This window comes from Glandiceps talaboti, chromosome 1 (assembly GCF_964340395.1).
Source record: "Glandiceps talaboti chromosome 1, keGlaTala1.1, whole genome shotgun sequence".
Classification (NCBI taxonomy): Eukaryota; Metazoa; Hemichordata; class Enteropneusta; family Spengelidae; genus Glandiceps; species Glandiceps talaboti.
In genome coordinates, this window is record NC_135549.1 from 33,709,832 (window position 1) to 33,823,216 (window position 113,385).

The 113,385-nt window shown below is 35.4% G+C and overlaps 3 protein-coding genes across 3 annotated transcripts in view; 1 reads left to right on the forward strand and 2 right to left on the reverse strand.

Annotated features, from left to right (window-relative positions):
• The window catches only part of LOC144440784 (transmembrane protein 43-like), a 55,127-nt gene extending 21,839 nt beyond the window's left edge, over nt 1-33,288 (reverse strand). The window contains exons 1-5 of the mRNA XM_078130173.1: nt 33,033-33,288; nt 16,907-17,098; nt 14,545-14,679; nt 5,503-5,647; nt 2,462-2,531 (exon numbers count right to left, since the gene is read on the reverse strand). Coding sequence (XP_077986299.1) covers nt 2,462-2,531; nt 5,503-5,647; nt 14,545-14,679; nt 16,907-17,098; nt 33,033-33,047 — 557 coding nt within the window. The 5' untranslated portion in view covers nt 33,048-33,288. The remainder of the gene's footprint in view (nt 1-2,461; nt 2,532-5,502; nt 5,648-14,544; nt 14,680-16,906; nt 17,099-33,032) is intronic.
• Nucleotides 33,289-52,181: 18,893 nt separating this feature from the next.
• On the reverse strand, nt 52,182-55,951 carry LOC144435988 (uncharacterized). Its single transcript, XM_078124649.1, has 2 exons — nt 54,521-55,951; nt 52,182-54,032 (listed from the first exon to the last, which is right to left on the reverse strand). The coding sequence occupies exons 1-2, from the start codon at nt 55,949-55,951 to the stop codon at nt 52,182-52,184; spliced, it is 3,282 nt and encodes a 1,093-aa protein (XP_077980775.1).
• A 104-nt stretch (nt 55,952-56,055) lies between these two features.
• On the forward strand, nt 56,056-112,988 carry LOC144435996 (chloride channel protein 2-like). The gene is made up of 20 exons (XM_078124663.1): nt 56,056-56,098; nt 58,114-58,245; nt 61,822-61,950; nt 66,462-66,595; nt 67,091-67,174; nt 69,367-69,571; nt 70,808-70,892; nt 73,030-73,131; nt 73,413-73,497; nt 77,140-77,292; nt 78,167-78,347; nt 79,080-79,177; nt 79,628-79,743; nt 87,871-88,004; nt 94,817-95,028; nt 95,714-95,749; nt 105,065-105,091; nt 106,943-107,047; nt 107,354-107,440; nt 112,806-112,988. The coding sequence occupies exons 1-20, from the start codon at nt 56,056-56,058 to the stop codon at nt 112,986-112,988; spliced, it is 2,331 nt and encodes a 776-aa protein (XP_077980789.1).
• The last annotated feature ends 397 nt before the right edge of the window (nt 112,989-113,385 follow it).

A 113,385-nucleotide genomic window follows, 5' to 3' on the forward strand; every position in this document is an offset into this window, starting at 1 on the left:
CATTTGTAATAAACTAACAACATTTGTAATAAACTAACGACATCTGTAATAAAATTGTCCACATTTGTAATAAACTAAATAATGACATTTGAAATAAACTAACCGCATTTGTAATAAAATTGCCGACATTTGTAATAAACTAACGACATCTGTAATAAAATTGCTGACATTTGTAACAAACTATTTTAATAAAATTGCCGACATTGTAATAAACTGACGACATTTGTAATAAAATTGCCGACATTTGTAATACAATTGCCGACATTTGTAAAAAACAAACGACATTTGTAATAACATTGCTGACATCTGTAATAGACTAATGGCATTTGTAATAAAATTGCCGACATTTGTAATAAACTAACAACATTTGTAATAAAATTGGCGACATTTGTAATATTAATAAACTAACCAAATTTGTAATAAAATTGACATTTGTAATAAAATTGACGACATTGTAATAAACTAATGACATTTGTAATAAAATTGACGACATTTGTAATAACATTGCCGACATTTGTAATACAATTGCCGACATCTGTAACGACATTTGAAGTAAAACTGACAATAAAATTTACAATCAATGCCTCATCTTCACCAATCCTAGATTTCAACAAATTAAACACCTGAATCTAAGAAACTTTATTAAAATTCCCTGTGTAATGGGTTTTAAGGAACTGGCAGTTTATGTTGTCATTTTCAAACCTGGTTAATGTTGTTTGGCCTCACATGGTTGTTTTTGATATCACTACTCTGTTCAAGCATGTCTGAGTTATGGCTTTGGACATGAAAACCGCACCAACAAAATGGCTGCCAGGCCACCATATCGGATTGTATCAAGACGAAAATGAATATGCACATGTATGTCTTAGAACACTGTCCTAATACCAACTTTGAACAAGATCTGTTCAAGCATGTCTGAGTTATGGCTTTGGACATGGAAAATTCGCAAACAAAATGGCTGCCAGGCAGCCATATTGGATTGTATCACGACAACAATGTATATGCACATGTATGTTATAGAACACTGTCCTAATACCAACTTTGAATGAGATCTGTTCAAGCATGTCTGAGTTATGGCTTTGGACATGGAAAATTCGCAAACAAAATGGCTGCCAGGCAGCCATATTGGATCGTATCACGACAACAATGAATATGCACATGTATGTCATTTAACACTGTGCTAATACCAACTTTGAATGAGATCTGTTCAAGCATGTCTGAGTTATGGCTTTGGACAGGGAAAATTCGCAACAAAATGGCTGCTAGGCGGCCATATTGGATCATATCATAAAACAAATTGACGTGTATATGTATGCCATAGTATGTTGCCCCTGTACCAAGTTTGAAAAAAATCGGTCCAGGCATCTCCAAGAAACAGCTGCAGACGGACGGATGCATGGACGGACGGACGGACGGACGCACGGACAGACGGAACCCAATCCATAAGACTAACAACCAGTTATCTTTCGACAAAGTCAATTTAACAACACGTCCGCCAATGATCAAAATTTACATTCGTTCAATAAAGCATGACGTGTTGATCAAGTGATGGAATTATGATTTGAACTGATGGGTTCGGTTGGTACATGAGTACTGCTGGGTATATAATGTAGGTACTGGTAGGTATATAAGTAAGTAGATAGGTAGATAAGTAGACTTATTAATGACTGATTGATTGATTGATTGATTGATTGATTGACAAAGACTCAATGGGCCAAGTGGCTTACATAATTGTTGTAAATTTATTCTAGGAAAAATTTTTAGAATGAGTAACTCCATTTTTTTGAAAATCAGAGAGGAACCCCCTTAACTTTTTTTTTATTATAAATTTCGGCAGGTTTATTACACATTTTTTTCTGACATTTATTACAAATATCGGTTATTTTTATTACAATTGTCGTTCACAGAATTTATTACAAATGTCGTCAGTTTATTACAAATATCGGCAATTTCTTACAAATGTCAGCAATTTTATTACAAATTTCGGCAATTATTACAAATGTCGGCAATTATTACAAATGTCGGTTATACATTGCTTAGGCATTTAAAAAAAAATTGTGGTTCTGATTACATTCAATTTTAAAATAGGTGGCGGTAGGTAGATTTTTTATTTTATTTTATTATATATTTTTTTTCATGTGTGTCTAGTTCAGGTTTTCCACTGTTTTCCAAATGGTCTCTGTGTTGTTTATTTCTTCCTATCAGATGTACAGCCATTACAGTACAGATTGGAAGAATAGTTTTATATTGTCTTTTTAAGTTGATGTCAGTTTCCACATCCACTATTTCTTGCGAGACTTCATGATTTTCGCGATTTTATTATTATTTTTCTCGAATACGTTTAAAAAAATGTTCAGGGTCGGCATGAAAAACTAGGTGGGGTCGGGTGACCGGAAGCAAAAAACTTTTTTTATTTGGCCTTATCATGAAAATAATGATTAATTTTAGTGACTTTACTTACATTGGATTCCTATGAAGTTCATTCTCTTCAAAGTCTTCACTCTCAATAAGTTCGGGTTGCCATCGCTTGTCTGTAATACAATATGTAAAGGTTATACTTGTCTATCACAACCACGACAATCACATAGTTCAATCACTCCTATATTCTATACTTGTCTATCACAACCATGACAATCACATAGTTCAATCACTCCTATATTCTATACTTGTCTATCACAACCATGACAATCACATAGTTCAATCACCCCTATATTTTATACTTGTCTATCACAACCATGACAATCACATAGTTCAATCACCTCTATATTCTATACTTGTCTATCACAACCATGACAATCACATAGTTCAATCACCCTATATTTTATACTTGTCTATCACAACCATGACAATCACATAGTTCAATCACCCCTATATTCTATACTTGTCTATCACAACCATGACAATCACTTAGTTCAATCACCCCTATATTTTATACTTGTCTATCACAACCATGACAATCACATAGTTCAATCACCCCTATATTTTATACTTGTCTATCACAACCATGACAATCACATAGTTCAATCACCCCTATATTTTATACTTGTCTATCACAACCATGACAATCACATAGTTCAATCACCCCTATATTTTATACTTGTCTATCACAACCATGACAATCACATAGTTCAATCACCCCTATATTCTATACTTGTCTATCACAACCATGACAATCACATAGTTCAATCACCTCTATATTTTATACTTGTCTATCACAACCATGACAATCACATAGTTCAATCACCCCTATATTCTATACTTGTCTATCACAACCATGACAATCACATAGTTCAATCACCTCTATATTCTATACTTGTCTATCACAACCATGACAATCACATAGTTCAATCACCTCTATATTCTATACTTGTCTATCACAACCATGACAATCACATAGTTCAATCACCTCTATATTCTATACTTGTCTATCACAACCATGACAATCACATAGTTCAATCACCCCTATATTTTATACTTGTCTATCACAACCATAACAATCACATAGTTCAATCACCCCTATATTTTATACTTGTCTATCACAACCATGACAATCACATAGTTCAATCACCCTATTTTCTATACTTGTCTATCACAACCATGACAATCACATAGTTCAATCACCCCTATATTTTATACTTGTCTATCACAACCATGACAATCACATAGTTCAATCACCTCTATATTTTATACTTGTCTATCACAACCACGACAATCACATAGTTCAATCACCCCTATATTTTATACTTGTCTATCACAACCACGACAATCACATAGTTCAATCACCCCTATATTTTATACTTGTCTATCACAATCATGACAATCACATAGTTCAATCACCCCTATATTCTATACTTGTCTATCACAACCATGACAATCACATAGTTCAATCACCCCTATATTTTATACTTGTCTATCACAACCATGACAATCACATAGTTCAATCACCACTATATTCTATACTTGTCTATCACAACCATGACAATCACATAGTTCAATCACTCTATTTTCTATACTTGTCTATCACAACCATGACAATCACATAGTTCAATCACCCCTATATTTTATACTTGTCTATCACAACCATGACAATCACATAGTTCAATCACCCCTATATTCTATACTTGTCTATCACAACCATGACAATCACATAGTTCAATCACCCCTATATTTTATACTTGTCTATCACAACCATGACAATCACATAGTTCAATCACCCCTATATTCTATACTTGTCTATCACAACCATAACAATCACATAGTTCAATCACCCCTATATTTTATACTTGTCTATCACAACCATGACAATCATATAGTTCAATCACCCCTATATTCTATACTTGTCTATCACAACCATAACAATCACATAGTTCAATCACCCCTATATTTTATACTTGTCTATCACAACCATGACAATCACATAGTTCAATCACCTCTATATTCTATACTTGTCTATCACAACCATGACAATCACTTAGTTCAATCACCCCTATATTTTATACTTGTCTATCACAACCATGACAATCACATAGTTCAATCACCTCTATATTCTATACTTGTCTATCACAACCATGACAATCACCTAGTTCAATCACTCTATTTTCTATACTTGTCTATCACAACCATGACAATCACATAGTTCAATCACCCCTATATTTTATACTTGTCTATCACAACCATGACAATCACATAGTTCAATCACCCCTATATTCTATACTTGTCAATCACAACCATGACAATCACATAGTTCAATCACCCTATATTCTATACTTGTCTATCACAACTGTGACCATCATATAGTTCAATCACCCCTATATTTTATTCTGCGGGTTATATATATATATATATATATATATATATATATATATATATATATATATATATATATATATATATATATATATATATATATATATATATATATATATATATATATAATATATATATATATATATATATATACATATATATATATATATATATATATATATATATATATATATATATATATATATATATATATATATATATATATATATATATATATATATATATATATATATATATATATATATATATATATATATATATATATATATATATACATCAACATCTCCTGACGAGTGATTTACTCACGAAACAGGCTTGTAGAGACAAAAAACCCGACTTGATTTTCTTCTACCCTCAACATATACTCCGCTCTGCGTGCAGACGTATCGAGCACTGTACTACGGATAAATCTTACACACACACACACACACACACACACACACACACACACACACACACACACACACACACACACACACACACACACACACACATATATACACAGAGTTGACGAAAATGAAAATTAGCCTAAGGAATCCTTTTCATTCGATCAGAAACTGTCTGAATCCAGTGTCAGTCACAATCCTATGTTACTATCAGTTATTCTACATTCCCCAGACTTTCTGGTGGTGGTAGAAGTCAAAGAAGTCCCAGTAACAGACACTCATTTCTTACTATATGAATAAACCGTTTGGGTTCTTGCTTCACCAGCGTCATATATTTGTTTGGTTCTTCTTATCTCTTCCCATTGATACATTTCTACTTCTCTACGTAATTTGACAGCTTCCACTTGAACATCATAGTCTAGGTCTTCTAGAAGCTGTTGGGATTAAATGACATCACACTCATGAACAGTTCCCAATTGAATATATAGATCACAGCATCTAAACTATAGAGCTAACATGATATAGATCACAGCATCTAAACTATACAGCTAACATGATATAGATCACAGCATCTAAACTATACAGCTAACATGATATAGATCACAGCATCTAAACTATAATACAGCTAACATGATATAGATCACAACATCTAAACTATACAACTAACATAATATAGATCACAGCATCTAAACTATACAGCTAACATGGTATAGATCACAGCATCTAAACTATAATACAGCTAACATGATATAGATCACAACATCTAAACTATACAGCTAACATGATATAGATCACAGCATCTAAACTATACAGCTAACATGATATAGATCACAGCTTCTAAACTATACAGCTAACATGATATAGATCACAGCATCTAAACTATACAGCTAACATGGTATAGATCACAGCATCTAAACTATACAGCTAACATGGTATAGATCACAGCATCTAAACTATACAGCTAGCATGACATAGATCACAGCATCTAATCTATACAGCTAACATGATATTTATCACAGCATCTAAACTATAATACAGCTAACATGATATTGATCACAACATCTAAACTATACAGCTAGCATGATATAGATCACAACATCTAAACTATACAGCTAGCATGACAAAGATCACAGCATCTAAACTATACAGCTAACATGGTATAGATCACAGCATCTAAACTATACAGCTAGCATGACATAGATCACAGCATCTAAACTATACAGCTATTATGATATTGATCACAGCATCTAAACTATACAGCTAATATGGTATAGATCACAGCATCTAAACTATACAGCTAGCATGATATTGATCACAGCATCTAAACTATAATACAGCTAACATGATATAGATCACAACATCTAAACTATACAGCTAACATGGTATAGATCACAGCATCTAAACTATACAGCTAGCATGACATAGATCACAGCATCTAAACTATACAGCTAACATGATATTGATCACAGCATCTAAACTATAATACAGCTAACATGACATTGACCACAGCATCTAAACTATACAGCTAACATGATATAGATCACAGCATCTAAACTATACAGCTAGCATGATATAGATCACAGCATCTAAACTATACAGCTAGCATGACATAGAAAACAGCATCTAAACTATACAGCTAACATGACATTGACCACAGCATCTAAACTATACAGCTAATATGGTATAGATCACAGCATCTAAACTATACAGCTAGCATGATGTTGACCACAGCATCTAAACTATAATACAGCTAACTAACACCTTGGTTTTAGTATGGTGGCCTATCCTATAGGTGACACAGGAACAATAAATTTGGGGACTAAATAAAAGGTTTTTGAGAGCAAAATATTTAATACAAGAATAAAACTTTTATTTCATAGGACAAGACATTATTTTTTGGCCCAAAATAGCAACACGAAAGCAAATAGTTAAAATATCTATGACAAAACTTTCTTTTTGCTGAACAGAATTTGCAAAACTGTTGGGTTGTTGGGATTACTCATGATGGAGGAGATATTAATGGATGAATAAAAATGAACACACCACTGTATGCTTGTACAACACTACTGGAGAAGACAATACATCCAGGTGTACTTTATTTCAAAGTGATCCCCTGAGGGCACTATAACAGTATATTTGCATATTAGGTATAATGAATAATTCACAACTATGTAAATGAGGTCAGTCACAGTGAATGTATATTCTAACACCCCCTCTTGATCTCATTTTCCTGTATCTTATGCATTTGTCATTACAAAACTTAAATACAAGATATATGCATCAAATCATAATTACATTGTTTCCATCTCGAAAAATCTCTTATTTTCTTGTGATGTTAAATATACAAGATGTCAATTATCCAAAAATATAATCTTTAAACTTGTCTAGCTTAAACTTAGTTGCTGGCTTAGTTAGTATATCAGCCACCATGTTATCTGTGGCACAATATCTCAAGACTACTTTACCACTGTTTAATTCATGACGAATAAAATGGTACCGTATATCAATATGTTTCGATCTTTTGTGGTTGACAGGGTTTTTAGCTAATGCAATTGTGCCCTGGTTGTCCTCCAAAATTAAAGCAGGCTCTTGGTTATCACTAATACTAATATCATTCAATAATTGAGTTATGTATATAGTTTCTTGAATAGTTGCTGCAAGTGCCATATATTCTGCTTCACAGGATGATAGGGCAACCGTTTGTTGTTTCTTGGATTTCCAAGATATTAGAGGACCTGTTTTAGTTAAACTAAAACAGTATCCACTGACACTACGTCGATCATCTACACATGATGCCCAGTCCGCATCACTATAACTGGTTAAAGCAAGATTATCATCACATTTCTTGAAACACAACTGGTAATCAAGAGTACCCTTTAAATATCTCAGTACATGTTTTGCTGCCACCCAGTGGGCCTTGAGTGGTTTTGACAGATATTGTGACAACTTAGTTACAATCCAACATATGTCTGGTCTAGTACATGTCATTGCATATATCAAACTACCCACAACTTCACGATATATTCTAGGATCAGCTGGTTCTTCATTATTACACTCAAGTTTTTGTTCTGATGGCGTAGACCTTGGTTTACACTCGGACATTTCAAATCTTTCGAGCATTTTACACAAGTACTTCTTCTGATTCATTTTGACAATACCATCGTCTTGTTCAAAATTTATCCCCAAGAAGTATGAAAGTTTACCAAGATCTTTCATTCTAAATTTAGCATTTAGCATTTGTTTGACATTACGTAATAAGTTGTCACTACTTGCTCCAAGGATAAGGTCATCAACCCAGATAAGTATTACAATTATCCCGTTGTCAACCTGTTTTGTGTACAAACATGGGTCAACAGAACTTTGTATGAAGTCATTTTCAGACAAGTAACTGTGTAAGAGACTATTCCAATTTCTTCCTGACTGTTTCAAACCGTACAGAGATTTGTTCAATTTGCACACTAATTTATTTTTACCATCATTTGGAACTTCAAAACCTTCAGGTTGATCCATGTATATTTCACAATCTATTGGAGCATTGAGATATGCTGTTTTAACATCCATTTGATGTAAAATCAAATCATGTTGTGCAGCTATCTGCATGAGAATACGGACCGAAGTCATTCTTGCAGTTGGCGCGAACGTTTCATTATAATCTATACCTTTCATCTGACTATATCCCTTTGCTACATACCTAGCTTTATAAGTTTGGGAACTATCAGCACTTTCTTTAATAGTATATACCCAACGACCTCCCACGGTCTTTTTACCCTCTGGTAATGTAGTTAAGATGAATGTATCATTCTCTTTCAGAGAATTCATTTCATCTTGCATAGCAATCTTCCAATTTTCAGAGTCTGGTGCTTTGATTGCTTCCTCATAAGTCTGAGGAAAAGCAGAAACTCTGTAACAATAATCAATACTGGACATTGCTTGGTCACCTTCAAAGTCAGTGACATAGTCACTGAGGTATGCAGGTGGTTTTCTTACCCTGTTTGGATATCTTCTGTCGGAAGATTCTGAATCTAAAATTGCTTCACCATCAATTTCAGATCCTACAGGTGGTTTATTAGAATTATTTTCTGGTCTAGCCTCATTAGGTTCTATCTGTAATCCAACTTCATTACTATCTCGTTTCAATACGAAACCATCATCATCACTATTCAATATCTTAGTTTCAATTTTATCATCTGATGTACTCATCATAGTGGCACCTTTCATAGTGAATTTAACTACCCTATGTCTCATAACCTTGTCAGTTTCAGGATGATATACTAAATATGAAGGACTACCTTTATCATATCCTACAAATATACCTTTATTACATCTTGGATCTAATTTCCCTTTCGTATATACGTATGTATAGCACTCTGATCCAAATACTCTCATGTTGCCTAAATTTGGCTTACGCCCAGTAAAAGCGAAATATGGCGTCTGATTTGTACGTTTATTATAGCATCTATTTCGTATGTAGGCTGCCGCCATTACTGCATACGGCCACATATCTTTATCCAGGTTAGCCTGAATAAGTAGACATCTCCCCATTTCGAATAACGTTCTCCAATGCCGCTCAGCGGTCCCATTCTGATGAGGGGAATAGGGGGCAGAGGTTTCATGTCTTATTTTGTTCCTTCTCAGAAGCGACTTAAATGCCCTTGAAGTGAATTCGGAACCATTATCTGACCTTAGGGTCTTTACGTTTCCCCACGGGGAGGAATCTGCTAGGAATTGTTCCGTTGCAGCTAATGTGTCACTTTTACTTTTCAGGAAATAAACAAACATTAATCCTGAATAGTCATCTGTGAAAATCGCCGCATATTTGAAATTTCCCTTAGAAATTGGGTCGATGGGCCCGGCCAGATCTGTATGAACCAACTCTAATGGGACAGTTGAGCGAGCACGGGGTCCTCTATTCCGACCTTTTGTCATTTTCCCCAGTATGCAAATATTACAATCATCAGGTTTAGAAATATTACCAATCACTTTCATACCATCAACAAGTTTTTCAACTTTTACAATATCATCATGGTTACAATGACCTAGTATTTCATGCCAACCCTGCAAGTCACTAGTATAGTTAACATTATCAGATCTAGAAGTAACAGTATCACAATGTGTTGGCAGATAATACAATCTACCACGTTTCTCAATGTTAAACTTTGTACCGTCCTTGTGTCTTAGTTCCGCTGAATCAGGCTGAAATGTCACGCTTGCACCCCGTTCAGTTGCTGCCTGTACCGAAAATATGTCTTGGGGGTATGATGGAATGTATAAGGCATCTTTCAGTAATGCAAAGCTGTTTTTGCCGTTAACATCCAATAATGGAACTTTCACATCACCTTGCCTGAGGGCAACATTATTAGACTTCGTTCCATTTGCCAGTTCGATAAAGTGTTTATCTGGTCTAAATGATGCGTCATAATTGATAAATTTCGATTCATCAGTAATTATATGTGCAGTAGCACCACAATCTACCAACAGTTTATCATTCATCACGCTATTCACACCTCCAGTAAACACATTTGCATGGAATGCAAAAGTATGTTCATCATTTGATTCTGTGACTTGGTTAACTTTGTCTTTACCATACATTTCTTTCCCCTTTCTGCGACATGTTCTGTTCGTGTGTGAGGAGTTTCGACAGACACTACACCATCTACTTGGCTTTTTCTCGCACTTCCGAGCTATATGGCCTTGCTGACCGCACCTATAACATATAATATTACTTGTGGCCTTGGTCGTTGCGAATGAACTTTGATTTACAGGATTGTTACTGTTCACAGTCTTCATGATCGAGTCATCAAATGAAGCAGAAGATCTAGTACGTTCAGTGTCTTCAAAACTTCGTAAAGCAACTTTGAATTCACTAAATGTCTGCTTCTTCTCACTTTGGGTAATAACTACAACAAATGGCCTATAGTTATCTGGCAAGCCTTTTAATACCATAGCAATTAATAGACTATCGGTAACATTTTCACCTGCATCTTTGAGTGCTGCCGCTGTGGTCTCAGCTCGAATAATATAACTAGTTGGTGTTTCATGAGGTTGCATAACCAATGACGTGAGTTCAGTGTACAGTGTTATAATTCTAGGTGTGGTTGACCCAGCATAATGTTCTTTCAAAATCTTAAATGCTTTACGACCGTCATTCTCCGCATCTCTCATAACTAAAGACAGACTTTTATCATCCAAGAACTGAATTAACTCTGCATAGACTTCTTCATTTTTGTCTGCATCAACAGCCGTTCCTTCTGGCGTTAAGATAATATCCTTGAGTTTTTGTAACTTCAAATAGCCAAGAAACTTTACCTTCCACTGTTCAAATTTTCGCTCATCTCCATCGAAAATCAATCTCCCATAACGTCCGTGGACACTTGCACTGGGCCCATAACCTGTTGGGTTGTTGGGATTACTCATGATGGAGGAGATATTAATGGATGAATAAAAATGAACACACCACTGTATGCTTGTACAACACTACTGGAGAAGACAATACATCCAGGTGTACTTTATTTCAAAGTGATCCCCTGAGGGCACTATAACAGTATATTTGCATATTAGGTATAATGAATAATTCACAACTATGTAAATGAGGTCAGTCACAGTGAATGTATATTCTAATCACAGCATCTAAACTATAATACAGCTAACATGATATAGATCACAACATCTAAACTATACAGCTAACATGGTATAGATCACAGCATCTAAACTATACAGCTAGCATGACATAGATCACAGCATCTAAACTATACAGCTAACATGATATTGATCGCAGCATCTAAACTATAATACAGCTAACATGACATTGACCACAGCATCTAAACTATACAGCTAGCATGATATAGATCACAGCATCTAAACTATACAGCTAGCATGATATAGATCACAGCATCTAAACTATACAGCTAGCATGACATAGAAAACAGCATCTAAACTATACAGCTAACATGACATTGACCACAGCATCTAAACTATACAGCTAATATGGTATAGATCACAGCATCTAAACTATACAGCTAGCATGATGTTGATCACAGCATCTAAACTATAATACAGCTAACTAACACCTTGGTTTTAGTATGGTGGCCTATCCTATAGGTGACACAGGAACAATAAATTTGGGGACTAAATAAAAGGTTTTTGAGAGCAAAATATTTAATACAAGAATAAAACTTTTATTTCATAGGACAAAACATTATTTTTTGGCCCAAAATAGCAACACGAAAGCAAATAGTTAAAATATCTATGACAAAACTTTCTTTTTGCTGAACAGAATTTGCAAAACAAGATTTTTGCCCAAAATTTATTTGCAAGTGATAACATTTAAGTTTTAAGATAAAATGTTTAATTGTTGGTGCAACATTTAAAATATTAGAAATATTATATTTTATAAGTGAGAAAAAAGAGTTAAAATTGGTGATCAGCGGCGACCCGAGCAGCCATGAACTTGAAGTTACACTGCCTATAGATCTCCCTTTTGGGGATAATGACACCACAGAGGGTTCCAGTTCATGCCAGTTAGTATAGCAAGCAATGGCAGATAGTAGTAATACTGACTTTTATACTCGTCAGAATTAATCTCACAGTGATGAATCTTCTTTCATTGTTTCAATGACAATTTTACCATGTTGGATAGATTAATTTCACTTTTTATGTACATGTATTGTAGGTGTCATATCCTACAATAAATGTATACTAAGCAACAACAGTGAAAATACTATTGACCTTCAGTCTGCTAACTAGAGACTGAAATCATCATCCTTACAGAAAATGTAAATATTCTTCCCAGTGGTTTTTGACTTTTCAGTTTCTTTAAGTTTAAGTCAATCACAGATAGACAGATAATATCAATGAACAAGACTCTTTATCGTCTCTGTAACATGAATGAATCTGTTTTAATCATAGACACTGTCTATGATTTCATTCAGCTGTGCTAAAAACAGTGTTTCCAAGCAACCTCAAACAGATGGTTATCTTGATGCCATTGACATTGAGACATGAAGTAGCCCATAAAGATTTAATGATTTCATGACATCAATAAAAGAATAACCTTTCATTTCTAGGCTGAGTCAAAGCATTTTCTCACACCACGAATCATGTTTTTTTTACCCAAAACACGTACCTGTGATGCGATCATTTTGCTTTGAACAATCTCCAAACTAGATACCAAAAGTAATGTCCCCATCAAATACCAAGGCAATCTGTTGGTTTTTGAGTTTAAGTTGTTACACACACACACACACACACACACACACACACACACACACACACACACACAGACAGACAGACACCTTGCCATGCCTGTAGCACTACTAAACCTTATCAGTTCAGTTATGCTAAAAATCTTGTTTTGCAAATTAATTTTCTCCTCTGTAAAAAGAAAGTTTGTTATAGAAATTTTAACTTTCATGTTTCTATTTTGGACCAAAAAGATTAATGTCTATGTGATTGTAAATTTCAATAAATTGTATCATATCGCTAATTCACCCAAGTACAAATGTTGTAAATTTCAATAAATTGTATCATATCGCTAATTCACCCAAGTACAAATGTTGTAAATTTCAATAAATTGTATCATATCGCTAATTCACCCAAGTACAAATGTTGTAAATTTCAATAAATTGTATCATATCGCTAATTCACCCAAGTACAAATGTTGTAAATTTCAATAAATTGTATCATATCGTTAATTCACCCAAGTACAAATGTTGTAAATTTCAATAAATTGTATCATATCATTAATTCACCCAAGTACAAATGTTGTAAATTTCAATAAATTGTATCATATCGTTAATTCACCCAAGTACAAATGTTGTAAATTTCAATAAATTGTATCATATCGTTAATTCACCCAAGTACAAATGTAGTAAGATTTTTGACATCATATGATCTGATCTATTTCACCTTGGCCTTCAGTTGCTAAGGTCATGTGTGCATTGTGTAGGAATTAGTTGAAAGATAAGTTTCTTATAAATGAGCAGTGTAATGTCATTTGAAACTTATGATTCAGTTGATATGCTAAAAAGACGCACATAATTTTCAAAATGAAAGGATAATAATCATCTTACATGTATCTTATCCAAGAATTAGAAATTTAAAGTGTATGTAAACAGGTTTCCAAAGTTTCTGACTCTTTGCCTGCAAATAACGTAGTTTTCATAGGTGATTAAAGATTTGTATGACATTTTTGACAAAAATATGATATTAATTACGAAAACTTGATTTTTTTAAAAATCAGCGATGAGTATTTTGCTTCTTTGCTGAAACCTATTTACATACATTTTAATGAATACACAAATCAAAATTTGACGAGCTGAGAGCTCATACATACCTTATTTGTTGTAAGTGTTCCCATTACATGCACCAACTTGTTATTGTGTTCATCAAATGCAACCTGAGATGTTGATAATGGCACTACTAACCCAAGTCCTTCTTCCACTGCACTAGAAAGTGTGACAACTCTTCTCTGTGGTGAGAAAAAAGTCAAAATAACGATTCAAACACTGATCATTCATCAAATGTAGTCTTGACAAAATATGATTACTGCAGGTTGATGTGGCCTCTTGAAACTGACAGGCACAAAGTAAACAGAGACTGGAGACATAGAGACAGATGATTTGCTGTGCCTACAGCTGGCACTACTGGCCCTGTCTGTGTGTTATATGAACAATACTACATAAATAGTAGAATTAGTTGTTGAACACTAGGCTTGTCGGAAGTAATATCTCATTCTCTACATAATATTGGTTCTATAGGTGACAATGATCAATGCATCTCATATGATCCCCTAAGAACAGTTGCCTTGTATATGTAGGGTACAAGTATGTCTTTATTGTCAATTCAAGCTATCGGTTTTATTAGTGAATGTGAAAGTCAACGTGTTTAAGACAGTAAGAATTATTCCAATTATTCTAATTTGTCTACATTGTTGAACCATATCAGAATAACACATCCACAAACAACCCACCAAATTTCAACTCCATTCATCATTCTACTTTTTGAAATACAATTTTTAAAAAAAGAAGAAGAGATTTTTAGACCTCATTTCACTGATGGGATCATCATGTCATGAATAACACTTCATCTACACATCCAAAAGACATTGCCTATCAAATTTCAAGCCAATCTGCCCAGTAGTTTTGGAGGTTAAGTTTGTTTACCAAAAATCACAGTTTTAACCTAAAACGCACATCACTGATGTGATCATACTCAATTGAACAATTTTCACTCTACAAACAAAATATAATGTTAATTTTCCCACCAAATATCAGTCAGTTTTTGAATTCAAGGTGTTTTCGCACACACACACACACACACACACACACACACACACACACACACACACACACCAACACTCACACACCAACACCTACACACACAAACATCACATTACTTGTACATTACATTGTAATTATAAGATACATATTTTTACATACATACATGTACAATGTACATGTCCATACAAGTACAATTATTACATACATACATACATACATACATACATACATACATACATACATACATACATGTACATACATACACACACATACATACATACATACATACATACATACATACATACATACATGTACATACATACACACATACATACATACATACATACATACATACATACATACATACATACATACATACATACATAATGTCCCTTATCACCTCAGTCAGCATAGTGTTATAATGTCCCTTATCACCTCACAGTCAGTATAGTTTTATAATGTCCCTTATCACCTCAGTCAGTATAGTGTTATAATGCCCCTTATCACCTCACAGTCAGTATAGTGTTATAATGTCCCTTATCACCTCAGTCAGTATAGTTTTATAATGTCCCTTATCACCTCACAGTCAGCAGTTTTATAATGTCCCTTATCCCCTCACAGTCAGCATAGTGTTATAATGCCCCTTATCACCTCACAGTCAGTATAGTTTTATAATGTCTCTTATCACCTCAGTCAGCATAGTGTTATAATGTCCCTTATCACCTCACAGTCAGTATAGTGTTATAATGTCCCTCATCACCTCACAGTCAGCATAGTGTTATAATGCCCCTTATCACCTCACAGTCAGTATAGTGTTATAATGTCCCTTATCACCTCATTCAGTATAGTTTTATAATGTCCCTTATCACCTCACAGTCAGCATAGTGTTATAATGCCCCTTATCACCTCACAGTCAGTATAGTGTTATAATGTCCCTTATCACCTCAGTCAGTATAGTTTTATAATGTCCCTTATCACCTCACAGTCAGCATAGTGTTGTAATGCCCCTATCACCTCACAGTCAGTATAGTGTTATAATGTCCCTTATCACCTCAGTCAGTATAGTTTGATAATGTCCCTTATCACCTCACAGTCAGTATAGTTTTATAATGCCCCTATCACCTCACAGTCAGTATAGTTTTATAATGTCCCTTATCACCTCACAGCATAGTGTTATAATGCCCCTATCACCTCACAGTCAGTATAGTTTTATAATGTCCCTTATCACCTCACAGTCAGCATAGTGTTATAATGCACCTTATCACCTCACAGTCAATATAGTACTACATTATACATTCGGGTTGTGTCCCTACACATGAAATTTCACTCAGTGTTATTTCAAAACAAATGGCAAAATTTGAAACTAAATAGTAACAAAAAGGAATTTGGAATGTTAATTCAAAATGTTTAGCATACCTCATTCCAAGATAAAAGGGTGATTGCAGCAACAAACAGGATAAATCCAAAACATGTACTTGTAAAATTTAATCCCAGTCTTTCTGCAAAGGTTGTAAACTTCAGATGTCTATCAGTGTGTTTTCTTGCATTGCTATTTGTATTTTTGCAATGATGAAGTAGTGGCTTGTGCATGCCAGGTGCTTCTGGAAACTAGAACAATAAAGATTTGATTAAACTTAAAGCAAGTGTTGATGGATGATTTGGAAAAACTTGGCTACACGCAGATTGCTCAAAGCATAAGGGTTAAAACAGATGCAATAAAAAACAAATTTTTAAGAGTTAAATGTGTGCATTAGCACCTACGTTGTAATATGTGTGTGTATGTGTACAATTATATATTACATTTGTATATGTACAGGCAAACAGATCAAGGCCTTACATTCCATATATCTTCGATTGGACATATAAGGGTTGAAAGTTAGTCTTACACTTGCTGTGACAAGACAACTTTTTAAAGCTGTTTTGTTGGATATAATGACTTACTCTCAATATTGTACACCATCAGATGTACATGTACATGTAAGAATCATACAGGTAACCTTGTGTGTTCTAGCTGCATCATTTGGAAGAAAACATAATAAATTTTGTATTTTATGGTATAGACTTTATATTCAGAGTGGCCATCGACAAGAACACATTGAATTTGCATGTAAGACATAATCATTCACCAAAAATGTCGTTAAAATAATACATGCCAATTTTCATATCTATGCACAATGTCCATGATGGGCTGTACTATCAAAACACTTGGATGGTAAATGTCCATGATGGGCTGTACTAATGAAACACTTGGATGGTAAATGTCCATGATGGGCTGTACTAATGAAACACTTGGATGGTAAATGTCCATGATGGGCTGTACTAATGAAACACTTGGATGGTAAATGTCCATGATGGGCTGTACTAATGAAACACTTGGATGGTAAATGTCCATGATGTGCTGTACTAATGAAACACTTGGATGGTAAATGTCCATGATGGGCTGTACTAATGAAACACTTGGATGGTAAATGTCCACGATGGGCTGTACTAATGAAACACTTGGATGGTAAATGTCCATGATGGGCTGTACTAATGGAACACTTGGATGGTAAATGTCCACGATGGGCTGTACTAATGGAACACTTGGATGGTAAATGTCCACGATGGGCTGTACTAATGGAACACTTGGATGGTAAATGTCCATGATGTGCTGTACTAATGAAACACTTGGATGGTAAATGTCCACGATGGGCTGTACTAATGAAACACCTGGATGGTAAATGTCCACGATGGGCTGTACTAATGAAACACTTGGATGGTAAATGTCCACGATGGGCTGTACTAATGGAACACTTGGATGGTAAATGTCCACGATGGGCTGTACTAATGAAACACTTGGATGGTAAATGTCCACGATGGGCTGTACTAATGGAACACTTGGATGGTAAATGTCCACGATGGGTTGTACTAACGAAACACTTGGATGGTAAATGTCCATGATGTGCTGTACTATCGCAACACTTGGATGGTAAATGTCCACGATGTGCTGTACTAACGAAACACTTGGATGGTAAATGTCCACGATGGGCTGTACTAATGAAACACTTGGATGGTAAATGTCCATGATGGGCTGTACTAATGAAACACTTGGATGGTAAATGTCCATGATGTGCTGTACTAATGAAACACTTGGATGGTAAATGTCCATGATGGACTGTACTAATGAAACACTTGGATGGTAAATGTCCATGATGTGCTGTACTAATGAAACACTTGGATTGTAAATGTCCATGATGTGCTGTACTAATGGAACACTTGGATGGTAAATGTCCATGATGGGCTGTACTAACGAAACACTTGGATGGTATATGTCCATGATGTGCTGTACTAATGAAACACTTGGATGGTAAATGTCCATGATGGGCTGTACTAATGAAACACTTGGATGGTAAATGTCCACGATGTGCTGTACTAATGAAACACTTGGATTGTAAATGTCCATGATGTGCTGTACTAATGAAACACTTGGATTGTAAATGTCCATGATGTGCTGTACTAATGGAACACTTGGATGGTAAATGTCCATGATGGGCTGTACTAACGAAACACTTGGATGGTATATGTCCATGATGTGCTGTACTAATGAAACACTTGGATGGTAAATGTCCATGATGGGCTGTACTAATGAAACACTTGGATGGTAAATGTCCACGATGTGCTGTACTAATGAAACACTTGGATGGTAAATGTCCATGATGGGCTGTACTAAGGAAACACTTGGATGGTAAATGTCCACGATGTGCTGTACTAATGAAACACTTGGATTGTAAATGTCCATGATGTGCTGTACTAATGGAACACTTGGATGGTAAATGTCCATGATGGGCTGTACTAACGAAACACTTGGATGGTATATGTCCATGATGTGCTGTACTAATGAAACACTTGGATGGTAAATGTCCATGATGGGCTGTACTAATGAAACACTTGGATGGTAAATGTCCACGATGTGCTGTACTAATGAAACACTTGGATGGTAAATGTCCATGATGGGCTGTACTAAGGAAACACTTGGATGGTAAATGTCCATGATGGGCTGTACTAATGAAACACTTGGATGGTAAATGTCCACGATGTGCTGTACTAATGAAACACTTGGATGGTAAATGTCCATGATGTGCTGTACTAATGAAACACTTGGATGGTAAATGTCCATGATGTGCTGTACTAATGAAACACTTGGATGGTAAATGTCCATGATGTGCTGTACTAATGAAACACTTGGATGGTAAATGTCCATGATGTGCTGTACTAATGAAACACTTGGATGGTAAATGTCCATGATGTGCTGTACTAATGGAACACTTGGATGGTAAATGTCCATGATGTGCTGTACTAATGAAAGACTTGGATGGTAAATGTCCATGATGGGCTGTACTAACGAAACATTTGGGTGGTAAATGTCCATGATGTGCTGTACTAATGAAACACTTGGATGGTAAATGTCCATGATGGGCTGTACTAACGAAACACTTGGATGGTAAATGTCCATGATGTGCTGTACTAATGAAACACTTGGATTGTAAATGTCCATGATGTGCTGTACTAATGAAACACTTGGATTGTAAATGTCCATGATGTGCTGTACTAATGGAACACTTGGATGGTAAATGTCCATGATGGGCTGTACTAACGAAACACTTGGATGGTAAATGTCCATGGTGTGCTGTGCTGTACTAATGAAACACTTGGATGGTAAATGTCCATGATGTGCTGTACTAATGAAACACTTGGATGGTAAATGTCCATGATGTGCTGTACTAATGAAACACTTGGATGGTAAATGTCCATGATGTGCTGTACTAATGAAACACTTGGATGGTAAATGTTCATGATGGGCTGTACTAATGAAACACTTGGATGGTAAATGTCCATGATGTGCTGTACTAATGAAACACTTGGATGGTAAATGTCCATGATGTGCTGTACTAATGAAACACTTGGATGGTAAATGTCCATGATGTGCTGTACTAACGAAACACTTGGATGGTAAATGTGCATGATGGGCTGTACTAATGAAACACTTGGATGGTAAATGTCCACGATGGGCTGTACTAATGAAACACTTGTATGGTAAATGTCCACGATGGGCTGTACTAATGAAACACTTGGATGGTAAATGTCCACGATGGGCTGTACTAATGAAACACTTGGATGGTAAATGTCCATGCTGGGGAGGTATGTACATGTATGAGTACTGCTAAAGATATTATGCGACCCAAAGTGTTACTGGTAGTTTATAGTAGTACTTGCTCAGTGTTTTATTTAAGGGCGGTAAGTAGGTAAAATCTACCGGGGTTCCCACATCATTTTACCGGGGTTCCCCACCTAATCTATGATACATTGCATGGGAAGCACTACCAGTTTTACCTCTTTCCCCCTTTCTGTTACCGGGGTTCCCAAACCTTAGCAAAAACACAGATTGCTGTGTGCGATCCTTAGTGCTACTAGCCGAAGCTATCTTTGACAAGAGTGTGACTATATAGCACTTACCATCTGCAACAAAAGAGATAGTCGCACTCTTTGTAGCAAAAGCATTCTGCGACTAGAAATGAAAATGGAGGTACACCGGAGTGGTTAATGTTTATTGGGTGTCACATTATTGCTTTTCAGAGAATGCTTTGCAAAATCGAACATCAATTTTCATTACCCCAGCAAACACCGAAGAAGATACAAACACACTTTCACCACAAGTTAAACACATACACTCGAGCTTTCAATCATGTTGTTGCAATTCTGTATCAGCAATTCGAAGTGTCTTACAGGGCAAGAAACGTGGCGATAAATCATTAGACAACCCAAAGGTAATACATGAATATTTATACCCTCAAACTTTCTGTAAAAAGCTTACAAAATGTACACATGGTGTACATGTAGTGTAGTCTAGTTCCTAATGGACCCTATTCCATACTACATTATCTTCATACTACCGGGTATACTGTCTAGTCAATCTCATTACTCTTGCACAGAATTCTGTGCTCCTCCTACAGTGTTCATATAAAGATGATGATGACGTCGCATCCCCACGTGATTTTGGTTTAAACAGACTGGAGGTGGAGTCCTGGTTGGACATTTGCATATCATATCAGTCCTAGAAACATGAGAACAATGACGACAGCCTGTCAATTTGTGATGGATTACTACTCACATGCGTCGTTCGCCCTTCGCCCACAATGGGGTTGAACCAAAATCAACGCCTAGAGTAACAGGATTGACTTGGCACAGCAGTATAGTATGAAGATAACGTAGTATGGAAAACGGTCAATCAGGAACTAGACTAGGTGTGGTGTGACTTGTAAATATACATTTGTAGTTGAACTTCTAGTACATGTACGTATGACCGATCGACGTGGTACTTTCGTAATTGCAAGTATTTTTGCACAGAATGGGATATACATACCCCAAAACATAAAGCTTGTTGAAAAATTTGAAAGTTCTGAAAATACACATTGACTAATTACCGACACATTGAGTGAAACATTATCGGGAACATATCGAGAGACCGCCAATTTGTTTTCGAAATTGTACAATTTGCATGCATGGCATCCCATTGTAAAAGACTAGCTTCTAAGTCATGTAACACGCATAAAGTATACCATGTGTATAATAGTAAATTGAAATATTCTTTACCAATTTTTAATAACGACAAATCTCTAATCTCTACATTTGTACTTCATGTATGTTGAAGTGTACGTGATATGGATGGTGACAATGGACATACGCACGATACTGTTTACAATGGCGCTGTTGAGATACACATCATGGGCGTTGTCGAGATACATCGTTCATGTTGTTAGCCCGTTATCAAAGATATTAGATTTAACTCTCATAAGTTCACCAAATGACAAAACTGAACATAATGCAAATTTTGAACTAATTTTTTCTTCTTCTAAAATATGATATCATGTTCTTTAAACTCATTAAGTGCTTGGTTTAAATTGATATAAAAAGAATCTCTAACACCACTAAGTGATCTACCAATACAACTAAAAGAATACCGCCAATAGCGTTGTAGCACAACTGTACAGTTTTTAAAAATGTTTCTCCACATGCTAGTCCATGCTAACCATAGGTGTTCATTTGCTGAATGACTATCCAGTTGCCTATCCAACCATGTTGCTATCTTTGCGATATAAGTGATCATTTGGCTGTTGCTATGGGCGTGGTCATGTTGTTAGATATATTTGCATACATTTTTGAATGTTTTTGTTCACTTGTGTATGAATTCCTGATATTATCTTTGCAATATATGTGATCATTTGGCTGTTGCTATGGGCGTGGTCTTGTTGCTAGGCAAATTTACATGCATTTTTTGAGCGTTTATTCAATTGTCTATTAATCCCTGTTATCTTTGTGAAATATACGACCGTTTCGCTGTTGCTATGGGCATGGTCATGGTTGCTAGAGATATTTGCACACATTTTTAAAATGTTTACTCACTTGCCTACCAGATGATTTTGTTATTTGACCAAAATATACTGCCACTTGGTTGTTGCTAAGGGTGTGGTCATGGTTGCTAGGGCCAATTGTGTCAAAATATTTTGAAGAAAATCTGCAGAATAAGACTTCTGGAAACATTTCACCAAGTTTCAGTCTCATTGACCAAGTACTTTTTGAGATAAATTTTTGACCAAAATTCACATTTTTACACCTAATTTGCATATTACTGATGAGATCATTATATGCTTGATATTTCTTCAGCTATACACCCACAGGTGCATCCCTTTTAAATTTCAGCCCAATCTGCTGAGTAGTTTTGGAATTATAGGTTTTTGACCAAAAAGACATTTTTTACCCTAATTTGCATTATTATTAAGGGAATTTACTCACCCCTAAGAATGTTCCCACCAAATTTCATGCCAATCTGCCCAGTACTTTTGGAATTTTTTTTACCAAAAATCACATTTTTGACCCAAAACCCACATCTCTGATGCAATCATTTTCATTTGAACAATTTCTCAACTAGTAACATGACCACTGAATATCAAAGCAATCGGTCCAGCAGTTTTTGACTTTAAGTCGTTTACACACACACACACACACACAGACAGACACACAGACAGACAGACAGACAGACAGACAGACAGACAGACAGACACTGGGCGATCCCTATAGCACTACTGAAGCTCAGTTCAGTTGTGCTAAAAATGGTATAGATCTTCATTCCCCCACTACAGGTCTGTGTAATTTGACCATTTGAGGTAATTAAATTAGTAGCCATATGGATTAGGATTGGATATTTATTTTTTATTTTTCATTTATAAACAATTTCATCACAACTTCCTGCTTGAAAAATCAACGTGAAACAACATATGCCAAGTCCTTGTTTGTAACTTGTCCCTAAGAAGAATAATGACATCCCTTGGGAAGTTTATGGGGAAAATAACAGCATAATAAGTGATGTTAATCTTGTATTACACAAATGGAAATCTGACTTTGAGGAGCTCTATAATCATGCTACAGTTGAGATAGGAGTTGACTTTGATGATGAGTTTTATTATCATGTTTTAGAAGTTTAAGCACAACTTGAGACACAGTTGACAGAGGAAAATAATAATGTTCCCTTGAATCTTGAGATTTCAACTGAGGAAATAACTAAAGTTGTAAATTATTCAAGAAATCAGTAGGTCTTGATAAACTACCATATGAGGTCTTCAAGATTACAAATGCAATCAATCTTCTTCATAAACTCTTTCAATTATACTTTACTTTTGGGAAAGTACCAACGGTGTGGGGAAAAGCCAGAATAAAACCACTACCTAAAAGTAGTGCACTTAATTATCCTCGGCTACTTCTAAATTACAGGATATTAGACTTCTCTCAACTGTTAGTAAACTGTACTCTGGAATTTTGAATAATAGACTGGTTCAATTGCAGCATTTGTGGACATGAAAAAAGCTTTTGATTGGGTGAATCGAGATATGCTTTTCTTTAAACTACTTCAAAGTGGTATCAATGGGAAATTTTACAATGCTGTCAAGAGTTTGTATGAAAATCCAATCTCATGTGTAAATATTAATGGTTCATTCTCACCATGGTTTTCTACTAGTTCTGGTGTTAGACAAGGAGATGTTCTGATCCCTACTCGTTTTGTTCTGTATTTGAATGATCTTGCCATAGAAATTAAGAATCTTCATTTGGGTATCCCAGCAGGTGACCAAAAAGTTAGTATTCTGTTATACGCTTGATGGTTCAAAGAAACTAACAATAACATTGCAGCACGTTTTTCATCAACACTTAGTGGTTATATGATCTATCAGGTGCCACGTTCAAAACAGAAAGGTGGAGGTACAGCTGTTATTACTAATCCAACTTGAAGTTCACCCCAAACAAGACTATGATCTTTAAGTCTTTCGAGGTCATTGGCGGTAACCTGAACACTTCGTCATCTATGATTCAACTTATAGTTGTTTATCAGCCGCCAAAGGGGTATATTAAATGACTTTCTTGATGAATTTGTCACCCTGTTGGAGAATGTGATTTACTCACAAGGGAGGTTGATTGTTGTTGGCGATTTTAATATTCATGTCGACAATCCTTCTAACACTGATACTGAAAAGTTCATTGATCTACTCGATTCTGTGGGGCTGACTCAACATGTGATTGGTCCAACACATACTAAGGGCCACACACTGGATCTGATCATCACTAGGTCAGCTGACCCGTTTGTTATCAATATCGAATCTGACCATGCTGCTCTTCATTTCTCAACTGCATTTACATGACCACGCCCACTGAAATTCACTCGGTCTTCTAGAAAACTTGCAAATATCAACATGAGTGACCTTCAACAGAAAATTATGTCATCGCTACAACCAGTAGTTTCTGAGACTGGCTGCTGCCTGACTGACCTTGTGAATACTTACAATAGTGCTTTAACTTCAGTTATTGTCAATAGAGAGTTCTTGGATAAAGTTCGTGCTCCATGGTTCACGGAAGGATTGATTGAGGCACATCAAATCTTCACCAATTGGAGAGGCAATGGAGAAAATCGGGTCTTGTTATTCATAAAGAAATCTTTAAATCGGCACAAAGTGTGTATACAACCAAACTGTGTGATGCCCATGCAACTTACCACCGTGATCGCATTGTCGGAGCTGATACCAAAAGCCTTTTTCGCATCATTGATAATATTACAGGTACAAAGGGTGCACTTGCTACAATTACACCCGACTTAGATCCAGCTACTTTACCGGACATCTTTGCAAAGTTCTTTCGTACCAAGATTGTAAAGAACTTGTCATTTATCCAAACGTCAGACCCTGTCTTAGATTCAAGCTTCAATCTGAGCTTCTTTGACTCTCTGTCTATTGAACTTGTTGAAAAACTTATCAGTAATTTACACACAAAATCCTCAAAGCAGGATCTCATACATTGTACCTACTGTATTGATAAAACAATGTTTGCACCAAGTTGCTCCCACTATTACATGCATAATTAACTCTTCATTTGCGAAAGGTGAATTTCCCCAGTCATGTAAATCAGCAATTGTACAACGATTGCTAAAGAAGCCAGGTCTTGATAAGAATGACTTGAAAAATTATAGACCAGTTTCTAATTTAACATATATTTCCAAGTTGATCGAAAAAGCTGCATTACTTCAAATTAATTCATATTTATGTAATAACAATCTGTATGCCCGTAGTTCAGCACTGTAGTGTTCATACTGGCCTCTCTTTCTCTTCAAACCACTTGACTTAACTTCAGTGAGCACTTGTGAAACTTCTTCATTAGCTTTTGCAATCTCAGCAGGGTTTGACGTTCTCTTAGGATCAGGGAGACCAGGTATTACAGCAGTCTTAGTAGGATTTCGGATAACGTAGCACCACATGTCGATACTTTATAGTTGTGATCAATAATCAAACAACTACGTATAATAATCTCATCGCAAGTGAACTTTAAGACAAAACAAATGGTTTATATGCAATATTTACATTTGATAGACTGAAAACAACTTTGATAATGTATATTTAACTGCAAAAATGAAACGAAAACGTTCACACTTTCAGTATGTGCACTGTTTTACATTCAAACTAAACCTTTAAACAACCACAAGGCATGAACAAGGCAGAACTAAGGTGTATCAAAACAATACGTGTGAATTTAACAGTGTTTTATTTAAGGGCGGTAAGTAGGTAAAATCTACCGGGGTTCCCACATCATTTTACCGGGGTTCCCCACCTAAACTATGATACATTGCATGGGAAGCACTACCAGTTTTACATCTTCCCCCTTTCTGTTACCGGGGTTCCCAAACCTTAGCAAAGACACTGATTTAAGGTAAACAACCCATTTACAACAAAGCCACACAAAGGAATGTGACGAAACACTTCGTTTATTTAACGTTTTTAATAAGGCATTCGTATTATGCAAGCTAATTGGGTATCGTTTAGCAGTTTATAATCAAGTCGATGGTTAATCACATATTATCAGCAGGGAATGAAGCTTGGTTGTCATGATGATACAATACACTCCTGCTACAAACGTGCGTGACCACAATACATGAATAATAATCGTGAAATTGACATGATTTACCAAATCGGAAAAAAATACATACGCGAAAATATAGCACTTTACAGTAACATGTATAGTAATAGTTGTTAGAATTTGACAGTTGAAACATCGTAAGAATATTTCTGTGGATGACTCACAATAGAAAAGGGGTTCGGAAAACAGCAGCAATAGAAATGACAATACAAGCAAGTAGTAGTATACACTGGGAACTCTGTTCTTTATATGCACGCACACTCCAACTTGTAACTGAAACTTACATCACACAAGAATGCACGCACACTCCAACTTGTAACTGAAACTTACATTACACAAGAAATTTTGATTTGATCGTCTGCCTTATTGGCAGGCTGCGTGCTGATTCTTTGATTATGTATGACGTATGACTATATAATGAGTTCATCAGAAACGGCAACAATGTTAACAACAACAACAACGTATAACACAAAATATGAATCAATAAATGTAATTCACGACAATTTTAAAGTTAGCTAATATATTCAATGTTTTATATGAATATTCAAAATTACACTATGATATATAATGACTCATAAATTATGCATGTACATAGTTTCGGTTACCTAGACTAGACTCTTGCCATTGAGGGTTTCCCTCCCCCCCCCAGCTGTTATGTGGGGGTGAAGCCCTCAATGGCAAGAGTCTGGGTAACTGAGGCATATAACATATACAAATGTACATCCTATATCTGCTTTGTAATTGTGGATTCCCATCATTGGGCACACATCTACTGGGTCATTTACATGTATACTCAATTCTTTTGTATGCAATGTAACAAATAACAAATAGGCTTTGATTTCTACTTGCCTACTACAAACTCTACGACACATCTAAATGCACATCAGTGTTCACGATGACACAAAATCATGCATATTATACGCAATGGAAATTAATTTTACGCATATTTGATCGAACGATTCGTATCCTGTAGGCAACCTATTTTGTTACATTTGCCATGCCCCCTCGACTGACGATACGGCATCGTACTGAGTGAGAGTTGATTGTTTTTATTTTAATACATAATAACATGTACCCTAACCCTGTCACAATCAATGTAAAAAAGACGCAACACTAATGTTGCAATTTTTGTTGCCATTGTTGTGTCTACCTGGAAAATTACATGCCAAACACAGCTGTACAGGGTCAAATGGACACTCAACACGTCACGCTCCCACGTCAAAAACCTCACACTGAAGACATGTGCCATAGTTCTCTTCAGCATGTTCTGATTTTATTAACAAAAACAAAAATAGTCGGAGACAATACGGCATGGTACCTGGGTTGGCCTTCAGTTAACACAGGTCTTTTTTGAAAGAAGATGAAATCCGTTTTATGTCACTGTACTGGTGGTAATGAACTCAATCAAAAGAAAATGAAATAAAATGAATCAGAATACATAGTTTTCAAGAGGTACAGTTAGCCAACAGAACTTCCTGCTACAATGACTCGCTAAGATTTTGAAAGGTCAAATTAATTGTACTGTGACATGCAATGTCTGAACTAAAGGGAAGGGATAGAGGGGAAAGCATTCAACTTCAATACTGACGTAGCCATGGAAAATCTTACTTTCATGCTTTTTATTAAAAGAAGCAAATCATAGACACAGTAACTTTGAAAACCATATATTTTGGAGTACATTTAGTGTAACGTAAAAACAGGCCGTTCCGAGACTTTGTCACGGCCCACCTATCCATGAATAGTGGACTTGCCCACATTGACACCACATGTTTACATTGCATCATGTGTTGTCTTCAAGTGAAGCCTTTTCACTCGATCTCTGTTAGTTTGATGGGTACGAATGAATGACAAGTTTGAAAAAATGAACGTGATTTGCACAGGAAAGAACGTCTTTGTGTTTCATGAATTTTTTTTGCATAACGGATAAATATCTGAAGACTACCTAAATGATCGTAGTTTAGGTTCATGAATAACAGACAATGGGTATTTAATTTTTATTGTCTACAACCTAAAGGTTCATGAATATGTGTCAAGACTATATGAATATTCACTGTAGTACATAGTAAATATTACTCTTTACTCGTTAGGGCTTGTAATAATTACAATGTTTTTGATTTTGATTTCACCCCTAAAATACATTGATTTAAGATATGACCAAACTAAATTTCCACAACTGCCATGTCAATTAACACTACCTCCATTTTTCAGGGTATGTTCTATAGGTACCATAAACCCGGAAGTAAATTGGTGACACATCTAAATAAGGTCAATACGCAAATTTCAATGGCCTCTGCGTACAACATACGCAATGAAAAAAAATCACCACGAACACTAGCACATGCTCTGTGTGAGCGGTAATTTCAATTTAAAGTTGGTAATTAATGGCTGTCAAGAGAGATATCGTTTGAGCGGTTCGGTGTATTTATAGACATTTTCAACAGAATGCGAACATATTCGAGTACCTATATTGTTGAATCAGCATTTATAAAAGAGAAGGTGAAATTTGCCATGAAAACCAATAGTAACATATTGCAAATAAAAACAGTTGACGGATCTTTGGATCAGAATGTGAATTTTGAATATGAATATGAATATGAATCAAATACCTGACCTGGCTTGTACCTGCGTTTTGTACTACAGTCTGGACATTCGTCTGCGCAGCCTGTCTGTGCATATTTATCATGCATTAACGTTGAAATCATACGTCGGTCTAAATATTCATAGAATTTGATGCTTTTATAGAGTTTGAATCTTTAAATACAACATAACAAACATTATTATGAGTAAGGCTCTCTGAGAAGTGGAAATTCCAGCAAATGTTCGGAAAGAATTACAACATTTTTATCGATTGATCACAGAATGCATCGTGACTTATCCAAGTGACATATTTTCGACACAAAAAAATATACGTAAAGTGAAATGTTCTTTGATGAAAAACATGTTTACACATAAATTGTGGATGACTCACAATAGGAAAGGGGGTTCGGAAAACAGCAGTAATACTAATAGAAATGACAATACAAGCAAGTAGTAGAATGGATTTAGAAAAGCAAGAGCATGCATTGATCATATCTATGCACTTACATCTATAATTAGAAATAGAAAAGCACAAGGTCTGCCCACTTTTTCTGCTTTTATTGATATGAAAAAAGCATTTGACTGGGTTGACAGAGATCTATTGTTTTTCAAATTACTAAATAATGGTATAAATGGGCCTTTATACGAATCTATCAAAAGTATGTATAGTAAACCACTTTCTTGTATTAATTTGAATGGTAATTTGACACCTTGGTTTTCAACATCTCATGGTGTTAGACAAGGTGATGTGTTGTCTCCTACACTTTTTTCAATCTTTGTAAATGATTTGGCGACTGAGATAAATGATTTAGGTCTGGGTATCCCGGTAGGGGAGTCTCTGGTCAACATTTTGTTATATGCCGATGACATTGTTGTTTTAGCTGAAAATGAGGCAAACCTTCAAAATGTCCTTGATCATTTGCAAAATTGGTGTAGGAGATGGCGAATGATGGTAAATAAATCAAAAACGCAAATTGTTCATTTTAGAATCAAAGGGAGAACTTTAACTAATGTTTCTTTTCATTTTGGTAATGCAGACTTGGATGTTGTATCGAAGTATAAGTACTTAGGTGTAGTACTGGATGAATTTTTAGACGATGATGTAACTGCTGAAACTCTCTCAAATGGTGCTGGGAGAGCTCTTGGTGCCGTAATTTCAAAAATTCATAGGTTTAAAGATTTCAGGTATAATACTTTTACAACTCTTTTTCATTCATGTGTTGCCCCAATATTGGATTATTGTTCTGGCATTTGGGGCTTTAAATCCAAGTCGAAATGTAACGCCATTCAAAATCGGGCTATGAGATATTTTCTCGGTGTCCATAAATTCGCTCCGATACTTGCTGTTAATGGAGATATGGGCTGGGACAGTTGTCTGATAAGGCACCAGCTTAATATGGCCAGATTATGGAATCGTTTATTATCTATGCCAGATAACAGGATAACCAAACAAGTGTTTTTATGGGACTACGAGTTAAATTCAAAAAATTGGGCCCAGGATATGTTGAAATTATTTACAGAAATTGGTTTACAAGGAATTTTTCATAATATGGAGACATGTACTATTTCGTTTGTGAAAGAAAAACTGAGAACCTTTCATGGTAATAATTGGGAAATTAATGTGAAAGAAAAGCCTAAGTTAAAAACATATGTTACTTTCAAAAAACATTATGGTCTGGAAAATTATTTAACGTATAATTTGTCACGTGGTAAGCGATCACTTTTAGCTCAGCTCAGACTAGGTATTCTTCCTTTAAAAATTGAAACTGGTAGATTTTCTAATTTAGACAGGGAGGAAAGACTTTGTGATTTCTGCAAAGACGCAGTTGAAGATGAGATACATTTCCTTTTTCACTGTGGACTTTATCATGAATTTCGAGAGTTTCTGTTTTCAAAAGCTAGGGAAATATCTCCTCACTTTGACACAAGAGACGTTGTCGAAAACCTAGAATTTTTAATGACAAACTTGCCATTTGACCTAGCAAATTTTGTTAGCGATGCTTTTTGTAAGAGAAAGGAATTTATGTACAATGTTTAAATATGTACGCTTACTTATTCATAAGTTAAAGATTTGTATTACTTTAGTGTCTTGTAAGCCCTAGGGGCTGGGTGTGGCTATGGGTAAGTCCACACATGACACTTAAATAAATAAACATAACATAACATAACATAACAGTAGGATACACTGGGAACTCTGTGAACTCTGTTCTTTATATAAGCATTTGCGTTCCAACTTGTAACTGAAACTTACATCACATAAGAATGCACGTGAATTCCAACTTGTAACTGAAAATTACATCACACGAGAAACTTTGATTTGATTGTCTGTCTTATCGTCGGGCTGCGTGCTGATTGGTTGACAATGTATGACGTATAACACTATAATGAGTTCATCAGAAACGGCAACAATATTAACAATAACAACGTATAACACAAAATATGAATCAATAAATGTAATTCACGACATACTCCGGGCCGCGAGAAGAACTCCATCAAAATTATTGATTCTATATTTTTTGACGGCTAAGGTAATATATAACACTGTAATGTTATTAACACGAACACAATAATACTGTCAAAGGGTTCAAATTCACAAATAAAGTTAAAGTTCTATATTACGAGTTCGTTTACTTCCAAGAGTTTATTTAGTATTAATAGTAAGTAACTACTTTATCGATTGATAAAGTCAACAAGTCCAATGTTTGATCTTTTGTTTGGCGACTTCAGCAGCCTTGCGAGTAGGGCATGATGCATTTTGATCACATTTTACTTGCATATGGACGGAAAACGAGCCAGTAAAACCTACAGTAGTCGAGAGTACGTTGCACTAAATTTCTAAAAACAAACAAGGTTACATGTTCAGAGATATAGTTGAATATCATTGCGTGGACAGATTTTACGTTGTAGGGCTTCATCTGTGTAGAATTTAATAACAAATCGAATGATGTATGTGACATGCTATATGCTCATACCGTGCGTCTTTCTCTTAGCCCAGGCCGTTTTACGACGGGTATATGTTTTCTTCACGGAAGTGAAACTGAGAAATCTGAAAACGAACATCGACCAAACAAAACGGTATAATCGTATTATGAAAAATCTCACATGAAACTATGTTTTTTGAAGGTACAAAACATGCGAGTAGGTAACTTGTAGATTGTACTGTGACTTTGGAACATTGTACATGTAGCATTCTAAAAATATCACTGTATTGTTATGTAGATAGCATCTCGAAGGAACACATGAAATAGCGGCGCCATTTGACGTGATTCAACTCTGACCGTATGCAAATCAGATCGAATGTCCAGACTGTATTTTGTACCGATATGTACAGACCGTTATCGATATCAAACCAGTCAGTCACCTCTTTGTAATCTTCATTTGCAACATCTCTCCTCATATCATTCATTGTCCAGCCCTGTAACAAATCTAATGTATCACAGTGCCTATTTGAAGTAAACATATATGTAACATTACTCACATGTGCGCGATACATCTCTTGATCGAACAGACGTGGGTTAGATTTTTCTGCCACGATAACACAGGTCACATCTGCATGATGGATTGCCTGGATGAGTTCAGGTTAAAAACTGTTTGCCTGTCTGCAGCGGTGATCTGTCGTCTACGCTAACTCACTTAGTATATGTGGCCATGGGTGTATTACTAGGGAGATGAGAAGTAGTGTAAGTTCGATCAAGCGCCGTGAACACAGTAGATAAAAGCTCGCAAACGGATTATTAGTATGTTCTGAACGCTAAATGGATTAGAGACACTTGCGCCCTCTACGACTCAGTGTCAACCTCACTCGTTTTTACCTTCCAACGTTGTCATCATCCTTTGGTCGAATTGCAGATGCAAATGATTTTTCCATCGGGCCGACGAAAGTCACTGAAACTCTCTCCCCCCCCCCCCCCGTGTAAAACCAAAAACAGGCACCCCCCCCCCATATATCATATTTACACGACAGGTATTTGATCGTGACACAGAGTGGACTGCGTATTTTAAATGATGGCATCAATCATACTATTACTAAATCATACTAAATCATACTAAATTAGCGACTACACGGTAAATATATTCAAAAAGAAGTTTAGTATCTTGACAGTAAAAGTTGGGGGAAGCCTTGTATTGGGAATTCATACACCTCTCATAGGGGTTCGAGAAAATCTGGAGGTTTATTGACACTTAAAAAGCCAATTTTTAGGCTATTCAGACCGTTTTGGGCAACAATTTCCAAGATTGAGAAGATATCACCGACATTTAATTATAGCAAGTACACAGGGTTGATATTTTGTTTTTAAAGTTTAATAGCATCTTGACAGTAAAAAGCTTAAGGTAGGTTGAGATGGGGGATATGTCAACTTTTAATGGGGTCCTAGGGGTCTCACCCTAGAAGATCTGGAGGTTTTTTACTCTTAAAGCCAATTTTTAGGCTATCAGACCCTTTCAGACAATATTTTTAAGGTTTACGAGACAGCATCAACATGTAAAAAGCCAATACATAGTGCAAAAAAAGTTTAATAGCATCTTGATAGTGAGAGGTAGGGAGAAGAATTTTAGACTGGGATATGTCCACCTCGTGTGTGTGTGTGTGGGGGGGGGGTCCTAGGGGTTCTATAAGCTCTGGAAATTTTGTTATTCTTACACTGAGACATTTGTTAAGCCAATATTAAGCTATTCAGAGCCCTTCAGACAATAACTTTCAAGCTTTACAAGACACCACAATCAAGTATATGATATTAAACTCTCTTTTTTTTACACATAGGGTCGAAATATGTTCTTTAAAAAGTTATCGTCATCATTATATTAAAGGTATTAAAGCACACCAGATGGTTGTATCATTAACAGGGGCAGAGTTGGCATTACTGTTGCAGATATAGATATAAGTCAGTGGTATGTTAGAGAACTAACTACTTTGTATAATAGAAACTGGAATCTGATGAGATATGTCAGTGATTTGTAGTGTCGATAACATGTAGTGACCGAAATAGCAAGTATGCAATGTGTATTAATATTTTCATACTGAAAAGTAGAAAAAATAAATCTATTTAGATTAACTTCTTTTATAAACTATCTAGGAAGATTACCATTGTGGAACTTTCAACTTTTGCCCCAAAGTGCAATATATGTAAAACATATAGGCCATTGATTGTGAAATACCTGAGTATTTATATGACACTAATGTGGTAGGTAATACATGTATATGTATAAAGTTATGTTTAAATGTCATTCCAGGAATTTCCAGGTGAAGTTATATTAAAGAATGTAGGTTACAAAGGAAACAGGATCTAGGAACAAGAACAAATTCCACAGATCAGACAAGGTCATGCCACTCAGACAAGGTCATGCCACTCAGACAAGGTCATGCCACTGTAGATTCATGGATTTTTTCTTAAATCCAAATCCAAAGCGCAAAGACCCCACATCAGATTCCAATCAAACGATGGCCATGTTTATAGTTATTCATCATAATAGTTTCAGGTTATCAGATTCCAATCAAACGATGGCCATGTTTATAGTTATTCATCATAATAGTTTCAGGTTATCAGATTCCAATCAAACGATGGCCATGTTTATAGTTATTCATCATAATAGTTTCAGGTTATCAGATTCCAATCAAACGATGGCCATGTTTATAGTTATTCATCATAATAGTTTCAGGTTATCAGATTCCAATCAAACTATGGCCATGTTTATAGTTATTCATCATAATAGTTTCAGGTTATCAGATTCCAATCAAACGATGGCCATGTTTATAGTTATTCATCATAATAGTTTCAGGTTATCAGATTCCAATCAAACGATGGCCATGTTTATAGTTATTCATCATAATTGTTTCCACAGCTCAAAAAATAGAATTCAGGAGACTCCATTTAAGATGTCTACCCCATACAACCAGGTACAAGCTTTCTTTTGTGACCTCGACAAGTAAATGATCAAAATCAAGCTATTTCTTGCATATTGTAGGCACACACATGCGTCACTTTTTATACTCATACATGGACATGTATATCACTTTATTGAATGTGACGTCATATTGAAGTGTAAGTTCAGCTAGTGTTAGTGTAGTCATATTTATTTATAAAGGTAGTATCTGAAGAACAAGTCTATCTGCCCTTCTTTTATCAATCTTCGATTGACATTTTTGTTAGTGTCTCTCTATTTGTCATGAACATTATCTTCCAAAAGGGAAAGAAAGTTAGGGAGTGTGGCTTGTTTATTGTACAAATGGTTGATCTCTAAATGATCATACAATCTAAATCTAAGTAAATGTAGGATGCTATAATATTTGCATTGATGCATATACCTAAAACTCTATGTATATTTCTGACATGTACAGAGTAACTGGTGAATTGGAAATGTTCCAGAACCTCATACTTAAATATGCTAGCAAACGATTTACTTACACACCATCAATGTGTAGGGTTAGAAATCGTCTTGCTGCACTCGACTATAACATCCACAACAACAGACCAATGAGGAGAAAAAAGAATGGAGAGACCATGTGAGTCAAAAAATAGCAAAGTTCATTCTCTTAGCTTTATTTATCTACTACTTCAAAATGTGCATAGTGCCAGTGCCAGTGCCTGGTATAGTGCCAGTCCAAAGAAAAAAGACTGTCAAGGTTATGAATGATCTCCGCCCAGTAGCATTAACATCAGCTCTAATGAAATTATTTGAAAGAGTTCTACTCCCACACCTCCAGGTTCTAGTATCTGAGTTCATGGACCCTTTATAGTTTGCATACAGAAGTAAACGTAGTGTTGAAGACGCTGTTATATTCGTCTTATAAACAAAAGTTATTCACATTTAGACAATCCAGGAACCTTTGTACGCCTCATGTTTACGACATTTATGAGCAGAACAACTTTTGAATATAAATCTCAATATTCCAACCGTTCTATGGACATTGGATTATCTCACAAATCGACCGCAGAACGTGAAAGTTTATAAAGATGTGCTCTCCAACACTCTATACACAAATACCGGGGCACCACAGGGGTGGACAGTACTGTCTCCCTTTCTATTTTCCTTATATACAGCCGATTGTAGAAATTCGCACCAGTCGTGCCCTATTGTTAAGTTTGCCGACGACACTGGACGTCGACTGACTGGACTGATAACAGATGCAGAGGTCGCGTTAACGCGTTATTTGTGCGTATTTGACGCACTATTTGACACTTGGGACGCCTTTTTTTGGATGTATGCGTCACTGGGGACGCGTCATAAACAGGGGACAAATGGGGCTTACTGTTGGCAAACGTACGGTTATCATCTTTGCTTCGAAGTTGTGGAACAGACATCGTAGTCAGTTCTGATTGTAACTATTTATATGTGCAGTGTGACCTGTGAAATTTGAATATGACCCATCGTATATAAAACGTTCCAACAGTTTCATGTGCCCCATGACCATTTCCTGACGTGCCGAGCACGTCTTGGGTAGTTTAGAAACTACGTGATATTATAATTACTTATCCACGTGATTAGTTACTTATTAACAGACATGGTTTGGCAGAGTTTCCATCGATAGCACGGCCTTACGCTGCGGTGAAGCATCTTCCCTCACGGGCGAACCGATGATTAAATAGACCACATCGGTGGACAGTAATCTATGCTGAAGCCTTCACGTTGATAAATTCATACTGCCAAGTCGCCATTTCATTCTCACTAAAACTGAAACTTATTTTGAGCTTCGTTACGGGATCGAACGCATTACGTGAAGTTACAGTGAACATGGCACACGTAAGGCGTCGTTCAAGAATAAACGATTGCAACGTAGCGACACAAAATTTGTATCGAACTTTTACAACTGTGTTTCTGTCAAATTGAAGTTCACGCTGTCGTTCATACTTCATCATTCATGTCATGGAACTTAGTTTATTCATTGCGGTTTTGTATCATGGGGTAGTTTTATGTACTCCGTACTCCAAGAACCGCCCTAACATTAGCTCTGGATTTATACGCTATGGGGTTTCGACACATCTTCTCCCACTCGCTGTATATTCATCCGGAGTTCTTTCTCGGAGCACATATTTATAGAGAGTGATTACCATAGAAAATCGAAAGTCGAGAAAGATGAAGTTAAACCTCTGTATAGCGTATTCTTGCATATAAATGTTTTCTTTTTGGAAGTACAAACTATGTACTTGTATACGGTGTGCGGTAGAATGACACTGATGTGTTCATGTACATGTATTTACATTTGTAACGTATTTAGTGTACATCTGAAAGACATGTAGTGACTGTGTGCATGCAAATTTGGAAAAGACGCACCGTAATAGGATTTTGACGCTAATTTTGGCAGGAACGCGTCCCAGGGGACGCATCAGAAAAAAAGCTACCGCGACCTCTGAGATGACTACATAGCGTATAGACAAGAAATAAGTACATTTGTAAACTGGTGGAACTATCTAGAATTTAATGTAGGTAATACCAAGGAAATGGTTATCGATTTTAGAAGAAAGTCGTCCGTGTACGAAGATATTTTGAATGCGTGACGTGAAGTGGTTAAGTTATTTTCTAGTATAAACTTCAATCAAGGAATCAGAAATAAGGTAATTTCCAAATTTGATTTCCATCCTGCAATTAATAATCTATGTTTTTGTGTTATTTCTCTGTTCTAATTGTCCACTGTCACTACAAATCAGTCAACTAATTCTTTCTGGCCAAATTGAATTAAGCCTCCAATGTTAATGTGAAATTCTGGACAGGGTAATGCTGAAGACATTCTATTGGAATGTAATACAAAATAGAAATAAGCACCAAATTCCTAATTCCTATTTGAATTTGGGCGTGGCCTAAGTTTGATTAATAATGTACACAAAAAAATCAGTGAAAGATGTGTGGATTTCTACCCAGATCTAAGGAAAAATTAATCCACAGTCTGAAGAACTAACGTAATAACCAACAACTAACCAATGCACAGAAAGTTAGAATCTATATAAAAAAAAGTAAAGCTAGTTAAACATCTGAAAGTGACCAGTTTCACAACAAAAAGTTCATCTCCCTAAAGCTGTGTTACTACCTCACCACATATCATGGATACACACTACACCTCACCAGACTCATGGTTAGTCTAACCATAGACCCTATGGTCTAACTTGCACAGCAATCAAAATACGAGGAGGCCGCGACCCCCTCAAACGATGTCAGAACAACCACGAGCGCGATTTTTACTTCTTACAGGAAACTCCCACGATACCTGTTGATGAACCTTTTGGCATATTGTCTGGGGAGGAGAATTTGTTTTTCTCGCGAAAATATTAACACTGCTGGAATTGCAATTCTTTTCTCTCCAAAATGAAATATATATATTCAGCAGAAAGTGTTATTAATGGAAGACTTCTACATGCTCATGTCAAAATCGATGCTAATGTTTCACATTATTAACATATTTGCACCAAACAATGGAAATGAAAGGCTATATACCCTTCAAAAATTAAAACAACTTTTAAGCGAGTGAAATAACGACACCCGTCATCCTTGGAGGTGACTTTAAGTGCACCGTAAACCCTGAAATAGACCGCTCGAGTAAGAAAGGGCCGGATACACGAACTTCTCTTAGCCTCGATAAAATAATACACAGATTTGCATTAGTGGATGCATGGCGATATCACTATGGCAACACAAGATAGTACACGTAGCATAAAGACAATAACACAACAGCTGCAAGAATAGATATCATTTACATATCAAAATATAGGTCCACCCGCATGCACACTGCCGACAGTCTCACTGGAGCACAAGCTTTCTCAGACTACTCCATTGTAAAAATCGAAATCTCTCTCACAAAAGTTAAAACCAATTCTTCCGTCTGGTACATGAATATCGGCATACTTGACAATGCTTACTAATGCGACAGCATCCGTAATTTTTTGTAAATGCCAGAACGAAAAAAAAAGAATGTACGAAAATACAACACTGGTGGGATATTTGCAAAAATAAAAAATAAATTGCTGACAGCTATACGCAACACACAAACGGCAACTCTTTAAAGATTCAAAAAATAAATAAACTTGAACATAAACTAAAAGTAATGGAACACAATATGGATACAAACCCTGAACTGGCCAATGCATACAATGACAAAAAGAACTTTTGAAAGCCTACATCCAATCTGAAAGTAAAGGCGCAGCCGTGCGAAGTCGTCAACAACTTTTGCATGAAAATATGTCTGGTGATTTTTTTCTCGAGTCTCGAAAAACGTAAAAACAGTCGTAAAAGCATAAACCAGCTCTGCAGAAGTGACAAAACGATTACTAATTAACAAAAAGAAATGTGCAAAATAACACATTCCTTTTATCAAGAACTTTTTCTACCTGATGCTACCTCCAGTACGGACCAAGAACAACTCCTGGTCCATTATACGTCCTCACATTAGAACCATTTTTTGCCAAAAAAATACACACAAAAGTGAAAAGAAATGAAAGGTCTGAGTCTACCTCACACACAAAGTAAAGTTCAGCTATTGGCTTATGACGTTGATTTTCTTGGTAACACAAGAGCATGACTTTACAAAACTCAACAAATGGATTGATATCTACGAAACAGCCACGAATGCTAAAGTAAATGTTGGTAAAGGACTGTGGTAAGCATCTCTTCCTCCTCCTCCTCCTCCTCCTTCTCCTTCTTCTTTTTCTTCTTCTTCTTCTTCTTCTTCTTCGTCTAGTTACCAAATTGCCTCAGTCAAATATTTTTTCTAAAATCGCCCTGTGCTAGCTTGCCAAGTTTTATCCTTTCATTTATCTTTTAATGTAATCGAAACCTTTGAAATGTTCACTGTACAGTTGACCTTTTTTTGGATGAGCTGACGCCCACATTATAACCTTTGTTATCTTTCTATTAATGATCAAATATCGTAGCGTAGGCCTTCAGATTAATGAGTGTGGACCTTGTGCATGGTATACATACACATCACTACTGTAACCAACATGTCGATCAAGAAATTTTCAGAATCTCCAAGTCAGCTTGGCTACCAGCCTACTCTGGTGAGTACTTTATTCGGTGAACACTTTCTTATTGTCATGACAGCTCAGTAAAGTACAAATCATAGACAACATATGTTTAATTATCGGTATAATAGCACATTCATAACTTCATATTTGACAACAGAGCACTCCAGTGACATTTTAGTTGCATTTTGCAAAGTCTCTTTACAAAATAATCCAGTCTTTTCTACACTCTTGTCTTAAAATGTGTTTTCGTCCTAATCGAACATCTAGACGAAAGAACAAAGGAGTAGATCTATCGGGAAAGAAGTGGGATAGTGTGGGAACACCTTTGGAATATTGTCATGGAACGGCAAGCGGTCGGGGATATTAACCTTGGGAAACAAACCAGTGCCATTAAAATTACGATGCATCGGCAGTAATTGGATAGAATCATTACCAGTGGTCATTTTTCATTCCTGACAGCATTTTCACCCATGCATTGAAATATACATTGAATTCGAAATCATAAAAGTCGCATATCAAGGCTGAGATATAGGTTTCACCGTGACAACGGGTTTTTTTTTCATCAAATAATATCGTTTCACCATTGTTTATGCGATGCTGAGAGTTAATATTGCCAACTACATACAACACTATACAGTATTTTATATAATTTAAAATCAGGTCGTAAAATATCTCTAGATTACATCACTGCCGAGTTACAACTATTTTCCAGAAACGTTATTATTATTAATAATTGTCATGCAAACTAACCCCGAATCTGTAAACAGAAGAATAAAACACAAGGGTCGTTGATGGTATGACAAACACTAATAGGATAGTTTGACGTCACAGTTTCTTTAACTTGTAGCTGATGTTGTTAATTTCTCAGCAAAACGTATACTCTTCTATTAATAATAAAGGAGTGTCACATCTCTTGGACCTAGGCTACTAGTTGAGTCTTTGCAAACAATATTATTTTATATTTGGCTACTAGCACAGACAAGTACTTATCTCTTTTGAAAGAATAGTGCAGATCAGTGTCCGTACCATGACCGGTTAATTTCAGTCGCTATCATTGTTGATATCGCTTACAACCTTTGACCACGTGTTGTTGTGTTGCTAGACATGTCTGGTATGTGTTTGAATCCCTTTGTGATTAATCTCTAATGTAACATTTTACAACATGTATGACTTAACAATAGAGATATGTTCTCAACTATATCGCATTTTTTGCGGGTGCCTTGTGATACTATTTTATGGCGACTGATATTTCCAGAGATCGTCCACTAAATATCATATACAGCCAAATGGTTGCTATTTTTAGCTACTTAATTAAGCTTGAAATACCTATTTATGCTGGGTATCCACGTATATTGCGATTGTTATACATACATATGTACGTGCTTAAGTACGTACAATATATATATATATATATATATATATATATATATATATATATATATATATATATATATATATATATATATATATATATATATATATATATATATATATATATATATATATATATATATATATATATATATATATATATATATATGTAACCAATTTCTCGTCCAATCTCAACAAACACGAGTACTTGAATTGCATAAAGTAATTTCTCCGGGCCTGAGGTACTATTGTTGGTGTCACTTTGGATACAAGTTCTCTGTCTGGGGAATACAGTAAGAATGAAACACTCGCCACACAAATATTTTGGAGTTTCCACACTTGTATATAATATTATTACAATCAAAATAAATATACTTATATACATCAATATCGACAGTGAATATATTACAAGTGGGATAATTAATAATGAAATAAATTAACTATCCAATATACAATCTATGCAATATAATCTTACAGGTTGAATAAATTAATTGCAATAGTACAATAAATAAATTAATTGTTGAATGAATTAACTGCAATGTGGCGACAATATTACAATGAATTAATACTTAAACAATGTAATCTCTATATATCTTAAACTTAATTAACAATAGAGTTGATCAGTATCAAACACACAGTATTGCAATTCAATCAATCAATGATCTGTAATATACAAGTAGACTGGAATAAATTAATTACAATATGGCAGTAATATTATAATGAACTGTTACTTGAATAAATTAATCACGATGTGTTGTAAACTTAATTAACAATAGAGTTGATCAGTATCAAACACACAGTATTGCAATTCAATCAATCAATGATCTGCAATTAATATACCAGTAGACAATTGATTTCCCAAGATTAAATAGATGAGATACTATACAATGAATTCAGAGTTTAGTTCATCAATATTCCATTATGAAGTTTGCCAATCAATTCAATTAGTCTGAAGTGATTGATTCGTCAATTAATTTCACAATGTACACACTAGGATTTAAATATTAGAAAAACTAAATAAGCACTCAATAATAAGAAGTTAACTCGCTTAGAAAATTACCTTAATTAATTGAGAATCAAGTTAACTACATGTAAACTTATTCAATAATCTCTTAAATAATTTAGGAACAAAATATACTCTTAATTACTATAGCTCAAATCAGAATCAGCTGTTCCCCAAATAAATCAAAATACAAGCTACTAATTAAATAAACTCTTAATAATTACGTACTAATAATTCATTGAATACTTTAGAAAGAATAGTACATCAACTACTTATATACATCCGGAATAACGGAAACACAATACAAGTATGTAAACATGAAACAACATGGTTCTAACAAAATACCCTAATACAACAAGGATACCAGTTTCATGGTGGCTTCATTCATACCATTTCACGTCACTTGTACTGCACAATTGCTAGTCCGTTACTGCCGCTAAATGTCCGGAAGTTGTCAGGTTCAACGGTTAGACAATAGTTCCGACATTCACACTCTGGCCTTTAATATGACTTGCACTCGCACGCGTAACAGTTGAGCTGTACTGGGCTGAACTTCCTATAATACTGCATACACAGCTATTCAACTCCAACAATAGTGACTGGTAAGTTCACGACATGGACACCAATAACAATGACTTCACCAAAACAGTATACCTCCGGATGTTGTCAGGTTCAATAATAATGACTTCACCAAAACAGTATACCTCCAGACGTTGTCAGGTTCAATAATAATGACTTCACCAAAACAGTATACCTCCGGACGTTGTCAGGTTCAACATTTAGACAAGTTCCGCCCACTTTCTGGCCTCCAACACAAATAACACACAACAGTTGAGCGAGACTGAATTCCTCTAATAGTAATGGATACACAGCAACACAATATTCTCAGTCACGGGACAGTGGACAGTTCATGATACAGACACCACTAATGACTTCACCAATATAGACATACCTCCACCATAGCATAGTATGCCACGTTGGCAGCCATCTTGAACTCTCGACGTCCATGTGAGACACTTTGCCAAGTTACAGTAGAAACTCCAACAGCAACACCACTAGACCGTAGACGACTGTTTGGCTATCCATGTATCAATGAGCCATTACCAAAATCACTCTGGAAAGTTGTACCTCACTAGACAACTCATTGGCAATAAAGTCAGTCTTCTATTTGTATCTAGTTCATCACTTTCGAACGTACCGCCATGGTCGGAGGTTGTCCGCTGTCTGCCACTCACTACCCGCTACACTTTACGTACATGTACACGCCCAGTTCAGAGTTGAGCCTCGAATCCAAGTTCAACAGCGCCACCAGTGGCCAAAATGACAGTATTATTGCATCTAATTTGCATCTCGTTACATATATATATATATATATATATATATATATATATATATATATATATATATATATATATATATATATATATATATATATATATATATATATATATATATATATATATATATATATATATATATAACTCGGTGAGTATCAATCTGCTAAGCCAGTGCTCTATACCGCAGTGGCAGAGCGTAATAGTTTTGGTAGTACTGGAACTCTTTCTTGGGTGTAACTCGGAGTTTCACGCATATTGCGATCATCAGACACTCGTGTCTGATGATCGCAATATGCGTGAAACTCCGAGTTACACCCAAGAAAGAGTTCCAGTACTACCAAAACTATATATATATATATATATATATATATATATATATATATATATATATATATATATATATATATATATATATATATATATATATATATATATATATATATATAGGAAGTCAGTGGTAAGATTTGTCCGTAGTACAGTGCTCGATACGTCTGCACGCAGAGCGGAGTATTTGTTGAGGGTAGAAGAAAATCAAGTCGGGTTTTTCGTCTCTACAAGCCTGTTTCGTGAGTAAATCTCTCGTCAGGAGATGTTGATGTACTGAATATACCTCGTATAAATCGTGTGGTGTAAGGCGGGTTTTTACCTAGGGTGTTGAGTGGTGCTTTTGTTTGTACAAAAGGTGTCAATTATGTGTGCGATGGATCAGGTGTTACGCAACAATGTTTTATTTCGATGGCGACAAGAGGATACAAGTTCATTTCGTTTATTTAATGTGGATAGTTCGGGTCGCAGATAATAAAGAACTTTTCTTTGAGGCATAAATTGCACTTTTTGCTTGCGCTAATGTAGGTTGGGTGGGATGAAAGTGGTCGCCAGGAAATGGAGTGGTCGATGTTTTTATCCTTGAGGGTCCAGATATGTTTGCTGAGTTCCGTAGAGTTCCTATGTTTAGTGTGTCGGAATGATGCTGTGTGGTTTCTGTACCTTGTCTTAAACTCGTTTTCTGTGAGCCCGATGTATGTTTCTGTAATGTCGTTGTCCTTGCGTGTGACGGCTGCTTGGTAGATTACGGATTGCTGTAGGCAGTTTTCGTTGAGCGGGCATGTTTTCTTTTGCCGACAGTTTCATGTTTTACTGGCATTGGTGCTGTTTACGGTGGTGTTGGTGCGTTCGTGTGAAATAAGGATGCGTTTGTTGTGGTTGTTGATGACATGCTTGATGTTATTCATGCAGCTGTAACTGATTTTAACAGTGTTGCGGTTGAAGATTTTTCTGAGTTTATGATCTTTGTGGAAGTGTTTGTCTACAAGGCTGAGGAATCTGTGTCCGATGTTGGTGCTAACATTTTTGCTGAATGGGGGGTTGTACCATAATATGTCTTTCCGTTGTGTTTCTTCGTCTGGAGGTCGTGGTCGGCTCGTAGTGTAGTGTGTATTTGTATCCGCTCTCGTTGAGTGCTTTTTGGTATGGAGGTGCGGCTTGGTCGAAAGATGCTTTGCTCGAAGAGCGTAATGATAGGCGTTTGTTAATACCAGTGGGTATGCTCTTAGTCGTGGTTTGTGGGTGGTTGCTATCTCGGTGTACATATTGCAGGATGGTGTCGGGCTTTGTGTAGGGCCGGTACGTATCGTTGCTCAAGTTGAGGGTGACATCTAAAAAGTTGATTATCTGTTTGTTGGCTTCTATTGTTATGCGTAGTCCGTTGAGGTGGAAAATGTGGCATATGTTTTTCTTGATGTTTTCTGTGTCTCTTGGTGATGTGTTCGAAACGGCTAATCCGTCATCTCTGTATAGCCCTATGTTGATATCAGGGCCTTGTAGTTGGGAGAGGAGGAAGCTTCCTACCAGCTCGCATGTTTCGGCACCATCATAACTGCCCATTGTAACGTCGAATGTTGTGTTGCCTTTCTTTTCCCAGGGTTGTTGTTTATGTATAAGGACAGAGTTATTGGCATGGAGGATGATGTTACGTTCGTCGGCTGTGATGTTGTCGTAGTCTGAGGCAAATGTCAGTGCTCTGTTGAGGAGGTCTTGGCTGATTGATGGGTAGAATTCTACAACATCGAAGCTGATGAAGTTGTGGGCTTGTTTGTTTTCGATGGCTTTGAACCATTCGATTACTGATGCTGTATTCTTCCATTGGTTGAACTTTGTCGAATTTAGAATTTTGGTGTTGATTCGGTCGAGTATTTGCTTACTGATTTTGCCTATCTCGGATTTTGTGGGGTTGATAAGCCGGCAGGTAGGTTTTTTGCTGAAATTCGGTTTGTGGTCTTTGAGTGTGATGAATGCTTCTTTGTATGCTGTAGTATCTACTCTGTCATCGTTGTGTAGTTTCGTTGCGATCTTTTTGTTTTCTGTATGGATTGCTTGTGTGGTGTTGGGTTGTGCGTGTTTGTAGGATTTTGTGACGTTTTGTTTTAGGAGGTCGTTGTATGTTTTAGGTTTAAGTTTGTAGTAGTTTGTCGTCTTGTCGGCGGTGATTATAAGGCTGGTTTCGTCTTTGATGCGTTTGGTGTCGTCTGCAAGCTTTTTCAGGAGTGGGTTGTTTAGTTGCTTGAACTTTGTTGATTGGATCATCCTTAGTATGTCGTCTTCAAATTCCTTGAGCTCGTCGATTGGAGGGGGGTTCTTTGTAGACTTGAAGCCGTATGTATTTGTGGTTGAAGAGGTTGCGCTGGGGTTGAGGAAGAAGAAAGCTTTCCAACGCATTCTTCGTAGGAACTGTTCGGTCTTTTCGATGAGGCGAAGTAGGTAATCGTTGTGTGAAGGAAGAGGTATATTCTTTGGTGAGTAGTCGATGTTGAATTTCTCCATTGCGGGTAATCGAAGAGTGCTCTACAAGTGTGAGCTTGGAGCAGGTTAGGAAGTCAGTGGTAAGATTTGTCCGTAGTACAGTGCTCGATACGTCTGCACGCAGAGCGGAGTATATGTTGAGGGTAGAAGAAAATCAAGTATATATATATATATATATATATATATATATATATATATATATATATATATATATATATATATATATATATATATATATATATATATAACTCGGTGAGTATCAATCAGCTAAGACAGTGCTCTATACCGTAGTGGCAGAGCGCAATGGTTTTGATAGTTCGGGAACTCTTTCTTGGTTGTAACTCGGAGTTTCACGCATTGTGCGACCATCAGACAACTCTGAAATACACACTTTGTAATAAACGCAATACGGTTTCCGTAAGCACGCGATACTACATATACATGCACTATTATATATATATATATATATATATATATATATATATATATATATATATATATATATATATATATATATATATATATATAATTGCATGTAGAGTTTCATAAAATGATTGTTTTGTTGTTAATATTACTTAATTGAAGATGCATGGACAATATCGTAAAGTCCTAGCCAAATTCGCCAAGGAAGAAGCTGTCAGACTGCGACTTGAACAACAAAAACTTCGAAGGTGGGAGGAGAAACATTTGAAAGAACAGCAGGTCATCACGCGTACGTTGTCTGATGATCGCACTATGCGTGAAAGAGTTTCAGAACTATCAAAACTATAAATATATATATATATATATATAATACCGCAGTGGCAGAGCGTAATAGTTTATACACTGTGTATAAACTATTAAACCAAAAAAAAAAAATTATATATATATATATATATATATATATATATATATATATATATATATATATATATATATATATATATATATAATTGCATGTATATGTAGTATTGCGTGCTTACGGAAACCGTATTGTGTTTATTACAAAGTGTGTATTACAATGAGCCATATATACTGACCGTAATACATTTGAGTATACACAACACTTTACTCTGTCAGTCTGATTTAAATCGACTTGTTTGTTTGATTAGCTGCATAACAAGAGCTCCCTTGCTATATGTTTATACACTGCTATGTGTGGTATAAGATGGATATACAACAGAGCTGTTGTCTCTCGAGAGTCGCACGCATGTGTGCACCATCAAAGCCAAACAACACACAACGTATACACAGTGTATACACCATCAAAGACACGCAACACACAATGTATACAATGTGTATACACCATCAGAGCCAAGCAACACACAATGTATTTACAGTATACAGTGTATACACCATCAGAGCCAAGTAACACAGAACGTATTTACAGTACAATGACATATAAAATGTTTGACATGTTTCTCACTTTGAGCCGGCTTTTTAAAGAAGTTTGAATTTAAATTAAATGGAACCGTAAATATTTAATGTAAATTACAAGCAGAACATCGTCAAAAATAGAATATATAGGTCCTAGATTGAATTACGAATACAAGGGGAAAATAAATGAACTATTATAGCTAACTAGTGGAAAATTGAATCTACTACTACTAAAAAAGATAGTAATAAAGGCATTATAAGACAAGTTCATCTCTTCGGTTCAAACCATGGGATGGTTAATAGTTGAACAATTCTATAGCGTTGTTTCCTCTTTCGTTCTTGATCTATCGCCCTATTTTTATAAAAACTGCAAAGAGAAAGCTTTATTTTCACCGTCGCATATAATTCTTGATAAAAAAAAATTAAGGGCGCGTTTGACAATTTACAATGATGCAAAAAAGCAGGGATGTATCATGAACATCGGAGTCGCAAGTTGCGACTCGAAGAACACACACGTAACAACAACAACAACAACAACAACAACAACAATAACAATAACATTAAATGACATCAACAACAACATTTGCCCACAACAAATACGAGGTAATAAATTTCATAAAATGATTGTTTTGTTGTTAATATTACTTAATTGAAGATGCATGGACAATATCGTAAAGACCTAGCCAAATTCGCCAAGGAAGAAGCTGTCAGACTGCGACTTGAACAACAAAAACTTCGAAGGTGGGAGGAGAAACATTTGAAAGAACAGCAGGTCATCAGGTTACACGAAGGTTCAGAATCTCTTCTTGATAAACTGAAAGGTACGTTGAATTATGTGAACAAATAATTTATTTACATGTTATTGACCAGTATTTGTTTTGAACTTCCGAATATACGGAATGCTACGAAAGGCGATACGGCTCACATTTTCCATTGCGTTTTGTTTTTTTGGCATTCCATTTTTTTATTTTTTCCATTGCGTTTTTTTTTACATACATACATACATACACACACACACACACACACATACATACATACATACATACATATATACATACATACATACATACATACATACATACAAGGGTTACATTGACTATAGATTCATTAATTGATCATATATATATTTGTGTCTCATCCTGAAAATATCACTCAAAGTTTTGTTGCAAACTTTTCGATTAGTGATCATGATCCTATGTGTCACGAGAAAACTTGCAACGACCAATAAGAATGCAGACACTATTAAATACAGGTGCCTAAAGAATTTTTCCGAATTAAAGTTTCGTGCTGAGTTGCAAGCCCAGCCATGGTCTGTAATAGAAACATTCGACGATCCCAAGGAGTGTCTTGCTACGTGGATGCAGTTATCTAGCAGTGTCCTGGATTCGCATGCTCCAATTGGGGAAAAAAGGGTCAAATACAAACGGCCACCTGACTGGTGGACTGACGAGATATCCCAGGCAAGGTCAAATCGTGATAAAGCAAATAGAAAAACGGACTCCGAAGTCTATAAATATTGGAGAAATAAAGTAAAATCTCTCATTTACCAGGCGAAATCCTCATACTATCAGTCAGATTTGAAAAAAGGAACCTGTACCATCAAAGAATTGTGGAACCATCTTGGAGATCTAGTTCCTGGCAAGACATCTCAACTATTTTCAAATATTAACATTGACGGGGACATTTTAACTGATCCAAAATCAGTTGCAGATGGTTTAAATCTCTGGTTCACATCTGTTGTTGAAAAATATATGACCAAATTCAATCAAAGGTCAAATGAATCCGTGAATAAGCTTAGGGGCTTTGTGTCTGAAAAACAATCCCACTTATGTTTTGACATCCCTGAAGTGACAGTTGATTTTATAGAAAAGCAACTAAGATCGTTAGATCCAAGAAAAACTTGGGGTTCATTCTAAATTTCTCGTGATATCGGCTGACATTATTGCTCCATCTTTGACTGCAATTTTCAATAGGTTCATTCGCTCGAGTAGTTTTCCCAGTATGTGGAAAGAAGCCAAAGTGACACCCCTGTATAAGGGCGGTATTAGTGAAGTGACCCTAGTAATTACCGTCCAGTATGTGTTCTTCCAATACTGTCAAAACTGTTTGAGCGACATATACATCAACACCTTATCACTTTTTTGGACCACAATGAACTGCTTCATGATATTAACAGTCTGGGTTTCGTACTTTTCATTCTTGCCAAACGGCATTAACTGCATTATTAGACTCTTGATGTAATCACATTGACAACAAAGATCTGGTTGGTGTAGTCTTCCTTGATTTGAGGAAGGCGTTTGACCTTGTGAATCATGAAATATTATTTGATAAATTGCATATTTATGGCGTTAATAATACATACTTGAATTTATACAGATCCTATCTTGCGAATAGGTAGCATAGGGTTTCTATAAATGGTTGTATTTCTGATAGTGTTCCCCTAGAGGTTGGGTTACCCCAAGGATCGATATTAGGACCGCTTCTGTTTATCTTGTATATCAACGATTTGCCACTTTGTACTTCGGATTGTGAAATCGATATCTTCGCTGACGATTCTATGATTCATACGTCGGCACAGTCAGTGACAGATCTTGAGTTCAAGTTAAACGGTGCTCTTGGTAGTATTAGTGATTGGTGTACTGAAAACAAAATGTACCCTAACATTGACAAGACAAAATGTATGCTAATTACAACTAGACAGAAATGAACATACTTGTCACGTAGTGACTTGAATGTGAAACTGGATGATTATGATATTGAAAATGTTCAAAGTGAAAAGTTGTTGGGAATAGTCATAAGCTTAAACAATGATTTGTCGTGGTCTTCACATGTAGACAATATTGTGAAGAAAGTTAAATCTAAGTTATATCTCTTGGCGTGAATAAAGTGTTTTCTTCCAGAATCGGATATGGGGATGCTGCAGCAAGATCGACAACACCCGATTAAATAGTTTACTGAAACGTTCCATGAGGCTTATTTTAAATTGCGACGCCGGCATATCTCCCACCGAGATGCTAATCAGGCTAAACTGGTATCCACTCTCCTATCGTTACAAATTTAATAACGTTGTTTCAGTTTATAAAGCATTACATGGCCAATATCCCACTTATATCAGTCGATTACTTTCACCATATAGACCTAGTCGGTCTTTGCGCTCAGTTACAAATCACTCGTTACTAGTCCCATTTGCCAGAACAAATGTTTTTAAGGAATCATTTCGAGTAGCAGCGCCTACACTTTACAATGAACTACCGGCTGCAATATGATCTATTACTAATTGTGGCTAGGCACATTAGAAGGGCAGGTTGTTGTGAGGCAGAGTGTGGGGAACGATGAACAGAGAGAGAGGAGTCACTCCAGTTGTGGCTAAAATCAGAATACTTTATTACACAGGATAAGTAATGTTAAAAGCTTAGTGTATAGGAAGTGGGTGGTAACTAATATTGGTATAACGGGTGTATGATCGTGTTGATAGATATATACAACAACTGTTTATGTAAGCGATGATATTACTGACAGTGATGAGATTTACGAGAGTATTCTTGAGCTTGAATGACCTCTGATGTCTCCGACATTGCTCCGGGGGGGGGGGGGGGCACAGAAAATAAACTTGATATCAAATAACAAGTATTAGAATTCTAAAACGCTAAAGTCTTGCATTCATAGTGTATTGAGGTATGTAATCAAATCAGTAATATGTACAAATAATCAATATAATAATAGTTCAACTCGAATATATATTGGAAAGGTTTCAATAAATGGTCAGACTTATGACCCTAAACTAATATGAGTTCAACTTTCATCGTCTGTCAATTTTGTAATTGACGAGTCCAGTTCTTTATTTTATTTTTCGCAGAAATAGCGGCTTGTCTGATAGGACGTGTTTCTTTTTGTACAATCTGATTGTTGTTGTTTGCAGTATCCTTGGGTATGTGTACATTTCCTGTAGAGTTCCTTGGGTCGTCACAAGTTAGTTCCAACGGATACAATTTATTAATGGGGCGATTTGTTTGTCCACCCTTTGTTTTAATTTTGGCAGATCGTACGAGTCCGTCATTGCCGTATCGCAGCTCTAGAACTAATGCTAGATTCCAATTAACGCGCCGTTTGTCGTCGCTTTGTATTAGTACTACGTCACCAACCTGTATGGTGTTGTTCGTTTTACCGTTCGGGTTATGACGTTCGTGGAGTGCAGGTAAGTATTCTGAGGACCATCTATGCCAAAAATGTTCGTGTAAATTAGCGAGATGTTGCTTACGTTTGACCAGGGTAGTCTGATCACGAACGGTGAATGTGGGGTCCGTTAGCGTATCGTCGTCAATTAGTTCGTACGGTAGAGTATTCATGAGACGTCCATGTAGTAGTAGTGATGGCGTTAATGGTTCGTAGTCATCCGGGCAGTCACTGGCGTAAGTGATTGGGCGATCGTTGAGTATTGTTTCTACTTCTGTAACCAGAGTAGTGAGTTCATCTAAGGTGATGTGAGCGCGACCTAACACCTTTTTGAGTGTGGTTTTAGTCAGTCCGATTAATCTTTCCCAAAATCCGCCAAACCATGGGGCTCGTTTGGGGATGAACATCCATTCTACACGATGATTATTCATGTAATCTTTGATTTCGCGGGAATTCAACAAATTTGTAATTTCTTCCGCAGCGTTGACGTATGTCATCGCGTTATCTGATATCACCTTAGTGGGTAGCGATCTTCTTGCAGCAAATCTGCGGAATGCGTTGAGGAAGGAAACTGTTGATAAATTTGTCACAACTTCGAGATGGATGGCACGAGTGACAGCGCATGTGAATAAACAGGTGTATGCTTTACCTTCGTTGGCATGGCTACCGTTAGTAACGTAGAGAGTTCCGGTGAAGTCAACTCCAGTCACTGTGAAGGGTGGGGCTTTGTTGACGCGGCATGACTGTAATGGTGGAGATACCGGCATGTCGTATGATTTGCCATTAACCTTCTTACATGTCACACATTTTCGAAGCGCCGCCTTGACAGCTTCGCGTATACTTGGTATCCAATAGCGTTGTCGAATGTGTGTCACTGTAGACTGTATTCCGGCGTGTCTAATCAGTAGATGAGTAAACTCGTGATTTCGTGGCAGAAGAGCGGGAAATTTCGTAGAGTAGTCGATTGGGGCATTGTGTAATCTCCCGCCTAAACGAAGTATTCCTTTTCCGTCTAGAAATAAACGAAGTTGTGTCACGAGCGGTTCTTTCACTGTAGATTTTTTAGACAAGGCAGCAATTTCTTTGTCGAAAGTTTCAGCTTGTATTGTTTTGATCCATACATTTTCAGCTTCTTTTATTTCTTTTGGCGAGGGTGAACCTGTAGCGCAATTTTCGTCTTTTCCTTTAGTAGCAGTCACGAATCTCAATACCAGCGCAGTAACTCTTAGTAGTTTGTCTAACGAGCTGTATCGATTTATGTCTATGAGTTCTCTGATGCTGTGAATAGCAGGTTTCTCGTCCTTGTCAACTTGTGTAGCATCTTGTGATTCTGAGTGAATTTCATGTTGTAGTAAGACTGTGCTGTCGAATAATTCACATATCGGCCAGTCACCTTGGCTTAACCAAGTCGGTCCATCCCACCATAACTTTGATTGTTTGAGTTCTGTTGTAGTAATTCCCCTTGTAAGTAAATCCGCGGGATTGTCCTTAGATGGACAATATTTCGCGTGGTAGGAAGATTTGTTTATTTCCTTGACTCTAAATTTGTACAAACACTGGCAACTTTTTCTGTCCCGTAATCCAGTGAATTACTATTTGGCTGTCAATCCAAAGTACTTGTTTTGTGAACGAAAGTAGACCCTGTAGTGCGCCGATTACGTGGTTTGCTAGTCTCGTAGCGATTACGGCTCCCATTAACTCCATTCGCGGAAGAGATATTTCTTTCAATGGCTTCACACGCGTCTTTGCCATCACGAGCGACGTTTTGTTTCCACATCTTAAGTAAACTGCTGCCCCATAAGCTTGAGGACTCGCGTCAGAGAACACGTGTAGTTCGCAGTCGTTGGGTTGATGTCCGACATATATTGGCGCCGAAATGTCACGTTTTGGACTTCATTCAAATCAATGATAATTTCAGATCACGAGTAATAAATGAACGTGTAGCACCTTCATCGAATAATATTGTAGCGTTTACCGTATCCGAGTCCGTAGATACTGGAGCGACAGCTGTTTTCAGTAAAACAGGTCCATTTTGTGAGTTTTCAGTAGTTTTCGTTCTAGCGAAGTTGACGTGCGTTTGACTAGTGGTCTGAGAAGGGGTCGAAGTAGGTTCGGTGTTTTCCTCAGATTTCTTTGGCGCGGTTACCGGTTTAGTCTCCGAACTAGAACACAGCGACGTGTGGTGTTTCCGTCCACAATTAAGACATTTGCCTTTCGACTTACATTCTGAAGCTCTGTGTCTTCCCAGGCAGTTGAAGCACAGTCCGTCTCGTTTTGCGATATCGTGACGTTTCTTGCGATCGATGACTATGACACAGTCGTTGTGGTAGTGCGGTCCCTTGCAGTAGGCGCAAGTTCTAGGTTTTCTTGGGTGCGTCGTTCCTTGCGGGGGTGAAGTCCTCCTAGTGTTTGTGTAAAAAGCGGCGGTGCATGGCGTTTCCGTGAAAGTGTTTCGTTCTTGTTCATCGTTAGAACCAGCTTGAAGTGCTTCTATCTCTTTCAGTAGTGCTTGTCGTAATTCGGCGAGCTTCCAGTCTTTATCACCGTGTTCGCGCGCGATTTGTTGACGAACATTCCCGGGTAATTTCTCCAATATGAGCGGTACCAGGAAGTCACCGTACGACGTCTCCGTTTTCCCTAGAGCTTCTAGTCCACGAATACTGCTTTCTAATGCGTCGTAAAAGTTCCTTAGACTGTCTTGTTCGTTAGTGGGTTTTGATAAATCCCACAAGGATTTCATGTGAGCATGGATAATCTTATGGGTTTGTCCGTATCGTTTTCTAAGGAGTTCGAGAGCGTGTTTGTAGTTCGCGTCGGTGAGAGGCAAACCATCAATCGTGCGAGCGGCTTCACCCGACAGTTGGGTTCGTAAATACTGATATTTTTGAATGTCTCCGAGGTTAGGATCTTTATCAACAGCCGAATTAAAGGCGTCGGAAAAACTCACCCATTTGAGGACATCCCCGTTGAACATAGGTAACTGCAGTTTGGGTAAACTCACAGACTTGTAGGTGGGTGCAGGAGCTCGGGATGTAGTCGCGTTGAAATTCGAGTTAGCGGTTGCGTGAGTCGTCGATCTTTCCGTAGATTTAGTCTCGATAAATCGTTGGATCTTAGCTTTCTTCGCGTATGTTTCGTCGAGGTAATCGTCACCTTCCATTAATGTAGTTTCAAGTTCCGTGGCGTCTTCGATAGTACTGACTATCTGGTAGTCCAATTGTTTGATTATTTCAAATTTTTCGTTAATTAGTTCTAGTACAACGTTCAGATCCAGGAGTTTTTCGGGGTCTTCAGGGGTGTATGAGTCCATCAGTCCATTTGCTTTTCCTAGTAAAGAAGTTATCTTTCCTCGAAAAGCAGCGCGGGTTCCCTTTGGGTTTTGGATTTTCTGTAGTCCCTCAGCCATTATTGTTTGATTCTGATAGTTGGAGTGGTCGAGTGTTGTACTGTATTTTTTCACCGTTTGCGAAGTAGTTAAACTGTCTCACGAATCCTGGTCTCGGCACCAAAATGTGGCTAGGCACATTAGAAGGGCAGGTTGTTGTGAGGCAGAGTGTGGGGAACGATGAACAGAGAGAGAGGAGTCACTCAAGTTGTGGCTAAAATCAGAATACTTTATTACACAGGATAAGTAATGTTAAAAGCTTAGTGTATAGGAAGTGGGTGGTAACTAATATTGGTATAACGGGTGTATGATCGTGTTGATAGATATATACAACAACTGTTTATGTAAGCGATGATATTACTGACAGTGATGAGATTTACGAGAGTATTCTTGAGCTTGAATGACCTCTGATGTCTCCGACACTAATATCATGAATATTAGAAGTTTCAAAATTGCGTGTCATAAACATTACTTTCAGGGATTCATAGATGACAATCTAAATTTTTAGTGTGGTCTTATTTTTTTTGTCTCTTGCTGTTTGTATTTCGTCTGTTGGACTTTTTGTGTTATTGCATTTTTTTACAATTTGTATGTAGTCTCTTTTTCTGTCATTGTATTTTTAGTGTTCTTTTTGTCCTCGACCCATTATTATTATTATTATCATTATTATTACAAGTGAAGGGGTTTAAATATTATATAATAATAAAGCATTATGTGACAGACAATTTAGAGGAATGGTGCCTTTTGGTCCTATTGTCAATAAAATGTATCCGTTTGAGCATATTTTCTATGCTGATTACAGTGTTATAGCGAAGTGGCTAGCTAGCCTCACAAATAGCAAAGTCGTTGGAAAATGTTGTCGGATTACTATCTCTGTTGAAAACTATGTACTCACGTTTTTTTGATTATTTTATTTTCTATTGATTGGGTTCATTACCATCCACGCAACAGCAGTTTTGTCGTCTTTCATTTATTTATGTTTTATTTATTTATTTTGTTTTGATTTTTGACTTGGGAGCGTGACGTATTCACTCTACTGTGCTATGTCCATATGAACGTGTTTTCGCCGCGATGCATGTAATTTTCCAGGTAGACACAACAATGGCAACATCATTGTTGCGTCTTTTTACATTGATCGTGTCAGTGGTACATGTTATTATATCAAAATAAAAGCAATCAACTCTCGGTAGTCTGCTTGAAAGCAAGACAAACAATCCGGACTACACATGCATTACAAAATATTTGCAATGCCCCTTTCTGTTTTTAAGTCAACTTCATGTAAATTTTAGCAACTTCCTGTAAATTAATGATTATTCCTAGTCTAGTAGTCGTTTGGCAAAGTCATGTAAACAATAGGCTAGTGAGTTGGTTGTTTTCATTGTCTATCTCGCTTGTGTATATGATGTGTGTACCGCACACCGCGTACCACTGCACTGCATACACACATAAATGCAGTGCACGTGACATGCGTGATTCGTGTGATAGCTATATATTGCTGCATTGTATTACATTCTAGTGACGTCAGTCGACTTGCACTCGCACAGTATAACAGTCGCCATCTTTATAACACTGCACTGGTCAGCAAGCCTCACGCCTTCACAACTGACAAATTCTGGATAATAATATCGATATTCCTGTAACAATCGATGATACTGTGACCCCCAACTATATTCAGTGTCCTTATCGTTTGAATTTGGCACGTGTCACTGGGACCTAGAAATACACATATACGCATTGATTTGTTTTATATCTTTGTGACGACTATTTTGTGTGGCGATTTTTTGTGTGATTTAAAATGGTCGTAGAGGGCGTAGTTGTCATCCTGTCGACTTACTGGATCACCTAACATACATTTGGTGCACAACAACCCAGATGTAAAAAGGTGTATCAACCTGACAACCACACATTTTATTATATTACTAAATTTCCTATGTGTTAAATTTCTGATGGCCTCATGGAAAAAAGTCATAAGGTAAAGAAAAAAAGTCGAAACTGTGTCAGTCCGCCTATACTACTAACATCTCATATCAGAAGTAATATTGCACATTAAACGTCGTCAAGAATGATTGATCTGGGCATAGGGATATGATAAACATGACCATTACTTCTGAATTTATGTGTACATTTTTCGTTCATACATGATTTTTTTTTTACTGTTTTTTACAAATGTTTTGTTTTTGTAGATGGAATCAATTGGTGTCGAAGTCTTGCTCACAGTAGTGTCGGTGATGATTGGTTATTTTTAGCTCTCCTGGGAATCATAATGGCTTTATTGTCCTTTGGTATTGATTACTGTATCGCCTTTTTCCAGAGCGGTAAGGGAGAAATGCTTAAATTACAAGGATGGGGATACAGCCTGTAACACACAGAGGCATAGTGACATAGACAGATAGACAGACAGACAGACAGACAGACAAAAAGGACAGCGAATTAGAATTTCCATTTTTTTCCAAATTAAATGCATGTGTATTAAAGTGTGTGTGTGTGTGTGGGGGGGGGGGGTAATATTTACAGCTGAATAGATTTTGGTAGAAATCCATACATGGCTATGAGACTGATTTTAATACTGAAAAAATATAGTAATTAATATAAGAAATATATGCTTATTTGACTAATTAAATGTATGTATTCTTCAGACCAACAACTAGAGCTAATTGTTTTTATGCATGACCCATGCATGACGATAAGACTAATCTGTAAATCAAGGAAATATAGTTATTATGCATTTCTCAGTGATTTATTTGATTTGAATGCAGAGTATTTTACATGTCATGTTGATAACATTTGGCAGAGTCTGGATTACCAAATGCCATGGTACCATTGTATCGAATCAATAGTTTAATGTTATCCAACGGTTTTTAGCACAACTGAACTTGTTCAGTAGTGCTATAGGGATCGCCCGGCGTCTGTCTGTCTGTGTGTGTGTGTGTGTGTGTGTGTGTGTGTGTGTGTGTGTGTGTGTGTGTGTGTGTGTAAACAACTTAAAGTCAAAAACTGCTGAACCGATTGCCATGATATTTGATGGGTCCATTACCTTGGGTGTCTAGTTGGGAAATTGTTCAAATCAAAGTGATCGCATCACAGGTGTGGGATTTGGGTCAAAAAATGTGATTTTTGGTCAAAAAACTTAAACTCAGAAGCTACTGGGCAGATTGGTGCGAAATGTGGTGGGAACATTCTTAAGGGGGTGTAAAGTAAGATTTGTTCATGACATGATGATTCCATCACTGATATGCAAATTAGGGCTAAAATGTGTCTTTTTGGTTAAAAATCTATTATTCCAAAACTACTGAGCAAATTGGGCTGAAATTTAATGGGAATGTATCTAGGGATGTATGGACAAAGAAATATTAAAGCATACCATGATTCCATGACTGATATGCAAATTAGATGTAAAAAAGTTCAGTTTTGGTCAAAAACTTGTGTCTCAAAAAGTACTTGGTCACCGAGTCTGAAACTGGGTGAGATGTTTCTGAAAGTGTTATTCTGCACATATTGACAAAATTGGCCCTAGCAACCATGACCACGCCCTTAGCAACAACCAAATGGCAGTATATTTTGGTAAAATAACAACATCATCTGGTAGGCAATTGAGTAAACATTCAAAAAAAATGTATGCAAATACCCTAGAAACCATGACCATGCCCATAGCAACAGCCAAACGGTCATGTATTTCACAAAGATAACAACAGGGATTAATAGACAATTGAATAAACATTTTAAAAAATGTATGCAAATTTGCCTGGCAACAAGGCCACGCCCATAGCAACAACCCAATAATCAGATGTATTGCAAAGATAACAACAGGAATAGAAAGGCAAATGAATGAACATTCAAAAATTGTATGCAAATGTGCCTAGCAACAAGACCACGCCCATAGCAACAGCCAAATGATAATGTATATTGCAAAGATAACGGGATTAATAGACAATTGAATAAACATTCAAAAAATGTTTGTAAATATGCCTAGCAACAAGACCACGCCCATAGCAACAGCCAAATGATCATGTGTATTGCAAAGATAATATCAGGAATCCATACACAAGTGAACTATAAAACATACAAAAATGTATGCAAATATATCTAACAACATGACCACGCCCATAGCAACAGCCAAATGATAGCATATAAAGATAGCAACATGGTTGGATAGGCAACTGGATAGTCATTCAGCATTCACTTATTCTTAGCATGGACTACCATTTGGATAAACATTTTTAAACACTGTACAGTTGTGCTACAACACCATTGGTGGTATTTTTAAATTATGGGATACATACAATTTATAATAATTAAATAATTAATCAAATAGTTAAATAATATTATATAGTAATACTAATTTTAATAATAATCAAGTTTATTTGAATATCAACCATCCTAAGTAGGGTAGTTTGTTATGCTAAAAAGGAGGTCATTTTATGAACATCCGTTGCCATGGTAACCAAAATCACCATAATTTGTGCATCATTTTTCCAAACTTTAACTTAAAACAAAGAAAAAAATTAAAAATTAGTAAAAAAAATTCCTTGTTTGGCATGTATGAGTTGGTGCTAACTCTTGTAGCACAAATTATCTACAGAAGGATAACTGTTTCCATGGAAATGTACAGTTGGCTTGAAATAATGTTATAAATTTAACATATCTAAAATGGGAGAACTGTTTCCATGTCATGTTTTTGTAAAATATATGTTTGTAATATTACGAAATTGTCAGGTCTGTTTGGTTAGAATTCACCCTATGTGGGGTAGTTTGTTACACTGAGTTAAAAAAGGGTAATTGTTATTCGAACATCTGTTGCCATGGTACGAAAATCACCATATATGATTTCTTTGCAAAAATTGACAAAATATGCAAAAAGGATAAAATACAGAATAAAAATCCCCTGTGCATGATATTTGTGGGTCAGCGACATCTGTTGTAACATAAATTGTCTAAAAAATAGTGGCAATGGCTTTACCCACATGCTGATCCATGCTAGATATAGGTGTTCATTTGCTGAATGATTACCCTGTTGCCTAGTATCCAATTCTGTTGTTATCTTTGTAATATACATGATCATTTGGCTGTTGCTATAGGTGTGTTCATGTTGCTAGGAATATTTGCATACATTTTTTGAATGTTTGTTCATTTGCCTACCAGATGATGTTGTCATTTGACCAAAATGTACTGACTGCCATTTTGTTGTTGCTAAGGCCGTGGTCACGGTTGCTAGGGCCAATTGTGTCAAAATATTTCGGAAAAAATCGGCAGAATAACTCTTACCAAGTTCCAGTCTAATAGACCAAGTAACCCTTAAGAATGTTCCCACCAAATTTCAGACCGATTTGCCCATTAGTTTTTGAGTTTAAGTTTGACCAATTAAAATGGCTCCAAGTCAGCTAAATTGCATTATATCCCAAATGAAATTTCTACATTCGGCTAGGGCTAAAAACAACTAGCTAGGTTAACCACAAGTGTCCGAATATTTACAATAAATGTCTGAGGACTTGTCCTATAACAAAATTATACTGCGAATTTGGCGAGTTTTTGTAGTCTATATTTTCAAGCATGTCTTCTCCCTAGGCAATAGATGCAGCAGCATGGTACATAAATTGAAGTGGTTTACCTATTCAGTGTTGCTCTCTTAGAGAGAGAGAGAGAGAGAGAGAGAGAGAGAGAGAGAGAGAGAGAGAGAGAGAGAGAGAGAGAGAGAGAGAGAGAGAGAGAGAGAGAGAGAGAGAGAGAGAGAGAGAGAGAGAGAGAGAGAGAGACAGACAGACAGACAGACAGACAGACAGACAGACAGACAGACAGACAGACAGACAGACAGACAGACAGAGACAGAGAAACCAAGAGAGAGACCTTCCCGCCTATGAGTGAAAACTGTTAAAACTGTTTTAATCTCCATACAGGTCAAGTTTATGTTTTCCATAAATTAGACGGCAAGCCTTTCCTTCAATACCTTTGTTGGGTTGGATATCCTACAGCTCTAATTGTTTTTTCAGCGGCGTTCACATATTATGTAGAAGCAAATGCCGTTGGTAAGGAGATCTTATGGTTTCTATTCCCACCGAGATGAAAATCTTTTGCTCTTGATCATTTTGTTACGGCTTCCTACACCGAGCGACCCACTACAATACAAGTTATCTGCCAATGCAGTTGTAAACAATTTACAAACCTAATATAACCAATATTCATACACCAATTTTACATTAGTCATTACTTATATTGTGACAATTAACAGAGATATCATAACTTGTAACGTGCCATTCCATTCATTTATGATATTTCACATATCTCAATAACTACTGCATCGATTCTAATGAAACTTACTGCACATCTTTTATATGGTAAAGACAAGAACGGATTAGATTAATTAAACATTAATTAGTCATTTACTTAATGCTTTTTTTTTGCCCAACTGAACTTCTTATGTTCAGTAGTGCTATAGGCAAGGCAAAATGTTTGTCTGTCTGTGTGGATGTGTGGATCTAAAGTCAAAAACCACTAGACCGATTGCCATAATATTTAGTGGGTATATTACTTTGGATGTCTAGTTGGGAAAGTGTTCAAATCAAAATGATGTTACTGCCGGTGTATGATTTGGGTTAAAAAGATGTGATTTTTGGTCAAGTCTTAAACTCCAAAACTATTGGGCAGATTGGTCTGACATTTAGTGGGAACATTGGGCTGTTTAGATTAAGATGTATTCTTGACATGATGATCCCATCAGTAATATGGAAATTAGGGCTAAAAATGTGTCTTTTTGGTCAAAAATCAATAATTCCAAAACTACTGAGCAAATTCGGTAGCAGAATCCTTAGGGGGTTTTGTTCATGATGTGATGATCCCATCAGTGATATGCAAATTAGGTCAAATATCTATTTTTTGCTCAAAAATCTGTAATTCCAAAATTACTTGCAGATTGCATTGAAATTTGGTGGAGCGTTCATAGGGGTGTTAAGAGTAAGTCTTGTTTATGACATGATGATTCCATAAGTGATATTTAAGTTAGGTTAGAAATGCGTCGTTTTGGTCAAAAATCTATAATTCCAAAACTAATAGCACACTGGGCTGAGATTTAATGGGGATACCTATAGAGATGTGTACATGAAGATGAATTCACAACATGATGGTCGTATAGTTAATATGCAAATCAGGTCTAAAAATCTCAATTTTGGTCAAAAATGTTATATCTTGAATACTACACAATGAATGTGGCTGAAAGTCGTCTGGGATATTTCTGCATTCTGAAGTTAGTGTTCCAAACATTTTGAAACAATTGTCCCTAGCAACCATGGCCACTCCCTTAGCAATAGTGAAATTATGATGCATATTACAAAGATAACACCAGAGATTGGTAGGTAAGTGAGTAAAGAATAAAAAATGTATTTAAATATACCTAGCAACATGTCCACGCCCATAGCAACAGCCAAATGATTAATCGATTGTTAATATTGCAACGATGAAAGTAGGGAAGGGTAGGCAAGTTAGTAAAGATTCCCAAAATATATGCAAATATGCCTAGCAAAAAGACCATGCCCGAAGCAACAGCCAAATACAGTTGTGCTACAATGCCATTGGTGCTATTGTTGTAATTGGGCCATATCTTTAAATTGCATACTTTAAATTCAATATAAGGCCAAATAAAAAAAGTTGTTTGGTTCCGGTTACCCGACCCCACCTAGTTGTTCACGCCAACCCTAAATCTTTTTAAACGTATTCGAGAAAAACAACAATAAAATCGCGAAAATCGTGGTCTCGCAAGAAATAGTGGATGCGGAACTGACATTAACTTGAAAAGACAATATAAAACTATTCCTCCAATCTGTAATGGCTTTACATCTGATGGGAAGAAATAAACAACACAGAGACCATTTGAAAAACAATGGAAAACCTGAACTAGACACTCACACATGAAAAAAATATATAATAAAATTTTAAAAAATCTACCTACATCACCTATTTTAAAATAGAATGTAATCGGAACCATGCATTTTTTTATGCCTGATTGGTACATACTTTAACCATAACAAATAACACACATCCTATACAAATTGTTGATGTAGCTTACAGTTAGAATGAGTAATTTGTATAATTAATGATTTCAGTAATTAAGCTATATTTTAAGAATGAATGCTTCAAATGTCATACACTTTAAAAACATCAACCATAAGAAAACACACATACCCGTTAAAGCTTGTTAGCATATTCTTTCAGTTTTAGAGAGTAAGTTCCATAATTAAGAATGCACACTTCAAATTCTATATAATTTGGCACAAACATCAACCATAACAAAGCACACATATCCGATAAAGCCTGTTATAGATTTTAAGTTTAATAACTAATTTGAATAGTTAATGATTTTCTGCAATTAAGCTATATCTTACGAATGCACGCTTCAAATTGAATATCATTTGGTACATACTTTAAACAAAGCAAAGGGCACATGTCCTGAAAGGCTTGTTGATGTATCTTTTAGTTTAAAAGAGTAATTTGCATAATTAAGGACTTTCAGTTATTAAGCTGTATATGAAGAGTGCAAGTGCCAAGTTCTCTATAATTTGGTACATACATTTATGATACCAGGGTGCACATGCCTCATAAAGTTGCCTCATTATTGATGTAACACTTAGTTTTAATGAGTAATTTGTATATTTAACGAGTTTCAGTAATTAGGCTATATTTTAGGAATGCACACTGTAACCTCAACATAATTTGGTGCATACATTAATGATAGCAACAGCCATGTGCCATATGAAGTTTACTAATGTAGCTTTTAATTTCAATGATTCTTTTGTATAATTAATGACAGTAATTAGGCCACATCTTAAGAATGCATGTTTCAAATTCACATCAAGCATAACAAAATGTACAGCTTATAAAGCTGTTTGATGTAGCTTGTAGGTTTAATGATAAATTTGCATAATGAATGATAATTAGTGATGAGCCTATATATTCAAAATGTACTCTACTCTTCAAATTTGGTACATACTTCAAACATAACTAATCGCAAATGTTCTGTTGCATTCCAATAATTATTGTGTGTCTTAACGAAAAGACTTTGGCCTTACAGAAGGCATTCAGTTTAAATCTGATTGGAAGCACTTTTGATTGGACAATACATTCGGATTGGGCAGAAACAACTTAATGTAAACTGAATGCCTTCTATAAAGATGTTGTTCCTATGCTCTTTGTTATCATCATCATCATCATCATCATCATCATCATCATCATCATCATCATCATCATCATCATCATCAACAACGTATGCAGCGATGACATGACATTTGAAATGTGCATTGTTAAAATATATTACACGTCATATGACATTTGAAGCATATAATACGATGCCTAATTATCGAAAATACTAATTTTAAGCATGAAAGCAATTCCTTCAAATTAAAAACTATTGAAATATGAAGGATGCTTTTTTTATAGCCTATATCTTTAAGAAAAAAAGCATTAGAAGAAAACTAATTATGCAATTGACTCATTAAAATCAAAAGGTACAGCAATGACCATCATGGATAAGACACTTGAGTGTTGTCATTGCTAATGTTAATACATGTACCAAATTTTATGACATAATTAAAGCAGGCATTCTTGAAATATTGTTTCATTACAGAAAATTATTAATTATGAAAATCATTAAGAAACCTACATCTGCAAGGTTTGCACGACAAGTACACTTTGTTATCATTATGTGTATCAATTTACATGGCATTTGAAGTGTGCTTCCTTAGTATAATGCCTACTTACTAAAAGGAGAGACAGACAATGACAGACAAACAAGACAAGGCAAGGCAATTCAAGACAAGACAAGCCCGGCCAAGACAGAGACAGACAGACAGACAGACAGACAGACAGACAGACAGACAGACAGACAGACAGACAGACAGACAGACAGACAGAAATATAAAATAACCTGCCCTTATTACTTAAGATCAAAACGCAACAATTTAAAAGTGTGTTATTGTACGCATAGAAAGTACCTGAACACCCTTGACCATGTAGTCACAAGAACATATTTAGCTTTGTAATTCTTTATTTTGCACATATTCTCTTTGAATTCATGGATTAGGTATATAAAATCATTTCACGCCTCATACGTTTGCATTATCATTTGTTCCATTTCCATATAGCGATACACGTCTTTCGACCATAGCCCCCAAATCGAAAAATCACTTACGGTGATACGAACGAAGAAAAGGAGATATCGGGTATCAATTTCATCCACAATGTCTATATCAATTTTTTACGGGGAAAATTCGTTTGAAATCTGGGCAAATAGGATAACGTGAATGACTGTAATACTGTATTTATTTATTACAATGACTTAAAATAAAAACAACAACACTATCCCGACTCCTACTCCCATCACCCACCCACCCACTCACCACCACCACCACCACCACCACCACCACTACCACCACCACCACCACCAACAACAACAACAACAACAACAACAACACTTACAACCAATGATCAAAAGTGGGGTGATTTTCATAACCAGGTTTATGGTTTATTTTCGTTCGTCATTCCACTATAGGTTCTGGTATACCAGAAATGAAAACTATATTGCGAGGTATAGTTCTGAAGGAATACCTCTCGTTAAGGACATTTTTGTCAAAAGTAGTTGGTTTGGCGTGTTCTTTGGGAAGCAGTCTGCCGCTGGGCAAAGTGGTGAGTGCTATCCCCCGACTTACACTTTGTGGACAATTTTAAAAGGATTTTGATGATAGCCGCGAATAGCGACGGATTATACATTCACGTACGTACGTACGTACGTACGTACTACATAGATATGCCCTGATAAATAAATTCAATTCTGACGTTTTGAATGAAAGTTCTCTAACAAAGGATACCAAGTTTTTACATAACACACACGCACATACACATACCATGTATGGGATATGTTATTGGTTTGTTTTCAGTATTTTATGAAAATGTGTTTTTATTTTTATTATTCAATATATGAGAGCACTCCAATAAAAGGTTACCTCTTTTAGGACAGTCTGACAATTTAGCGTGCTTCATTGATGAAGCTTTGCTTGAAAATCACCGAAATGATATTATAGCATTAAAAAAATAATAAAAAGAAATGATTCAGTTAATATCGGAATAGAATTATGACATATGCTGTCATGAATGTAATATGTCATTTTCCAATTTATACAGGGTCCCTTTGTTCATATTGCAAACATGGTAGCAACGATCCTCAATCGATGGATGGCTAGATTGACTGGTGGATATAGTTATGTTGTAAGTATAAACATATTAATCGTAAATTCAATATTTTGTGTTTTTTGTTTTGTTTTCAAGTTTACGTATTGACGTAAGCATCAGGAATTTTTTTAGAGATTTTTATACGGTAACCAAATTCGACATTGTGGATTTGTACGACTGTATGTTATATTGCATCAAAGAAAAACTGATGCCCAAATGTAAATTATATTTTAAGAAGAAGAAGAAGAAGAAGAAGAAGAAGAATGTTTATTGCATGAAAGGTCACAGGCCCAAAGAGCATACAAAACTTGTTTGGAAAAAAAATAACTGAAGACGCTGTTAAAGAACATTAATTGTAAATGACAATTACTGTCTTAATACCATTGCATAATAAACGAAAGCGGCTAAATTATTTAACTGTGTTACATTGGTGGTGCGTATAAGGTCAGTCAACTTTTCATATGATGAGTTGTTATTATGCTGGCAAAATATCTTCCCTCAGATTTTGATACCGAGGACATTTAGTTAAGCAATGGTAATCTGTTTCAACACACAACTTATATTGTAATAAGCAAAAACTACAGAATCTTTCATTCTCAGGGATTGTATCATGGCGCCTCTTTTCAATGTTTAAGTTGTGTGAGGAATAGCGAAATCTTGCCAAAGGAATTCTGAATTTCAAAGGATATACGCAGGTTAGATACTTCTCTGGTTCAAGTAAAGGTAACATATGTCCGAAGTTTGGGAGATAGCAGCTTGATTTGCGGTGTTCCTATTCACACAAAGTAAAAAGTTACAAAACTGGAAATGTACCTGTTCGATCTGTGGTGAATATTCAAAATCCCAGATTTCGCTACCATACAATAATATTGGGGCTACAATAGTATTAAACAATCTAAAGCCGTCTATAACAGGAAGCCCTCCTATTTTGCAAAATACAACTTTTAGTTGGAACATTGCCTTTTTACCTTATATAGCTTGGTTTTGTTTGGTTGGATTCCAGCTAAGTCTAGACGAAATAATTAATCCAAGGTATTTATTGGGGTACAGCATCAATGCCTTGACCACCATAAACCCAACGTTTGTATTGCCTTAAGTAACCACCTCTACTAAAAACTACAATCTGCATCTTTCCCAAGTTTCCTTTCATACTCCAATGAGACCAAAACAATTGAAGTTTATTTATTTGCCTTTGGATACGAATAACCAAGTCTGCACACTCAGCTACATCATCGGCATACATTAAAATGTTCAAATTTGGCAATTGTAAATTATTATTATTATTATTATTATTATTATTATTATTATTATTATTATTATTATTGTTATTATTATTATTAAAAGTGAAGGGGTTTAAATATTATATAATAATAAAGCATTGTGTGAGAGACAATTTAGAGGAATGGTACCTTTTGGTCCTATTGTCAATAAAATGTATCCGTTTGAGCATATATTAGCTATGCCGGTTAATGTTTGCTATGCAGACTGACGTTTGAGGGCGCCCTTTTACAACTTTATCTGTACATACTTAATTCTACATTCAATTTGTGAGAGTCTAAAATATAATAAAAAGTAATTTCAAAATTGCAAGTCAGGAAAATGAAAAAGTTAAGGGGTTTAATATTATATCATAATGAAAATGTCTGGGAGGACTTTAGTTGAATATCACTGAAGTTGAAGTTTCGTTAGTTTTGCAACATTTCTCATTCAAGCTCAAGTTGTAACAGTTTGGAGTTTGGTTACTCCTCTTTATATGAATATAAATATAAGTATTATTTTATTTTTTACTAATTATGCACACTTCAAACTTAAATAACTGAACTTTTAATGATTCAAATCGAACGTATGTCATTATACTGTGGAGTGCGCCCTGTTGACAAAAGTCTAAATATTTGTATACACTATTAGCAGTTCTGTGGAATGACAAAACATAGATCAGTGTGAAAAATCCTCAGGAATCTATAGAGTTTGTTCGAACCTAAATTATTTTTTTTCTATATGCCAGTGTAACTGACTGTGACTTCACATGTTTCGGACTAGTTTGACTTTTACCTATATTTCTCCCAGGGTGGAACCAGTGGCCATCTCTGATAGGGGTGTGTCGTCAGTGCAGGAAACCCTAGGTTTTAATGTGAGCATTATTCAACATAATTTACTTCCTTTTGAACTTGGCTTTTACAATTATTTTAATTTCATTTTTACTTTTTCTGCCCTGCTTTTCTCGTCAGAATGAGTATCATAATTATGACATGTTGGCAGCTGCCTGTGCCGTAGGAGTTGCATGTACATTTTCAGCACCAATAGGCGGCGTCCTGTTCAGTATTGAAGTAACCACTTCGCACTTTGCTGTTCGCAACTACTGGCGTGGTTTCTTCTCAGCGACTTGTGCAGCCTTGATGTTCAGACTACTGGCAGTATGGGACGAAAAGGAAGGTGAATATTTGTATTACAACACCATTAATCAGATATAAACTGAATGCGTTTTATAAAGGATTATTGCTTCTATCATCATTAACATGTATACCAAATTAATTATTACATGGAATAAGAGGCATGGATTGATAAGATTTAGAACGTGTGTGTATTTTATCATCAGTGTATGCATCAAGTCGTGTGGAATTTGAAGCATTCATTATGATATTGTTATCGTCATAATTTTAATTATGCAAATGATTTATTGACATATTCAACCTAGATCATCGTCGATGTATGTCCCAAATTTTTAGGAATCGAAGCCAAAGATCATTAATTTTATCAACGATTACTATCAAAGTTACACCAACAACGTTTGTAGGACACTTGTGCTTTGTAATCGCCAATAAATATGCAAAATTATATATTTGAAGCATGCATTATTTAGACATTGCCTATTATTATAGTATATTAGTAATCAATCGTTGCAATTAAAAATTACATCATTAAGTTGAGTTGCACATGTACATCTTGTTATCATCAAAGTATATACCATCCGCTCTCTACCGAAAATTCTTGAACGAATCGTTATTCAAAGACCATGCCAATTTGTTTTACTATGGTCATTCAGTTTACACCTGGTTGTTATTGTCAATTTGTGTACAAAATTGAATGGAATTTGAATTGCACCTTCTTAACATATGTGCTAATTAATGTATAGGCTAATTACCGGAAATGGTTAATAACACTATTATAAACAAATCATCAAAACGTAACATCAACATTGGACACGTGCACGTTCGTTAGTTGACAAAACAGTGACGTGGATAACTGGTTTTAATACCATTTAATAATACCATACAAAATAATCAAGTTTGAACCAGATTTGGGAGATACTTCCGCTACCTAAAAGCTTGATCTAATAACCCATAGGTGGTTATGTGGTAAAGGAAATACCATACACTTGATATAATATTAACGGTGTTCGTAGTCCCCTCCCCCTTTATTACATAACATCACAATCAATTTCATATATACATACATGGTATGCAATAATGTTTTCAGTGGAAATACCACTTGTATACCCATGCAATGGTGCAAATACATAACTGATGTATCGTTGTGAGATAACTGTGCACATTAGAAAATGAGCCTGAATCATAATGTTTTAATGGGCAGATTTCAGTTATTTAAGAAAAAAAACTGCAATGCAGCGCTGTAGCTGTAGGTAAACATTGTCATTGTATTTCATTCCAGAGACAATCGTAGCTCTTTACAAGACAACATTTCGAATTGAATTTCCATATGATGTCGCTGAAGTCTTTGTATATGCCTTGATAGGGTGAGTGTTTAGTCCTAAACAGACACCTGCTCCATTGGGTTGCGTCTGTCCGTCCGTCCGTCCGTGTGTGTGTGTGTGTGTGTGTGTGTGTGTGTGTGTGTGTGTGTGTGTGTGTGTGTGTGTGTGTGTGTGTGTGTGTTTGCATAGTTGTGTGTGCATATGGCGGCAATACTTGTCTTTACAAAATTCACATTTGGCCCACGGATTCTTGCAGCTTAATAGATAGACTGTTGACAGTCGTTCGTGCCTTTTTTTGCTACGTTCCATCCAAAACAAAGTCGTCGCCTCGCTCCGTAACACTTACATACTAATGCGTACTGATAGGAACTGCGATTGCCTGATCAGTACGTGGTTATAGTATTGCTCCAGATCGGAGAGAGGCGACGACTTTAGTTTTAGATAAAACGTAGCAAAAAAGGCACGAACGACTGTCGACAGTCTACTTAATAGACAGAGAACTCATTTAATAATAATACTTTATTTCAATGAGGGCAAAAATAGTTGACGAAACAACTAATCGAGTTTTGTCCTCAGAGAAAAAAAACAATAACAAAACAAAACAAAAACATACATATCACACAAATCCGGAGAAGTATTTAACTAAATTCGGAAACAATTACTCACAAATCTTAAAAGAAAGAACAAAATGGTATACATCAACTAATACTGGCTAAGAAAATGGCTCTTGAAATTAGCTTTGAACGTACTCTAACTTCGAGTGTCTCTTATAAGGGAAGGGATAGAGTTCCAAATTTTGGTCCCAATGAACGTTGTGCTAAATTGACCGTAATTATTTTGGTATTTTGGAATGCTTAAATCATTTCACTTATGTTGCCTGGTGTCGTAACAATGACCTATCTTGGAAAAGAAATTTGAGAAGTTTATGGTGGAACTCTGCCATTGATCACATCGTGAACAAAAATTCTTATTTGGTAATCACGTTGCTTGTATATATCTTGCATTTGGAGGCGTTTAAATAAGGGGGAAGAGTGGGTGTTATAACTACTGAAGGTAATTATGCGAGCAATTGTCTTTTGGATGATTAGTATATCTTTGAGGTAAGACTGATGTGTACAGCCCCCATACTTCAAGTCCATATGACAGACGGGGAAGAACAAGTGTATTATACATCATCACAATAATATGCTGAGGAACTGTATAACGAAGTCTGTACAAAATACCAGTTAGCTTACTCATTTTTTCTTCACTTCTAAAATGTGACAATTCCATAACATTTTACTATCCAAATATACTCCAACATAAGAGGTATTACTGACAAAGTTAATAGCCAATTGTGCTACAACGCCATAGGTACATTTTAATTAGCACAACTGTACTGATAAGGTTCAGTAGTGCTATAGGCAAGGACAAGTGTCTCTTGCCTGCCTGCCTGCCTGCCCGTCGGTCTGTCTGTCTGTCTGTCTGTCTGTCTGTCTGTCTGTCTGTCTGTCTGTCTCTGTGTGTAAACAACTTAAAGTAATACACTACTGGACTGATTGCCATGATATTGGGTGGGTATATTAAATCAGGTATCTAGTTGGGAAATAGTTTAAATCAAAATGATCTCACCACCGGTGTGTTATTTGGGTCAAAAATGTGATTTTTGCCAAAAATCCTAATCTCAAAAACTACTAGATTAAGAATTGTTCATAACATATCCCATCAGTGATATGTAAATTAGGACTAAAATGTATCTTTTTGGTAAAAAAATCTATAATTCAAAAATTACCCCGCAGATTAGGCTTGGGATGCATTTGGGCATATGAAGCTGTATTCACAATATGTTGATCCCATCAGCGATATGCACATTAGGTCTAAAAAATATCAATTTTGGTCAAAAACTAATATCTTGAAAGTGCACGGTGAATAGGGTTGAAACTTGGTGGGATGTTTCTGGAGGTGTTATTATGTAGTTCTTGTTGACAACATTGTTATGCAATTGGCCTAGCAACAGGACCACGCCCACAGCAACAGCTAAATGACGGTTTAAATTGCAAAGATGAAACGTCGGAAGGGTAGGCAACTTAATAAAGATTCCAATAATGTACGCAAATATGCCTACCAACAAGACCACGCTCATAGCAACAACCAAATACAGTTGTGTTACAATGCCATTTTTGCTCTTTTTTTGCAACAGAGTTGTCGCTGGCTTTGGTGGTGCACTCTTTATATATCTGCATAGAAAATTGGTTGAATTTAACAGGAAGGAGACAGCCTGGAAAAAGATTCTTAGGAAAAAGTAAGTTCTTTAGAATCTGTTTATTATGTATTTAATGAAAATATGGAGCATGCGAGTTTTTCCTTTACAAGATGTATAACTTGTTTTCCTAATTGCAAAGGTAATCCCTAGCAGTTCCAAAAAGTCATTCGTATCTTCAAAACATTAGTATCGAATAGACATAGCTTTTACTTGCTTTACCATCATCTACGAAAAGAAGACGTGCTATAACTTGCAGTAATAGCTTATCTTCTTATAAGTCTTTATCCAATTTTTCTTTTCCTTTTTGGTTTCCATTTCAGCCGTTTCTTTTATCCGATGATTGTCACACTACTATTGTCTACCTGTACCTTCCCACTTGGATTTGGCCAATACATAGCAGGAGAGGTATTGTTTATCTGTAATTTCTATGTAATTTCTATGTGGTACTTGATTTGACAGTAATAACGGTGATGAGGAGCATACATTGTAGATCTTTGTTTGTACAGACCCATGAGGTTATTACCCGATATCAACTCTTCGTACACCGTATCGCCGTGAGTGCCGTTTCGTTATTGTGACACAGTCGTGTCACCAAACTCAGGCAAATAATATGAAATACAAACGAACACAAAGCAAACAAGTAGAATCAAAAACAAGAAGCAATTCTTCATGAGCAAACATCGTAAAACAGAGAGATATTCTCAAAAATCAGACAGCACTCCAAACTATATCCAATGGTATGTAACATTCAGTCCTAGAATTAGAAGAGACAGTAACATAACACTGGGACTTACAAAACACGATTATGGAAAACAAATCAAGCTACCAGCGAACATGGGAACAATGTTTCAATAACATAAATTGCGACCGAGGAAGAAACTCAGTAGTATAGAACATGGGTATATGAGCACACTTTGGATCGGCTCTGGAACGATATTGGAATTTCTCTAGTGTTTTCTCCTGCCTGAAGCCCAAATATACATAGGAAAGTATAAAATATACATAGGAAAGTATAAAATATACATAGGAAAGTTTATCAATCTTTTTCTCCTGCCTCGAAGCCCAATTCCAAATTAAGCTATCATTCTTGTATATTTTTATACATAAGAAAGTTCATCAATCGTTTTTTCTTTATGGAATTCCAATACCACACTCATCTAGGAATGCAATATAAATTCAGTAGATTAATCACTGAAGGGAATCTCCCTACATGAATTTCTATGTTGAATGTTTCAAAATATTTAATATAATTTTCACTTTTATATATTTTTTAAAACATAGAAGTGTTTGTTGAAATTCTAATTGGCATATTTGAAACTAGGCCAAATGTAACATCAAAGTTATATTCAACTTTATAGTCAGATTATTTGACTTTCAAAATGTAAATTAGCTGCTGTAACGGTCAAGCTTGCGCATGCGTGGTTAGTCACATTGAATAGCCCCGTGCCAATATGTAAGTGAACTAATACCGGCAATGAGTAAATATCTTCTATCATCAAAACAACTCAATGACACTTTGTTAATTTCATAACTGCCTAATTGATGGTTGATACTCCTAATTGTTTTCATGGTGTGATGCATCTGTTTACTATTAAATAACGTATCATAAATACCACCTAGGTTTACTTTCTTTTATATATGGATACATCTATGATCTTAGACCACTAAATTCCACAATTGGTACACCAGCTTCTTAATCTTTGAATTTTCCAACAACTGTCTTATTAGTTGTATCCATAGAATGGGGAACCTGGTTTGTAGTCAGAAATATCAAACATTGTTTTATCTTTCCAGAAATCTTTGTATATATCTTCAGTTTTAATTTGAAAACATTTGTTTTTCATTAGTGACTAGTTTAACATATCAACTCTCTTTCAAAGATTTCCCATGTAAATACAGAATTATTCTTAAGTTTAAAGTATATCCAAATCATTTTTACCAATTTTTACCCAATCAAGATTCTTTTTGGAGTAGGAAATCGTGGGGGAAAAAATCAGTAATGTATCCAGCTGCCATGTAATCCGTTTTTCCTTTTTCTTTTCTTTTTTTTCCTTTGAATATTTTGCGAGATTCTTTGTTTTCTTTAAATATACACAAAATAATTTCTGGTTGTGTGTATCTTTTCCTAGGAATAATTACTTCTACTTTAAAGGACCAGTTATTAATATGTCAAGACAATAAGTATATAACAGAATAAAAGATGTAGACAGGCATGACATGAGATTTCATATGAGTCATTCATAAATTAGGGCTATTTGCTAATATCACATGCATTTTTGTGTTCTAGTTTTAAACATTGTCTTCTTGATAATAGTTATTTCCAAATAACGCAACAGCAATTATATTGTAACATTATCTTTGTAGTTGGGGACTATATTATATTGTAACATTATCTTTGCAGTTGGGGACTATATTATATAGTAACATTATCTTAAGTTGTAGTTGGGACTATATTATATTGTAACATTATCTTAAGTTGTAGTTGGGGACTATATTATATAGTAATATTATCTTTGTAGTTGGGGACTATATTATATAGTAACATTATCTTTGTAGTTGGGGACTATATTATATTGTAACATTATCTTTGTAGTTGGGGACTATATTATATTGTAACATTATCTTTGTAGTTGGGGACTATAATATATTGTAACATTATCTTTGCAGTTGGGGACTATATTATATTGTAACATTATCTTTGTAGTTGGGGACTATAATATATTGTAACATTATCTTTGCAGTTGGGGACTATATTATATTGTAACATTATCTTTGTAGTTGGGGACTATAATATAAAGTCATAAGAGAAAATATCCATTGTCATGGCAAGCAACTACATACAATTGACTGCATGTCTCTAAACTGAAACCAATAATTGTTGACATGGTATGGACAAGTAGTATTTGAGTCTCTGGGACAAAATGTTTCCTATCCAAATTCATGTTGCTATTTAAATTTCCAGGGAAAGATTCTCGTGCAAGAAAATTCAGATAAAAAGAGTATAGTAATTTATCATGTAAAAAGAATTGATATAGTGAGGGATAAATGAAAAGTTATCAAATTTCTGGACACGTCCCTTTGGAGTTGCTCCCCTTTCCGTGTTACCTCCATTAGTCGGATTAGTGGATGTTTACACTCATGGCATAATGCGTTAATTTGTGAACAAAAATAGTGAGTTTGTTCTACCAAGCTACTAATTAATGCAAAGCTGATAAACTCAGATAAGACATTGATATCAGGTAGGAAATAGAAAGAAAAAATCAGTGAGAGGAAACAGTATTTAAAACTTTATTTGAAATATACAGAAAATAATATTAGAAATTCGGAAAATCGAGAGAACGAAATTGATTATTTGTCCTTTTCCCTATGCTATCATATGCTATTATGTAACTATTTTATAGATCACTGTTTGGCAATTATTGCTAAGCTAAAAAGGCGGGCTACCCATAACAAACACGATTTAGCTTAAAGTGTGTATATGACTATTATTTTAAGGTTCAGTATAGGCATAGTTAAATGTCTGTCTGTCGGATATATATATATATATATATATATATATATATATATATATATATATATATATATATATATATATATTTATTTATTTATTTATTTATTTATTTATTTATTATTTTTTTGGGGGGAAACTGACAAGAAACAACGAGCCTTTTTCCGTATCCTGGTCCATCAGCAAGACAGCCCAAGCATACACCAATAAAACAAAACGATGCAACCTGTGTTTAACCGAAAAACTAACCATTATTAAAGCAGACAAAAACTCCATACTAAACAAAAGAACTGAGTTGATATCTAAATGCCGACACGAGAATAAGTTTTATTTGTCCAACTTCAATAGAGCATCTATCACCTAAACTAAACCCGTCAACTAACGGAACATCAAAGCCCGACATGTAATAACCAGCCAACACCTACTTGTCCGCACCCAATAACTCACACAATAACAACCAACACCTCCACACACACAGCACCAACCCACCAACACATAGACAATAGTGATGATATTTCTATTGTCTGCACTCTATTTAGTTAAAACCCGGTCAAGTGCTGACGTCGTTGTTTAGCAATGAAACATGGGTTGGCGCATCAAAGGAAGACATAGAAAATGCCGAATTTGCCTCCTTCTGGCTTGGTAACCATGGCAACATATTTCTTTCTGTGGGACTATACACATTATGGACAGTAAGTATTGATCTATAACTTACATCACTATGTGTTCATGTTCTAGTATACTAGTTACCATATGTCACTTTTCCAAGTACACCCACTCTCTTTTCAACCCGATCTGTCATATGTTGCGATAACTTATCCCCTCGATTTCTGTCATCCATGATTAAACTAAATATTATGTACATTATGGCGACGTTATAAAATTTGAGTTTGATTATATTATAAAGTACTTTGGCAACATGTCATGATGGTTGAATGGTAAGAGTTGGTAGCATGGAAACCACAGAACCCGGAATGTGAGATCCGGAATCGTAATTTTTGTTATTGCCTTAAAGCCTTAAGTTAAGTTGTACTAAGTCTTTTGTAACATCTATAAAAGCATTTGATATTAGACCTGTGGTTGATTACTCAGTCCAGTACTTTAGGTGCATTTCTTTATGCTTATGGGATCCAGAACGCCATTCTCACCAATCCTTCATAATGCAATCTTACTGAAATAGAGTTATAATTTGACAAATCTTGCTCAGCGGTAGCCTTATGAGGAGGCATTCTTCACAACAAACAAAAAAGGAGAGTACCTAATCTCGTTAGACCCTGTCTAAACAATATTGAAGCTACTGTTTGAGAAAATAAGAGGTCAATTTTTTTTTGTTTGCAGAATGGTGTGCGAATCTTTATAATTCTATTTAAACGCGGTCATGTGATAAAAAAATTGGTGAAAACTACCGTTTTTCGGACGCAAAGTTAAAAAACCCTCGCTTTTGTTACCCATTAATGAGGAGAAAATGTGTTAAAACTCAAAGGAGAAGTTTAACAATGCAACATTGAAAGTGCTCTAAATTGACTTAGATCATCATATACAGATATTAACATTTTGTTACTTCAGTTCTGGATGACCTTCATTGCAATCACACTACCAGTTGCCAATGGTGTTTTCATGCCGGTATTCATAGTGGGGGCAGCATTTGGTCGATTGGTAGGTGAAGCCATGGCAGCTTGGTTTCCACATGGTTATGTGCAAGGTGACCAATTCCTGAAAGTTGTACCAGGTGGATATGCAGTAGTTGGTTAGTGCTCCAATTGATCATTGATAACAAACATGAAGATGTTCATCTGACAAGACTACATGTTTCATTGTATCTATTACTGTTTATTCATTTGGCAAATTGTGATATTTGGTTTGTGTAGCATCATATTTCTAACACACATGATCCCTTTTCAACTAATTACCTGACACAAATGGTGTGACTTTCTCAAAAGGCAGGTGAGGAACAGAATTTATGCTTCATAACTGCCAATGTTTATTAAAATACAGACTAAATTTAATCTCTTGAGGTTTAATCTTAGAATTTGATCTTTGAACTTCATCTTCAAGATTAATCATCCACAGTTATTCTGTGCAGTCATATATTACCATGGTAACTTAAATCTTGCCAATAACTGGCACTATCTAATTCCCTTCACCAACGATACAGGAGGTTATTCATAGTATGAATCACATAGAAATCAGCTGCCAAGTTCACTGTTCTGAACGTTTGAAGGGGACATTAACACACTCCAACAACATATATTGTGGTGATAGGTCTTTGAGGAAGACTAGGTTATCACTTAAAAGCACACGTAAGCTGGTAGCAGTAATCATTATAAGCCTACTAAAGGCGAGTACTCTTCCTTAACCGACAATTGTCTCATATTTATTTTTTGAATAAATTGATGTTCTTTTCTTTATCTAAAATCCATTTTAACGATCGATCTATTGATCCACCCAGCCATATTTATATAGATCACTATCATTCTAGGGGCTGCTGCTTTGTCTGGGAGCGTAACTCACACAGTGTCAACGTCTGTCATTGTTGCCGAAATGACAGGACAAATAACACACATATTGCCTGTTATGGTAAGAAGCCAAGCCTGAAGATCAGTAATACGATAAAATTACCAAATCTCAAAGAATTACTGCTTTCATCCATTTAATGTTACTAAACTCGTGGTAGTGAAGAATATTTGTGTTTTCTTTTATCTATTACTCGCATGCTGCATGATCATTTGTCTTCAAACACTTGAATAAAGGAGAGTGTTCTTTAAATATATCTTTAAATATAATGAAAAATCGAAATTATATTCTAACATACTTTAATTATAATAGGTTATGATTAATAGCAAACGTGTATGCATCTAATATTTCAGCACAATGTTTCGTTATGCAGTGAATTTTCAATGCTGGTTATATAGCTTATTTCAAATTACGTACATTTGTACATTTCACCATAATTATAAAAAAACCTGAAAGATACTCCACATCTAGTAGTTTTCCTTCAATAACTGTCTCATTATCTCATATTTCTAGGTCGCTGTCCTAATCGCAAACGCTATTTCGTTGCTGATACAACCATCTATTTTTGATAGTATAATTCAGATAAAGAAACTACCATACTTACCAGACATACCGACAGGCGAGGCAAGGTTAGTATCATAAACAATAAACGTAGTTATCTCACAGTCACAATTCTTACAAACAAAACTTAAGAATACATACGGAATGATATTATAAATTGCTGGTAATTAGATCTGAATGTTGTATAGAGTAATGTTAATACTTTTTATATGTATCGCAATAGAAATTGTATTTTGATCAATATAAATCAATTCATACTTCATCAAAATCACAAATAGGAATTTTTTTCCCCAATCTACATATACTTGTATACTGTCCATTTGCCAAAAAATAGTATGAATCGTACATTATGTACCTTCACATGACACTTTTTAATTGCTGGTTTTGAAAGACAATAAAATGTCCTGGGTTGGAAGATCAACTGTGTGTATCATGTACGAGTAGTTTAGGACTTAGGCATGTAGACACACTTTGGACCCCAATTTTACCCATTTTTAAATCGACACTTTTTTCCTGTACAAAATGTGTTGAGGTGGCTAGAATCCCAATACCAACGCGCACATAGGAATTCAGTCACGCACGCAACTAACTTGTATTTATTTAAATGATCACAATTACAGACTGACTGAGCATAATTTCGATCGATTTTTCAATGATGTAAATATACAAAATGCGTTGACATCACTAGAATCCCAATACTAATACTCGTGCACGAACAGAACTAACTTGAAAGGGAATTCATGATATCAATTTAGTAGTTTAATCACTGAAGGAAATCTCCTTACATGGATTTCTATGTTGAGTTTTTCAAAATATTTGATATAATATTAACTTTTATATATGTCTTAATACATAGAAGTTATAGTATTCATTTGAGAATGACTATATTAGTTTTCACTGGGGAATTTAGTAGATTTGCCAATTTAGCTAATTTGCATATTTGAAACTAGGTCAAAGGTAACGTCCGACATATACAACTTTATAGTCAGATTTAATTTACTTTTGTTTGCACATGCGTGGTTAGTGAGTCAGTGAGTAAATATTGTTTATGTCAAAACAATTCAATAACATTTTGGTAATTTCTCTGGATACATTATAGCAATTTAAGTTATGCTTTTTCATGTACATCTCTAGGGGCGGGGCTACATAATTATATTTTTTCTGAAACTTTAATGATTTACTAAATATGTCGTTAAATACTTCCAATGCATTTACTTCATATACTTTACTTCTTGTATAAAGTAATAATTACTTGTAATTTTTTATGTTAAACTTTAAGCTGTTCTTTGTTATTAGCCAGTTTTAAATTAGTTTTAATTATACCCAATATCGCCTGCACAGAAGCAACTCCTGATACAAAAACTGGTATAGTTGGAACCATTGCTAAGATTGTGGTTGAAGTTAATGCACCAGAACCTATCAGTATGGATTTATTCACTCCACTAATTAACTTGTATGATCACCTATATGCTGAACATTGACACTCGAGGTAGTTAATTAATTCTTCAATACTTAATATTTTTTCACTAATCAAATATAATATAAATCACATATATAATTTGCAACAGTTTTATAATTATAATGGAAGAAAACTCTATAAATGATTTTTTACCATCACTAATTAATTTACTAATAAATGTTTCACTAGGTTTATTACAATTGTTAAATAATGGTTTAATGATTTTCACCCCCTCCCCCCTTATAAGTATAACAATATTTCATTTATCATTTCATCATAATCATTACTAACAATAACTTTCCATTTATTTTCCCTTCATTTTTGTAATATATTCATTTGTTTATCACTTAGTGTTCCTTTCCCATTAGGTAATTTCATTTCTATTACCAAACTGTTGTATTTTATAAATAAATCACAAATACATATCACTATCACCAGCTGCTACTACATATAAAAGGTTTGCTCTATATTTTGCAATTACATTATCTACTTGTCTTTCATCCTGCTGCTGTGATATTTCATTTTTGCTTGGTCTACACTGTTGTTTTTTAATTGGTTTATTTTGCTGCTGTGATATTCCATTTTTCCTTGGTCTACCCCGTTTTTTAATTGGTTTATCGAGAATTCAAGCCTCTATTAACACATTATCGAGTCCTGGATTCATTTCAGTCATTTTATAATCATATATAATTTATTCTATAAATTCCATAAAGATATTATTCAATTTAAGCTATTTTATATCAATAATAAAATATTACAATATTATAGGCATAATGTAATCTAAACGTTAATTTACTAAATGGTGTCTTTATTAATGTATTGATATATTCATTTATTTCTTCTTTATTTAATTCCATATAGTTTAATTGGTGTCATCTGTTACTGTTCTTTCCTTTCGTATTTGCAACTGTACACCATCTTTATTATCAATTAGTTTTAGTGAATTACCACGGTGGTTTATAGATTGGAAACGTCTAAGGTCGATTAATAAACAAAATTTATCTCTTAGAAAACTAATTTCAGTCATTTCTATATCATGATCTGATACTAATTGTGCAAAATATCTTCTACATTCTCTCCATAAATGTTTAGCTTGGTATCCTGTGATTGCTTATACCTTCGATGGTCACGTCTATTGACAATGTATGTGGCTAAACTAATTTTCCACTGTCACATTCATCTTGTGATTGCGTTATTGTGAAGAGTAGTAGTGCAGCCTTCAAACTATGTCGTGGCATATTAATATTTTCATTAAGAATTGTGTCTCATTGTTTTCATGGGCTTGTTCTGAAATTTATTATACACTCACATAGAAATGATCATATTGTTTTTCTTTCTATTTCTGGATCTTGAATAGTTTCATACTCTATTTGAATATTTATAAGTTTATAATCAATATTACAATCTGGACCTTTGATGAGATCATTTGGCTCCGATAGTGTGAGCTCCTATTCAAAATACTACCATAATTTCTAAACATTTGACGGGTTAATTTATATGTGAATTCATTACCATAAATATTGTTCAATTAATAATTAATAATGTTTTAATACATCTTCATCAGATCCCAACTGTTGTCCCAAAAGATATCTCTTGCCAATCCATATAATGCGTTATTATTCCTATCCTTAGTGTGTTTATACAGATCTCTACATGTTTTTATAAATTAGTATCATGTGAAATCAACTGATACCTCACCTTCAAACTTAAGAAAATAAATTCTTTGACACATTTTGTACTAGAGTATTACCTACAATTCCCTTGACTTTAATATCAAATGTTGAATCTAAACTATTAGGTTCTAAAAGCATTTCACTACTTGATGTTGTGTATCTAGCATATAATATAAGACTTCTCCAGGTTATGCTGTGTTTGGATTATGTGTAAATCTCTGCACAATTCTTTTACTTTTTGCAGCTAAGCTGTTTTGTTTTTATAACTTGGTTCTAACGCCTTTGAATATGGCATTTATATATATTATAATTAAATTGTAATTCCACTTTTTGTTTTTTCAAATACTCAAACACATATATTGTTAAACCAACTAAAGCAATTCGAAGGTATCCAACTACACTTCCAGCTATTTTTTTTAAAGAATAAATGCTACAACAGATCCCATTATACCAGGTAGAGCTGCTTCTGCTCTACTTCCTAATGATTTTAACCATTCATATACAGGTTTTATAGCTTCATTATATACTTTACTTGGTTGTCCATTAGCTCCACTAGTTGTTGGGAGACTTCCACTTACACCTAAAGCTATACCTGTTGTTAATGTCTTATTTGCAAATTCTAGTTCGTCATTTATAGCACTATACTCTTGATTTAATTTGTTCAATTTTTACCTTTTACGGGAGGTATTAAAAGGTGAATGTCTGTCTGTCTGTGTCATCATTTTCTAAAAATCGGTTGGCTCAATTGTAATGAAATTTGGGATATATAATCTTTAGGGTAATAGCTAGACCTGATTAGGTTTTGAGCCAGATCTGTTAATGTTTGATTAGAGAAATTTGCATATTAATGAAATCAACTAATTACGCAATATCTTAAGACTGCATACTTCAATTTCAATATAATTTAGTATATTCGTTAAACATAACATACATTTGTCCTATAAAATTCGTTGATGTATCTTACAGCGTTAATGAATAATTTGCATAATTAATTATTTTTGGTAATTAGGCTATATCTTAAGAATACATACTTCAAATTCAACATAATTTAGTACATACGTTAACCATAAGACAACACATATGTCCTATCAAGTTTGTTGACATCCAGTGTTAATGAATAATTTGCATAATTAATGATTTTTGGTAATTAGGCTATATCTTAAGACTGCATTAAGCAGTATCATACACCCTTACATACATTAACCTAAGAAAGCACGTTTGTCCAAAAAACAAAGCCTGTTACCATAGTTTTTTTAGTTTAATGAGTTATTTGCATAATTAGTGATTCCCTTACGGGAGGCATTCAGTTTAAATCTGGTTTAATCTTATCATTCATACATAATATAGTCTCTGATCCCTTTCTATCATTTTCAGAATACTAGTTTGATAATCCCTTTCTATCATTTTCAGAATACTAGTTTGATAATTCCTTAATATACCTAAGTCTGATGGAGATAGATCGTTGATAGGTTTATAAAATGCATTTAATTCCCCTTTGCTTACATAACCTAATAATGTAATGCGTGAATAGCTTGTACCCCCCCCCCCATTTCATACAAAATCCGTCCTAATGTATATAGTAATAAACATGAAATCTGCAAAATGATCTTATCTGTGGCGCGATATTTCCATTAAATAAATGATCTTTTACAGATACCACAACTACTTGTAGCTATCCATACAGTAAAGTTTAATTGTTGATCCCAATGTTCCATGCTAGGCTCTCTAAACCATGTACTGGCCTCTTCTGCATCTTAATAGGATGTAACCTGTTATTAAATCTCGTAATTGTATTGCAAAATGTTCCGTACGTGAGACATAGATATCCATATTCACTAAAATATCTCTATTAAATATCACAATTCTTTGTCTTATCAAATAACTAATGTAAATCATTCTTTACTTTTTCATTTAATGTGAATTCTAAAGGAAACTTTCCTTCCACTGTAGGGTTATCTGGCTTAGTTTGATAAGACCTCCTAAAGATATCTTCCGGCATAAACATTATATATATTATACTTACAAAAACGACAAGATTGCCATATTTATCTTGACTATATGTTGATTTCTAGTATCCTGTATAATATTCAACACCCAATACTCATTAAGATACATAATCTTTTGGTTATCCTGAGGAAAACAAACTTACAAAGTCCACATCTTTAAAGAACTTCTGTTTCTTGCATTCTTTTGTAAAACCTAAGATAATCTGGTATAATTGCTCATCCTTCAATTTCATACCAGGGTTTGTATTTAAAATATGCCAATTTTTAATTCTTTTTTCTCATAGTACATCAGTCAAGTTCAATCGTAAACCTAAACATCTCTTTGATTTAGTGATATTCTTTTCTCCAACTATTTATACATTATTAATATTCTTATGATATTTCCCATTGTTCCCAACTTTTGAATTTAGCATCATAGCACTTCCATTTAACTAAGACTTGTTTTCCTTGTATTGTCTTTTTCCTGAGTATTTTTCTATTTTGTATACCTCAGATTTATCTGTATATGGTGACAGTTCTTGCCTTCAATGTCTTCTACTTTAGTTTGCAAACAATAACTGGTCCTTAAATGATTTTTATATTTTGAAATCCTAACTGTATCACCAATATTGAACTGTGGTGTTCTGTATGTAGATGTCAAATAAGAACCTTATAGGTTATACCAAACAATACCTTCATTTCAATGATATGTGTTGTTATATCTGCTTACAAGCACCTCATCAATATGGTCAGTTTCTTGTTTGGTTACTAGTAAGATATTTATACATTGGTTTTAATGTTAAGTTGAATCTTTCAACAATACTGGCTTTCTTATCACTTTTTGTACTACGCCATTCAATATTTTCCTTTTCAAATAGTTCTTGAACATGCTTGTTGTAAAATTCTTTCATCAATTTTATTTTACCAGGTCTTCTTTCCTTGAACATTTTATGAAAACACTCATCACCATATTTACGTTTTAATGGAATAGTCCAGGCAAATATACTAAGAATATCAAACACTGTTAGTATATATTTATACCCTTTGTTGTCTCTAATAAATGATTGCATGTATACTATAACAGCTTGCCACTGTCATCAATAGCATGCACTATTACCTGCCTATACAGAAACTTCTTATGTACAAGTTTGTGAAGTGTATATACTTCTTGTTCTTTTAACCATTGTTGTAATTCACTATACTTAATCTTTTTCTTTTCATAGTTTATTTAATTCCATTATTTCTATATACCATCGTATGCTACATCACTATTATGATAAAGATCTCTTAAATATTGGTCTATCATTATATATTATATACCTACAATAATTTTAATTGATAAGTAATAGGATAACCATGAAAGTCTATTTTATTATTATCTATATCCATGGTCCACGGTCTGATAGCTTATAATGGTGTCTTTGTAATTGGTATATCATTAATTAAACCAAAACCTAGCGTAAATCCATAATGTAATATCATACTCGTCTTCTTCCATTATATATATATATATATATATATATATATATATATATATATATATATATATATATATATATATATATATATATATATATATATATATATATATAACTCGGTGAGTATCAATCTGCTAAGACAGTGCTCTATACCGCAGTGGGAGAGCGTAATAGTTTTAAAACTATATATATATATATATATATATATATATATATATATATATATATATGCAAAAATACAAACTATTGAAGAATTAATCAACTACCTCAAGCATCTATGTTCAGCATCTATGTGATTATACACATTACTTCGTGGAGTGAATAAAGTCATACTGATAAGCTCTGCTGTATTAACTTCAACCACAATCTTAGCAATGGTTCCAGCTATACTAGTTTTTGTATCAGGAGTTGCTGCTGTGCCTGTGACATTGGGTATAGTAAAAACTATACTGTTAAAACTGGCTAATAAGAAAGAACAGCATAAAGTTTGACATAAAATTATGAACAATTATTAACTTATACAAGAAGTAAAGTATTTGAAGAAAACGCATCGGAACTTCAGTAATTAAAGATGTATTTATTTAATAAATCATTGGAGTTTCGGAAAAATGATAATTATGTAACCCCTCTAGAAATATACATGAAGTATAAATCAAATTGTTATAGCGTATTGAGAGAAATTAACAAATGACATTGAGTTGTTTTGATGATGAAAGATATTTACTCACTGACAGTATTAGTTCCCTCGTATATGGTCATGGGGATATTCGAGGTGACTAGCCACGCATGCACACACACAGGCTTGACTGTTCCAGCAGTTAATATTCAAACATTTTAAAGTAAATTAAATCTGACCACAGAGTTGTGAATAACTTTCAAGAACTTACCTTTGACGTAGTTTCAAATATGCAAATTAGCTACATGGGGTAAAGCTACTAAAGTAACCACTGCAAACTAATATAGCCATTCTCAAATGAATACTATAACTTCAACAAATACTTCTATATATTAAGACATATATAAAAATGAATATTATATCAGATGTTTTGAAAAATTTAGCATAGAAATCCATGTAGGGAGATTCCATTCAGTGATTAAACTACTTAATTTATATCATGGTTGATTCCCTGGTGAATTCAAATTAGGTGTGTGCATGTGTGAGTGTTAGCATTGGGATTCTAGTGATGTCAACACATGTTGTATATTTATGTCATTCCACAATCGATCCAAATTGAGCTCAATCAGTCTGTAATTGTGATCATTTAATTACATGCAAGTTACAATGGTCGCTTTAAAACGGGGTCCAAAGTGTCTACATACCTAGGTCCTATACTACTGTTAGGTGAACTATTTGACACTTTATAAATCGATGTCAGCAGTATTCTCTAAATCCATAAATGCCTGTTCCGAGAGGAGAATACCGCGCCTTAGTTTATATCGCCATATGTTTATGTAAAAGACTCTATTAATATATATACTTAATAAAATATGAATTCTGTTTACCAATAATAAAGTAACTAATTCGACTATTGAATACTATATTGTTGAATAGTGAATGTATAGTGTAGTTTGTAGACAATTTTCTCCATTTTCTCCATAGGACTCATAACATTTTTGCAGAGGACATAATGACCAAAAAAATAGATTTCATTACATATGACTGTACGTACATGGACCTGAAGTATTTGTTATCACAAACCTACCATAACATATATCCACTCGTCGACTCTCTCGGTAAGATGATCTTTTATTTATTGAGAATTTAAACCAATACTTGACAATAAGCCCTGCACAACTGCCCTTGTAATAATTGCCGATATCGGTATAACGTCAACATTTGTAATGAAAGTCAAGTTTTTAATGTAATAAAACCGACATGAGAGATAATTGCCGAAATTTGTAATAATTTATGTGAACAACAGCTGTAATAAAAATTGCTGACATTTGTAATGAACTTCATTAAAAAACATGTAACAAAATTGCCGAAATTTGTAATAATAACACATAACATTAAGAAGGGTTATTCATTCTATTCTAGAAAAAAAACCTAGGTTATTTAAATAACAAAGCCAAGAATGCAAAATCATCACATTAAACGAAAGTGGATTCTAAATGCATTAAATTAATTGGTGAATAAATTAATTAATCGAAATGTTAAATTATTTTTATATATTGGTCATTTTGGCGTCATAAAATGACTTCTGAACAATTGTAATGTTCTACTTTGGGAGTGGGATGCCTTCTCCTAGCCACACGACATAACTACTTTATGCAAATGCTATGTCAAATATGAAAGTCAGGCATTTGGTATTTTGAATAGTATTAAAGAATGGTTAGTTGTGTATGAAAACTTTTATCGCATTAGTTCAAAGTCCCATGCAGGAACACACTAACGAGTCACCAGGTATTTCAAAGCGACGTGATTGGTGTTTAGAGGCCGGTCATTTTTAATGACAGGGATGTTGCCTTTTTTCAGGGGTGGAAGGGGGGGGGGGGGTGTTTGTTTGTTTGTGTGTGTGTGTTATTTTGGAAAGGTCTACTTGAAGTGTGGACCTATTCATTTTAGTAAATACTACTTGAAGTAGGGGATGGGTGATCAATTTCAGAAATAACAAGATAAGTGTAATATGTGATTTTAATACCCTGAAAATGATTCTTGCACAACTATAATTTGTTAAAAATTACTTCCAATGATAATCTTTATTTATTTATACTGGATAGTTCTTTAAGTATATAAACACGTGTCTCCCAAGAGACTAACTTATAGCATGGTAAATATCGAACGCCGACCGCAGTGGTAAGGGATCGGTCAGTTTCTCCAGCCTGGGAGGGGGGAGGGGGCGGTGGATTTTTAAATCGGGCCGACTAAAAGTCACTGACTGACCCCCCTATCACTTAATTCTAAAACATTATGACCCCCATATATAATATTCACATGACAGGTATTTTTTTGATCGTGACAGTGAAAGGTATGGGGGGTCCTGGAGATTTTTTTACTCTGAAAAGTCAATTTTGAGACTATTCAGACCCTTTCAGACAATAATTTCCAAGCTTTACAAGACAGCAAAAAATGTAAAAAGAACTACATAGGGTTGAAATATTTTTGAAATATAGTCTGATAGCATCTTGACAGTAAGAGGTAGGGGGAAGAACTTGAGACTGGGATGTGTACACCTCATGTGGGGGGGGGGTCCTAGGGGATCTCCCCCTAGAAGCCTTGGAGCTCTTTTTACTCTGAAAAGTCAATATTGATACTATGCAGACCCTTTCAGACAATAATTTCCAAGCTTTACAAGACAGCACCAACATATGTAAAAAGCAAGTTAGGCTTGAAATACTTTTGAAATATACTTTGATAGCATCTTGACAGTAAGAGGGGAAGGGCTTGAGACTGGGATATGTCCACCTCATGTGGGGGGTCCAAGGGGGTCTCCCTCTAGAAGCCCTGGAGGATTTTTATTCTGAAAGCCAATATTTAGGCTATTCAGACCCTTTCAAGCAATAACTTAATCCCTGCTTTACAAGATAGTACCATCAAGTATCAGAAACTAATACACTCATAATGATGTACCTGCATCATATAATGAATTGTTTACATCATATAAAGATGTGTTCACATCATATAGTCAATGTATTACTTTCTTTAGACTTAACACAACTGCTGCTTTCCATACATGTACACGTTTGCACTCCTCAAGGCACTTGTTTGTCCTGTTCATAACTGGCACTGACTCAAAACTCCACCCCCCCATTCATTGACCACACTGCTAATATTAACCAAAATATTTTTGAAAGGTTTTGAATAATGAAATGTGATAAATGTCATTGGTTTCAAAATAGAAATTAAAAAATGTCATAAAAATGTTTTCTGTACTGCAGCAGTTTCTAAACTAGATTACTAATTCAATTCACTTACTATTGGCTATGTTGTCCAGTATATTGCTGGCAACATGATAGCCTTGAAAATAAATACATTCTAATAACAAGGAAATGTAATGTTATGATCTGCTGACAAAATTTTACTTGCAGTATACAGTCACTCAATGTGGATACTAGATATTCCAGAGGAGATGTAAAATCTAATTTAGATTTGTTTGATTTCAGATTTCATTATAAAAAACCTCCTCTCAACCCCACCCCACACTAAAAGAATTTAGTTTTTACCCTACATTGAACTATTGATCTCAACCATGAATCAATTTGGGACTTCTAATGAAGATGATTGTAGTTATCATACATTAGCTGTACAAAAATATATAGGAACTAGACTAACTATATACATGGACATTGAATATCCAATATCTAGACACAGGCTGGGTCAGGCACTTTCAGTCACAGTGTTTGCCATATATTATTTCAAAGTGTCCTAGATTGGTTATGTTTGTGCTGAGAGCACTATCTATGATATCATCATGAGGCAGTCGCTCACAAATGAATCTACCCAGCTGTGCGAGCTTAGGGGCTTTGGCCTAGTTATGATATTGACTGTATGAACATTTAAGTACAGGAGCGTGGCTCAGGATTTTGTTTAGTTGATGTGACCCCCCCCCCCCCTTATTCACTTAGTAAAAATGATGACCCCCCCCCCTTCTTTGAGTCCCAAATTAAGGTGACCCCCTCTGATTTGCCGGGGTAAAAACTGATCGCTCCCTAAACGTCATTCTGTTACGAATTATACAGTAAAATACACGTAACGACAACGATAACACACATGACACACATGAATGTTTACATTATATCTGACTGTGAACACAGATAAACTTTTGTGTTTGAATCATCCTTTCCGACATTGATGTTTTTTTAGTGATGTTGATGGCAGAGATAAAATGTATCACTTTACATGCTTGCGTACTATAACTTTCTATGTTTTAATAGTTTTATGTAATTCAAAATTCCAACAAGAAAATCTTACTAGGGGCGCGGGAGTCAATTTGGCATAAGATATTGGAACCGGGGGGGGGGGGGCAGTTTGAGAAAACCAAGGTTCAACTCAAAAACACCGCCCTCATCCCTCTCAGTCAATTGGAAATGACCACCCCTTCAGTCTGGTTGCTTGGAGTTTGATTAGGCCAGTGTCAAAATAGCGTGATAGCAGTAAACAATAAATGGTGATATGTATATAACAATGATTTCATGGCTAGAGTTTCTTACATTTAAGTGTTGCCTTAGTTACCGATAGATAACGGCATCCATAATCAGGATTATAGTCAGCTGAAAATTAAACCAGAAAGTTCTTTGTGTACATATCGTTCTCCAACATATATCAACAGAGGGCGCAAAATACTCCAATTGAACAAAGGTAAAATGGATAAATGCCCAAATCAATTTAACGAATAATTTGTATATCACATTCCTTCCAAGGGAGTTTGATGGATGCAACAGGGTTGGCTAAAATTGGTAAAGAAACATTATACTATCGTCTTTCAGTTTTCAAAGCAAAAGACTGTGTTAATGTGTATATTAATTTTCTGTTTGTATACACGTATCGGCTGCATATAATAATTCATATTGGGGCCTGATGAGGCATCGGTGTTGTCCTGAGTGCACAGTTTGGAAGAAACGACAACCACACAAACTCTTAGTGTTTTCAATGTTCTATAATTACACCAAAAATACGAATACGTACAGAACAATAATACTCAATACATACAACTAGATCAAACAGTTAAATACATCAATGTGCATATGTCATCAATTGATTCTAATCATAGATGAACATCAATTTGGCAGTAAGCTTTGATGAATTAATTACGTATGCCAAGTATACAATTAATTCAATTCAATACGATAAATTCTAAAGTTTAATTTGACTAATTTCCATTGAATTCTGAGTTCCGTTGAGTTAGAATACAGTGGTCTCAAAATCCCAAATCAATATGTAATGCTTCATCGAAATTCTTAGTAGTCGTAAATTCTGGTAATATCCACGTAATACTCCAAAAACTCAATAAAGATTCCACTATTAAGTCTTACTTCACCAATGAAGGCCTTCAAATGCACAGGTTAAGCATCAATATATCCCATAATCAGTAACTCATTAGATTCAAATCAAACATAAATCAAGAAATACAAAAAGAAAGAAAAAGAATGAATTAACACATTCAAAGGTAAAATGCTTGGAAACCTATTCAGTGACAATATCATCAACTCGTAGTTCACATCAGCTGTATCAAGAATCAAATACAACATAACAAACTTAATTAATCATTCAATGGAATTAATGTCAGTGACAATATCATCAACTCGTAGTTCACATCAGCTGTATCAAGAATCAAATACAAAATAACAAACTTAATTAATCATTCAATGGAATTAGTGTCAGTGACAATATCATCAACTCGTAGTTCACATCAGCTGTATCAAGAATCAAATACAAAATAACAAACTTAATTAATTAATCATTCAATGGAATTAGTGTCAGTGACAATATCATCAACTCGTAGTTCACATCAGCTGTATCAAGAATCAAATACAAAATAACAAACTTAATTAATCATTCAATGGAATTAATGTCTATGACAATATAATTAATCAATATAATTAATGGTTATGTAGAACATTGACACATAATAGGCTATATCGTTGGTTCTGTCTACAATTAAATGAATGAATATGAATACCGACGTGTAGCAATCAACTTAATTACAAGTATATAAATATAACTTAAATCACATCCACAATCAACATCTTTACAAACTATCACTAAAGATTCACATAGAAGAAAGTAAGTTCGTCGATGTTCACAAGAGAATACCGGGCATATTTCCGAATTAACTCATCAAATCCTTTGAAAACCAACTGAAAGGTACACTTCTTAGTTGTCTAGAACTTATAGTTTCATTATTGTATTCTTCTTTTTTCTGATCAATATCAATACTGGTGGCGTTCGCGTCCGGTTCGGAGGCAGACACAAATCTGTGTAAGCTGCAGACTATAGCTGGCGCATCTGGCTTTCCTGTCCGATATCATACATTATCAGTTTAAAATGACCTACAATAATGAATTTACTTTAAAATGTTTCATACAGGTGTATAATTATCCAGTGAAAACGTTTAAAATACCAGAGACCTTCGATACATTAGTAAACATCGAGATTGATAATGGTTACATATGGAAAGTAGTTGAAATTGTTGTTTGCTTGTTTGCAGTGAAAATATCGAACTAATTTACATAGTTATGTGATATGTAAGCGACTGATCTGAGATATGACTGACAGTCCAGAGACATCTCAGAAAAGACTAAAATGAAAGTTTAGAGTCATCAGAGAAATTGTGCCTATTTATGATAAATGTCCTTACAACTTTAGGGGCACATGAGAAATGCCCTTACTAACTTATGGGGAATATGAGAACTGCCCTTCAGAAAGTTTAGGGGCATATGATAAATACCCTTCAGAAAGTTCAGGGGCATATAACAAATGCCCTTCAGAAACTTTAGGGGCACATAACAAATGCCCTTCAGAAAGTGTAGGGGCATATGACAAATGTCTTTTAGCAACGTTTGGGGCATATGACAAATACCCTTCAGAAACTTTAGGGGCATATGAGAAATGCCCTTCAGAAACTTTAGGGGCATATATATATATATATCATGATGACTGTCCATCATCCTTGCTATCATACAACCCCTCTCTTTCTCCAGCAACTAGGAAGCGAGTGTTACCCAAGGTCATACTTAATTTTAGCTGGGTGGTGCCTGCAGTTATTTAGTGTATGTGTGTTTGGCTAGCATGTCCAGATGTATTTTACTAGGTGATCTGTGCCTAGGGAATTGGAACATGTGGCCACTAGTTGGCAACTGTGTAATGCCTGGTCATGAGTAGACTTCTGTCTATAGTATTTAAGTTTCTTTATGCTGCGTAGCTGATCCGGAAGTGATGATAGTGCTTGTGAGATTTCTGGTTTCAGGAACGAGAGTTTGTTGTTGCGTAGGTCTGTCCCATAAACGTTTAACCAACTTTGGCAAGCCTGGTTTGATGAGTTGTAACCATAGCAACACAATATTGCTTTCAAGAGTTGGCGTGAGATCTCAACAGTGTGATATTTACATTGTGGTGGGTGATGTTACCATCTTTATTCATTACTTTGTCCTCAAATAAGGTAATTATGCGTTAGAGGTATTCCGGCTTGTCATTAATTTCAGTATAATTTTATTTGTTTGAGGTCCAGGAAGTGTGCTCGGGGAGATTGAAAACTGTAGTGTTGTCTTATCTTTTGCCATATATTAATGATGTAGATTACTTGATAATAGAATTTCTCGATATGACAGTGCAGTAACTGGTAATTTAACCAACCATTAACGTTGAGGGCCCTTCTGGATGGCTGTTTTCCTAGTTTTAGCTGGGATAGTGTCACCATCATCCTGCATGCCTCTGTTTGGGTTATGTTTGGCAGAATATAATGAACAAGTTGAAACACTGGGCCATGTCTTCGATGAAGAAGACTTGTTTGAGATATCACCATGGAAACATACCTTCTGAACCTGCTGATATAATTCCATGTCTAGCTGTTTGTCTAGTTTTCTGTAATCTATGTTTTAAATTGCAGGGCGAATGATTTTTGTTGGTGTTATATCACGTTCGGAATTAGAGTATTTAGTGGATACGCATATTGGAAGAGCTGCAAGAATTGCTGAGGCTGATAAGAGACATAAAAAAAGGGAGTCTGGCAATGGTAATGTAGATCGAAAATCCGATGTGAAAATGGACCAACGGAAAGATGTTGATGTGTTGTACAACCCAAACACATGCAAATCGAAGGTATAGTGGTTACATATCGTTTTTTAAGAAATAAAATAAAATAATAATAATAATAATATAATATTAGTCCCAATGTGTTAAGTGATGCTAGTTCTGACAAACTTATAAAAATTACTTGAACATACGTGACAAATGTATTTGAAATTAACATGACAACAAAAACAAATCTCCCCACCCCTCACCCTGCAATAATTTCAACTTCAGGAGATGATACCACAGCTAACTTTTATGTCAGCCATTATGCATAAAGCTTGACTGGATGATTGATCAAGAAATTAGCATTTATAAAAGAGAAGGTGACATTTGCCATGAAATGATGACAGGTCTTTGGATACGAATGTGAATCCCCCAAAAATATTGTCTATACCTGACCTGGCCTGGCCTGCACCTGTATTTTGTACCGACCGGTACACAATAGCCATCGGTACTGGCTCAGTAACTATACTGTTGGATTAATTTCACTGATTCCACATTGCTTCACAATTACAATATAGAAAAATGTAATCCACATTAATATTTGCATTAACAACCAGTATCCTTCTATTTATTGTCAATTTCCTGTCCACCATTTCTCAAAAATGGACATTGAAAGACCAATTCAATGTACAGTTATTTGTTTAAATTGCATATGGCTATGCATAATCAATTATTGTACATTTTTACTCTTTCCATTCATTCCTTTCAGTCCAAGGTGTCAGATGACCAGGCCTCCTTTGTACGAGTGAGTCAGTCATCATTCCAATATAACATTTGTAACTTAAGTGATATCAAAATGTCAGCTTTGTCTAGTAAGAGTAACAAATGCTTTTCAATTGTAACGACATAATATGTATGTCCGTCCGCACGTCCACTGGATTGATAAAACATCTTTCTACTTTGAAGAAAATACACCGGGCGATTCCATATGCAAAAAAGTAAAAGATGTGTACAATGGTTGTTACTTACAGGAAGCGATTTGTAAACAAAGTGTGTGAATTTGGTGAATCCAGGTGACCACTTGTAATCGCAAGTACGCACAAATAATCAAACTATTTGTGCGTGGTGACTGTTAAATATTTAGGGAAGTGTCAGTACATGTATTCATTCACAGATTGGATCACTTGTACCGATCACTTGTACCGGTCACTTATATTAGTGTTACTTGTACCAGTCACTTGTACTGGGCACTTCTACCAGTCACTTGTACAATGCACTTTTGATTTACCAGACTTATTTACAAATCACATGTTGCATACAATAACAATCATTGCACTTATTTGATTTTTTTGAGTTACAAAAAAAGGTTGTGGTGTCATGATAACGGTCACGAATATGAATATATGTTTTTTTCCGACATACACACAATAGAAGCACCAACCCGGCACATGTCATCACACACACACACACACACACACACACACACACACACACACACACACACACACACACACACACACACACACACACACACACACACACACACACGCACACACACACACGTACTCGCACTTAAACTATTCCGATACATGAAATAACTGGTCACACACATCAATACTTAAGGGAGAGATCAGTTTGTACGGCCGGGGGGGCACCTCAATTTGAGACTCAAAGAAGGGGGGGGGGGTCATCATTTTTACAAAGTGAATCAAGGGGGTTACCTTATTTCCAACAACTGAACGAAATCATGAACCACCCTGCTGTACTTAAATTTCCATACAACAAATGTATGTGTATACAACAAACCATAAACAATGGCTATAAATATACGTTCAAATATAACATAAACCACTTTGAAATAATTTAATAAATTTGTATCTCTAAATGGTAACTGACCTCCACTGTGCATGTTTTCCCCAAATTTTCTCACTTTCTACTTGATCTTTTTTTTATTATTATTATTTGTGTCAATATGACTTGAAATGATTTAAACTTTTGAAACCCTAAAATTAGTGATAGTTTTATGATATAACTAAGTTGTGTTTTACTTCTGAATGGTGCTCTACATGGCCTCCAAAAGGTGTTCATTTTTCAAAAAGCTCTTACCATGGGAGGCGAGGGGACACCCCTCCCCCACACTTGTATAGCAGACACGCGGATGCGTAGCATGCACTTCTCCCCATACTTTTTCCAGTTCTCTCCCTACTTTGAAACTTACTGAAACCCCTAGGTTTACAATTATATTAACTCCAATTCTAATATTGTACTTTATAATTAGCTGAATTAATCTATAATGGTAATAGTTCACTCAATCTAAGAGATATCCTAGAACTTCAAGTTTGGTTAGTAAACCATGAATATTTTGCATGTCCATGAACAGACAATCATATTTCTCATAGGGTTCCTGTCTAAATGCTTTATACATGTGAAGCAATGGATTTGGGATAGCAATTTACCAGAAACACTTAAAATTACTGTAAATGCAAGTAAAATTAAGTATGTAGTTTGCTGTATTGTGCTTTGAGAATCTATAGTGTCTTTTGAAAGAACAAGAAGAATGTCTCTTGTCAAGGGGGGGGGGGTTCAGTGTTTTTTTAATTTGTTAGGGGGGGGGGGGGTTGGATTGTTTTGTGGATGAATCGCAGGGGGTCACTATTTTAAAGTACAACACGAACAAGAAGTCACCGGCCTACCCCCGGCCGTAAAAAACTGATCGCTGCCTAACATCAATATAGCATACATGCAAGTTTCAAGGGGATACACCACCCATTATATCTCACCGTAAATACGCACTCGCTAGCATTGATGTCAAATCACGATGGTAATCCATGAGAAGGATCAAATACAATAGTTACATTAGTAATCAAATACAAGTTTTGACATACAAGATAGTCAACACAGGAGTGTGTGTAGCAAGCATAGCTGACATGGCCACAATCGAATATAAAATATGTAGTCACACACAGTGGGTATGAGATGCAATGTAGTCAACAGGCGTATGAGTAGCGAGTGAAGCCGTCTTCCAGTTTAGGCGTGTGGTGGGAATATAGTAGAGCTGATGACATAGAAATCGAATTTCCGGGTTGTTGAAGTGCGGTTTTGACATTTATATTGTCGATAATTGATTTTTTACATGTTCTAAAAAGAATAACTACTTTCCTATGTTTGTTGGTACAGCAATATTCCTAAATCGTCGAGTTGAATTAAGAAATCGCGACATGTCAACAAAACATTTGTCCAAAGACCAACGTTGGTGGAGGGTCTATGATAAGTTGGCTGATTGAAAATGAACAATATTAATCTAATGGCTATGATGGTTTTTCAAACCAAAAACTGCATAGAGTGTTGACTTTCTTTACTCTCGTCCATGTCAGAGAATTAGATGTCATTCAATAAAATAAATTTTGATGGTCAACACCCCTGGAAAATGACCCAAATCAAGTATACGAACGGCCCAGGCAACCGGTCACAAATGAATCTACCCTGCGCGAGCTTATGGGCTTTGCCTAGTTATGATATTATATATCAAACGCAATCTCAGGAATACGAAAATCCATGATGACAGAGCCAAACATTATTACAAATTAAGTTAGATCACAATGTGTAACATGGTGTAGGAAGACTCAGACCAACATTTGTTTGGATAAAATAAAAATACTATGTGTTGGGTTTGTGGATCATATTAAAGTTTTAATGTGTTTTGGTTGAACATATATATGTTTTTGTGTGTGATAGGTATTAGCCGGCACACAGGAACCATTTCCTCAAAAAACTATGCGTGCTACCATGGAAACGGCCATCTTTTGAGCCAAAATCACATTTTGTCTTTCTGTAGTTCAGTAATAGAAACCCGGAGAGTCACTTAATGTTTTGCAGGACACATTTATCCTGACAATAATGTGAGGTTTCTATATATCAAATTCTTTGTTAGAGTCTAACAAATAAGGAAATCTATGATGATAGACGTGGAGACTGGTATAGGGAAACTTACAAGAAGATAAGACCAACATTTATTCGCATGACATACAGGTACTATGCGTTTGACTCGTATATCATGTGAACGATTTAATGTGTTTAGGTTGAACATTTATATATTTTGTGTGTGACAGGTATCAGCCGGTATACAAGAAAGATTCTTCCAAGAAAATATGCACGTTATCATGGCAACAGACACTATAAACATTCCTGCTTGCTACCATTTCTATCATGACCTTCTGCTGTTGACTACCATAGTACATACTTTACCATTGTAACTAGGTCAGCTATTCTTGCTACACACATTCCTTTGCTGACTATCTTGTCTATCAATATCAGAGCTACTGTACTTGATTACCAACTCATGCATTAACATCATGACTTGACACCAATTTTTGCGAGTATAGATTAAACGGTGAAAGAATATGGATGGTGCAGTGCATTCGTTGTAACATGTATATACGTTATAATGAATATTGATGTTGGCCTTCCTGGAATACTTATTCATGTGCTTGACCATTCATTTTATTTGATGCATCGGAATAGTGTAAGTTACATTACATGAAGCCAAAGGTGTGAAGGAACGTGTCCTGTAAAACTATCGTAATTTTCCATTGGAATTGACGTTTGGTGTTTCTTCCTTGGTTTTAATTGTGAAGAAGAGTCCTACAAGCTAGTCAGGCCACCAATTGGTTAAGAATGTCTTCAGTAAGGAGAAAAGACCAAGACCTAGTTACACAGATTCCGACACAAGTGGTAATCCCAATATGGCAATCAGAGTCAACGGGTGATGATGTAATGACATTACTGCAAGAACTACGGGATGGACAGCAGGGTGTTCATCGCTCATTTGATAGAAAGATTGACAGGCTGATGAATAATTTGGCCAGTATGATTGATTCTAAGATGAAAGACCTGAAAGATGAATTCTTAGGGAGCCTTCAGTATTTACAGGGGGGGAGGAAACCACACATGGTCTGTTAAATAAAACATGACCCTCCCCCCATTCTCCATTTGTAAAAAAGTGACCCTCCCCATTGCCCCATTTTGTAAAACATGACCCTCCCCATGGCAATTGCATATACTGAACGTTAATCCATATTCCCATTATATGTATGTATACATACAAATTAAATCATTTTGACTGTGTATTAGAAAGCAATATTTGTACATATAAAGTGACAAACAGTAAAAGACTGGCTAGTTACATTTCTCTTATAATCATACACAATCTAGTTAGTATCTAAAACGTACTTTCAATGTTTTGCATACTCTGCCTGATCTAGACACTTGTAAAAGTTCCCTGATATCATCATCATCATCATCATCATCATCATCATCATCATCATCATCATCATCATCATCATCAGTATTGCCATTATCAGTGTCACTCTAATCTGACTCACTGGTACTACTTGAGTCAGTACATGTATTACTGTCCGTGTTCTCTATGACATTCAAAACTAAATCATCATCATCATCATCATCATCATCATCATCATCATCATCATCATCATCATCATCATCATCATCATCATCATCTTTTAACAACAACATTCACGGACAGTGTGAGTGATAAGGTGAGATGGCACACTCAACAAAATGTTTTTATAAAACAATTTTCTTACAATACATATATTTTTATTTTTGTATTTTGGCATGTAAAGTACTTGTAAAAATAAATGTCGAGTGCTCATCTCACTTTTACATCTCATAACACACAAAAACAATATACAATAATTGAATCTTCAATTTGATCACAAAACTACGGATTGTAAAATGTGACCCTCCCAAACATTGTAATGCAAAACATGACCCCCCAAGAATAGGTTTGTAAAATGTGACCAATCCCCGATTCCTTCGCCCCCCCCCTATAAATACTGAAGGCTCCCTTACTTGATATTGGTAGAGTGGATACCAAATTTATGCAACTTGAGAGTAAGTTGAACTCTTCAACAGGTGGGCAAGATACTGGTAATGCAAGGAGTCCTGTTGACGTGGCAGAAATTACTGTCAAGACAGTGGTGAAAACGTGCAGATAAAGTCAACGATCTATTGAATGCTTTAGGACAAGATGTAAGCAACAATGTCAAGGTCATCGATTCGGTTCGTTTACGCACTCGTTCTATAGGTGCTAAAATTCGCTCTTCAAAATGTCGAGCAGGAGAAGGTCGTACTTTAAGCGAAGTAACGTCTCACAGAAAATAATTTTTATTAAAAGGTCTACACTGAACGACTTGCCGAGCTGAATGCAAGAATAATTCTGAGCGAATGGCCTAATGGAAAAAGTTACAGGGTAACTGCCAATAACCGTATCATCAAGAAGACAAACATACAACAAGATGACCCGACCTGAGGGGTATCAATGCAGAAGACCAGGACATCCCACTCAATGAATTACGAAGTGCACATCAAAATGTTGCTGGCTGGATACCCTTGAACAATGATCTCAGAAGTGAAATTTTATTAAGCATTAATGCAGACGTTATTTCCGTAAATGAGACACATTTGTCTGAGGTCAATGATATCCACTTGAATAGATGACGGTGGCCTGCACTTAATAGACCACTAATGCACCATAATGTTCGTAGAATTTTTGGAGGAGTTGGAATTGTTGTGATATTGTCTCTTTATAATGATTATGATATTTCAACTGATGACAAGTCGGTTGATGGTATTCTAGGAGTGCATTTTACTAATAAGGTGTCTGATTATTCTTTTATTGTATTTTCGTGTTACCTGCCTCCTGAGAATTCGCCTTGGGGCAGAGATTCAACCGCATATTTTGGTCACCTGTTAAGTCAACTGTATGTATGATAATGAAGTTGATCTGTATTCATTTATAGCGATTTAAATGCCCGTCTTTGTGATTTGAATGATAATGTTGAGTTCCTAGATGACATTCCTATGAGAAAGGTCATCGACAAAGGGTGTAAATCAACACGGTCGTCGGTCCCGCCTTTTGTGAGTTTTTACAAGATGCAAAATGATGTATATTGAATGGTAGATGTAGTTGTCAGTATGATAATTTTACCCATATTTCAGGCAGGGGCAGAGCTGTAGTTGATTATATTTGTGTTCCCCAGGAGAGTTTTCAGTTTTGTAAGAATTTTTGTGTTGTTGATATGCAAATTAAAACGACAGTGTAACAATTTGGGAGGGGGGGGGGAGGGACCTCTAATGTAAACGTAACCATCCTCCAATGTTACTATCTCTCTCTCCACCCCGTACACGGGATCGACTTGGACTTGAAAGGGACTTAGCTCAGACTACACACAGTGTTCATGGTTAACCTGGATCGTTTAGAAGTAGCTACGGAGCAGATGGAAGCTCCTAGTCTAGGCCTAGCTGTTGCCTTCAGCTCGCTCACTTCCAAAGTATGAATCCAAACTTTATTTCAACATTAAATTCTTATAAACACAAACTATACAATACTCAAATGATTGGGTAATAAAGTAATCAGCACCATAAATTAATAAAACGGAAGTGTTGCAGATGCCTTAATTTAATGCAAATAATATTGACAAATATGCAAGATAGCCAAATAATGTGATCACGTCATTGTTCTTCCAACTCTCTGGAATTAATCATTATTTGACACTGTTGATCTCGTAATAACTTTCAATGTTGTCATTTCAGATGAATAGTATTCGCGAAATGCAAACATTTGTTCTACGTATCCATAACAGCTGAGAGTTCATGGTGACCTGGTAAAACATCAAAACTTAGCGAATATTTAAAAGTTGTATTCTGCCATCCGTAACAAATAGCAATTATGGTTGTAAATTCAAATTGAGTAATATCCCTGCAGACTTTCTCTCCTCAGATATTGCTAGACATGCCATTTTAGAAATTATTGACAATACAAATCAGTAGAGAAACACAAAACGAAATCGATTCTTTATATAAAGTGTTTGTGATTGTATGGTGGATGAAATGAAAGCTACACTTCAGGTTTATTCACGCAAATCTAATAGTGTCAGAAATTCCAACAATTTGGCGAAACGCTATTATAGTATCGATTCCGAAAACTACTACCGACGATCCTCGTATACCATTAAATTACAGAGGTATTAGTCTAGTGTCTGTAGTTGCAAAGTTATATAGTTCTCTGCAGTTAAACAACAGAATTGTTACCTTCCTTGACCAAGAGAATATCCTGCTAGATGAGCATAATGATTTCCGATGAAAATATGATCTTGTGAAGATCATATTTTACTCTTACTGCTGTCATGAGAAATAGGTTGGCAAATGGCCTGTCCACTTTTGCGACTTCCATTGATCTAAAGAAGGCATTTGCCTATGTTGATAGAAGAGCACTTTTGTACAAGTTGCTAATTTCTGGTGTAGACGGTAAAATGTATGACAACATTAAATCCATGTACATGGCCACCTCTGCATGTGTTAAAGTGAACGGAATGTACAGAGACTGATTTACGACTAATACTGGTGTTAAGGCAGGGAGAAAATTTGTCGCCCTCTTTATTTGCATTTTTCATCAATGATCTAGCGATTGAATTGAATCTAGCAATTGAATTGAAATCTTTATAAAAAGGTGTAATCATAGATGGTTACAAATGTTGCAGTACTGTTATATGATATTATGTTAATCTCTGATAATGAATTGGATATGCAGGCTATTCTTGACCACAATATTGATCAATGTATGAAATGGCGTCTTTTAGTTAACAGTAAGAAATCAAAAAATATTAAAAGATTGTAACTGAAGCAATTTTGATTTTCATATTGGGGAACATGTACTGGAATATATCGGTAACTACAAATATCCTGGTGTTGTTTTCTATAAGTTTTTGGATTTTTCTGTTGTCTCTGAAACTCCGCTAGTAGAGCAGTGGGGACTATATACTCGAAATTCATAACTTTAAAGATCTTCAGTTTTAAGTCATACTCCAAGCTACATAATGCATGTATTGTTCCTATAGCTATTCCTCAGTGTAGGGTTTTGGAAAACATGACAAATGCCAAGCTGTTCAGAATAGAACGCTACACTTTTTTCTAGGAGTTCATAGGTTCACACCCACTCATGCTGTTTCTGGTGACACAGGTTGGATTTCTTGTAGAAATCGTATACTTTTTTGTATGGTCAGATATTGGAATTGATTAGTATCTCTAGACGAACACAGATTGACAACAAATTCTTCCTTTGGGACTTTGCGTTGAACAGCTATTACTATTACTGGTCCTTTGAGATATGTAAATTTTTTGATAACCTGAGTCTTGTTATTGAGAACCTATTGTATATTGACACGACCGTTGTAAATCGACAGTTGATCTCTACCCTTGAAGTAGAATGGCGCGAAAATGTCAGACAAAAAACTCAAGTACGCACATATGTGCTTTTCAAAAATGAATATAAAACTGAAAAATATGTACTAATGGATCTGTCTGGCAGCCAACGTTCTTTCCTCGCACAGTTTCGTGCTGGAGTATTGCCTGTTAGGATTGAAAAAGGCCGTTGACGGTAGGCTGTGCGAATTCTGTCAAAGTGAGTCCGTAGAAGACGGCGGAAGTACATTTCCTACTTCAATGCGATCTTAGAATTTTGTCGTCTTTAACAGAGTCTGGATTTAGTACTTCGTCAGACCGAGATAAGTGGAAATTTCTTTTTTACAGATAATTTTGTGAGGAACACAGCGAAATTTATAGAAAAGGCCTTCCTTAGGAGGAAAACCAGGCTGTACAGACCTAACTATTTTTGTAGGATTTATTTATTTTTAACCCTTGACTTGTTATTTTGCATTTATTTATTTAACACTCTGTATCTATCTTTAAGTTCACGTTTAAAGTGACATATAAGTCCATTTGGCTGGGAGGTTTCACATTCACTTTCTTGCCAGATTGTACTAAAGAGATGTTATTTAATACCTCATGTCACTATAATGAACAAATTACTACTTACTACTTACTTACCACTATGTGTTTATGATGACGTGCTAGTTGGTGCTTCTGTTGCCTGTAATTCGATCTGTGGGGTGTATGCCTTGAAAAAGTCGCGAATATTCGTGACCGTTCTCATGAAATCACTTCCCATCGTCACCTTAAGGGCTAAGACACTCTATTTTCAACTACAAATAGTAATATTGGCGTTACAAATTGATTTGATTTATCTCCACTTGTTGTCTAGGTTGATGTTGACTTGAATGCAAAGGAGGTAAGTTGCTAACAGATGTATGTGTTGTTATTATCGTTTTACCAGAAGTAAAACTCAAACAATCAAAGCTTGCCACATGTGTATGCATTGCTAAACATTATATTGTATTCATAATGAAACGTGATTATAATATCTGTTAAAACCCATCTGATGAATGAAAGATGTCATGCGAAGAAGTATTCAACGTCAAGAGTTTCAAAATATATGTTTGAAAAATTGGCCATTACAATCTCGCAAATTATGATAAATACCACATTTCTTTTCAGTGCAATAATGCAATGTATCTTTTGTATGTGTGTTGTTACTTGATACTAGAGAATGAAAAAGAAAGTGAAATGTAAGTGGAATTATCATAACTGAAGTGAATACGTGCCTATCTTGAAAACCGATCACAACTGGCAAATACCATGAAAAGAATAGGTTGCTTTAAAGAAGCCAAGCAGACTTTCGATAGAAAATTGCTGGCTTGTTAACGTAACTATAGACAGACTCGTGTTGTTGAAATTGAGACTGCCTGCACTTCAAATCCAAGTCAATTTTAGGAACACATTAATAAATTCCGTCCACAAAAGAAACGTAAATCAAATCCACTGGGAGTGTATGGCAATGATGGCAATGTTTCTAGTGATGTCCATAGTGTTTCTAACAAGTGGAGAAATGATTTTTTAAAGTCTCGTCAAGGTGTCCGATGAGGGCGACGTTGACGATGACTTTATACATGCATGTTTACATATTAAAAACATTGTTAGAAGGTATTTTACCTTTGCATATAAGTAACTTTGAGTTGAATAGGAATCTTTCTGCACAGGAAATTGAAAATGTGGTTAGAAAGGCAAAGTCAGGCAAGCCACCAGGTAATGATAGAATTCCGTTGATAAATCGTCCCTGTATTGCGTTATTAACTTGTTTTGATTAAGGTAACATTTATAGCATTTGGAAAGAGTCAATTGTTTGCCCAAATCCAGAAGATGGGAGCAGCGATAAACGCATACCTATGAACTATAGGGCAATTAGCATCCCTTATCTACTGTGTCAATGGCAATTAACATCTTATTTACTGTGTGTCAAAGTTGGACAGTTCTGTACTCAATCATAGTAGAATTTTAAGCTAATAGAAAACAAGATATTAGTTGATGAGCACAATGGCTTTGGCAAAAGGAGAAGCTGTTAAAATCATATTATATATTATAAAGTTACTTTTATCATGGTCAACCGGTATTACATGCTTTTGTTCTACAAGCCTTTCTCAAGTACTGCTGCGGATATTGCAACAGCTAATGCTCCACTTAAATAGCAATAGCATGCATTTCCTATGCAAGAGGTGTAGAAGCCGAATACAAAAGTTTTACAAATCAATATATTTGTTCTCACTCGAATGGCAACATGCAGGCGTACACCATGCAAAAGTCGCTATCGTGTACAAAAGAAACAGGATCATAGCATGTGGACATAATGTTATGGCAAGCAATGTAACATCTGTCCATGTGGACATAAGGTTATGGCAAGCAATGTAATATTTGTCCAATATGAAAATAAGTTGATATATGAAGAATGATTTATCAATAACAATATTAAAAAGAATACCAATATATTTTTGTCAAACATGAATAGACATTGTCATTGCGAATACTAACTGAAATGTATGAATGCAAACATTGATTTTAATATGAAAATAACGATTTTACGAATACAAAAATTAATTTATGCAATGAAAACATAACGTTTAGGAATACAAATGATTTATTTGCATAAAAATGTGTTTTATTGAATAATGCAACAGGTGGCCTGCCATGAATGTACCATCAACAGTTGTATTTGTGACAAAATATTACCAATATTTTATAATTTTAGCAACTTGAATGGGAAAGTGGAAGGCTGACAGAGAAAGTCAACTATGACCCTTGTCAGATAGATCCAGCTCCTTTGCACGTGGTTGAAAAGACGTCTCTGCATAAGGTTAGTTATGTAAAATTAAGTGCACATTAATTTGAGAGTAAAATAATTTATGTGCAGTATCTTTGTAGTTTTCACTTCATTGGCTCAGGTACTTGTGTGTCTATTTAAACGTAGTTTTACTATATGCTATCAAAAACTAAGGAAATATGGAAATGGAACATAAATTAACTACAAAATGTTGTATAGCCAAATTTGAATTTGAAAAAATTGATATAATACATCGAACCATATACCATTAACATTACTTCACTTTCTGCATGAACAAGTATGAATTAGACACAATGTATCTCTATTGTGTCTATATAGATACACAACCTGTTTAGTTTACTGGGTATTAACAAGGCATATGTCGTCAGTATGGGACGGCTGGCTGGCATCGTAGCACTAGATGAGGTATAGTAAAACGATTTCATTTTTTAAGACTAGCACTTATCAAAGCAAAACATCAACACGACTTTAAGGAAATCCTAAATTTCTAACAGACAATTCTTTTATACGCAAAGATTTATTTGAAAACAGCCTGTGATCTATTTTGATTCGTTCTTTTCTTACACTTTTTCATATTTTGCTGATACAAGTGATGTAGAAATTCAAGTCAATTAGAAACAACCCAAACTAATTCTACAAATGTGCAAAAGTCAATTTGATAACATCAAACTAAATATGTGGTCATGCAAAAGAATATTTGAGAAAAGGGCATAAATAAAAACATTCTTGGCAGAGATGTGAGTATCCAACAATTTCATTGTACAAATACAATGGTATCGCAAAAAGAATTTACCATCGGGATCACAACATCCTGAATTTAGTGATGGAGATGATGATCCTGAATGAGTAATGCACATGACAATGGAGAGTGCTCAAATAAGTAGTTTTTCAGCACAACTGAACTGATAAGGTTCAGTAGTGATGTAGGGATGGTGCAGTGTGTGTGTGAGTGTGTGTGAGTGTGTGTGGATGTGTGTGTACGACTTAAACTCAAAAATGACCAGACCTTGGTATTTAGTTCAAAACAAAATGATCGCATCACATGTGTGTTATGTGGGTAAAAAAAATGCCATTTTTGGTCAAAAAAACTTAACGAAAAAACTACTGGGAAGATTGGTCTGAAATTTGGTGATAACGTTCTTAGGGATGTGTAGATTAAGAATTTGATGATTCCGTCAGTAATATGCAAACTAGGGTTAACAATATGTCTATTTGACAGTCTTTTATATCAAAACTACAGATTTGGCTGAAATTTAATGGGATGCGTTTGGGGATGTATGTTAAAAAAATGTTAAGGAAATAATCATCTCGTTGTTGATATGCAAATTAGGTGTAAAATATGAATTTTGGTCAAAAACTTATCTCAAAAAGTGCTTGGTCAATGATGTTTCTAGAATGTCATTCTGCAGATTTTGTTCAAAACATTTTGACACAATTGGCCCTAGCAACCATGACCATGCTCTAATCAACAACCAAATGCCAGTATATGTTGCTAAAATAACATGTGGTAGGCAAGTGAGTAAACATCATAAAATGTATGCAAATACCCAAAGCAGTCATGACCACATCTATAGCAACAGCCAAATGATCGCATATATGCAAATATAACATGGATTAATAGAGAAGTGAATAAAACCATTCAAAATGTATGTAAATGTGCCTTGCAACAAGACAACGCACATAGCAACACTCAAACCATCAATCATATTGCACAGATACAAACAGGGATTAACAGCCAAGTGAATAAATATTCAAAAAAATGTATTTAAATATACAAAGCAACAAGACCAGGCCCATCGCAATGGCCACATGGTGATTTAATACGCAGATAATATGAAGGATTCATAGACAGTGAACGAACAAAAAATATATGTCTAGCAACACAACCACGCGCCCATAGCAGCAGCCAATGATCACGTATATAAAAAAGAACAGGGTTTGATAGGAAACTTGATAATCATTCAGCAAATGAACACCTTTACCTAGCATGGATTAGCATGTGGGTTAACATTTTATTAACTGGAGAGTTGTGCTATGTACAACGCCATTGGTGCTATTTTTTAAAAATAAATCTTGGACTTATCTCCTTTCACTAAATTATTACATTCTATATACAATACCAATTTGAAATGCCACAAGATTATACTTGTCAAACAAGTGTGTAATATTTAAGGTTTAATGTGATAGTACACAGTGGGAATTGACAACATATAGCTCATAAAAATAATTGGTTCTGGTCTTAGCGCAAAGACAGGTAAATAGTGTATGGCATGCTTCTGAATAACGTTCGTAGTAGAATGGCAAATTAGGCTGAAACAAAACGTGGTGCTAGTTAATTGTAGTAGTCATATACAGATACATGCACGATACGAGCACGAATAATGAGGTCGGTGATATCGATGCAGGAGAGGGCAGATTTGAAACTGTCTGTTGTCTCTGATTGTTGAATGGACAGTGGTAAGAGATTCCATTATGTGAGGAATAGGTGAATATTTATAACAGTTTTTCTCTTGACGAGGATTGATAGATCGATAAGGAAGAACCAGGCATTCTTCCCCTGTGACGTAAACAACAAACAGATTATTTGTAGCTCACTGTCCTGCGATTTTCAAGGCATGGCCATTGAAGCTTGCTTAGCACATCAGATACACTGGCTTCCCTCTTGTAGTTTTTGGTGACAAACCGATCTGCTCTGTGTAAATAATTTTCAACGGCATTATTTCCAACTTTGGTGTAGGGTCCCAAATACTCGCACACTATTCCAAAAGCGGTCGGACAAGGGACATATATGCGGTTTGTTTGGTACTGGCAGAACACTCATGTAGATGTCTTTGTAAGAATCCTAAAATACTCGATGCTTTAGATGTGATATTTGATATGTGGTGCTTCCATTCCAAGTCACGTGAAAGTTTAATGACCAAGTAGGAGTGCTGTTTGTCAATTTCGATATTGTCTCCCATTTTTATAATTATATTGCAACATATTTTTTTGAGGGTTATATTCATAACAAACCACTTTGCTGTATTGAATCCCCATTTGCCTGTCATTTCGCATTTGATTAATTTGTTGATGTTGTCCTGCAAACTTTCACAATCCTTCACTGATTGTATTTGTTGGTCATCTGCAAGCAACATCTGCTATCCTCAGGCGGTAGGGAAGGGGTTTACGTTAAATTTAATACATGCACGTCTTTTTCTGACACAGATAGAAGTCAACACAGAGGTGGTTTTATTCGAGACAAAATTTAATGAAGTAAGTCCAGATTTAGCAAAGCAAATCGACTACCGTGCTTTGTAGATCTTTGTAGTCTTGCAACGAATCTGAAAATTAACAGAAAAATGTCTTCATAACGAGTGAAAAGGACAACATTTTAAGCATGCGAAGAGGAAATGTGGACAGTTAGTGGTTAACGATCACTGCACGACACGGTAGTGTCAATAAACAAGTCGGCCGGTATGAGTAGGATAAACTACGTGTCAAAGACGTCGGGATGTCGACTGTTGTACGTCAGTAAGATCGGGTTAGCAAGATCACAACTTGAACTCAATTTCACTAACTTTGGAAGTAATTCAGACCTACAATTGTGATTTTTGAAGTCCTAGTAGAGGTCAGTTGTTGAACAAAGTTGCTGAGATATCTTTTTAGTGTTTCACAAAATATGAAACTTTTATAACGTCCTAGCTCGACCCACATCGATCCCCAAACACATGTACCACGTCGCCATCTCGAAAAACACCAAAACACCACGAAAAGTAGCTACGCTTTATACACACTATTTTGTGGGGCTTATAGCTCTCTTCTGAAAGGACAGACAGAAAAAACCCCAGAAATTCAGATTTCGATAAAAACGAGTTGTCGAGTACCAACGTTTATTTTCGTTTACACTCACTATAAAAACTGGAAGCATAATTTTTATATTACATGGTCATCGTAATGGTCATAACAACAAAAAATTATCATCCTGAACGAAACACTAACGACGCAAATGGTAAGAAAACGGTTAAACACATGCGGTACTCACCGAAAGATCATCGAGGGTCAGGTGTTGTAGTGGTCAGGGCACATCGGTGTCACGTGATACCCTACCAGCCTCCTCTGGACATATCCCAGTGATTACAGAACAATTCAAGTTGTTTTAATTTCCTTTGCAAATGTATAAGCGCTTTGAGCACGGAGTGGGAAAGCGCTATATAAGAACCCGACATTATTATTATTATTATTATTATTATTATTATTATTATAAGCAAATCAACAACATCAAGACGTCATCAGCATACATAATAATAATTGAAATCATTATTGATAAAAATTCCTCCACTATTACTCTTTTTCATGTAAGAAGTGAGCTCATTCATAAATAAACTGACAAGAAGGCTCAACATACACCCTTGTCTGGTGTATGTATGTATGTATGTATGTATGTATGTGTCCTGTTGCCTGCACATATACATGTATTTGTGTGTGTGTGTGTATTTGGTGGGGACTTTATATCGTGTCTTTCTTAGAAAATGTTCAAAGCAACATTGATGATGGCATATCTTGCTATAGATTTAAAAAGATATTTGGTCAAATGAAAGACAAAATTCCCCCATTGTTGATATGCATATAAACCTTAAAATGTAATTGCTTGTCAAAAAACTACTCACCAGGAAGTCTACACTGTTGCAACAAACGGCCAAACTACCAGCAGATGATAAATATCTCCGCAGGTCGGACATCGAATTCTACACAGACTATGCTATCTTAAGCGTAAGACATACCAGGGCAATTCAGTATGGACAACGTGTATTGCAGTCACCATTACATTCTATTCCTAATTCTTGCCTTTGTCCTATTGCAGCTATTAAAAACATGCTCTATCTCTGCCCTACAACCAAAACAACTGGCCATTTGTTCTCATATAGTTACACCCAGAAAAATGGTGTCAAAACCCTGGTACCACTTACCCACACAAATTCACAAAATCATTAAAACTAGTACTAAATAGTGGTGGATACAAGTCATCGCAATACTCGGGACATTCATTCCACAGAGGAGGAGCAACTTTTGCATTTAACTTAGGGATACCACCAATTCTTATCAAACAACAAGGTGACTGGCGTTCCAATGCCTTTTGAATGTTATACAATTGCTAACAAACACTAGCAAAATCCTTTGCATTACAATAATTACCTTTTAAAACAACAAGGCCAATTTGTCATAAATTTGCTGGAAATGTTTCTAGGACACTTGATTTGTTGATGAAAAAGATGATAACTCATTGATATGCATATTATTTCTGATTTTTGGTTAATAATTCCAAACTTGGAAATTCTTTGACAGATCTACATACCAAAATAACGTATATTAACAGTTGCGATTTCAATATCAGTTGAGCACAACACCTATTTTGTGTTAGTACCCTGTTCCCATATTGACTTTTGCACAGCCACAGATTTAGTTTGTTATGTTCAAATTGAGTTAGCGTGTGAAAGAGTGTTTTTTAATGTAAGTCGGTTGTTGACAGTGCTATTTAAAGGACACTATAGGAATGTGAAAGAGTGTTTTTTAATGTAAGTCGGCTGTTGACAGTGCTATTTAAAGGACACTGTAGGAATGCACGATTAAATAAATAAGTGGTTATTCTGTCAATCAATTTGCTGAAAAGATTCTGGTGGGACAAATGTGATGTTCGGTGGAGAGTGCATTTGTACTTGTACCATATACCGTTACTTAATAGGATGCTTTAAAAAGAAGATATATTAAACATTCCGTTTAATTTACAATGCAGGTTCGGCGAGCAATTGAAGGTTCGGGTATATATGATAGTGACTCTGAGGATGGAGAAGACGACACTTTCTATGACACATGTAATGATGAAGAGAGTGATAGCAGAAGTAGTAGTAGTTCTTGTGGTTCTCCTCAGGAATTAATGGCAAAGACGGCTAGTGAAGATTTTAGTAAAACTATGTAGTGACAAGATATACGTACGTCAGTAAAATATACCTGGGATATGTGATTAAATGAAATAATTAATTTCCGATGACGTTACTTTAGCAAAATATACTGGCATTTGGTTGTTGCTAAGGGCGTGGTCATGGTTGCTAGTGCCAGTTCAAAATGTTTAGCACAAAATCTGCAGAATAACACTCCTAGAAACATCTCACGAAATTTCACTCATTGACCAAGTACTATTTGAGATGTTTTTGACCAAAATTCACATTTTACACCTAATTTGCATATCACTGATTAGATCATTATATGCTTCATATTTCTTCATCTACACACCCATTAAATTTCTGCTCAATCTGCCCAGTAATTTTTGAGTTTAAGCTTTTGACCAAAATTGACATTTTTTGACCAAAATCACA

What these genes read in the sequence shown, in the direction of transcription:
- LOC144435996 (XM_078124663.1), top strand. Translation starts at nt 56,056, where the DNA reads ATGTGGCTAGGCACATTAGAAGGGCAGGTTGTTGTGAGGCAGA. An exon ending in GTCTGCCGCTGGGCAAAGTG is followed by an intron (nt 66,596 to 67,090) that starts GTGAGTGCTATC and finishes CAATTTATACAG; the next exon opens with GGTCCCTTTGTTCATATTGC. An exon ending in TTGACTTGAATGCAAAGGAG is followed by an intron (nt 105,092 to 106,942) that starts GTAAGTTGCTAA and finishes TTATAATTTTAG; the next exon opens with CAACTTGAATGGGAAAGTGG.
- LOC144435988 (XM_078124649.1), bottom strand. Translation starts at nt 55,951, where the DNA reads ATGGCTGAGGGACTACAGAAAATCCAAAACCCAAAGGGAACCCGCGCT. An exon ending in TATCTACGGACTCGGATACG is followed by an intron (nt 54,033 to 54,520) that starts GTAAACGCTACA and finishes TGTCCATCTAAG; the next exon opens with GACAATCCCGCGGATTTACT.